We start from the raw sequence: 144,179 nt of genomic DNA, 5'->3' as shown, positions 1-144,179 counted from the left end.
TTACAAAACACAATTTATTATTTTACTATTGTGTAGGGTCTCACTGAGCTACAAACAAGGTGTTAACAGGGCTGTGTTCTTCTCTAGAGGATCTAGGAGAAAATCTGTTTCTTTGATTTTTTCTTTTCTTTTTCTTTTTCTTTTTTTTTTTGAGACAGAGTTTTCTCTCTTGTTACCCAGGCTGGAGTGCAATGGTACAATCTCGGCTCACTGCAACCTCCGCCTCCTGGGTTCAAGCAATTCTCCTGCCTCAGCCTCCTGAGTAGCTGGGATTACAGGCACGCGCCACCATGCCCAGCTAATTTTTTGTATTTTTAGTAGAAACGGGGTTTCTCCATGTTGACCAGGATGGTCTCGATCTCTTGACCTCGTGATCCACCCGCCTCGGCCTCCCAAAGTGCTGGGATTACAGGCGTGAGCCACCGCGCCTGGCTTCTTTGGTTTTTCAACTGGATGATGCCTGCACCCCTCAGCTCAGGACCTCATTCCTCTGTCTTCAATGTCAGCACAGCTGGACTTACTCTTCACACTGCCACCTCTCTGGTTCTGTCTCCATAGTCATGTCTCTCTCTGACCACAATCAGAAAAAGATCCATGTGATTTGACTGAGTACACCCAGATATTCCAGATTAATCTCCTCATCTCAAACTCTTTTTTTTTTCCTTTTTTTGAGGCAGAGTCTTGCTCTGTCTCCAGGTGTCTGGAGTGCAGTGGTGAAATCTTGGCTTACCGCAACCTCCACCTCCGGGATTCAAGCAATTCTCCTGCCTCAGCCTCCTGAGTAGCTGGGACTACAGGCGTGTGCCACCATGCCCAGCTAATTTTTATATTTTTAGTAGAGACGGGATGTCACCATGTTGACCAGGATGGTCTCAAGCTCTTGACCTCGTGATCCACCCGTCTCGGCCTCCCGAAGTGCTAGGATTATAGGCGTGAGCCACCACGCCCGGCCAATTTTTGTATTTTTAGTAGAGACGAGGTTTTACCATGTTGGCCAGGATGGTCTTGATCTCTTGACATTCCGTTTTCCCAGCATTATTTATTGAAAAGACTATATTTTGTGGATATCTTTGGAGATCTATTGCTCTGCCTTCTTCATTTATTGGCAGCATTCTGAGGAAGTTTCATTATTCTCAAAAGTAATTTATGTAATTTTAAAGTAATATGCTCAAAGAGAAGGGGGCAGATCACAAGGTCAGGAGTTCAAAATCTGCCTGATCAACATGGTGAAACTCCATGTCTCTACTAATAATACAAAAATTAGCTGGGCTTGGTGGTGCATGCCTGTAATCCCAGCTACCTGGGAGGCTGAGGCAGGAGAATCGCTTGAGCCCGGGAGGCGGAGGCTGCAGTTAGCCAAGATCCTGCCACTGTACTCTAGACTGGGCAACTGAGTGAGACTCCGACTCAAAAAAAAAAAAAAAAAGAAAGAAAAAAAAAGAGAGAAGGTTAATTTTGACTTGAATAATGAACGATGAGTTGGTGGGAGGGGAATTACCAAATTCAAAACAGCTTGGCAAAGTTTTCAGTGTGTGAATGAGCACAGGAGTGAGCAGCCCATGTCCTCACTAAAGGCATCCCTACCAGCCTTCTGCATCTTGGAGAGATGCAAAAGTGAGCAGTAACCATAGCCACGGAGCCATAGATTCAGGACCAAAGACTGTATATATTTTTTGCCAACCATTTCCCCATGCCTCATTTCTCCATTTACCTCTGTCATCATTGGCAGTCCAAGCTTTTCAGGCCATTCGCTGACTCAGGACACTCATTCCCAGTCTGGTCCCATCCCTCATACGTCCCATCCTATCCAAGCTTTTAGTTCTTTGTCCTGTGTAATTTTGAGTTCTCAAACTCCAAGTAACTTAGAACCAAGAGATAACTGTCTTCCTTGCTTTGCTGCATCCAAATCATTTTTTTCTTTTTTCCTTTAAAAGCTATGATTCCTTAGAAGTTAATGACACCAGGGTATACAATCTGCTATCCAAGCTAGTTGTTATAATCTACCGGCATCTTGGAAAATCCACCTGATTCAGTAAAGGCTTTGGCTCTGGACTCAGTGAGTTTCTCTCCTCCTTATTTGATCATTATTCTTGATGACATTCACACCCAATGGCTGACCTATCTATTTTTTTTTTTTTTTTGAGATGAAGTTTCACTCTTGTTGCCCAGGCTGGAGTGCAATGCGAAATCTCGGCTCACCACAACTTCCACCTCCCAGGTTCAAGCGGTTCTCCTGCCTCAGCCTCCCTAGTAGCTGAGATTACAGGCATGCACCACCACGTTAATTTTGTATTTTTGGTAGAGATGGGGTTTCTTCATGTTGGTCAGGCTGGTCTTGAACTCCTGACCTCAGGTGATCTGCCCTCCTTGGCCTCCCAAAGTGCTGGGATTACAGGCATGAGCCACCGTGCCTAGCGGCCCATCTAATATTTTAGCTTATTGGTTCTTTCATCTTCTCACCTCCAATTATGTGTCTTATTCTTCTTAAACTGCCATAACCAAATACCATAGATTGGGTGGGTTAAACAACAGAAATGTATTTTCTCACAGTTCTGGAGTTTGAGAAGGCCAAGGTCAAGGTTCTAGTTGATTCAGTTTCTGGTGAGGGTCCTCCTCCTAGCTTGCAGACAGTGCTTTCTTGCTGTGTCCTCACATGGCAGACAGAAAGAACAAGATTTCTCTTTCTTCCTCTTTTTTTCCTCTCTCTCTCTCTCTTTTTTTTTTTTTAGATAGGGTTTCACCATGATGGCCAGGCTGGTCTTGAACTCCTGACCTCAGGTGATCCACCCACCTCGGCCTCCCAAAGTGCTAGGAATACAGGCGTGAACCACCACGCCTGTCTTTTTTTTTTTTTTTTTTTTTTTTTGAGACGGAGTTTCGCTCTTGTTACCCAGACTGGAGTGCAATGGCGTGATCTCGGCTCACCGCAACCTCCGCCTCCTGGGTTCAGGCAATTCTCCTGCCTCAGCCTCCCGAGTAGCTGGGACTACAGGCGTGCGCCACCATGCCCAGCTAATTTTTGTATTTTTAGTAGAGACAGGGTTTCACCATGTTGACCAGGGTGGTCTCGATCTCTTGACCTCGTGATCCACCCATCTCGGCCTCCCAAAGTGCTGGGATTATAGGCGTGAGCCACCGCCCCCGGCCCTTTTTTTTTTTTTTTTAAAGATGAGGTTTCACCATATTGGTCAGGCTGGTCTCGAACTCCTGACCTCAGGTAATCCGCCCACCTCAGCCTCCCAAAGTGTTAGGATTACAGGCGTGAGCCACCACCCCCGGCCTCTCTCTTCCTCTTCAGCCCTATTAGATCAAGGCTCAATCCTTATGACCTAATTCAGTCTTAATTATCTTCTAGACAACTTTATCTCTAGATACAATCATATTGGTGTTTAGGTCTTCAATATGTGAATTTTTGGAGGGAGGAACAACGCAATTTATTCCATAGCACCGTGTCTTCCTCTACCCTTTGGTGCCATCTTGGTTGCTCATTATTTTCTTTGTAGCATTCTTCATGATCTGCAGTTATTTTTGTTTGTTTATAGTCAGTTTTACCCAGTAGAAGTTCTGTAAGAACTGAAACCAGGCCGGGCGCAGTGGCTCACACCTGTAATCCCAGCACTTTGGGTGCCGAGGTGGGTGGATCACAAGGTCAGGAGTTTGAGACCAGCCTGACCAACATGGTGAAATCTCGTCTCTACTAAAAATACATCGGATGCCTCTCTATGGAGCTAAATTTTCCCTTAGGGCTTTCGTGAGCATCCAGGAGATGGCCCCAGGAGATGGGAGAAAACATACATTCTGATACAGATTTGTATTCAAATGTTAGTAGAAGCTTTATCCATAACAGCTAAAAATACTGAACACAACTCAGATATTCATTATATCTATACCATAAGTTATTGCTCAGCGATAAAAATGAATGAACTACTGGTCCACATAGCAATGCCAATAAATCTCAAAGCACTATAATAACTGAAGGAAGTCAGACATAAATTACTACATACTGTATAATTCCGTTTGCGTGAAATTCTAGAAAACGTAAGCCTAGAGTGACAGAAGGCAGATCAGTGGTTTCCAGGGACCAGGAATGGAGCAGGGATTCCTTACAACACGACACAAGGAAACATTGTAGGATGGCGAAGTATTCTATATCATATTCATGGTGGTGGTTACATGACTGCACACATTTGTCAAAACTCATCCAACTGCACGCTTAAAATTGATAAATTTCATTGTACATAAATTATACCTCAATAAACCCAACTGAAAATGGATTTACAAACATATAAACATTATAAATGGCTACTAAGAGAAACTTAGGAAAAGCAAACCTTAGGATTGATGTCAGAAATATCAAACATGTGCTTTACCCTCTTACTCTTCCTTTTGAGGCCACTGTTTCCCAGGAGGACTTTTGAGATAAGAACTGTGAGATAAGCTTGTTCTGGAGCAGCTCTTCTCCCTTGGGTATGGACAGGAGTATAATGATTTATTTTCTTCCCATGAGGTCCCTTAGAGCTTTACTTCAAGTAATGAGAATTTCTGATTCTTATCACTTTCTTTGAAAGACCTCAGAATTGCCGCTGGAAACATATAATTACAAAGAAAGTAGACTCTGAGTCAGGCAGCCATGGAATCAAATCATGTCACTTTTACTTACTAATTGAGTGGATTGCTTATGTTATTAAACTGGACAAAACCTGACTTGTCCTCTTCTGAAGATTGGATAATAGAACAGTCTCACCAAATGATCTTAAAGATTTGCCAAGAAGTCAAGCAGTTCCCGAGGAGCAGCAGGCAGCAACTATTAGGCTGGCTTGCCAAATATCCCTGGATTTGACTGGTAAGGATGCAATGAACCCAAATAGATTTAGACAGTTTGTTACTCATGAGAAGGCAGGCGTTGTGAGCTTCATGCAGGCATCAGCTTCCCTTGCCTGTCAGCTACATGGGGGTGAAGCAGAGGTACCCAGGTGGGTGTTGCACCCACAGTGGTTTTGGGGCACTCCTGAAGAATGCCAAGCTTAGCAGCCCCCTGGCCTTACAGGGGGGCTGGCAAACCTGCCTCCTGTCCTTCAGAGACAGAGATTACATTTGTTATTCTGGGATGTCAGCAAATCTTTCCTGGGAGGGGAGGGTGAAGTTTTTATCGTTACTACCCAGGAATAGAGAGAGAGAGAGAAGACAGACAGAGGCACTGTCTACCTTTACTATCCTGGGATTTAAATAAATCTGCACAAATTGATATTGATGCTTAGACACAAAAAAATTAGATTCATGGAGAATTTTCTCTCAACAGGATTGAAGTAGAAAAATTAATGCAAATTACAGAGCTCAGTGTTTGCTGCAGAGTACTCACATAATAAATTCAGATGGCGGCCGGGCGCGGTGGCTCGCGCCTGTATTCCCTGCACTTTGGGAGGCTGAGATGGGCGGATCATGAGGTCAGGAGATCAAGACCATCCTGGCTAACACAGTGAAACCCCATCTCTACTAAAAATACAAAAAAAATTAGCCGGGCGTGGTGGTGGGTGCCTGTAGTCTCAGCTACTTGGGAGACTGAGGCAGGAGAATCACTTGAACTCTGGAGGCAGAGGTTACAGTGAGACGAGGTCGCCACCACACTCCAGCCTGGGCGACAGAGCGAGACTCCGTCTCAAAAAACAAATAAATAAATAAATAAATAAATAAATTCAGATGGCAATAATATTGACAATTATGAGGGTGGGAAACAGTGGCAAAAATAGCATATTTCTTTAAACCTGGCACCACCATTCCTCTTAGGAAATGAATTATATTTCTTAGAAAAATGTGTTGATAAGTGTTTGCAATAAAATGTGAACCTTCAAGGCTTGTGTATTGGCTGATATCAAAGCTAAAGAGAAGGGGATGGAACAGCTGGCTTTGAGACCTGGAAAGAAATGTGTTGTTCTAGCTAGGCACAGTGGCTCACGCCTATAATCCCAGTTCTTTGGGAGGCTGAGGCGGGAGGATCACCTGAAGTCAGGAGTTCGAAATCAGCCTGGCCAACATGATGAAACCCCGTTTTTATTAAAAATACAAAAATTACCTGTAATCCTAGCACTTTGGGAGGCCAAGGCGGGTGGATCACAAGGTCAAGAGATCGAGACCATCCTGGTCAACATGGTGAAACCCTGTCTCTACTAATACAAAAAATTAGCTGGGCATGGTGGCGCGTGCCTGTAATTCCAGCTACTCAGGAAGCTGAGGCAGGAGAATTGCCTGAACCCAGGAGGCGGAGGTTGCGGTGAGCCGAGATCGCGCCATTGCACTCCAGCCTGGGTAACAAGAGCGAAACTCCGTCTCAAAAAAAAAAAAAAAAAAAAAAAAACAAAACAAAAATTAGCCGGGCGCGGTGCCTCACACCTATAATCCCAGCACTTTGGGAGGCCGAGACGGGTGGATCACAAGGTCAAGAGATTGAGACCATCGTGGTAAACATGGTGAAACCCCGTCTCTACTGAAAATACAAAAAAAAAAAAAAAAAAAAAAATTAGCTGGGCATGGTGGTGCGCGACTGTAGTTCCAGCTGCTGGGGAGGCTGAGGCAGAGAATTGCTTGAACCCGGGAGGAGTTTGCAATAAGCCGAGGTCGCGCCACTGCACTCCAGCCTGGGGCCTGGTGATGGAGTGAGACTCTGTTTCCAAAAAAAAAAAAAGAAAAGAAATGTGCTAAAAGTATTGTTCTAAAGTAGTATTCCTTAAAGAGTGGTCTGAATATCAGTATCAGCATTACCTGGGAGCTTAACAGAAATGCAGAATCTTTCCAGGCACAGTCAGGGTTGCTTATAGTCCCATCTACTCTAGAGACTGAGGCAAGAGGATCACTTGAGTCCAGGAGTGGTGCCATAGTGAGCGATGACTGTGCCTGCAGATAGCCACTACACCCCAGCCTGGGCAGTATAATAAGACCTTGTCTCTAAAATCTTTTAAGAATGGAAAACATGCAGATTCTCAGTTCCAACTTCAGATCCACTCAATCACACGCTATGAGTGGGCCGAAAAGTCTTATTTTAAACAAGTTAGGTGGTTCTGGTGCACACTGAAGTTTGAGAACTGTTGTTCTAGAAAGGGAAAGATGGGGAGGTAAGAAAAGAGGAGACAGGAGAGGGAGAAAATGGGAAGATGTGAGTCCGGACTCTTTACGGATGAGCAGCATGAGGAATCATCAGCGGCAGACTTAAAATCCTAAGCGGTAGGCTGGGGAGAAGAATTCATATGGAATTTTTTACAAAGCAGTTTGTACTGACATTACTCCTCGCTGGACTCATGGCTATCCAGTAAACACTAATACCATGAGGCTGGGAGGGAGGTCAGCAGGGAAAGAGGCCTCACATGGTGAAAACAAAGACCAGAGTAAAGAACAAGACCTCAGAAGGCAAAGGAAACCATGAATATAGAAACCCGAGAGAAATGAGGCCCATTTTGGAAAAGGCTTTGAATTCCGTGAGCCTTAGAGCCAATTTTGTCTACAAGACAACACACTAGAGCGGAGGGCCCCAACTCACACATGGGCCACAGTAATAATGTCATGATGATGAGCCCAACGGATGTCTTGAGTGGTTGCAAGAAAATATCAAGAAAGGCTTATTCTTTCTTTTTCTCTTTCTTTTTTTTTTTTTTTTTTTTGAGATGGAGTCTCACTCTGTCACCAGGCGCCAGACTGGAGTGCGGTGGCACAATCTCACTACAACCTCCGCCTCCTGGGTTCAAGCAATTCTCCTGCCTCAGCCTCCCGAGTAGCTGGGACTACAGGCACGCACCACCACGCCCAGCTAATTTTTGTATTTTTAGTAGAGATGGGGTTTCACCATGTTGGCCAGGATGGTCTCGATCTCTTGACCTCATGATCTGCCTGCCTAGGCCTCCCAAAGTGCTGGGATTACAGGCTTGAGCCACCACGCCCGGCAGGCTTACTCTTTCATAGGACTAAAGCCTAATGAATGACTGTGGTAATACCCTGTTTAAAAATTCTCAAAGATATACGTTTTCCACTTGACCTAGGGGAGTATGGTTGTCCTAATTGGCTCAGCTTATTCGTGTCTTTATGTTGTAAGGAAGGACTATAAGGAATAAAAGCATCCATATGGCCTTTATTAAAGGTGGGCTTAGATGAGGAATGAGAAAAGGATTTTATAGTTCTTATCGCCAAGAAGATGAAACCAGAAAGTGAATGTCCATTCAGCTTCATTTGTTATTTATTTATTTTTTTAGAGACGGGGTCTCGCTATATTGCCCAGGCTGGAGTGCAGTGGCTATTCACAGGCGCGATCCCACTACTGATCAGCACGGGAGTTTTGACCTGCTCAGTTTCCGACCTGGGCCAGTTCACCCCTCCTTAGTCAACCTAGTGGTTCCCTGCTCCCGGGAGGTCACCATATTGATGCCAAACTTATTTGTTATTATTATTATTTTTTTTTAAAGACAGGGTTTGCCGGGCGCGGTGGCTCAAGCCTGTAATCCCAGCACTTTGGGAGGCCGAGGCGGGTGGATCACGAGGTCAAGAGATCGAGACCATCCTGGTCAACATGATGAAACCCCGTCTCTACTAATAGAGAAAATTAGCTGGGCATGGTGGCGCGTGCCTGTAATCCCAGCTACTCAGGAGGCTGAGGCAGGAGAATTGCCTGAACCCAGGAGGCGGAGGTTGCGGTGAGCCGAGATCGCGCCATTGCACTCCAGCCTGGGTAACAAGAGCGAAACTCCGTCTCAAAAAAAAAAAAAAAAAAAAAAAAAAAAAGACAGGGTTTAACCATATTGGTCAGGCTGGTCTCAAACTCCTGACCTCAGGTGATCCACCCGCCTCAGCCTCCCAAAGTGCTGGGATTACAGGCGTGAGCCACTGCACTCTGCACTTCATTTGTTATTTTTAGGAGTGTTGGCCTAAAGAAAGAAACTGAGCCAAAATTAACATGGAGAGTTTACTTGGCCTAAAGTTGAGGACTGCAGCCCAGAAAATACTTCTAAGTTACCTTGGGAAGTGCTCTGGAGAACAAAGGAGAGGTTGGAGCTGTTAAAGAAAAAAAACAATGAATCAGGAGAGGGAGTGATGATAAAAGTTGTTTGTCAGGAATCTTCGTTAGTTTATAAAAATAACATTGTTGCCAGGTTCAGTGGCTTAGGCCTGTAATCTCAGCACTTTGGGAGGCCCAGGTGGGTCAATCGCCTGAAGTCAGGAGTTCAAGGCCAGCCTGGCCAACATGGTGAAACCCTATATCTACTAAAATACAAAAAGTTAGCTGGGTATGGTGGCATGTGCCTGTAGTCCCAGCTACTCGGGAGGCTGAGGCAGGAGAATTGCTTGAACCTGGTGTAAGGTTTGAATGAAGCAACCGAGGTTTGAATCAGGCAACTGAGGCCAGTTATTGGAATAAAGAAATTTAATCGGCTCCTGGGCAAGGTTCTGCGATCTGACATGAGGGGCCAGAGAAGTCGCACGGACTCCTCTCAGAGGTGGGGTTTTATAGGGAGTGGTGGCGTTTGATTGATTGTGGGAGAGCAGGACGTGGATGTGACAAGCTGCTATTGGCAGGTAGGCGGAATTTCTGGTGAGCGGGCCGCCCAGGGGGCGTGGGACCTGGACGGGACAAAATGCTATTGAGCAGGTTCTGGTGGGGCTTCTTTTGAATTTTGGCGGGGTTTTCCAACGGTGGACTAGGTGCTGAGTGCAGAGCCTAGTGCTGAGTGCAGATTTGAGTGCTGAGTGCTGAAGTGGGAAGGGAAAGTTACGTGGCGGAGCTAGGTGCTGAGTGTGGGGCTTGGTGCTGGGCGTGGAGTGGTGACATAGTTTCTAGGCGTGGAGAGGGGTGGGCATGTCCGAGCTCCCGGCGAGGCGACTGGCCTTACACCTGGGAGGCGGAGGTTGCAGTGAGCTGAAATCACGCCATTGCACTCCAGCCTGGGTGACAGATCAAGACTCCATCTTTAAAAAAATAATAATAATAACATTGCTAGTAATTGGCTACACATTGTTGAGCCCTTAGGTATGAATTATGGTGTCCAGCACATGGCATTGTTAGGTTAATTTATAGCTACTAGAGGCATCAGCCAGTCTAGAGGCCACATGACAAACAACTTCAAAATGATTACTTAGCTCAAGAGGGTGAGGGGATATGGGTGGAATATGATTGCAGTCTCATTCCAACATCTGTTGGGTCTGACTTTTGTTTTTTTGTTTTTTTGAGACAGGGCATCGCTCTGTCACCCAGGCTGGAGTGCAGTGGTGTGATCACTACTAACTTCAGCCTCAGTGTCCTGGGCTCAAGTGACTGTCTCACCTCAGCCTCCCAAGGAGCTGGGACCACAGATGTGCTCCACCATGCCTGGCTAATTTTTTAAGTTTTTTTTTGTTTGTTTGTTTTTGAGATGAAGTCTTTCTCTTGCCCCCCAGGCTGGAGTGCAATGGCGCAATCTCGGCTTACTGCAACCTCCGCCTCCCAGGTTCAAGCCATTCTCCTGACCCAGCCTCCCGAGGAGCTGGGATTACAGGTGCCCACCACCACGCCTGGCTAATCTTTGCATTTTTAGTAGAGACAGAGTTTCACCATGTTGGCCAGGCTCCTCTCAAACTCCTGTGCTCAAAAGACCCGCCCACCTCAGCCTCCCAAAGTGCTTAGCATCACAGGGAATCAGACACAGGTCACCATGCCTGGCCTGGGTCTGATTGTATAAAGGAGGCTTCCATTCCTCAGATTCGAAGTGTCTTTTCTTTCTCACAAGGCAATATGATCTAGTGGTTACATGACTGGGCTTTGGGTCTAAATTTCAGAGATTCCAACCCCAGCTCCTCCACTTTCCAGATGTGCAATCTTGTGCTTCAGTTTCCTCATCTATAAAATAGGCATAATCATGCCGGCATCATAGAATGGTTATGATGACTAAATGAGTTAACATACAAAAAATACATGAAGTAGTACTTAGCAAATGATAACCAGCTGTGCTGGTGGGATTAGCAGTGGTGTCCCACGACCAATACTGCAGGAAAACAGCCCTTGAAAGAAAAAAAGCCAATGTCAATGTGTTTGGGGGAAAATTAGGGAAGAAAAGTGCTGAAAGCTTTGTTTTTTGGATTGGCCAAGCTTAAGGAAAAACAAGCCCCAAAGGGTAGAATGTGTTCTGAGAGTCACAAAGGCAAGCAAACCAAGCTGAGTTCTCAAGACCGTAGCGAAAAAGAAATAGGAGAGGCAGGAGGCAGGCCTGGGCTGGGAAAATGACCCTGGGCCAACAGTGGCTCTTTGACAGTGGTTTCTTGCAAGCACTGAAGTAGAAAGTTTAAAGAAACATACATTTGGTGTTTTCCTAGTCCAGAAATTGACCAGAGAAAAATGGAAAAAGAGGATCTGATAGGATATACCCTTCAAAAATGCTGTTTGTGGCCGGGCGCGGTGGCTCACACCTGTAATCCCAGCACTTTGGGAGGCCAAGGCGGGTGGATCACGAGGTCAAGAGATCGAGACCATCCTGGTCAACATGGTGAAACCCCGTCTCTACTAAAAATACAAAAAATTAGCTGGGCATGGTGGTGCGTGCCTGTAATCCCAGCAACTCAGGAGGCTGAGGCAGGAGAATTGCCTGAACCTAGGAGGCGGAGGTTGCGGTGAGCCGAGATCGCGCCATTGCACTCCAGCCTGGGGTAACAAGAGCGAAACTCCGTCTCAAAAAAAAAAAAAAAAAAAAATACTGTTTATATGTCAATTCCTGCATAAGAAAATGGGTAAAAATGCTATTTGCTTTTCAATTACGAAAGTAATACAGTCTACCCTTAGTGACATGGTTGATTAAATCCATGGTTGAAGAACCCGCAGATACAGAGGCTGACTATAAAGGACTTGAGTATCTGAGAATTTGGTTCGTACAGAGAGTATAGGGAAGCCCTGGAACCAATATCCCCAAAACACTGAGGGACAACTGTATACAGCAGTCTCCCCACATGCGTGAGGAATACCTTCTGAGGTCCCCAGCGGATGCCTGAAACCTCAGATAGTACCGAACCCTATATACACTATGTTTTTTCCATCTGATAACTGAGTTGGCTATTGAGTGTCTAAAAGACAGGGAACATCTGTGGCATGGAGAAGCTAGACAAAGGGAGAACTCACATCCCTGGTGGGACAGAGCCAGACAGCAAGAGACAGCATGCAATTTCATCATGCTACTCAGAACACCAAGCAATTTAAAATGCATGAATTGTTTGTTTCTGAAATTTTCCATTTAACATTTTTGGCCTGCTGTTGACTTCAGGTAACTGAAACTGCAGAAAGTGAAACTGTGAATAAGGGGCACTTTTATATTCTCTGGGAAATATATAGGAGTGTAAAGAAGAAAACAAAAATCATAACCTCTCCATTTAGAAATAACTGCTATGAACACTTTCTGAATTTTTATACTTAAGATATATTGAGATAATATAAAATATGTTATTTCCCAATTTTCTACAAATTCATTGTAGTCATTTCTCTAGGTAATTAAATCTTCTTTAGAAACAGGATTTTAAAAGGCCACATAATATTTTATTGAATAAATAATAGCGCCCAGCTGACTGTTGGTTTTTTTGTTTTGTTTTGTTTTTTTGAGACGGAGTTTCGCTCTTGTTACCCAGGCTGGAGTGCAATGGCGCGATCTCGGCTCACCGCAACCTCCGCCTCCTGGGTTCAGGCAATTCTCCTGCCTCAGCCTCCTGAGTAGCTGGGATTACAGGCACGCACCACCATGCCCAGCTAATTTTTTGTATTAGTAGAGACGGGGTTTCACCATGTTGACCAGGATGGTCTCGATCTCTTGACCTCGTGATACACCCGCCTCGGCCTCCCAAAGTGCTGGGATTACAGGCGTGAGCCACCGCGCACGGCTGGTTTTTTTTTAAGCTAGTCAAGTGAAGCAGTGGGAGTGGAGAAGGAACAAAGAAATCTGTAACTGGTTGTGATCAGTTAGTTGTAAACACCACTGCACTTGAACCAGCCTGACTGTTGGTTTTTAACTGATTAAAAATAAAACTGGGAAAGGCGCTGGGGCTCATGCCTGTGATCTCAGCACTTTCACAGGCCAAGGCGGGAGGGTCACTTGAGCCCAGGAGTTCAAGAGATCAGCCCAGGCAACATAGAAAGACTCTGCCTTTACAAAAAAATTTTTAAAAATTAGCTGGCTGTGGTGGTGTGCACTGCACTCCTCGCTACCCAGAAGGCTGGGGTCAGAGGATTGCTTCAGCCCCGGAGGCGGAGGTTGCAGTGAGCTGAGATTGTGCCACTGTACTCTAGCCTGGGCAACAAAGAGAGACCTTGTGTCAAAAAACAATAAACGAAAACAAATTTCGGTGAATCCTATGATATATTTAAATTGTCTTCCAGAAGAGCCGGTACACGTGTGTACATCTCTTCCCAAATCTGCATTCAGTGATTTCGTATTGGTAACATGAAACTGGCCAGAGTGGGGATGTTTTACACCACAGAAATTGGCAAACACTCTAAATCAGCCTGTTTTCTTCCAGTCTGCTGTTTACTAAACCTTTACCAGTACACACTAGAGAAATTTACCAATTTTACTTCCATCAATAGTGTTTAAGCACTTTAAAACTGGATATGACCATTGGCAGTACCGATATTTGTCACTTTGATATCTGAAAATAGTATCTCATTTTGTTTTAATTTTTGCTTACTTTTTATGAAGTTGACATTTCTGTATTTTAGAGCATACAATGTATGTATATCTTAAAATTATGGTTTTATGTACAATTTATGCATAATTTCCTGTTTATCTTCTAACCTAATGTATACTAATCTCCAATGAGCAACATGCGTAGTAGAAACATTGCTGGGCAGGGAGCGGTGGCTCATGCCTGTAATCCCAGCACTTTGGGAGGCCAAGGAGGGCAGATCACAAGGTAAAGAGATTGAGACCATCCTGGTCAACGTGGTGAAACCGCATCTCTAGTTAAAAAAAAAAAACACAAAAATTAGCTGGGTGTGGTGGCGCGTGCCTATAGTCCCAGCAACTCGGGAGGCTGAGGCAGGAGAATTGCTTGAGCGCAGGAGGCAGAGATTGCAATGAGCCAAGATTGCACCACTACACTCCAGCCTGGCGCCTGGCAACAGAGTGAGACTCTGTCTTAAAAAAAAAATTGCTGGATTTATAAAGTGCAAGGGAGAAAATCTTAAATGAAGAATGACTCCAGCAATTACACTAATCTTTTCTTTCTTTCTTTCTTTTTTATTGTACTTTAGGTTCTGGGGTACATGTGCCGATCATGCAGGATTCTTGCATAGGTACATACATGGCAAGATGGTTTGCTGCCTCCATCCCCCCATCATCTATATATGGCATTGCTCCCCGTGTTATCTCTCCCCAACCTCCCCACCCCGGCCCCCGCTGTCCCTTCCTTAGCCACCCCTCAACAGACCCCAGTGTGTGGTGTTCCCCTCCCTGTGCTCATGTGTTCTCGTTGTTCAACACCCACCTATGAGTGAGAACATGCAGTATTTGGTTTTCTGTTCTTGTGTCAGTTTGCTGAAAATGATGGTTTCCAGATTCATCCATGTTCCTATGAAGGACATGAACCCATCGTTTTTTATGGCTGCATAGTATTCCATGGTGTATATGTGCCACATTTTCTTTTTTAGTCTGTCATTGATGGGCATTTGGGTTGGTTCCAGGTCTTTGCTATTGTAAACAGTGCCTCAGTGAACATTCGTGTGCATGTGTCTTTATAATAGAACGATTTATAAACCTTTGGGTATATACCCAATAATGGGATTGCTGGGTCGAATGGAATTTCTATTTCTAGGTCCTTGAGGAATCGCCACACTGTCTTCCACAATGGTTGAACTAATTTACACTCCCACCAACAAAATTACACTAATCTTTACCCAAGCGAAGAACAGAAACTGTGCAGCTGACAAATAACAGATGCCCTCGGGCAACTATATAGAACTCAAGGAGGGAAAATTGATGCCAATATGGTCATATACAGTTTCTGTTTTATTTTTCCACTGGACATAAGAATCAGAACCTCAGAAACAGTATTAACTGCATGGGAAAAATCATCTAAAAAATCTACTTTAAAATTATTGCCTGGAAAAAAAATGGGAGGTCTTATTTCTCCATTAATTTCAACACTAACTCACAAGCCTAGATACGGATGAAAGGGAGAAGAGGAGGCTTGCACTCGCATTGCCATAGTGAGAAAACACAAGTGGTTACACACAATGTCTGCTGTCACTGAACTGCCTCGAATCTCATTACTGCCCCAGGATCTTGTCCTACTCACACACACATTTTCATTTGTTATTCCCCCCCTTTCCTACTTAACCCATGAGGGAAAGCTTTGGGGAAAGCTAACTTCTACCTCCAGTTCTAGAGCTGGCCCTGTCTAAATCCCAGAGAACTTCCCATTTCCTTGGTCAGCCTTGATTCAGGGAAGTCATGTGAACTAAGAGGGTTGATCAAGGAAATCTCTGGATTCTTGTTAGACACGTTGGGCTAGATGAAGCCTCTTGCCCTGAGGGAGAAAGTAGGCAGCTGGCCGAACACCAGAAACTACCTATCACCAGCCACGGGGGAGGGAAACGAGACTTAGAAGGCAGCTAACTATGCAGAAAGCCTAACAGGGAGATGACGAAAAACCGTGTCTCTGATGAACTTGTTGAGTCACTGGAATAATGAACACTGGTGCATATTATACCTTGGATTTTCAGGTACCTGAGCTACCGATTTCTGTGATGGCTAATTTTTGTGTGTCCACTTGACTGGTCCATGGGGTCAGATGTTTGGTTAAACATTATTGTGGGAGTGTTTGTGAGGGGGCTTCCATTTGAGTTGGTGGACTGAATAAAGCAAACAGTTCTCCCAATGTGGAGAGGACTTATCCAGTGTATTGGAGGCCTGAACAGGACAACAAAGGGGAGTAAGAGAGAGTAATCTCTCTGCCTAACTGTCTTTGAGCTGGGACATTATGCTTCCGCCTCTGGGGTTGGGCTCAGACTGGAGATTATACAGTCAGCTCTCCTGGTTTTCAGGTTCTCAGGCTTAGACTTGGATATATACATTCCAGACTCCTATATACAAACTCCTATTACTTCTGTTTCTCTGGAGGACCCAGACTTACAGAATTCCCTTTGTTATTTAAGCAAAATGTGCAAGAGAAAACAGCTGATCACAGCTCTATCTAAATTTTCCTGCTGTCCATTTAGTTTTGAGCTTCTTTCAGGCTTGTAACACAGTGGTCAAACTTTAAAATGTAAAACAATCATGTCACTTTCCTGCTCTTAACCTTCCAGTGGCCTCTGTCACACATTTATAACAATAATAACAAAAATTCCAGTGCCCACCCTTGTCCCATGGTGTGGGCCCTGCTGCCTCCATCCCCTGCCCTTAGTGTGCTCTAGACACGAAGTGCTGGCTCAGGCTGTTGACCTTGCTATTCCTTCTGCCTGAAATGCCTTTTCCCAAGATCTGCACACTCAAGTTTCTTTTTTTTTTTTTTCTTTTTTTTGAGACAGAGTCTCACTGTGTCATCCAGGTTGGAGTGCAGTGGCCCAATCTAGGCTCACTGCAGCCTCCACCTCCCAGGTTCAAGCCATTCTCCTGCCTCAGCCTCCAGAGTACCTGGGACTATAGGCGCATTTTTGTATTTTTAGTAGAGACGAGATTTCACTATATTGACCAGGCTGGTCTTGAACTCCTGACCTCACGATCGACATGCCTCGGCCTCCCAAAGAGCTGGGATTACAGGCTTGAGCCACCATGCCCCGCCCCATTCAAGTTTCTTAATTCATTTAGTTGCCAGCTGTAATATCAATGATCAGAGGAGACTTCTCTGACCCCCTAGCTAAAGAAGTACCCACCTGCTTCATGCTCTATTCCTTAATGTGGTTTATTTTTTCTGTGATACTTATCCTTACCTGAATTACATTATTCACTTTTTAAATAGTCACTCTTGCCAGAAGGTAAGTTCCAAAAGGTCAAGGACTTCATTTCACTTACGGCTGAGTCTTTAGTGCCTAGAACATTTCCTGTCATACAATAAACAGTCAATACCTTTTAGTGAAGAACATGTAAAGAAAAAAATAATAATCTCAAGTGTCATCTACCTTAAGAAGTATCAACATGTATTCCTGGCTAGTTTTCATTTTAGTAATGGGGTACACATTGCAGATTGAGTGACCCAGGAGTCATTCCCGATCTGCTTCTGCCTGGAGGCTTTGCACTATTGAGGCTGCAAGAGTTAAACACTTGTTTGCCCAGACTCCACTGCTGCTACACAACAGTTCTGGCCTGGAGGACTGGTGTGTGTTTCTGGGAGTGCTTTTGGTTTACTAATAAGAGAAACATACAAGGCTGACCCTGCCCTTCCTCCTTATTTCTCCTCAGAAGCTGAGTACAATCATGGTAATGGAGTGTGATCTTGTGACCAGAAGGCTACAAGCCTAAGAGAAAAGTCAGACTTCTATTAATCAGCTGTGCCACCCATGCCAATCATGAGGAAATATACTCCAATATTGACTAAGTTTTCTGCTATTTACAGTATAACAAATCAAAATAGATACAAGTGCTGACAAAATAAAGTGCAATATTCAATCCAATAAATATTTACTGGGCAACTGCTAAGTGCAAGACACTGTATTGACTGGTAATGTGGATATAAAGACCAACAAGTCGGCCGGGCGTGGTGGCTCACGCTTGTAATCCAAGCACTTTGGAGGCCAAGGCAGGTGGATCACCTGAGGTCCGGAGTTCAAGACCAGCCTGACCAACATGATGAAACCCTCTCTTAAAAAAATAAAAAATATAATTAATTAATTTAAAAAAGACCAACAAGTCACTGTTCCCATTCCCAAGGAGTTTCTAACTCAAATAGAGAGACAGGCCTTATTAGGTAGAATGAGATCACTGTTCACATCCCCGTTTGATCTGTGCTCACAAAGGCACCTACCCAGTAGTGCCCAGCTGGATGCGTGACATACGCTGATGTGAAATAAATATGTACTGAGTAAGTGAATGTGAGATAAATTCCACTTGTGTGCATTAAATACACTTCAAATAAGTTTTGAATGGGAATTTAGAGGACAGGTAGGATTTTCGCAGGAAGAAATGGTGGTAGAAAGGTAGGAAGGCATTTTAGACAAAGAGAACAGGAAGCTTAAAGGCATGAAAGCAGTCATAACATTTGTAAAGGAATGGTGATTGCCCGTTTTCTTCAGGTTAAAAAAAAGAATGTGTTAGTACAGGTTGACTATCCCTTATCTGAAATGCTTGGGACCAGAGTGTTCTGGATTTCAGAACTTTTTTTTTGAATTTTGAAATACTTGCACAATACACACTGATTAAACATCTCTTTCTTTCTTTCTTCTTTTTTTTTTTAACAAATAGAACGTATTTATTGAGTCTATTTTATGGGGAAACAGATGAATGTTTTAGCCTAAATTAAATTTCAGTTATGATAGTCTCACATATCTATGCAAAAATTATAATTCCAGATCATACAATTTAACATAGTCTGACAATTAAGTTATACAACTTGAAATACTTAGAAAAAAATTGCATAAGTATGTAATCTGAGAATACATTTCTAAGTAACATGTTAAGTAATACAATAATTATGCCAGAGGAAATTATGTTACTGTTTCATTAGCTTGCTAAGATATTGAGATTTCATTAATGTGTAGTTTATGGTTGATCTTCCATGGTAATATTCACATTTAGAGAATGAGAAAGAGCAATCATTTAAAAAAAAAAAAGACCTAAAACTATATATACATACAGTATAGGTAAAAAAATAAAATAGCTCTTTCATCAAATGGAAAAAGAAACCAGTGCTTTATATCTCTTATTAAAAGAAAACGTTCTTTTTTTTTTGAGACGGAGTTTCGCTCCTGTTACCCAGGCTGGAGTGCAATGGCGCGATCTCGGCTCACCGCAACCTCCGCCTCCTGGGTTCAGGCAATTCTCCTGCCTCAGCCTCCTGAGTAGCTGGGATTACAGGCTTAAACATCTCTTTCAAAAGTGTGAAATTCAAAATGCTCCAAGAAGCATTTCTATCGAGCATCATGTCAGCACTCAAAAAGTTTTTGATTTTGGAGTATTTTGGATTTTGTATTTTTGGATTTGGGAAGCTCAAAGTGTATCAGAAACTTCTTTCTCAACAGCCGTCTGTCATGGCACCAGTTGAAATTGCCTGGAGATGAGTAGAGAGAATCAACATTAAGTTAGGAAAGAAACCAACTTAGGAGACTGACAAGGAGCAAGAATCAAGGTAGGAGAAAAGCAAAGAAACTGTGGGCCCTTGAAAGTAGTGGGAGCAAAGCCCTCCAGTGAGGAGGTGCATTAAATGCAATGTATTACTGTTTTTCGCGTCTTAATAGTACCGAGTATTAAACGCATTTAATAAAGAGATCTTCCAAACAGGCTTTGTGTGAACAACGTGGCTGTTCATTCACCTGGGTCTGGTGGGCTGAAGCTGAGAAGGGCATCAGCGAAGGGTGGTGGGATAGCGGTTGGCCTCATAGGTTTAGGGTGGGCAGTGGTACAGTGTAAGATCAGTTACAGTGGTGGGGGTAGGGGCAAGGAATATACATTACCATAAGTTCAGTTACAATGGCGTGTGGGGTAAGGGTTAAGAGTAGTCAAGATGTAGGGTGGGGCGGAGGGATATTCACAGGGCAAGAACAGTTAAGGTGGCAGGGTGGGAAGAGAAGTTTAATGTCAGGGAAAGCTCCACTGGGCGATCAGGGATAATGGCGATGGTGGTGGGGGAGGGGTGGGGGGAGGGGAGAGGAAGAGGGGAGGAGTGGGGGAGGGGAGGGCGGGGAAGGAGTGGGGGAGGGGAAAAAAGAAGTCCAATTATTATTATTACTTTTGGAGGCAGGGTTTTGCTGTGTTATCCAAGCTGGAGTGCAGTGGTGTAGTTAGAGTTCACTGCAGCCCCAAACTCCTGGACTCAACCTATCCTCTCACCTCAGCTTTCCAAGTAGCTGGGACTACAGGCACACACCACCACGTCCAGCTAATTTTTTTTTTTGAGACAGAATCTTGCTCTGTCACCCAGCCTGGAGTGCAGTGATGTGATCTTAGCTCAGTGCAACCTCTGCCTCCCAGGTTCAAGCAATTCTCCTGCGTCAGCCTCCCCAGTACCTGGGATTACAGGCAAGCACCACCACACCCAGCTACTTTATTGTATTTTTAGTAGAAACGTGGTTTCACCATGTTAGCCAGACTGGTCTGGAACTCCTGACCTCAGGTGATCCGCCTGTCTAGGCCTCCCAAAGTGCTGGGATTACAGGCGAGAGCCACTGCGGCAGGCTGACACCTGACACTAAGTTTTTGGTAAAGATAAAGTCTCACTATGTTGCCCAGGCTGGTCTTGAACTCCTGCCTCAAGCCATCTTCCTGCCGTAGCCTCCCAAAATGTTGGAATTATAGGCATATGCCACCACACCTAGCCTGGAAGTCCAATTGGAATAGACTGTAGAAAATCCAGCTTCTCCGGAGGCTGAGGCAGGAGAATCGTTGAATCTCTGCGGTGAGCCGAGATTGTGCCATTGTACTCCAGGCTGGGCAACAAGAGTGAAACCGCGTCTCAAAAAAAAAAAAAAAAGAAAGAAAGAAAGAAAAAGAAAAGAAAACAAGGTGAGAAAATGGAACCGCATCTGTGATGTTTCAAGAAGTTCTTCTGTGAACGGGGAGTTGGAGGGAGATGTAGGAAAAAGGGAGAGTTTTTTGAAAACTACATTTATATTCAAATATAAATTGTAAGGTCTGACCGTGCCTTGAAAGGCATGGCAATCTCTGTGACTTGCACGTACAGCCCAGCCCGGATTGAGTTCCTGGAAGAAATAATCAACCCCTGCGGCGCTTAACTAACTTGAGACATTCTTCTATTGTTTCCTTTTCCGGCCTCAATTGACAAGGCCTTTGGACTTTGTACCCAAGCTTGGCCAACATCTTGACTCCACATCCTACGACCCCCTCCCAGCTTGCAAACCTACGACCCTCTCCCAGCTTACAAAAAAACGCCCTAAACTGTAACTCCTGTAACTTTCCGTTGCCTTCCCCACAACCTATAAAACCAACTCCTATCCCACCCCACTTCGATGATTTCCATTTTCGGCCTCAGCCCAGCCGCACCTGGGTAAATAAACAGCCACCTTGCTCACACAAAACCTGCTTGGGAGTGTCTTCATTCAGAGTGCGTGTTTTAACAGAAGTGACTCAATAGTGAGGGAGAAATAGACAAAGCAAGAGAGAGAAAGAAAGGAGAAAGGGTGATTGCAAAGGCTAAATTGTAGGGAAGAAAGGAAAAGTTGGCCTTTGATGGGAGCAAATATACCTTAAAATAGCAGGAATGAAGACAAAGCATAAGAGGGCAGGTGCTAGTAGGGTGGGTGCTTTGATGAGGGGAGGCTGAGAGAGCTCCAGTTTCAGTTCTCTCTTTTGTTTTTTCTTTTTTTTTTTGAAACCGAGTCTGGCTCTGTCGCCAGGCTGGAGTGCAGTAGCGCGATCTAAGCGATTTTCCTGCCTCAGCCTCCCGAGGAGCTGGGACTACAGGCATCTGCTAATACGCCCAGCTAATTTTTATATTTTTAGTAGAGATGGGGTTTCACCATGTTGGCCAGGATGGTCTTGATCTCTTTTTTTTTTTTTTTTTTTTTTTGAGACGGAGTTTCGCTCTTGTTACCCAGGCTGGAGTGCAATGGCGCGATCTCGGCCCACCACAACCTCCGCCTCCTAGGTTCAGGCAATTCTCCTGCCTCAGCCTCCTGAGTAGCTGGGACTACAGGCACGCGCCAGTATGCCCAGCTAATTTTTTGTATTAGTAGAGACGGAGTTTCACCATGTTGACCAGGATGGTCTCGATCTCTTGACCTCGTGATCCACCCGCCTCGGCCTCCCAAAGTGCTGGGATTACAGGCTTGAGCCACCGCGCCCGGCCTGGTCTTGATCTCTTGACCTCTTGATCCATCTGCCTCAGCCTCCCAAAGTGCTGGGATTACAGGCGTGAACCACCGCGCTCTTAATTCTCCACAAACACAAACTGTTATATAGCAGAAGTATGTCTCTTTTGAGCTATTGTTCAAGACAATCCTTTTGACTGTCTTTCTTCCCTTCTTTTGCTAAAGATAGACAAAGTCAGACACTAGTTCAAATGGTAAGGACAGATTTTAATCAGTAATACATTATTGCAGTAGGAGACAGGAGCCAGCATGAACTGAATTCAACTTTTGATTTGTGCAAAGGTGGGTGGACATTTTTGAAGGGAAAATGGGGGAGCAGGGAGGGGGAAATCAGCGGCTGAATAGAGTAAGGGAAGTAAAAAACTAGAAAGGGTTGTTCAGTGTAAATGTGATTAGGTCAGCTGTGTCTGCTAGCTGGCCAATATTGAAGTTGAGATTCTGTTTTCTCACAGAGCCTAAAAGACAAGGGCATATACTTCCTAATGATTGCATTTCAAAGGAATGGATTTCAGGTCCTTCAGAACGACACTGTGCGTTGTAGGAGACACAGATACACCTTAAAGGGACAGGAGTGATTCACAATTTATTTTTTCTTCTTCAGACGGAGTTTCGTTCTTGTTACTCAGGCTGGAGGGCAATGGCTCGATCTCGGCTCACAGCAACCTCCACTTCCTGGGTTCAAGCAATTCTCCTGCCTCAGCCTCCTGAGTAACTGGGATTACAGGCACGCGCCACCATGCCCAGCTAATTTTTGTATTTTTAGTAGAGACGGGGTTTCACCATGTTGACTAGGATGGTCTCGATCTCTTGACCTCATGATCCACCCGCCTCGGCCTCCCAAAATGTTGGGATTACAGGCGTGAGCCACCGCGCCCGGCCCGTGATTCACAATTTAAGTCCTTCTTGTTAAATGTTCTAAGAAAGGGTGGTCAGGGGCCTTTGTCAGGTATTGGCTGGTACAAATAGTAAGTTCTTTTTTTTTTTTTGAGACGGAGTCTTGCTCTGTCGCCCAGGCTGGAGTGCAGTGGTGCAATCTTGGCTCATTTCAACCTCTGCCTCTTGAGTTCAAGCGATTCTCCTGCCTTGGCCTCCCTGGTAGCTGGGATTACAGGTGCCCAGACCACGCCTGGCTAATTTTTTGTATTTTTAGTAGAGATGGGGTTTTGCCATGTTGGCCAGGTTGCTCTCAAACTTCAGCCTCCCAAAGTGCTGGGATTACAGGCTTGACCCACTGTGCTGGGCACAAATAGCAAATTTTTTTGATTGCCTTGAGCTTTTTCAGACAGGTACGTTAAGGGGTGCTGGGTTATCCTAGGAATGTGGTCTTGAACTGTTAGAAACTATGGCTGTTTGTTTAAGCGTTTTAATGTGGGGGATGGGGAGTGGACTAAATTATTTGTGCTGGGTGTCTGGTTTTTATAGGCCAAAGTTGAGGCCTAGTTGAGAAGTGGACTCAGAAGAATTTAGCTAGAGTTAGGTTAAGGAGAGATTCTTTAACACTCTGTACCTATCAGATCACATCTAATCTTCCTCTCATGTTTGACCTCAAGAAGACAACCTACATTCTGAGTTTTTGTTACTGTTGTTTTCCTTATTCCAGCCAAATATAATCTCTGTCCTCCGAACTCACAGAACCTTTTGTAGTACTTCTCATAAAGAAATTTATCATGTTGTAACTCTTGGCAAATTTTATTAACTTATTTCATTGTGTACCTGTTCATGTATTTATTTCCTGGCTACCAGACAGCATCACAAAGTCCTCCAAGAATATTGAGCTAATACGTTACAGGTTCTGTGCAGGACTTGGACACACGGAAGGGACTCAGTTACAGTCACGGGGTACCCAGGCATCTTCATTTATTCCCCCAATTTTTAATGGGTGTCCTCACTATACATAGCATTTTGTCCAGTGCTGCTAGGGGTCAAATTAAAAAGACCCAGCCACCGTTTTTATTTTTGGTGTCCTTGCCTTCCCCTCAGAGCCCTGCGACTTACTAGAGAGAGCTGAGATGTACATTTACCTTGAAGTTTTTAAAAATTGAAACCTGCAAAACCTGATCCTTCTGAGAGTATGAGATATGTTTCCACAAACATACAATTTAGAGGTTTGGATCTTTTTGTAGTTCCTACGTGTGATGATTGGGTGTTCATGTGCCGCTGTCAGATATGCCACTTTTGAACCTTGTTACGACGTTGGCACACTAGCTGTTTAAGGTGAAAAAGAAATGTAGAGGATTTGTATTCAAGAATCCCTCAAAGGTAAATAATCAGAGGCTCATTCTCAGCATATATTAATAAGTTATAACCACATTGAGATATCACTCACACCCACTAGGATAGCTCTAAACAAAAGTCCGGTAAATACTGGCAAAGATGTAGAGAAACTGGAACACTTCTGTTCTGCTAGTGAACGTATTAAATGGTACAGCCACTTTGGGAAACAGTCTGGCAGTTTTTCAAACATTTAGACATGGAGTTACCACATGACCCAGTGTTCTGTGGTGGGCAGGCCTATACAAATCTATCTCAAAGTTCCAGGATGCTGGGAGGTGAAGAAAGAGGCTGACAAATACAGTTCCTTAGGAAGAAACATTTAATAACGACTTAGGAACAGAAGCCATGTCTGTGTCTTAGGCAGCAAGATGAGATGGTGGATTGCTGTGCCATTAACCCCTAGAGTCAATGCTTTTTTTAAAAAAAAAGACAGAGTAGCCGGGCGCGGTGGCTCAAGACTGTAATCCCAGCACTTTGGGAGGCTGAGGCGGGTGGATCACGAGGTCAAGAGACCGAGACCATCCTGGTCAACATGGTGAAACCCTGTCTCTACTAAAAATACAAAAAATTAGCTGGGCATACTGGCGCGTGCCTGTAATCCCAGCTACTCAGGAGGCTGAGGCAGGAGAATTGCCTGAACCCAGGAGGCGGAGGTTGCGGTGAGCCGAGATTGCGCCGTTGCACTCCAGCCTGGGTAACAAGAGTGAAACTCCATCTCAAAAAAAAAAAAAAAAAAAAAAAGACAGGGTCTCTCTCTCTCTGTATTGCCTAGGCTGGGGTACAATCATGGCTCACAGAAGGCTCAAACTCCTGTACTCAAGTGATCCTCCTGACTCGGCCTCTCCAGTAGCTGGGACTATAGGTGTGTGCCACTGCACCCAGCTAATTTTTATTTTTTGTAGGAACGGGTCTTGCTTTGTTGCCCAGGCTGGTCTCGAACTCCTGGCTTCAAGCAATCCTTCAGCCTCAGCCTCCCAAAGCGTTGGGATTATAGGCATGAGCCACCACTCCAGCCCCTTAGGGCTTATATACCATAGGAGAGGGATGGTTCAGAAGGATGTGTAGGACAATTGACGTATAATTACATCAAGGTTGTTTGAACTAAGGACAGGACCTACTGGGTAGGTACCTGCTCTTCTTGCACAAGGAAAATAGGTAAGTAGAAATCTTAGAGGCCTTCCCAGAACAGGGGTTAATCAGAAGCCAACATGGACGATTAGCTTCCAAGATGGAGCTGTTTTAGCCTCCACATCTAGCAATTCCACTGTTAGATTCCAATTCCACTCAACAGAAATGGAAATATATGTCCATAAAAAAACTGTACATGACTGTTACAGCAGCCTTATTCACAATAGTCAACATGTGGGAACAACTGAAATGTCCATCATGATGAATGGATAAACAAAATGTAGTATATTTATGCAACAGAATATACTCCAGCAATCTAAAGGAACGAAGTACTGTACTGATACACGCGACAACACAGATGAACTTTGAAAGCATTATGCTAAAGGAAAGAAACCAGACACGAAAGGCCACGTATTGCATGGTTGCATTTATATTAAATGTCCAGAATAGGCAAACCCCTAGAGACAGAAATTTGGTTATTGTTTGCTAGGGCTGGGGTTTGGAGGGTAGAGTTAGGAAGACTGATAGCTAGAGGGTATGGGTTTCTTTTACATGTGATGAAAATGTTCTCAAATTGTGGTGATTGTTGAACCTATCTGGAAATATACTAAAAATCACTGAATGGTACACTTTAAATGGTCGACTTCTTTGGTATGTGAGTTATATCCCAATAAAGCTGTTATAAAAAAAATGAGACCAATTATTTCAACAATCAGGAGATTAAGTGTTAAAGATTCTTTGCTTGGTCAAACTTCAGGCCAGGCTTCTGAATCTTCTCCCAGGTCCTTGTGTGCACTTCCTTGTACAGGCAGTGTTAAGAAGTAACATTGCCACATCCTCCATAGGTGATCAAAATTCTTTACTTCCTACCCTTCGTATCTGACCCCTGGCCTGCCTTCAGTGGGACTCCTGTTAGGGTGGTTCAGCCAGAATTCCCCCCTAATTGATGTCTCCTCTTAGCAATTTTCCGAACACCTGCTCCTTGCTCCTTGGCTATAAAATCCCCACTTATTCCTGGTGTATTTGGAATAGTTAGATGCAATTGTCTTCACCTCTTTAACTGCTGTCACTTTTTTTTCACAGTTGAGGACCCAAAACGTTGTCATTTCAAGTCCTTGTGGCCAACAGATTGGTGGTTTATGGGCCAGCACCCTTTTTATGCGTAAAATATTTAAAACGCAGCCTGCAATGGATGATAAAGTGGTGAAACGTTTAGTATGTCAGGACGGATCCTAGTCTGGCCGCTGGACCTGGCGATCCCCTGAGGGCGCCTGAGTTTGGGGCTCCTCGTGTCACCGCGCGCCCCTCCTCCGGCCCTGAGTCACGGCGCCGCCGGAGTCCCCACGCCAGGATGCTGCGGTGAGCGCGGCGGGGACGCCGCGGGGCCCCGGGGCGCAGCGTCGGGCTCTCGGCCGCCCAGCGGCGCCGCACGGGAAGCCAGGCCGGCAGCCGCGCGCTCCCCAGCCGCCTACGGAGTCCGCCCTCCCCAGTTCCTCCAGACCTCCTCGGCGGGCGGCGGCGGGGCCTGCCTGTGCGCTCCGCGCCTGCCCGCGCCTGCTCTCCATGGCGTTTATCCGGAAGAAGCAGCAGGAGCAGCAGCTGCAGCTCTACTCCAAGGAGAGGTGCGCGCCCACCCGACGGAGGGCCCTGCCGGGGGCCTGGTCCGGGCGGGTCGTGGGGACGCCGGCCGGAGATGAGAGAGATGGGAGGCGGCGTGGGGGCCGGGCAGAGAGGCAGGGGCCGGGCGCGTGTTCGGGGCCCGGGCTGGGGGCTGTGGTGGAAGCCTGAGGTCTGGGTGAGAGGCCGGGGGCCTGGTCCGGGCCGGAGCCCGCCTGGGACGGGAACCGGATGACGGGCCAGTCCAGATCCCGCGGCGGAGCCGAGCCACGCGGAGCCGGCCCGCAGTGCAGGTCCCAGCGGCCACGGCCAGCTTACCCGGAAGGCCGCGCGGGGTCGGGGCGCGGATCCTTACCCGGGCGCCGGGCGTTCGCCGGGGAGGGTGAGTACGCGGCCCGGCGGGCACCCCCTTTCTAATCCTTCCCCTTAATCGGGTCCGGACACTCGGCGCCGGCGCCGCAGAGTTGGTCACCCGGCGGCACTTAGCTGGCCGGCGACCACCCCACTCGCTTCGCCGCGCCTTTAGACACAGGACTAGCTCCCTGCCCTGCAGGGCTTGGAGGAGGGCTGCCGGAAAGGCCTGATTCTGAGGAAGGCCCCCAAACAATTGCTTCCCGCGCAGTGGACCTTGTAAGGGTGTTGGAAAGCTTCGCAGTCGAAATCGCCGCGCGGCAGCATCCCATTAAGGATTTGGGATCCCTCGGGCTAAAATGGTCTCACAGCAGTTTCTTTTCAGAGTTTCTGGACCTGTCCCCCAGGGAAGTCTCATAAGAAAGCTCACTTCAGCTCTATGTGTAGTTCCCAGCGCATTTTTAGTGACAGAAACAACTTGCTGGGTCTGCAGCTCCGATGCCAAAAGGAAAGGGAGCTGAATTATTTCACAAACACACTGTTTTGATTGTGAGAGCTACAGATCTCCCAGTGCTGCTAGTCTGTCACGTTGTCTCATCAACGAATACCGGCAAAGCAGGTTACACGTGGGAATACAAGTGCAGGCTTCAAGGTTTGCCTACACTTGTGTTATAAGCGTTGACTCGACCCCTTTCATCCAGAAATTTCATCCTTCCGTAATCTGTAATGTTGGTCAGTGTATCTACAGTCTGAAATGTCATTTTCCTACTGTAGAGGAGAAGATTAGATATACTGAAAACATATCTCAGATATGGCTTCCAAAAATGTTTTTGGTGATATGATTAGGTTTTAGTCACAGAAAGGCTTGTTTATTAAGTAACTGAGCCCTAACTATATAACTCATCCTTGGAGATGCTTTTCTGACTGCATTTGTAATGCCTTTTTCTTGTGGAAAGAGCTTGAGTGGCGTTTGTTTAGTACTAACAATATTAAGACTTGTTGGTGCTCTGTATTAAAGTGGGTGAACATTCAGATTTAAATTGTGAGAACTTTGAAACACTTGAATTGCCATCATGTTTTATGATAGGAGTCATTCGTGCCAATACTGCGGCCTCTGTGATATACAGGGAAACGTATTTTCCTTGGTCCGGGCTGTTATTTTGATAGAAATAATTTGTGTTCAGTTTGGCTAGCTCATACAGCTCTGTAGTGTCACACAAACCTTGAAACCTGTACTTATATTTCCATGTGTATGCTGCTTTGATAGAATTCATTGATTAGACGACAACGTGATAGGCTGGCAGTGTTCAGAGAGAACTCTAGCTCTCACAACCAAAACATTTATCTATTCATCAACTGTTCCTGAGCATCAGTCATCTGAAAAAGTTGGCGCCATGTGTTTGATATTTATTGAATTCTAACTTGCTGAGTGCCCAAATTGTTTAGTGCTGTGCCCCAGGGCTTTGCAACTCTGGATGACAGAATTCTGTCTCACGGTCAGGTGATAGAATTCTGGCTCACCGTGGTGCACTATAATCAAGGAGATTCTTTATCAATAATCTTAGAATTCATTCTGAAACAGAAGAATATTTTAAAACAACTTTATTGAGCCCCAAATTTACCATTTCTGCCCAGATTTTTTCCTGGTTTGTTCCTTGCATCAATAAAGACAAATTAGCAAATGGATTGTATTGGTCATTGGCTCCAGCATACCTAAGAAAATTGTTACTTTCCTTGGAAAATAAGAAGAGGGATTGTTTCAGAGGTTACTTACTCATGAGAGGCTTCGACCTGTTCATTGTAAATTTACTGGCGACTCTTATGCTGATTTAGGGATTTTAGATTTCCAGAGCTACCAAATAACCCCAGAAAATAAGAAACTTGAAATTAGCATTTATTTCTCTTATTTATTTATTTATTTTTTAATAAAGATGGGGTTTCACCATGTTAGTCAGGCTGGTCTTGAACTCCCGACCTCAGGTAATCCGCTCGCCTTGGCCTCCAAAGTGCTTGGATTACAGGCGTGAGCCACCGCGCCTGGCCTATTTCTCTTATTTTTAAGTTGATATACTGTGTTTAAAGTGACTGATATTTTAATTTGCGGTAGCTTTGAAATAAAAAATTTTTAAAAAGTGAGTGATATTTCTGCAAAAGCAGAAGCAGAAAGACTGACTAGGAGATCCTTCATTGGTGGTTTAGACCAAGGTCGTGGCAGAAGAGATGGAGGAAAGTGGATGGATTCTAGATGTTTTTAGGAAGTGTGATTGACAGGTCTTGGTGTGGTGTCTCCTATGTGAGAGGTGATAGAGCAAGAATTCCAGCTAGGATTATCAGATAAAATACAGGATACCCAGTTAAGTTAGAATTTCTGATAAACTGAGCCGGGTGTGGTGGCTCACGCCTGTAATCCAAGCACTTTGGAGGCCAAGGCGGGCGGATCACCTGAGGTTGGGAGTTCAAGACCAGCCAGACCAACATGGTGGAACCCATCTTAAAAAAAAAAAAAAAAAAAAAATTCAGATAAACTGAATGATTTTTTAGTATAAGTAAATGCAAGAATATATGCAATATTTGGTGTATACTTATACTAAAATTTTTTTTAGTCTAAGTAAATGCAATAGTATAGGCAATTTGGGATATACTTATGCTAAAAATATAACTGGGCATATGATATTTTTATTTGCTAAACATAGAAATTCTACTCTCAGACTTCTGGTTCAAATAATTATAAAATGGTACCATTTATTGATGATGTTTATAAATAAATGCTTTGGTAATTTTAAGGATTAGAAAACAAATAGACACTTTTTTTTTTTTTTTGGGAGACGGAGTTTCGCTCTTGTTACCCAGGCTGGAGTGCAATGGCACGATCTCGGCTCACCGCAACCTCCGCCTCCTGGGTTCAGGCAATTCTCCTGCCTCAGCCTCCTGAGTAGCTGGGATTACAGGCACGCACCACCATGTCCAGCTAATTTTTTGTATTTTTAGTAGAGACGGGGTTTCACCATGTTGACCAGGATGGTCTGGATCTCTTGACCTCGTGATCCACCTGCCTCGGCCTTCCAAAGTGCTGGGATTACAGGCATGAGCCACCGCGCCCGGCCGCCTTTTTTTTTTAAAAGACGAGGTTTCACCATGTTGGTCAGGCTGGTCTTGAACTCCCGACCTCAGGTGATCCACCCGCCTTGGCCTCCAGAGTGTTTGGATTACAAATAGACACTTGACCATTCAGATTAAGCATACTTATATCCTGGTTAAAATTGAAAACATTTTTTAAAGGCAATTCACATATCTTCCTTGGATTTGTCAGGGATGGCAGGTATATACAGTGGGCTAGAAGATGAGGATATTCTACAAACTGTTGCTATTTAAGACATTTTTATTTTAATCTGAAATATATTAAAAGGTGGGACGATCACTTGAGCCCAGGAGTCCAAGGTTGCAGTGATCACGCCACTGCACTCCAGCCTGGATGCTATTGCAAAAAAAAAAAAAAGATATTTCTATTTATGATTTAGAAGTAGATTAAAGTAGGTTAATTGTTAAGAATTTTTGGCCAGGCTCGGTGGCTTACACCTGTAATCCCAGCACTTTGGGAGGCCGAGGTGGGTGGATCACGAGGTCAAGAGATCGAGACCATCCTGGCCAACATGGTGAAACCCCATCTCTACTAAAAATACAAAAAATTAGCTGGGCGTGGTGGCACATGCCTGTAATCCCAGCTACTTGGGAGGCTGAGACAGGAGAATCGCTCGAATCCAGGAGGTGGAAGTTGCGGTGAGCCAAGAATGCGCCATTGCACTCCAGCCTGGGCAACAAGAGAGAAACTCCGTCTCAAAAAAAAAAAAAAAAAGAATTTTTTTTGTTTTAACATCCATTGTGGAGTGTTGGGACGACAGCTATTTCTTAGGGAATGTAGAAATTTAGATCGTAGCCCAGGTGCCACGGCTTCACTTGTAATCCCAGCACTTTGGGAGGCCAAGGCATGAGGATCGTTTGAACTCAGGAGTTTGAGACCCGCCTGGGCCACATGGGGGGACCTTGTCTCTATTTAAAAAATAAATAGGCCGGGAGTAGTGCTTCATGCCTGTAATCCCAGCACTTTGGGAGGCCCAGGGGGCCTTGAGGTAAGGAGTTCGAGACCAGTCTGGCCAACAGGGTGAAACCCCGTCTGTACTAAAAATAAAAAAATTAGCCAGGCGTGGTGGCACAGACCTGTATTCCCAGCTATTCGGGAGGCTGAGACAGGAGAATTGTTTGAACTCGGGAGGAGGTTGCAGTGAGGTGAGATTGTGCCATTGCACTGCAGCCTGGTCAAAAGAGCAAGACTTTGTCTCAAAAATAAATACATACATACATAATAATAAAATAAATTTAGATAGTTGAGATATGTTTCCTTCTGAGGAAGAGTCATAGTTTTATCTCTGTAATATCATAGAATAAATTCTTATTGTGGTTTGCAAGCTGCCACTCAAGGATGGAAATTAGTGATCCTGAATTCCATATTGGGTGCCTACATATTACATTACTAGTTTAACAGGCACTTTGAGGTTCAACTTTGTTTCGGACATTCCATGAGTGTATACTCTTGGTAATGCTGATATTAAATTTCTTTTATTCAGTATGTTTAATCAATTTGAGTCTATATTTTTTATATTAAAAGCACTTGTTGAGAGGGCAAAGTGATTGTTATACTTCAGTTTAATCTTTCATTTCTAAGACTTATCATCCCAGTCTCTTCAGATCTGTTTGTGGGTTATACCAGGTGTTGAAGATGGAGATCAGTGGAGATAAAGTCAGGAATGCCGACAGGTCCCAAGAAATCTACCTGACTGTGACTTAAAGAAATGGGGTTTTTCTCACATAAAACACAGTGAGAGAGGAAATAAATGTTACATTACTTGGTTAATTTAGGATTTATATGACTTTACCCTTTTGCTCTTGTTGCCCAGGCTGGAGTGCAATGGTGCAATCTTGGCTCACTGCAACCTCTGCCTCCCAGGTTCAAGTGATTCTCCTGCCTCAGCTTCCTGAGTAGCTGGGATTATAGGCATGCACCACCACGCCCAGCTAATTTTGTATTTTTAGAGAGACGGAGTTTCTCCATATTGGTCAGACTGGTCTTGAACTCCTGACCTTGGGTGATCTGCCCGCCTTGGCCTCCCAAAGTGCTGGGATTACAGGCGTGAGCCACCACGCCCAGCCAATGAAACCCCGTCTTAAAAAAAAAAAAAAAAAAGAAAAAAGAAAAAAAAGATCTCTCTGTGGCGTTTTTCTGTCTAGATATAGGGATTATTTTCTTCATCTGTCCTGCTTAAGTTTCCTCAAGCTGAAATAGTTTTGGAAAATTTGGAGCCAAGCTGAGCTAAGACTAGAACAAATGTTCTCTGATCCAAGTCTGACTCTTTTACACTGTACCATACTGCTTCTATTTTAAATACTAGGTTTGTGGGCTACTGGCCAGTGCTTATTTTTATGGTATCCTTGAAGTTTAGACTGATTCAGGAATGAATGAAGCCTGCTTTATGTAGGTATCAGAATCGTTAGTCAAAGCGTGGTCCATGGGCCAGCAGCGCATGCATGCCTGGAACTTGTTAGAAATGTACATTCTCAGGCCACACCCTAAAGCTGCTGCATGGGAATGTGCATTTTAACAAGATCCCCAGATGATTGTGTGCACATTAACCTTTGAGAAGTGCTGCTCTAGATAACAGTAATTCAGCATTCATTTTGATTTTTTATTTGTTTGTTCCTTCCAACTGAACTTTCTTCTTCAACTTCTTGATTGTACGTATGAAAAAGGCTCATAGAAGCTCCTGCCCTGCACTCTGACCCTTGATGAGGGAACTGAAGGACTTTGAGAGCATAGACGACATTTTATTTATTTTATTTTATTTTATTTTTGAGACGGAGTTTCACTCTTATTACCCAGGCTGGAGTGCAATGGTGCGATCTCGGCTCACCGCAACCTCCGCCTCCTGGGTTCAGGCAATTCTCCTGCCTCAGCCTCCTGAGTAGCTGGGATTACAGGCACGCGCCACCGTGCCCAGCTAATTTTTTGTATTTTTAGTAGAGACGGGGTTTCACCATGTTGACCAGGATGGTCTCGATCTCTTGACCTCGTGATCCGCCCGCCTCGGCTGCCCAAAGTGCTGGGATTACAGGCGTGAGCCACCGCGCCCGGCCCATAGATGACATTTTAACCATTTCTTCTCATTAATCGCTGAGACTTGAAAATAGAATTGACTGACTTTATATGGTGTCAGTGAAAGGGATTTTGATATCTGAACCATCTTGGCTGGAAGTCACTGTATCTCACAGAGTCAGGGAGAACATAATTTTCTAGAGTCTGGCTGAGTGATAGAAAGCTTTAACTACTGAGGGGAAAGGCTAAAAAGACCAGATAAAGAGTGAAATTGTTTAAATTCATGAGAAGAACTCTTTCTAGGAGGGAGGAAGGGCCAGTAATTTACAGGAGAAAACAACTGATACAGGAACTAGAAATAATATTTGGTCCCTCAGATGTCTCTCTGCAAATGTGCAGAACATGGATGATAAAATGAGCTGGGCCTTATAACAAAAGGCTGTGTGTTTTAGGTATCACTGGAGTTTTGTAAGATGAGACCCAAGATTGGAATCTAGTGTTGACAAGCTGCAGGCTATTGAGAAGGAAAGACCTGCGGGGTGGTGAGGCAGTGGGCTCTGTATGTTAAGAAGGTATACATCTGAAGGGGAATCCATGCAACCCGAGGGGGAAAACCCAGAGAACATAATTGGAAAGTGGAACAAAGATAACATGATTGTGTTCTTTCGTTAACAGGCCACGTTAAGTGGGTAGAAGAAATGGTGACTGTGTACCTGGTGTAAATGGGAAAACAGGAAGTTACGAAAAAGATGCTAGCTGAAATGCCTAGTGAGATCTAAATACAGTTCCTTGGCTTCCTTTGTTGAAGTTTTAATTTATCCTGAACTTGAGAACTTTACTTAATATTGAATATTAATGACAAATTATTAACCAAGTAGCAATGAAATGAACCATCCGAAAAAGCAGTCATATCAAGTTGTTTATTGTTGAAGCTCAGGAGAGTTGAGAGGGATCCTGTCATACACATATCTAGATTTTTAAGAAAGCAGATATTGAAAGTTTCAAGGAAAAACAAGATAGGTGCTATTACTGGACCTTTTGTAAACATATTGACCCAAGGAACTTTGTGAAACTGTCAAAAATGTAATTTAGAACATCTAATGCAAATGATCTTTGGTGAAGAGTTACAGAAAATCAGGCAAGCTTACATGCTGGAAGGAAGCTAAAAAAGAAAAAGAAAATCAGACTAGCAAATAAACAAAGAATGGTTGTACAGGCAGTATTTCTCTGAGCTTATAATTATTAATTTTAGTATAAAACAAGAAGGTTATACATAGTTAATTTCAAAAAGTTAAAGCCCCAAATGAGTGGAAGCTTTGAAAAATGGTACAGGTTAAAACAATAAGAACAAAAAAAAAGTCTTCTAAAGTTGCCTTTGGAACTAGGAAGTACTAGGCTGCTGCCTAGGCCTAGCCTGGTAGTGTGACATCGATTTATGACAGAGAAAGCTCTTATTTTGTACTCTGTCGATAATACTCACCTTTAGACTGAAAGAGACAGAATGAACTTTTGCAAGATGAGTGAAGATGCCAAGGGTACCCATGTGCTTGTGTCTCCTGCCATAAAATCCTGGGAGAGTTTGAGTTTAGAACCACAGAATTATTTCAGTGATCTAGGAACTTTGAAAGGTGCTGAAAGAACATATGTGCATAAATAGGTTTAATGCAAATTCTAGATCAGACAGATTATTTATAAACCACTAGAAGAGGAAGTTGTCACCAGTCCCCAGCATGAATTCACATTGAAGTTATGTCATGCTGCTAATTTCATCTCTTTTGACAGAGTTCTGACTTTGTTTAAAGTCAGGTCAAATGCAGGAAAGTCAGGAAAAGGCAGTAGATTTAATTCATCCGAACTTTGGCTGAAGGTTTGCTTTGGTGAAGACGTCATAGCATGATTGAAAAAGAGAAAATTAGTATAGTTTAGGTGGCATAATAATGTTTGAATGACTCTCTTCAGAGATTGTTGTTTGTGTTAGTCTATTTTCATGTTGCTATAAAGAAATATCTGAGGTAGGGCGTGGTGGCTCACACCTGTAATCCAAGCACTTTGGAGGCCAAGGCGGGCAGATCACCTGAGGTTGGGAGTTCAAGACCAGCCTGACCAACATGGTGAAACCCCGTCTTTAAAAAAAAAAAAAAAGAAATATCTGAGACTCGGTAATTCATAAGAGGTTTAATTGGCTCACAGTTCTGCAGGCTGTATAGGAAGGAAGGATAACACTGGCATGTGCTTGGCTTCTACTGAAGCCTCAGGGAGCTTTTACTCATGGTGGAAGTTGAAGTGGGAGCAGGTACATCACATGGCAAGAGAGGGAGCAAGAGAGAGAAGGAGGAGGTCCAGGATTCTTTTAAACAACCAGATCTCATCTGAAATAACTGAGCATGGACTCACTTATTACCAAGGGGATGGTGTTAAGGCATTCATGAGGGATCTGCCCCCATGATCCGGTCACCTCCCACTGGACCCTACTTTCAACATTGGTAATTCCATTTTAACATGAGATTTGGAGGGGACAAACATCCAAACTGTATCCTTCTGCCCCTGGCCCCCTAAATCTCTTGTTCTTCTCACATCGTGAAATATAAGCATCTCTTTCCAATAGTCCCCCAGTCTTAACTTATTTCAACATCAAGTCCAAAGTCCTAAGTCTCATCTGAAACCCATCTCCTTCCACCTATGAGCCTGTAAAATCAAAATAATTTATCTACTTTCGAGATACAATGATGGTACAGGCATCGGGTAAACATTCCCATTCAAAAGGGAGAAATCTGCCAAAAGAAAGGGACAATAGACCTCATACAAGTCTGAAACCCAATAGGGCAGTCATTAAATCTTAAAGCTCCAAAATAATCTCCTTTGATTCCTTGTTCCACACCTAGAGTGCAGCAGTGTAAGAAGTGGGCTCTCAAGGCCTTAGGCAGCTCTGCCTCTGTGGCTTTGAAGGATGCAGCCCACATGGCTTCTCTCACAGGTTGGAGTTGAGTGCCAGCAGCTTTTCCATGCTGAGATTACAAGTTGCTGATAGCTCTACCATTGTTGAGTCTAGAGGGCAGTAGCCCTCTTCCCATAGCTCTACTTGGTTGGGACTCTGTGTGGGGGCTCCAGCCCACTTCTCCCCTTCACATTGCCCTCATAGAGGTTCTCTGTATGGGCTTCTTCCTTGCAACAGACTTCTGCCTGGGCACGCAGGCCTTTTCATACATCCTCTGAAATCTAGGGGAAAGCTGCCAAGCCTCCTTTTTGCTTGCATTCTGTGCACCTGCAGACCTAGCACCACAGGAAAGCTGCCAAGGCTTGTGCTTTACACCCTTTAGAGTAGCAGCCTGAGCTGTACTTGAGGCCCTTTGAGCCATGGCTGGAGGTAGAGCAGCAGGGCTTCAGGGAGCAGTGTCCTTAGGCTCTGCGGGGCAGTGGGAACCTGGGCTTAGCCCCCTAAGCCGTTCTTGCCTCTCCTAGGCCCTCTGTAGAGGGACATCCTGAAAACTTCTGAAATGCCTTTGATGCCTTTTCCCCGTTGTTTCAGTTATTAGCCCTTGGCATCCTTTTAGTCATGCTCTTCTCTCTAGCAAGAGATTACTCCATAGCCAGCTTGAATTCCTCTCCTGAAAATGCTTTTTCTTTCTCTGCCACATGGCCCGGCTGCAAATTTCCCAAACTTTTATGTTCTGCTTTCCTTTTGATTGTAAATTCCAACTTTAAGTCATTTATTTGTTCCTGTATCTGCTTGTAGGCATTTAGAAGCAGCCGGACTACTTCTGGAACACTTTGCTACTTAGAAACTTCTTCCGCCACATACTCTTCCTAAGTCCTTATTCTTTGGTTCAACCTTCACAGATCCCTAGGAACATGGACGCAAATGCAGCCAAGTTCTTTGCTAGGTTGTAACAAGGGCGACCTTTGCTTCAGTTCCCAGTAATTTCCTCATTTCCATCTGAGACCATGTCAACCTGGCCTTCACTGTCCATATTTCTATCTGCATTTTGGTCACAACCATTTAACCAATCTCTGAAAAGTTCCAGACTTTCCCTTGTCTTCCTCTTCTTTTCTGAGCCCCCCAAACTCTTCTAACCTCTGTCTGTTACCCTGTTCCAAAGCTGCTTCCACATCTTTATGTATAGTCATAGTAAAATGCACTACTCCTTGGTGCCAATTTTATGTCTTAGTCTGTTTTTGTTTTGCTATAAATACCTGAGGCTGGGTAATTTACAAGGGAAAGAAGCTTAATTGGCTCATGGTTCTGCAGGCTATATAGAAAGCAAGGGACCAGCATCTGCTTGCTTTCTGGTAAGCCTCAGGGAGCTTTTACTTATGGCAGAAAATGTAGTGGGAGCAGGTGTATCCGAAGGCAAGAGATGGCGCAAGAGAGAAAGGGAAGGTCCCAGACCCTTTTAAACAACCAGAGCTTGTGTGAACAAATTGTGAACTCATTTATCACTAAGGGGTTGGTGCTGAGTCATTCATGAGGGATCTGCTCCCATGACTTATCCTACCAGGCCTCCACCTCCAACATTGGGAATCACATTTCAACATCAGATATGGAGGAGACAGACTGTCCAAACTATAAACTGTCCACTGTATTACTGGGGGGATGTTTCCAATGGTGGGTAATAGGACTGCAGTCTTGCCTTGTGTATAACAGTTTTCTTAATTTCTTCCTTATTTCAAAAATCATTTTCAGAATCTTCTTAAAAATGCCCTGTTTAATTGAATCGACTCTCTAGTAGAGATACTATAGGAACTCTCTAGTAGGGACACTATAATCTAGCTTCATCCAAGGCTGGCGTTGGGGTATTGAGGGTAGAGGCGGCAAATACACAGCACCCCTGTGATTTCATGTGTCTCTGCACACATCATGAAGGCGTCACGGTGTCATAGTACTTCCTTCCAGTGAGCTCGGTTTACACTTCTTATCACAGAGAAAGCACTGACTAGCAGTACCTTCTGGATTCACTGTAAATACTGTTCATCAGCTAAGTGTTGAATAATTGTTGAGTGGAATGCAAGCTTACTCCAGCTATTTTAAGTTCTGGTTAAGTGTTGGAGGCTTTAAAATTTAGGTGACGTGAGAACAGGAAAACAACTTAGGAATGTTGAGTTGCTGAGTGAGGCAACTTCTCTTAAGAGAATGAAACCACACCACTGTAAAGAAAGATTAAACTGGGAATATGTAGAGGCAGGGCCAAGAGTCTTCTAAAGAAATAATTTATAGTCAGATACAATACCAATGAATGAGACCATAAAATTACAAAACGGTGATTTTAATTTTTTTTTAAAGCATAGACTCTTTTACTCTGAAAAATGTAGTTTGAAAATCATTCTTCTAAAAATCATGAAACTTGATTGTAATAATTTTTACATAGAAAAATTTTAAAGCAGGTATAACAACACTTTAGTAAAAATAAAACAGATTCAGAAAAGTTTCTTAATCCTTTAACTTCAAACAACATGATTTGGTTATATCCCTTCACTATGTGTTTTACATTTCTTGCAAAATGTGCATATTGATAAATTAGAGGCTATAATTAATTCACTTAATGAAATGATTTTAGTTCTAAAATAGTTGATATGATTATATTTTAATAATTATATGGAAGAGCTGTTGTCTCTGAAGGCTACTTGTGCTTCACAGAAATAAAACTATGCCATTGTCTTATTGAAGAATGATTACTTTATTTTTCTATAAGAGAAGTTGGGAGATTAGGAAAGAGAAGGAAGGATGCATAGCTCCAATTCTGTCTTGTGATTATATTGAAATTCAGATTAAGTATTGATAGGGTGCGTTTTATTTTGCACTCTGGAAGTTTATCCTGTAATTGATTCCTGTTCACGGATTTAAATATGGAGGACAGGTCAATAAAAGTTACCGATTATTGGGGTATTGAGAGTAGAGGTGGCAAATACACAGCACCCCTTTGCTTTCCTGTGCCTATGATTAGGATGGTAAAACTGGTTCCTGCTATCATTTTTAATTTTTTTTTTTTTGAGATGGAGTTTCGCTCTTGTTGCCCAAGCTGGAGTGCAATAGCGTGACTCAACTCACTGCAAACTCCGCCTCACAGGTTCAAGCTATTCTCCTGCCTCAGCCTCCTGAGTAGCTGGGATTACAGGTGCGTGCTACCATGCCTGGCTAATTATTTTCTATTTTTAGTAGAAAAGGTGTTTCACCATGTTAGCCTGGCTGGTCTCGAACTCATGACCTCAGGTGATCCTCCTGCCTTGGCCTCACAAAGTGCTGGGATTACAGGCATGATCCACAGTGCCCGGCGGATTTTTAATTTTTTGAGTTACTTTTCTTTTTTTTTTTTTCAAAGATGGGGTTTCACCATGATGGCCAGGCTGGTCATGAACTCCTGACCTCAGGTGATCCACCCACCTCGGCCTCCCAAAGTGCTAGGATTACAGGCGTGAGCCACCGCGCCCGGCCTTGAGTTACTTTTCTTTTAGTTCAGATTATTATTAATTTTTTTAATGAGCATCTCTTCCAGTGTCATGAATATAACTTCTTTGTAGGAACATTAATTATAGCCTTTTGACCTTTTTTTCTGTTCTCTGCATTGTGTTCAGTCCTTCAAGTTGCATTCTTCCTGCTTGCTTTGGCTTTGTTCTTCATGCTGGAAACTGTGATCTTTGGCTGTTCATTCATATTTAAATATGATGCATGTAATTCTGTGTCATTGGGAATGGGCCATTTGTGTTGAGTTTCACTGTGGGATAATGTTGTAGAGACCTGGCTTTTTCTCTGGTGCTATTTAGTTTTTTTCCAAAACTAATGTACCAGACTCCTGCCTGGAGTAATATGTGTTCTCCTATTAGTGTTCATCTATTTGGTGTTTTGCTTAGTCATCCTCTTTTCACACTACAGTCTCGCTCTCCACTGTGCCTGATACCTAGTGTAGAGCCTCTTGTTCCATTTTTTTTTTACAGAAAAACCACATGTGGCCATGTGCAGTGTCTCACACTTATAATCCCAGCACTTTGGGAGGTTGAGGTGGGCGGGTCACAAGGTCAAGAGATTGAGACCAGCCTGGCCAACATGGTGAAACCCTGTCTCTACTAAAAATACAAAAATTAGCTGGGCATGGTGGCATGTGCCTATAGTCCCAGCTACTCGGGAGGCTGAGGCAGGAGAATCACTCGAACCTGGGAGGCGGAGGTTGCAGTGAGCCGAGATCACGCCACTGCACTCCAGCCTGGCAACAGAGAAAGACCCTATCTAAAAAAACAAAAAACAAAAAAACACATGCCAGACTGGAGTAGGGGTAACCCATCAGGAAAAGAATTGAGGGCCACTGCCTTCATTCACTTTTAACCACCCCTCATGCTTTACAAACCCTACCCTCTTGGTACCTGATACTGCAATTTCTGAACTTGTTGTAAGTCCAGTGACTTGAGCTGGTTTTCTCCTGAGTGGTGCCTTCTCTGGAAGCATCTGAAATTCTGATTTCTGAGCACCACTTATTCCCCCCATCTGCTTTCCATTTCTCACAGATTTGTTCATGTCTCTTCCCTGCTTTAATATCTCTCCAATTTGCTTTAGCCTGTGGGTTTTACCATTTAAAAATAGTTTTATTCACATTGCAGTTGTGTTTCAAGAGGAAGTGAAATAAACATATATGTGTAACCTGCCATGTTTACTGTAAATTTCTTCCTCCAACACACTGGAACTTAAGGCCAATCTCAAGTCACACTTTTCATGAAAGCTTTTGCCTGTAACTCTGGATACCACTGAGGTTTCCTGGTCCTTATCACAAAACACAAAACAACAAAATGCCTATTTTCACTTCTTTGTCATGTATTTGTTGCTGTAGCCATCAAGCAATGAACTTAATAATTTTTCTTAATGTCGTCTCTGGTTTTTAAAAGTTTAAAGCACTTACAACTATTTTTTTTTAAGTTTTTTTTTTAAAGGTAATCAGTTATTTAATTAGATTATTAGGACATTTAAAACACCAATTTGTGAGGATAAATTCCATTTGTCAGGGAAAACACAGATCGCAGGTAGCCCTGGAGCTGAGGAATAGCTTTGATTTTTGGTAAAAAATTTTTTTTTTTTTTTTTTTTTGAGACGGAGTTTCGCTCTTGTTATCCTGGCTGGAGTGTAATGGCGCGATCTCGGCTCACCGCAACCTCCGCCTCCTGGGTTCAGGCAATTCTCCTGCCTCAGCCTCCTGAGTAGCTGGGATTAGAGGCACGCGTCACCATGCCCAGCTAATTTTTGTATTTTTTAGTAGAGACGGGGTTTCACCTTGTTGACCAGGATGGTCTCGATCTCTTGACCTTGTGATCCACCCGCCTCGGCCTCCCAAAGTGCTGGGATTACAGGCGTGAGCCACCGCAGATTTTTGGTAAAATTTGTGAGTCCACAGCTTTCTGATCAATCTCGCGCTGCTCTGTTATCTCATTTCTCTTTTTCTGTGTCGAAGATCTCACCTTCCTGGTGTCTGGGCTTCCGCAGCTGCTGCTGCTTGAAGTAAGCATCAGTAAGATGGTTTGGGATTTTTACATTGCCAATATCAATTTTGGTTGAGGTGGCAATGACAAATTTCTGGTGCGTTCTTCGCAGAGGAACTCGATTGAGGGCCAGAGGTCCAGTCACATGTAACAAGCCACTAGCCAGCTGCTTCAGGAAAACCACCCTCTTGCCCCTGTGGCGTCCAGTGAGGATGATCAGAATGGTCCCAGGGGTAATGCTGGCTCGCAGTTTTCTCACATGCTGACTAAAGGGTTTTTTGCCATGGCTCAACAGCTTTTGACACATCTTCAGTAGGATAATACCTAAGCATTTTGCGAAGTTTTATCATCCAGGTACCACCGTTTTTGTCACCACCAACTGGTTTTCTAACAGTTGCAAGAACCTTCTCCTTCTTTTTTCTTTTCAACCTTGGATTTAGCCACTGAGTACTTCCTCTTGTACATGGCCTTTCTGGAATACATGGCAGATCGGGAATACCCGCCGATTCCTCTGACAAGAACAGGATTGCAGCTGCAATGGGGCTTCCCCTTCTTGGGCTTTTTAGCCTTGAGGTTACCCTTTTTCACTTTGCTACCAGCATCAGCCTTCTTGGCTTCAGGTTTCTTCTCTTTAGTGTCCGGCTTATCAGCTTTTTCACCTGCCATCATGCAAGATGGGAAAGAGCTTTTTTTTTTTTTTTTTTTTTTAAGACAGGGTTTCGCCATGTTGGCCAGGCTGGTCTTGAACTCCTGACCTCAGGTGATCCGCCTGCCTCAGCCTCGCAAAGTGCTGAGATTACAGGCATGAACCACCACACCCAGCCACTTACAACTTTAAAAAGAACTATATTTCAATCCCATTGAGTTTGGTTTACTCATTTTATTTACTGAACACCCATGGTGTAGGCAGCATTGGCTGGTTGTCACAGGGGGATATCTAAAGATCTGTCTCCTAGAGGCATGTGGTCTTCTGGGAGTAACTCTGATAACCATGAGAGGGATGTTGGAGGGGGTGTGGCACGGAAGAGGTAGGGAAGCCTAACATTGTTTAGTTAGGGGAAACAAATGACGAAAATTCCCTAAGTGGGATAGCTCTGAGCTTTGTTCAGGTAAGGATAAGTTTAACTACGTGAAATTCGGGGTTTCTGTAAAAGAGTAGTACATCCACCTGGTGAGTGATTTTATTTTTGGCATAGTAGTTATTTGGACATGAGGCAGGCCCATCTATGTACTTCCCACCGCTGGGTAGAAAGGACTGCCTGGCATGGTATACATGCTTCCTTTTTTTTTTTTTTTTTAAAGACGGGGGTGTTTCACCATGTTGGTCAGGCTGGTCTTGAACTTCCGACCTTAGGTGATCCACCTGCCTTGACCTCCAAAGTGCTTGGATTACAGGTGTGAGCCATCATGCCCGGCCAGTATACATGCTTCCTAAGTGTTTGTTAAATTCATGAATGGAAAAGCTTTTTGGGAAACTTTTTTTTTTTTTTTTGAGACAGAGTTTTGCTCATTACCCAGGCTGGGGTGCAATGGCGTGGTCTCGCTCACTGCAACCTCTGCCTCCTGGGTTCAAGCAATTCGTCTGCCTCAGCCTCCCAAGTAGCTGGGACTACAGTTGTGCGCCACCATGCCCAGCTAATTTTTTTGTATTTTTAGTAGAGACCGGGTTTCACCATGTTGACCAGAATGGTCTCGATCTCTTGACCTCGTGATCCACCCGCCTCAAAGTGCTGGGATTACAGGTGTGAGTCACCGGGCCCAGCCAGATGTATTTAAATATATTGCTTTCTTATATTTACTAAAAAATAAACTGAAAGTTGTTTTTTCCCCCCGAATCTAGATTTTCCTTGCTGCTGCTTAACTTGGAGGAGTACTACTTTGAACAGCATAGAGCCAATCACATTTTGCACAAAGGCAGCCACCATGAAAGGTAAGGAAGCTTTGGGATCTCCATGGACAAACAAACCTTTCTGATACCTGATATTTTTAAAGTTAAATGTATGATCATATAGGTGTTAACTAAAGAAAATATTACATATTAGGCTTTAAAACAATTAGAGCAAATTTCATTTAGACTTTCATTGAGGATTATAACTCAGCTGAGTCTTTTAGAGAGTTTTTGCTACGTTTATTATTTTATCTCCCATGAAGTTTTTTTCATCTTTTTTCTTATTAGGGAAGTAATGAGAAGAGTGTATTTAAAACTTGAAACATTTTTCAAAGCTAAAAAGCATTTGTTCTCATTCTTCTAAGGTTGTGGATATCTTATTTATTTATTTATTTATTTAATTTACTTTTTTTGAGACGGAGTTTCACTCTTGTTGCCCAAGGTTGTGGATATCTTAAGCTTGATAGCACTGCAATCCATCCCACCATTTTTTTCTTGCATCCCTCTTGTAGTTATACAGTATCCTCTGCTCTCAATTATTCAGATGACAATGTTATAAAGTAATGATTATAAACCACAAGAGTGGTATAAAATCAGCACTTTCAAAATGAATAATGCTATTTGAACTAGAAGCAATATCTGATTTCTCCATATGTTAATAACTATTACTCACTACTATAAAAACAGATTGTTTCTTTGACTTAACCTTTTGAACACTATGTACAAAAGCATGTAATGAAGTTTTTTGTTTGCTTAAAATGGCAACTTAGAATGAACTAAGATGAAAATTATTCCAGCAAAAATGTATCTGCTAATGATTTCCTTTTGGGAGGTTACTTAACAACTTAGAAAATTCTTCAACATTAGATATATACATTATTTTTTATTATTCTTCAGGTTTTATCTTTAAAGGATCAAAAAATGTGATATTTGTTTAAATACAAGCTAAGGTAAAAATTACTTGGCTTTGGTCGGGCACGGTGGCTCATGCCTGTAATCCTAGCACTTAGGGAGGCCAAGGCGGGTGGATCACCTGAGGTCAGGAGTTCAGGACCAGCCTGACCAATATGGAAAAACCCCATCTCTACTACTAAAAATATAAAATTAGCTGGGCATGGTGGCATATGCATGTAATCCCAGCTACTCAGGAGGCTGAGGCAGGAGAATCGCTTGAATCTGGGAGATGGAGGTTGCAGTGAGCCGAGATTGCGCCATTGCACTCCGGCCTGGGCAACAAGAGCAAAACTCCATCTCAAGAAAAAAAAAATCACTTGGTTTTTTGTTTAGTAGCTTATGACATATCTATTTCCTTGGCATTCAATCAAATTAGACAATTATTAATCCCCGAACACAGCACCTTGCTTTCTTATCTCTGGAATTTTGCTTCTATTCTTTTCTCTAATTCTGTATCTTTTCTCCCAACATTCTTCTATCCTGTATCATAATAATGCCTTGCTTAAAATTAAATGTACTTGTTTATTATTAAAATACAAATAGGTATTTTAAAATAAAATACAATAAAATACAGGGTAGCAAACTGAAACCCTTTTTTATAATTTTAAAGTAACTATTAGGGCAAAATGATACAGCAGCCCGTGTAGGTATATTTGGTAATATCTGGTAAGATTACCTATTGATCTAGCAATGCTACTTCTAGGATACTATTTCGAAGAGACATTGGCAAATACATAAATGGACATATGCACAAGGTTATTTATCATAGCACTACTTGTGCTAGCGAAAGACCAGGAGCAATTCTACGGGAGACCGACTGAACTCACTGATAAGAAATGGCTACATGACAGAATACTGTGCAGCTGCTGCAAGGAATGCAGTTCTTCGTAATGCCGCGAAGTGATCTCTACGTGTGTTAAGTGTAAAAAGCAGGGGGAAGAATACTGTGTGTCATAAGCTACTTTTATAAGAAGGGGGCAAATTTATCGTTATGTTTTTAAAAATTGAGGCATAAACTAAAAGCTAGTGGAGATGGTTATCCACACAGAAGAGGGAAGGATCAAGAGAACAATATAGAGATGGAATACAGACTTCTCCAAATGTACCTTATTTTATAACTTTCCTTTTGGAACAATATAAATATTTTATGGATTTTTTACTACACTTTATCTTAGACAAAAGGCCGAGATGCGATCTTTTGTAGATTTTTAATATACAATTAAATTTAAAAAGAAACACTAAGGCTGGGTGTGGTGGCTCATTCCTGTAATCCCAGCACTTTGGGAGGCCAAGGCTGGTGGATCACTTGAGGCCAGGAGTTTGATATCAGTCCGGCCAAAATGGTGCCTCGTCTCTACCAAAAATACAAAAATTAGCCGGGCATAGTGGCACATGCTTATAATCCCAGCTACTTGGGAGACTGAGGCAGGAGAATTGCTTAAATTCGGGAGGCGGAAGTTGCAGTGAACCAAGATCGCACCACTGCACTCCAGCCTGGGTGATAGAGCAAGACTCTGTCTCAAAAATAAAAATTAAAAAAGAAACAGTAAACCCTAAAAATCAAAGTGAAACAGTCCAGGTGAGGTGGTTCATATTTGTAATCCCAGCACTTTATTAAGCCAAGGCAGTATAATCTCTTGAGGCCAGGAGTTTGAGACCAGCCTGGTCAACATAGTGAACCTCTGTTTCTATTTGTTACAATTAATGTTAAAAAAAGAAAAGACAAGAAACAAATGAATTTAATTATAAAGTTGGAAAATTAGCCACAGAAAATTATTTTAGTCAACTTTACAATATAATAATTTGACTGTGTATCTCTAGTAAGATGAAAAAGAATTGCAAAGAAGTTGAAAAAGAATGCAAAGTAATTGTAAACTTTCCAGTAGCAATATTGTTGTTAATAGTATAATATTAGTATTATTATTTTGAGGCTATTTTGTACACATATATACACGTATTTATATAATTGGATAAAACAATTGAATAAGTATGGCCAAGACTCAGATTTTCCAGTGTAAAAGAAAAGAGATATACATACAATATTAAAGAAATAAAGCCTTTTTCATGTCCTTTCCTCCTTTTTTCTGCTTTATTGAGATAGATTTGACAAATAAAAATGATATATATTTGGGGTATACAATGTGATGTTTTGATACACATACACATTGTGAAATGATGACCACAGTCGAGCTAATTATCATATCCATCACCTCACAGTTACTTTCTTTTGTATGTGTGGGAGTAAGAACATATAAGTTCTACTCTCTGAGCCACTTTCAAGTGTACAATACAGTGTGGACTGTGGTCAATAGCTCTACATTAAATATGCAGAACGTATCCTGGATAATGGACAATTTGTGCACTTCGCCCAGCATCTCCCTATTCCTTCCACCCCCACCCCCCTTTAAGTTTGTGAAGTTAAACTTATTCTTGCCTGCACAAAGCTCAGAGCTTTCCCACTTGAGGAATTTTCTTAAGTTCCATTCTACTCTCTTCTTTGAATTCAACTGTTTTAGATTCTACATGAAATCATGTAGGATTTGTCCTTCATGCCTGGTTTATTTTACTCAGCATAATGTCCTCCAAGTCCATCCACATGGTCACAAGTAACAGGACTTCCTTCTTTTTTGAGACTGAATAATACTACATTGTGTGTATGTATGTATATTTGTACATCTTATATATTCATATATATCATATTTTCTTTATTAATTCAAGTATCACTGGACACTTAGATTGATCCCAAATCTTGGCTGTAATGAACATGGGAGTACAGATACATCTTCAACATACTGATTCCATTTGCTTTTGGTGTATACCCAGAAGTGGGATTGCTGGATTGTATGGTAGTTCCATTTTTAGTTTTTTGAAGAACTTCTATACTGTTTTCTTTAATGGCTAACCCAATTCACATTCCCACCAGCATTGTATAAGGGTTCTTTTTTCTCCATCCTCTGGCCAACAACTCCTGTCTTTTGTGTTTTGGCAATAGCGATCCTAACAGGTATGAGGCAATAGCTCAATGTAGTTTTGATTTGGTTTTCTCTGATGGTAAGGCTGCTAAAGATCTTTTCATATGCTTGTTGGCCATTTCTATGTCTTCTTTTGAGAATGTCTGTTCAGGTCCTTTGCCTGTCTTTTAATAGGCCATTTGTTTTCTTATTATTATACTATCAAGGTGTTTGAGTTTCTTATATATTTTGGATATTATTCTTATATATTATATATATTAGCCCCTTATCAGAGGTATGATTTTCAAATATTTTCTCCCAGATTATCTTTTGACCTTGTTAAATATTTTCTTTGCTGTGCAGAAGCTTTTTTGTTTTATGTAATCCCATTTGTCTATTTTTGTTTATATCGACTGTGCTTTTGGGGTCATATCCAAAATGTCATTGCCCAGACTAATGTCGAGATGCTTTTCCCTATGTTTTCTTTTAGCAGTTTTACAATTTCAGGACTTAACATTTAAGTCTTCAATTTATTTCAAGTAGATTTTTTTTTTTTTTTTTTGAGACGGAATTTCGCTCTCGTTACCCAGGCTGGAGTGCAATGGCGCGATCTCGGCTCACTGCAACCTCCGCCTCCTGGGTTCAGGCAATTCTCCTGCCTCAGCCTCCTGAGTAGCTGGGATTACAGGCACGCGCCACCATGCCCAGCTCATTTTTTTGTATTAGTAGAGATGAGGTTTCACCACGTTGACCAGGATGGTCTTGATCTCTTGACTTCGCGATCCACCCGCCTCGGCCTCCCAAAGTGCTGGGATTACAGGCTTGAGCCACCGCACCTGGCCTTCAAGTAGATTTTTACGTATGGGATGAGGTAAGGGTTCACTTTTATTTTTTTCCATGGGGATACTAGTTTTCTCAACATCATTTGTTAAAGAAACTATCCTTTCTTCATTGTGTGTTTTTGGCATCTTTGTGGATGATTAGTTGACTGCAAATATGTGGATTTATTTCTGGGTTCTCTATTGTGTTCCATTGATCTATATGTCAGTATCATGCTGTTTTGATTAATGTAGCTTTGTAGTATATTTTGAAACCAGGTAGTTTCATGCCACCAGTTTTGTTCTTCTTCTTCTTCTTTTTTTTTTTTTAAAGATGGGGTTTCACCATGTTGGTCAGGCTGGTCTTGAACTCCCGACCTCAAGTGATCTGCCCGCCTTGGCCTCCAAAGTGCTTGGATTACAGGCGTGAGCCACCACGCCTGGCCAGTTTTGTTCTTCTTGTTCAAGAATACTTTGGACTGAGTATGGTGGCTCACGCCTGAAATCCCAGCTACTCAGGAGGCTGAGGAGAAGGATCACTTGAGGCCAGGAATTGGAAACCAGCCTGAGCAACCTAGCAAGACCCCATCTCTAAAAAAACTAAAAATTAGCTGAGGATGGTGGTGCATACCTAGAGTCACAACTGCTTGGAAAGCTGAAGGAGGAGGATTGATTGAGCCCAGTTTGAGGCTGCAGTGAACTGTAATCATGCTACTGCACTGTAGCCTGTGGGGTACAGTGAGATCCCATTTCTAAAAATGAAACAAAATAGATTGCTTTGGGTATTTTATTTTGTAGTTCCATATCAATGTTAAGATTTTTTTCGGTTTCTGTTAAAAATGCCACTGGGATTTTGATAGAGTTTGCTTTTAATTTGTAGATTGCGTTGTGAAATATGGACATTTTAACAGTATTAATTCTTCCAGTCTGTGAGAACCAGATATCTTTCTATTTATTTGTGTCTACTTCAGTTTCTTTCATCAGTGTTTTGTAGTTTTCAGTGTACAGATATTTCAACTCCTTGGTTAAATTTATTCCTAAGTGTTTATTTTTCTTTTGATGCTTTTGTAAATTGAATTGTTTCTGTAATTTCTTTTTTGGATAGATCATTGTTAGCATATAGAAATGCGATGCTGGATTTTATATATTGATTTTGTATTCTTCAGTTTTACTGCATTTGTTTGTTGGTTTGAATTTTTTTTTGGTAGAATCCTTAGGGGTTTTTTATATATACATAAAATCATGTTATTTGCAAACAGAGACCGTTTAACTTTTCTAATTTGGATGCCTTTTCTTTCTTTTACTTGCCAAATTACTTTGGCTAGGATTTCCAGTACTATGTTGAATAGAAGTGGTGAGAGTGGGCACCTTTGTGTTGCTTTTCTCTTTAAATGACAGTATTTCTTACCTCCATCTTTTGAAAAGACCTAGAAATAACTCAGTAGCAATCAGCACCAAGAATATGGTCTCTTAATACCACTTCCCACTGAAAGGATGGGAGTTCTTTGGAGAAATGGCTGATTCTAAGTCAGAGGCAGGAAATGTGTGAGATGAACCTGGGACATCCTGTCATATTGGCAGGTAAGGAAGATATCAAAGACTACTTGTAAATGAATTAAAAGGACGCAGGGCCAAGTAGAGGAGGCAAACATTGGGATAAAAATGGGACAGCGTAAGCATGAAAACATAATAACCGCTGCAGTAGATTGAAATGTTTCATAAATGTTAAAATTCATGAGTCCATAATTTTATAAGTGTGTGTGTGTGTGTGTGTGTGTGTGCATGTGTATAATCTTAATCAGTTACTCTCAAAGGATAGGAGGACAACAACTCATTTTTGTGGCACTTGATAAATAAAGGTAAAGAATCAAGCATTTTTGTTATTTTCCTTGTACAACTTGTACTTCAGGGTAGCCAAATTGCTGATAAGTAAAGTTGTTGTTTGTTGACAAATTCTAGCTCATAAAGTAGAAGGAATGATGAAATTTCAATGCCTACTAAAAGAATGGATTCACAGTAGGGCTTGGCAAACTGCAGCCCTTGGGCCCCGTCTGAGCTGCCACTTGTTCTTGTAAAGTTTTACTAGAACACAACCATACCCATTTGTGTACATACTGTATGTAGCCGCTTTCCCTATAACAGCATAAGTTGAATAGTTGTGACTGAGACTATATGGGCCGCAAAGCAAAAATATTTACTCTGGCTCTTTACATAGAGTTTGCCAGCCCTTGATCTAGATAGTATTTTTCCATGGATGCTAAAACCTTTAGGTGAGAGAAGCTGCTGGGAAATTTTGTATTGGATATATGGAGAATTGACATCACCTGACCCTCCCGATGCCTCTGGATGCGAAGGCAGTATCTGTGCAGCACCTCTGAAAGTATTCTTGTCAGAAGATCCAACCAGAATCTGGTCAGGGATTTTAATGTTATAAATAATTTAGAGGCAATACCTAAGTTAGAAGAATGCCACAGAGATGCACTCAGCAAAATTCATAATGTGAGAAAATTATTTTAGATTAAGAAATGTAAAAGACATGTTAACTAAATGTAAAATGGACTTTGCTAGGATTTTGATTTGAGCCAGCTGACTATGAAAACACATGAAATAGAAAAATTGGAACATTGACTGTATACATGATGACATTAAGGAATTACTAATTTTTTGGGGTGTGTTCATGATCGGTCACTTATTAAGAGAGCCTGTCTTTAAAGATTGTTGCTAAAATATTTATGGATGAAGTACATGGTGTCAATAATTTTCTGTGTTGTTTAGCATGGTCCCAGGGGGTTATACACAAGACAAGAATGACCACATATTGACAATTACAGGGCTAGGCCGTTGGTACATAGGAGTTTTCTATTCTATTTGTGTATGTTTAGAAATTTCATAAAAGTTTTAAAGTTACTATTGGGTAATTTTGAGTATTAGAAAAGTAAATGCAGTTAACAACTTGGAAAAATGATACAAAATTTCAAAAACCCTTTGAGAAAGAATTGCAAACTAAATCATGACCTTCAGTAGCATGGGCCTTCTCATCTATTCAGTACATATATATTGAGCAATGAGAATAGAAAGCTAAAGTAAATATTTGCTGCCCACAGAACAACAGGCAGCGTTACTTTGGGGTGGGGTGAGTGTAGGCATTCTCAGCCTGTAAGACTATTTCTCAATGTGATGTTTCTTGGATACATTAATTTTCCAGCCAATAGACTCCGTGAGCTATATGGAGATACAAAGAAGTTAAATTAAAAACTCTGTAACATTTGAATTATAAATGCCAATATGAACAACTATTCTGTTTTACCAGTTAATCTATAAATAGAGAGGTTCTCTTTATTTGCATTGTTGATCTTCTTTTTTTTTCTTTTTGAGACAGAGTTTCGCTCTTGTTGGCCAGGCTGGAGTGCAGTGGTGCGATCTTGGCTCACTGCAACCTCTGCCTCCCGGGTTCAGGCATTTCTCCTGCCTCAGCCTCCCGAGTAGCTGGGACTACAGGCGCACACCACCACGCCCAGCTAATTTTTGTATTTTTAGTAGAGATGGGGTTTCATCATGTTGACCTGGATGGTCTTGATTTCTTGACCTCGTGATCCGCCCGCCTCGGCCTCCCAAAGTGCTGGGATTACAGGCGTCAGCCACCGCGCCAGGCCAATCTTTATTTGATGCTTTAGTAACCTGCTTTCTAGTTAAAATGTACTATGATTCTCTTGTGATTTTCGTTATGCTCATCAAATAATCTGTTGTACTTGGATCACTAGGAAAATCAGAGGCTCCTTAAAAATATGTTCAAAATCAGTGATTTTTGAACCAGATGCAATATCCCAGCCCATCATCAAGGTAAATGCATTTTAAATATGAACAGAGACATCCTTATTTTTTGTGTATGTCTTACCTTTCTTGATTTTTATAATATTTCTCTCAATTTTATCCAGATTCCTTTGAGAGACTGTATAACAATAGGAAAGCATGGAGAAAATGGAGCCAATAGACACTTCACAAAGTATGTCATTTTCACCACTGCTTAATTTTACTTCAACCCAAAAAGCTGTATATATTTAATGACTTTTTTCTGTATTTTAGGGCAAAATCTGGGGGGATTTCACTCATTTTCAGTCAGGTAAGCACATAATAAATATTTTTTCCTTATCTGAATGAACATTCATATATATATATGAATGAAATTATTTATTTGTAGAACTATCAGGTGAAGACCATGGACTAGAATTCAAATGCTTTTAGAACTCAGTCATTGGGAAATATGCTTTTTAAAGAATGTGATCCCTAATGGGCTTCTTAATGTTTATTAAGTGTGTGGTACCTGTGGGCTTGTGGTTTTGTCCTTGGAGTTCTGATGATTTACCATTTACGAGGTTTGAAATGAAGGAACTTAGCTCTCCCTGTAGCTTCCTCGCTGTTTAGAAGGCGAGAGGCTAGAGTTACGCACTTATATTATCTTGAGGACTCAGGACGACCAAGGCAATGACTTGGGATTGGTGGTCTTGTATCATTATGACCCTTGCAGTCATAATCTTTTGTTCGTTCCAGATTTGTTCTCTTTACATTTATGTACCCACCACTGCATTCAAGATAGGCACGCAGAACAGCACTGGCAATAAAAGGTCAATTAAAACGTGCTTTTTCTCCTGTCATATTATTAATTAGTATGTAGATTAAAAAAATTGTAAATAAGAAGGAGCTAGATATTTTCCACTTTCTTTTGGCTCTGGACTTCACCTTCTTCGTCTTTAAAATAAAGGGGTTGGCAGATGTTGCCTTGACTCTCAGCAGAGCTCTTGTTCCTTGGGGTGCTGAAAAATTCAGAGAAGAATTGTTCTGGGATCAAGTAAGGGGTAAGAAAAACTGTGGGAACAAAGATGCACAGACTTTCTGACTTCGGAACTTGACTTAAATCCTCTCATGCGACAGAGCAGAGTGTCCCAAAGAGGCAGATGGGGAGGGGAAGAGAGTTGGGAAGGAGCAGGCTTCATGTAGAATGTCAGATTTGAGATGGCCACGAGACCTCTAAGGGGATGTCTAGCAGGCATTTGGATGCATCCATCTGAGTTTCAGAGAGGAAGCAGAGGCTAGCAAGACATACTGGGGAGTTGAAAGTTTAGAGACTTTTTAAAGCCCTGCGGCTGGATAAGATTTCCTGGGGGCTGAGGGTGGACAGAGAGGTGTGGGGACTAAGGCTCTGCAGCTCTCTAACTTGCAGCTCTCTAACTTAAGAGGTTGGGAAGAAAGCGGGATCCAAAAGTAGTTGGAAGAAGTAGCCAGTGAGATTGAAGAGAAGCAGGAGCAGGTGTCCAGGAAGCCATATGGAAAACTGCTTCAGGAAGAGCCATCAGTTCTGTCACATGCTCTGAGAAGAAGAGTCGAGGAAGACTTGAGAATTGACTGTATGGTGACGTGGAGATCTTGTACATTTCATGTGACTGTCTGAAAGTGGTTTAAATTGTATGGTAGGGATGAAAACCTGTCATGGGCCCAAGGAAAGGTACAGACAGCTCTTGCAGAGAATTTTGCCACAAAAAGGAACAGAAATGGCAAAAGGAGGATGTGAGATTAAGGGGAAGTGTGTGTGTGGGGCTGGCGGTGTGTGTAAAAGGAAGAGAGTGCAGTGTATAATCCTAGGAGCAAAGTTTCTGAATATCTGACAGGTTTTGAGAGGTGCCCACATTCTGTGCCCCAGTAGAGGGGCTGGACTTTGAGAGCTTGGGCAGCTTTCATTGTTGAAGGAGGAAAAGCAGTAATGAAGGTACAGGTACAAGGAGATTGAAGGTACAGGTACAAGGAGATTGTTGTGGATGGTGTCACTTATTCCACATAGTTATTAATATACTACGTGAGGACAGGTGGCCCAGTGCCTGTGAAAACACCACATGTCCAGATTACCTCTAAAGTTTCTTTATGTTAGTGAACATATTTCGTACCACAGTAACTTTGTTTTACCTGTTTCTTAAAAAATCATCACTTGGATTAGCCTCCCTCCTTGTCTACTTGGTTACTTGGTACAAGTGATGACATTCATAAAACATCTTAGTTATTTATTTATCTTGTAATTGTTGCTGTCTTGTTGCTTGGATAATTCTCTTTTTAATTTGCTCTTTGTTATTTGAAGACTATAATAATATAATAATATTATACTATTATTTAGTATAATACTAATACTAAATTAGTATTAATACTAATATGTATTGTATTTAAAGCCTCTAGTATGGCTTTAAAGAATATTTAATTATATTATATATAATTAATACTAAATTAATACTAATTTAGTATTTATAAATTAGTGTCATGTATTATACTAAATTAGTATTAATTTAGTATTAATACTAATACTAAAGCAAATACTTTTGGAAGTAGATATTATATAACAATGATTTAAAACATTTGTTTTATAATATCCTAATTTGTAGTTACTCTTTACAATGAAATATTTTGGTTATTATTTTACAAATATTGATTTTTCTTCCTCAGGTATATTTCATTAAAGAACACAATGTTGTTGCACCATATAAAATAGAAAGGGTAAGTAAAGCTTTTCATGTACTTCCAGCAATTTATATAGTCATTTTGAGCAATAAGAGTTTATGACTCTCTTAACATCTTAAATCAAATATAATAATAATAATGAGTATTTAAAAGCTTCTTACCTGGAAGTTATAAGAAAATTACCCAAGGGAGCCACAGATTTTAGTTCAAGAGAATTCAATTAACTTTTGACTTAAAAAAAAAAGTGCCTAATTAAAAAAAAACACTCAAATGATTAGATTAGAAATTAAAATCAGAATATGCATTATTTATAAGATTGTTTACTGGGTGTTACTGATAATTTATTTACCAGTACCTTACTGAAAAATTTAGTTTTTTTTTTTTTTTTTTTGAGATGGAGTTTCACTCTGTTGTCCAGGCTGGAGTGCAGTGGTGTGATCTCAGCTCACTGCAACCTCCGCCTCCTGGGTTCAAGCAATTCTGCCTTAGCCTCCTGAGTAGCTGGGATTACAGGCATGCACCACCATGCCCGGCTAACTTTTGTATTTTTAGTAGAGACAGGGTTTCACCATGTTGGTCAGGCTGCCCTTGAACTCCTGACTTTGTGATCTGCCCGCCTTGGCCTCCCAAAGTACTGGGATTACAGGTGTGAGCCCCTGTGCCCAGCTCAAAAATTTAGTTTTAAAAATATTCTAGAAATATTTACTGGTTGTAAAATACTCTTATTTGAGAACTCAGTAATAATTTATAAGTACTCTTAATTAGGCAGAAACTATGAGTAAGCTTGAATACAATGTCTTGTTCCCCAGGGCTTTTGAAGTAAGCATAGATATTTCATTTAACTGTTCTGTACTTTAATTCTTTATGCTTTAGCTTAATATATAGTAGAGGGATAACTCCTAGTGAACAAAAGTTTTTACAGGACCTAAGGTAGGGCTAGTGCTCCTTATAATGACACCTCTGTGAATTAGGAAAAGCCACCCCTTCTGGGCAAACACAGTCCCACAGGCTGAATCTGAGTCTCAGTTTCAGGCCAGCGTGCAGTCTCTTAGGCAGTACAAATTGTATAGTCAGTGACCTCTGGGTTTTATGGACAAGAAATACTTGCATGTGCTAATTAGTCAGAAATTATAAATACTGAGATTTCATTATTCTCAAGTGGTGCTCTTGGCATTTGGGCAGGATGGTTCTTTATTGTGTGGGGCTGTCACTTATATTACAGCTCTTTCCACCTAACAAATGCCTCTTGTACACTGCTCCCCTTGTTGTGGTTACAGCACCTTCACATATTGACAAAAGCCTCTGGGGCAGTAGAAAACCCTCACCCCAAGTTGAGAACCACTTACCTGGGGTGCTCTGCCTCTAAAGGCTCTTCTGAGAGCCAGCTGAATTGCATGGCTGCACATGGTTCACTGAAAAATTATGTGAAAGGAAATAAAAGTGAGATTGTCTGAGTAAAGAAAAGCTCTTTTGTTCCCATGTGAATTAGAATACCAAAGCATTCTCAGATTTCAAAAAAAAAAAGGTTAAGGTGGAGTAACAGTAGCAAGATGGCAAAATAGGAAGTTCTAGGCCCTCCTTCCTCCTTTGAAGACACTGATTCAACAACATATGGATTAATTCTCTTTATGAGAAATCTAGAAACCAGTTAAGAGGATCCTGCTCCCCAGGTGAACATGAAACTAACCACATCAAAGCTGGTATAAAAATTTGTGTCACTATCTGGCACTATCCCACACAGCACCACATGATTGGGAAGAAATTTCCCAGCTTTTAGCTTCTCCCTAGAGAGGGAAAGAGAAAATTGGACTATACATCCAAAGTACTAACTTTTGGGGGGAGCTGCCCAAGGGACTGGCTTCTGTCTCTGTCTCAGAGTACAGATAGAATCCTGCATTCTTTAGATGCCTGGAGCCACTGAAAACAAAAGAGGGCTGGGTAGCATGTTACTGCTTCAAAGGACCTGTGGTAGAGCAGACATCTAGACACCATAGCCTTTAGCTCCATCCAGGTTGTGCAAAGGCCGTTACTTCATTTTGCTTTATGAGTCGGAGAAAATTTTCATAACCCACATATGACAAAGGACTAATATCCAGAATCTACAAGGAACCTAAAATAAATCAGCAAGCAAAAAATAAATAATCCCATCAAAAAGTGGGCAAAGAACATGAATAGACAATTCTCAAAAGAAGATATACAAACAACTAACAAACATATGAAAAAATGCTCACCATTACTAATTATCAAAGACATGCAAATTAAAACCACAATGAGATACTACCTTACTTAGCGAGAATGGCCATAATTAAAAAGTCAAAAAATAATAGATGTTGGCATGGATTTGGTGAAAAGGGAACACTTTTACACTGCTGGTAGGAATGTAAACTAATACAACCACTATAGAAACAGTATGGAGATTCCTTAAAGAATTAAAAGTAGAACTACCTTTCAATCTAGCAATCCCACTGCCAGGTATCTACCCAAAGAAAAAGAGGCCATTATATGAACAAGACACATGTACCCACATATTTATAGCAGCACAATTTGCAATTGCAAAAATATGAAACCAACCTAAATAACCATCAACCAACAAGTGGATAAAGAAAATGTCATATATATGCCATAGAATACTACTCATTCATAAAACAAAATGAAATATTGGCCTTTGCACAACTTGGATGGAGCTAAAAGCCATTATTCTAAGTTTAATAATTCAGGAATGGAAAACCAGATATTGTATGTTCTCACTTATACATGGGAGCTAAGATATGAGGATGTAGAGGCATAAGAATTATATAATGGACTTTGGGGGCTTGCAGGGGAAGAGTCGGGGTGGTGAGGGATAAAAGACTACATATTGGGTACAGTGTACACCACTTGGGTGACAAGTATACCAAAGTCTCAGAGAATTTATTCATATAACCAAAAACCACCTGTACCACAAAAACTCAAAATAAATTTAAAAAAAGAAGATACACAAAAGAAAATGAGGAAGGAATCAAACTATATCAACATGAAATATCAATTTAATACAAAGGAAGATAGAGGAGAAAAGAGGATAAATGAGCTACAAGACAGACAGAAAACAGTTAAAAGAAATAGTGAGTCATTCCCTATCAATAATTACTTTAAGTGTATCAAACTCCCCAATCAAAAAATATGGAGTGCTTGAACGAATTAAAAAAAGTAAGATTTAAAACCTATATGCCATCTCCAAGAGACTCATTTTCCATTTAAGGACACACATAGGCTGAAAGTGAAAGGATGGGAAAATGTATTCTATGCTTGGTTGGTAACCAAGAGAGAACAGAGCTGGCCATACTTATATCAGACAAAATAGGCTTTAAACAAAAAACTGTCACAAGAGACAAAGAAGGATATTATATAATGATAAGAGTGTCAATTTACCAGAAAGATAAATAATTACAAAAGTATGCATTAGTCAGGGTTTTCCAGAGAAACAGAACCAATAGGATGTATGTGTACATACATACACACACATATATACACACACATACATACACATATATACACATATACAACCATATAGGGCTATATGTCTCTATATCTGTATATATACAGAGAGAGAAATTGATTTATTATAAGGTATTGAATCATATGATTATAGAGGTCAAGAAATCCAGACCCAGATGAGAGCCAGTGGTATAGGGTCTACTCTGAGTCTGAATCCAAGTCTGAAAGCAGGAGAAAACCAATGTCCCAGCTGGAAGACAGGAAGAAAGAATATTTTTCCTATTTAGCCTTTTTTTTTTTTAATGGAGATTTTTTTTCTTTATTGAGAAATGTAAGACTTGGGTACATCAAATAAAACCAATTTCTTGGGGGAAAAATCAAAACCTACAATAGAAAAAAAAAGTTAACACTGTCTGGGCCACAGCAGAACCCAGAGAATATATTCGTATAATTGAAAAATTCTAGGTGCTTCATAATTGACCTTTTGATACAAAATGACCTATTAAATTTGCAATTTATAGTTCTTGGTGTTGAGGTCCATAGGACAAGCTAGGAAGTCTTCAAACCTTGAGCTGAATTCCATGAGGGGTTATTTGGCTTTTGAATCGGTTTTTCCTTGTCTAAGAGGTAGCAGCAGCAACAGCGCCCACCTTCTGGGCAGCTTCTTTCTTGGCATGATGAGCCTGTAGAACTGCTACAGCTTCATCCACCTTGGAGCGGAGAGACTCAGGGGACTCTAACATGTGCAGCAGCTCGGAGTTGTCGATCTCCAGCAGCATTCCCGTGATTTTTCCAGCCAGGTTTGAATGCATTGTTTGAATGAGTGGGAATAAGCGTTCTCCCAGCATCTGCTTCTGTTCCTGGGGGGATGCTGCGGCCAGAATGGAGGCAGTCAGTGGCTCCTGCCCCTGCACGTGGACCGCAGGCTGCGGTGGCTGCAGAGGCTGTATGGCAGGATGAAGGCTGCGGACACTGGAGGTGTATCTGAAGGGGGCAACAGCCCGGGGAGCAGCAGCAGCAACAGCAGCGCGTGGCGCTAAGTTCTGCACAGCTGTGGGAACGCCTCCAGACTGGCAGCTGTCAGTCAGCCCTTGCTGGGAGGCACCAGCCCCACCAAAGTCCATAGCCAAGCGGTCCGGGCACTCAGATCCAACTCTCTGAGTGGTAGTAGGGAGGCCACGAGAGGCCGGAGCATTACCAGTTGGAGCCAGATGGCGAAGAGTTGGACAAGGCCCAGACTGGCGTATAGCACTTGGCATTCCTTGTAAGCCTTGAGGTCTTCCACCTTGCTGCCAGCGTAGATTAGGCCTCATCTGTGCTAACTGGTTAGGTGTATAATATGGAGGCCTTCCCTGAGCCTGTGGGATTGCTGGCACGAAGTAGCCACCCGCTGCAGGCTGGAACTGATTTAAGATGGCATTGGCAGGAAGTGCTCTCATTCCAGCCACTCGTTGCATATACTGGTTGGTCAGGTGAGCCTTTCTCTCTTCCTTCCTCTGGGCCAGGGCAACATATAGTGGCTTGGAACCCACAATGCGTCCATTCATCTCAGTGACTGCTTTGGTTGCCTCTTCAGGACATGAGAAGCAGACGAAGCCAAACCCTTTGCTTCTTCCATCTTCCAACATTACCTTAGCACTGGTAATTGATCCAAAAGGAGAAAACTCTTTCCTTAATTTCTCATCATCAGTAGTATCATCCAAGTTCTTAATGTAGAGATTCACCCCCTGATACCGACTAATTCTCTCCTGTTTCAACTGCTCAAATTTCCGTTTTAACTCTGCCTGCCGTTCTACTTTCTTTTGTGCACGGCCTACAAATATGATTTTCCCACTTACTTCTTTTCCATTCATCTCTTCCACAGCCTTATTGGCATCCTCGTGTTTTTTGTAACTCACAAAGCCAAAGCCTTTGGATTTCCCGTTGGGATCTCTCATCACCTTGACACTCAGGGTCTTACCAAACTGACTGAATAGCTCTTTCAGACTCTCGTCATCCACCTCTTCCCCGAAGTTTTTGATATAAACATTGGTGAATTCATTGGCTTTGGCTCCAAGCTCGGCTTCCCGCTCTTCGCGAGACTTGAATCTGCCCACAAATACTTTGCGGTCATTGAGGAGCATGCCATTCATATTCTCGATGGCCTTGTCGGCAGCCTCTTGGGTCTCGAAGTGGACAAAGGCATAACCCTTCGAGCCGTTCTCATCACACACCACCTTGCAGGATAGAATGTTTCCAAAAGCAGAAAAAGTATCATAAAGTGCCTTGTTATCTATAGATTTGTCCAGGTTCTTGATGAAGACGTTTCCCACACCAGATTTTCTCAAAGAGGGATCCCTCTGAGACCACATGATGCGGATTGGCTTTCCCTTAATCACATAAAAGTTCATGGTGTCCAAAGCCCGCTCAGCATCTACCGGCTGTTGGAAGTTGACGTAGGCATAGCCCAAGGAGCGGCGGGTGATCATATCGCGGCAGACCCGGATGGACAGCACAGGCCCCGTGGGGCTGAACTTTTCGTACAGCATGGCCTCGGTGACGTCCGAGTGCAGGTCGCCCACGTACAGGGAGGCCATGGGGTAGCTGCTGGCCGCAGCGTTCATCTCCCCGCCCCCCACCACCCCGAGCCCCGCCAGGAGGACAAAAGGGGCGCCCTCGGAGCCGGGGACCGCGCCGCGGCTCACAGGTGGCACCGGCGAGGATGAGCTGGAGTCGGCGGGCTCGGAGACTGGACGGAAACGGGAGGCGGGGGCCGGCTCCCACGGCCGCGGCACCGCAGACAAAAGGCCCTCCGCACAATGCGGCCCTCCCCGCGACTTTGCGCTTCTCCAAGGTCCTGCTGCGAAGCTCCAAATTTCAAAAAATCAAAGTAGGAAAAAAAATTAAATGGGGAATCCCCTTCCGAAGGGTAAAGATCCTTTAAGAGGCGACCGGACGCTGCCCACGGCGGCCTCAGGGACGCGCGTTTCTCTATAAATATAGGCCTCGGGCTCCGGCGGTTTAAGATTACAACCGCCCGGGCAGTGGGAAACTAAATCTGTGTGGGCGCCGACTCTGCGAGCCCCGGGCGGGCGGCCAAGGGCAGCGCGGACACGTGGTGCGCGGGGCAAGCGCTGGGCTCTGGCGGGCGGCTCACCCCGGGACCGACGGAGACCCACGGACGCCAAGCGCGGCGGCGACGGGCGCGGGGCCGGAAGCGAGCGAGAGTGACTTCCCCGCGGGTTCTCCGAGGAGGACTCGTTTTTTCTTTCCCCCACTTTTTTTTAAGGATTTTGAAGAGTTTTCGGATTTTTTAAATCTTTTTCTCTTTTTTTCCTCAGGCTGCGGAGCCTGAAAGCGACAGAGGCGGCTGTGACCCAGGGCGGAGAGAGCCCTATTTAGCCTTTTATTGGATTCAGGCCCTCAGTGGATTGGATGAGGCCCACCCACATTGGGGAGGGAAATCTGCCTTATTTAGTCTCTTAATTCAAATGCTAATCTCATCCAGATATATCCTCACAGATACACCCAGGAATCATGTATGACCAAATATTTGGTCACTCTGTGGCCCAGTCAAGCTGACATATAAACTTAACCATCACCCTATATATAAACCCAACCTCAAAACGTCTAAATATACGAAGCGAACATTGTTGGAACTGAAGAGAGAAATAGATAGCAACACAGTAATGGTAGGAGATTTCAATACCACACTTTCAACAATGGGTAGAACATCCAGATAGGACATCAGTAAGGAAACAGAGGCCTTGCACAACACTATAGACCCTGTTCCTAGCAGACCAGCAGTGCATTCTACGCAACAGCAGCAGAATACACGTTCCTCTCAAATACATGGAATATTCTCCAGGACAGATCACATGTGAGGTCACAAAACAAGTCTTAACAAACTTAAGAGGATTAAAGTCACAAGTGTATATTTTTTAATCATAATGGAATGAAACTAGAAATAAACAGCAGAAGGAAAACTGGGAAATTAACAAATACATGAAAATTAAACAACATTCTCTCAAACAACCAAAGGGTCAACAACAACAAAAAAAAAACAAAAGAGAAATTAGAAAATCTTGGAACAAATGAAAACACAATATATCAAAACTTAGGCCATGCAGCAAAAGCAGTATAAACGGGGAAGTTTATAGAACAACTATCTCAAATAAAAATCCCAATTTTAGGCCGGGCTCAGTGGCTCACACCTGTAATCCCAGCACTTTGGGAGGTCAAGGCAGGCAGATCCCCTGAGGTCAGGAGTTTGAGACCAGCCTGGCCAACATGGTGAAACTCTGTCTCTACTAAAAATCCAAAAATTAGCCGGATGTGGTGGCACACGCCTGTAACCCAGCTGCTTGGGAGGCTGAGGCAGGAGAATCATTTGAACTTGAGAGACAGAGGTTGCAATGAGCCAAGATGGTGCCGCTGCATTCCAGCTGGGGCGACAGAACAAGACTCCGTCTCAAAAAAATAAAAAATCCTAATTCTATACCTTAAGGGTTTAAAAAAGAAGAGCAAACTAAACCCAAAGTTAGCAGAAAGAAGGAAATAATAAATAATAATAAATATAGCCACAAATTATGTAGATTGGCTCCCCTAGAACTGTCTTCTGGGGGGAAGCTACACTAGGTGAAACATACATGTTTCATTATAGCAGGTTCTGTAGACACGTTCTTAAAGTAGCATAGTTTGACACACTGCTTCTCTTGCTGTATTTTGATATCTTTCTCTTTTTGTTAGGGCAAAATGGAATATGTTTTTGAATTGGATGTTCCCGGGAAAGTGGAAGATGTTGTGGAGACGTTGCTTCAGGTAAGTACTTGCTGGATAGAAAATTCAAAGCAAACTGAGGCAGAAACAGTTTTTATAAATTTCATATTTACATATCTTACCCAAATCATCATCTATTTTCTAACTATGTAGCAGATTTACTTGAAATGTTGACTTTGAAAACTATGTTAGGAAGAAGCCATAGGTATATCAGAAGTAATCTTGACTGTTAAGTGACAGAATGATTGCTGTTTTTCATTGCTTCTAAAGAAATACTTCATATCATCTGAGAGAAAAAATAAATTAATGTCTGTTTATGATATTGTAGCTTCACAGAGCATCCTGCCTTGACAAACTGGGTGATCAAACCGCCATGGTAAGTGTTCCTTACAATGTATGTCTTTGATTGTCAGTTAACTTGTATCAATATTTCACTCATAAATACTTATATTCGTACTTTTTTCTGGTTCTGTTTTTATAGATAACAGCTATTTTGCAGTCTCGTTTGGCTAGAACATCATTTGACAAAAACAGGTAAGTTTCTAATGATCTTTTCTAATTAGAAAAGCAGTGGACATTTTCATCTGTATGCCTCATTCAGCAAGTCCAAGCCTGAGGTCATCATTGGTCTCACTCAGAACCTGCTTGTATTAGGAATGGCTTAGCCTCAGTGCAGGAGAACTCTCCAGGTTTCCTCAACTCTTCTCCATCCTGATGTCTATCAGTCAGAAAGGTCTGTTGGATGCTTCAGTTTCTGCTTCTGTGTTTTCACATTGTGTTGCCTCAGTTCAGGCCACTGTCATCTCCCACCCAGAATACTAGCACAGCTTTTAGCTCATCTACCTGACTCCATCTTGCCTTCTCCATTTCTCTTCTCCTCCCTTACCTGACACTGTTTTTTTTTTTTAATGCCTCCAGCTGTTGTTGTCAAAGAAACAGCCTCCTTCAATAACCTGACACTGTTTTAAAATATGTTCTTTCTAAGGGCCAGGTACAGTGGCTTATGCCTATAATCCCAGCATTTTAGGAAGCCAAGGTGGGAGAATCACTTGAGCTCAGAGTTTGAGACCAGCCTGGGCAACAGAGTGAGATCCTGTCTCCACAAAAATAAAAATTAAAAAATTAGTTGGGCATGATGGTGCACACCTGTAGTCCTAGCTACTTGAGAGGCTCAGGTGGGAGGACCCCTTGAGCCCAGGAGGTCGAGGCTGCAGTGAGCCATGATTATTATGCCTCTGTACTCCAGACAGAGTGAGACCCCATCTCAAAAAATAAAAATAGTAAATTAAAAAAAGTTCTTTCTAAAGAACTTATTTGATCATATCACCTGCTTGTTTAAAATTCTTCAAGATTGAAACTAGACTCCTTCCTTACACCATATACAAAAGTTAACTCAAGATAGATTAAAAACTTAAATGTAAAACCTAAAGCTATAAAAACTGTTGAAGAAAATCTAGGAAATACCATTCTGGACATAGGGCCCAGCAAAGATTTCATGACAAAGACACAAAATCAATTACAATAAAAACAAAAATTGACAAATGACACTTAATTAAACTAAAGAAATTTTACACAGCAAATTAAACTATCAGGAGTAAACAGACAACCCATAGAATGAGAGAAAATATTTGCAAATTCTGCACTGACAAAGGTGTAACATCCAGAATCTATAAGGAACAAGCGAAAAATGAACAACCCCATTAAAAAGTAGGCCAAGGACATGAACAGACACTTTTCAAAAGAAGACATACATGCAACCAACAAACATGAAAAGTGCTCATCATCACTAATCATTAGAAAAATGCAAATCAAAACCACAATGAGGTACTATCTTATGCAAGTTAGAATGGTTATTACTTTAAAAAATTTAATAGAATGGCTATTATTCAAAAAATAACATGCTGGTAAGGTTGCAGAGAACAGGGAATGCTTATACCCTGTTGGTGGCAGTGTAAATTAGTTCAGCTACTATAGAAAGCAGTTTGCTGATTTCTCAAAGAACTTAAAACAGAGCTACCATTTGACCCAGCAGTCCTATTATTGGGTATATACCCAAAGGAAAATAAATCATTCTACCATAAAGACATGCACACATAGATTCATCACAGCACTATTCAAAATATTAATAGCAAAGACATAGAGTCAACCTAAATACCCATCAGTGGTAGACTGGATAAAAGAAAATGTGGTACATATACACCATGGAATACTTTGCAGCCATAAAGAAAGAGATCATGCCCTTTGCAGCAACATGGATGGAGCTGGAGGCCGTGGATGGAGTCAGAGCAAATTAATAAGGAACAGAAAACTAACACACCGCATGTTCTCACTTATAAGTAAGAGCTAAATATTGAGTACAAATGGACACAAAGAAGTGAACAATAGACACTGAGCCTACCTGAGGGGGTGGAGGATGGGAGGGAGGAGGGTGATGATCGAAAAACTGCCTATTGGGTACCATACTTATGTCCTGGGTGACAAAATAATCTGACACCAAACCCCCAAGGCATGTATTTTATCTATATAACAAACCTGCATATGTACCCCTGAAACTAAAATACACCTTAAAAAATAATAATTAAAAAATTAACTCCTTGAGGGTAAGAACTTGTCTGGTCTCTTGCATCCACAGAGTATGGTATATTACAGTGAATGAAATTAATGGATTCGCTCCATTTTACTGCCATTGCATTTTTCTAGACCCCCATTAGCTCTCTTCTGTCCAACTGGAATTATTTCTCCTCCTTCAGCCTTTTCATATGGTCCACAAAGTTATCATCCTAAAACAAACATGATCATGTGCCCACTGACCAGCTCCTAGAAGAGTAACAAGCAAAAGAGTCTTCAGTAACAAATAAGTGCCTCTCTTTCATTGACAATATCAAAATTTACTGTACCAAGAAACATAGTCTTTTATAGCCATGAATTTTAAAATTCCCTGGATTGTTTCATATTGCCAAGAGAAAGTGATATAATAAAAGGCCATTAAAATATAAATAAACATTTTCAAGAACAGCTCCCCGCCCCATCCCGTGCCTTCAGGGTAAAGCCTAAACACCTTAACATGGCCCCAAGCCTCTTAGGTTCTAGCTCTCATTTACTACTAGTTGTTGATGATGCATCTTAAATTCCGTGCCCTAATTATTTGCATTACCTGCAGTTTCTGTTGTGCCATGTTGTCTCTTACCTCTGAGCCTTTGCTCTTGTTCTCTCCGCTTAGAAAACTCATCCTCCTTCTCCTCTGCACCTGGCTAACTCTTCTTCTTCTTCTCATTTCAGCTGTGCTCTCAGTTCTTCTAGAAGGTCTTTCCTGAGCCTTCAAGTTGCAATGAGTACTTTCTGTGGCACCCTATAGGGTCCAAGAGAGTACACCCCTACTGTTCTAATGGTTTTTTCATTGACTTTCTTGGCTTTTCTTAAGTATACAATGTATTTTGTGCAAAAGTGATATTTCTGTATTATCCCATTCTCTTACTTATTGTCTTATATTAAGTAGATTTGGGTAATTCATCTCTGTCTTCATTTCTGATACCAGTAGGTTAATTATTATAGCTTTATGGTAACTATTGATATCTGGTAGTACAGGGCCCCAGACCTAATTTTTCTTTAACACTTAGGTCTTTTGTATTCTTGGTCTTAGGCACTGCCATGTGAATTTAGAGTCAGCTTGTCAATTTCCATAAAAGCAGCTGTGCTGGGATTTAGATTGTAATTGCAGTGAATCTATAGTCTTCTCTCTTTTTGTTTAGGTCCCCTTTAATATATTCCTTATGATTTTCTTCATAAAGGTCTTTCCTATCTTGTGTTAGATTTATTCCCAGTACTTCATATTTGTGCTGATACTGTAAATGGTATGTTATTAAAAATTTCATTTTCTGTTTATTGTCAATATATAGATTGCAATAGGTTTTTGTGTACTCATTTTGTTTTCAGCAACCCTACTGAACTCTATGACCAGTTCCATTAACTGTATATTTAGATTCTTTATATTCACAAAATCTTACCTATGAATTATTTGCAGTCTCTATTCACCAGCATTTTTATTTTTTATTTTTGCATTTGTAATCATTCATGCTTAGGACAAAGCAGAAAGTATTGGTTGAATAGGTTCATTTATTTTTGGATTATTATGTGCTAGGCTTTTGCTAGAAGCTTATGTTTATAAATGAGAGTAGTTTGTAATATTCTATTTTATTGCTACCTTTGTGAGATTTGGGAATCAGTCATCTTGACCTTTACTCTACATTTTAATGTGTTAAAGAACTTTCTAGTAAAGCCATCTGGCCAGTAATGTGTTTTTTGTGTTTATGTTTGTTTGATTCTTTCTCTGCTTCAGTATATAGCATTAATTTTCTTTCCATTTTTATACTGGCAGGATATATTAAGTAAGTGAATTGCTTAGGGAAGAATAGTTTCCATTTTAGAAAGGAAAGGGAATAATAATAAGAAGAATTAGCTTCTTCTGACCTACTTAGAATGTGTCATTTTTCTAAGTAGCAATTTAGACTTCAATTCTGGGTTTCAGCACGACATTCATTTAAAAAATGGTTCACTATGAACGTTTTATTGTTTCCATTTACTGAAATGTTAGGTTAAAGAATTTGGGGAAAAGGATTTTTGCAATATGAAATGAAATATTCCAGTGTTGTGTACTTCCTCTAGAAGAAAAAAAAGGTAAACTGCTAAGATAAGCTTTTGTCATATTTCTGAGGAGATAATTTTTTGTTAAAGGAATAGAAGGAATACTATTTTTTTATATTTTTATTTTGAAAAATTTTAAACCATCACAAGTTGAAAGACTAATACAATGAAGGCAGGTCCCCTATGATTCACCAGGTGTTAATTTAACATTGTGCCAAATTTTCTTTAGATAGTGCCTGCTTCTCACATGCTTGCTCTGTGGCGTGTGTGTGTGTATTATTTGTATGTATAAATGTGTATGTATGTATTACATATATATAATATATGTGTATATATTCTTTCTGAACCATTTGAAACTAAATTCCAAGACATCATAACACTTCCCCCATAAGTATTTCAGCAGGTTCTTGTTAGGATTGTTCTTCATTCCCTGATACCACTATCATATTCTATTAGTGGTAATTCCGTAATACCATTTAATATATCATATAATAAATAAAATCATAGTAAAATATAAAAAAGTATTAAAATAGAAAATCATATCACTTTATAGCTTCATATTAAAATTTCCCCTTTTCTACCCCAAAAGTCTTCCTTAAAATACTTTATTTTGTAATGATTATAGATTTAAGAAGAAAAGACCAAAAGATAGTGCAGATTTCTCTTTTACGCCTCACTCAGAATCCCTGTTCTGTGTCGTATGTAGATGCTGCCATCTTTCGTTGGGCATATGCATAGATATTTGATTGTTTGATACTATTTAAAATTTATTTTCCAACTATTTGTCACAGGTATATAGAAATACAGTTCTTTCTTAAATTGACCTTGTATACTATGACTTTTCTAAATTCACTCATTAGTCTTAGAGGGTTTTTTGATAGATTCCATGGAGTTTTCATGTACATAGTCATTTAATCTGTGAATAATGACAGTTTCACAGAAATCCCTATGACTTTTATTTTCTATTTCTTGCCTCATTGCACAGTTTTATTTATAGATGTGCTAGAAATGGACATTATTGCCTCATTCTTGATCTTACAGGAAATGGGCTCAATGCTTCATCATTCAAAGATGATGCTAGCTGTAGGTTTTTCATAGATGCCCTATAACAGAATGAAAATGTTCCTTTCTGTTTCTAGTTTACCGAGAGTTCTTTCAATAATGGGTATAGAATTTTGTCACATATTTTTTCTGCATTCAATGACATCATATTTTTTTAATTCTGTTAATGTGAATTACATTGATTGATTGTTTTTCAATGTTAAACCAACCTTGTATTTGTGGGCTAAATCTAATTTGAGTTCATGATATCTTATCCTTTTTACATATTACTGGATTTGCTTTGCTAGTATTTTTGCATATATATTGATGAGGGATATTGCTCTATAATTCTCTTGTAATGTATTTGTCAGGTGTGGTACAGGGTTGTGCTGACCTCACAAAATGAGTATGGAGGTTTTCTTTATCTCTTGTTTTCAGAAAAAGTTTGTGTAGGACTGGTGTTATTTCTTTCTTAAATTTTTAATAGAATTTATTGATGAAGCCATCTAGGTCTGAAGTGTCCTTTGGAATTCCATTTATTTACTAGACATAGGACTATTCCATTTGTCTGTTTTGTCTGTGATTTTATTTTTTATTTTTTTGAAACCTGTATATTTAAAATGAATTGTTCATTTCATCTAAGTTGTCAGACTTATTGGTATAAAATTGTTAATGTCCTTTTAATGCCAGCAGCATCTGCAGTATTGACTCTTCTTTCATTCCTTATATTGATACTTTGTGTTTTCTCTCTTTTAAAAAAAAGTATTGCCAGGGCTTACCAATTTTATTAACCTTTCAAATGACCACATTTTGACTTTGTTGTTATTTTTCTGTTTTTTCACTTTATTTATAGTTGATGTCCGCTTTTATCATTTCCTGCCTTCAGCTTGCTTTGGGTTTAAGCTTATTCTTCTAGCTTTCTAAGAACAAAGCCTAGATTACCAGTTTTATGCCTTCCTTTGTAATAGAAACACTTAAACTTACAATTTTCTTTATAAGCACTGCTTAGCAACATTCTGCAGATTTTGATATGTTTTCATTATAATTAATATAAAAATATTTTGTAATTTTCATCATCATTTCTCCTTTGGCCCTATAGGTAATTTAGAAATATGTTTAACTTCCACATATTTGGAAATATTTTATAGATACTGATTTATAATTTAATATCTGATCACAGAATATTCTGATCAGAACACAAATCATATGTTCTATGTGATTTCAGTCTTTTGATATTTGTTCAAATTTGTTATATGGTCTATCTTGGTAAATATTTCATATGCCCTTGAAAGGAATGTGAGCTCTACAGTCGTTGAAAATAGTATTTCACAAATGCCATATGGGTCCAGTTGGTTGATGGTCATTTCGATCAAATATATTTCATTACTTTTTTTTGTTGACTTGTGCTATCAGTACTGAGAGAAGGATGTTAAAATTGTCAGTGGTGATTGTGGAATTATTTCTTTTCTTATTCCTTTCAATTATGCATTTTGTGTTGTAAAGCTCTGTTATTAGATTCATATACATTAAGATGTATAATGTCTTCTTAATGATCTTTTCTTCATTCTGAAATGTCCCTCTTTATCCCTAATATTCTTTTTCTTGAAGTCTACTTGGTCTTCCTTTAAAGTAACTACACCAGTTTTCTTATGTGTTGTGATTGCATGATACATCTTTTTCTGCCCTTTTAACACTAAACTTGTGTCTTTACTCTGTTTAAAATAAAACATATACTTTAAATATGTAGTTGAGTCTTGCTTTTTGTGCATTCTGACAGTCTCTGCTTTTCAATAGGAATATTTTTTAAGCCTAGTATCGAAGGATAGTCATGGATCACTTAATGACTGGAATGTGTTGTGAGAAATGTATCGTTAGGCAATTTGGTCATTGTGAGAACATCATAGGGTGCACTTATACAAACCACAATGGTCCAGCTTAGTACACACTTAGACTATACAGTATAACCTATTGCTCCTAGGCTATAAACTTGCACAACATTTTGCTGTACCACTTGAGTATACCTAATCCAAACATTTAAAATCCAAAATGCTCCAAACTCCAAAACTTTTTGAATGCCAACGTGATAGTCAAAGGAAATGCTCATTGGAGCGTTTCAGATTTCAGATTTTGTAATTAGGGATGCACAACGATATGATACAAACATTCAAAAATCCAAAATTCAAAACACTTCTGCTCCCAAGTGCTTTGAATAAAGGATACTCAATTTGTACTAAATGCTGTAGGCTATTGTAACATAATAGTAAGTATTTATGTATCTAAACCTCTCTAAACATAGAAAAGGTAGAATAAAAATATGGTATTATATCATGTTGCTTTTCTAAACAAACAAAAAAATATATGGTAGTATAATTTTATGAGACCACTAGTATCTGAAGTGTCACTGACCAGAACATCATTATGCGGCACACGTTGTTTCTGTGTTTATTTCTTAGTGTCTCGTTTTTTTGTTGTTGTTCCTCTGTTCCTCCTTTTCTCCTTTCTTTTGGGTAAATCTAGTATTTTTCAATACTCCATTGTATCTACTCGATGAACTTTTTAGCTGTACCACTTTGTGTTATTTTTAGTGGCTACCCTAGAGATTACAATATGCACATTGTGCCAGAGTGTACCTTCAGATAATATTATTTTATGCTACTTTACGACATATAAGAACCTTACTCCAATGTATTTCCATTTAGCCTCTCCTGCCAGTTATGATCTTATCTTGTAGCTAATTTATGCATATACCATAAACCTACGATACAGCATTCTTATTTGTGCTTTAAAAATCAATAAGTTTTTTTTTTTTTTTTTTTTTTTTTAGAGACAGGGTTTCACCATGTTGGTCAGGGTGCTCTCGAACTCCCAACCTCAGGTGATCCACCTGCCTCAGCCTCCCAAAGTGCTGAGATTACAGGCGTGAGCCTCCGTGCCCGGCCTAAAAATCAATAAGTTTTAAAAGAATTTAGATACATAGTATGTGTTTGCATAGAAATAAAAAATATTAAAAATATTTTTAATACTGAGATATTTAAATGTTTATAATTTCTAGTCTTCTTTCCTTTCTGCAAATCTAGTGTTTCACCTGGTATCATTTCTCCTCAGTCTGAAGCACGTTCTGTGGCATTCCAATGCTGATCCATTGAAGATGAATTCTCTCAACTTTGTCTAAGAAGATACTTATGTTACCTTCATTTTTGAAGGGCATTTTTGGATATAGAATTCTAGATTGGCAGGTTTCTCACCACTTTTAAAGATTGTCATTCTATTATTTCTGGTGAAGAGCCCCATGATTTGAATTGTTGTTACCTATATGAGATGTGGTTTTCTTGTGCTTATTTTGCTTGAGGATTTCAGAGTGTATGATGGGGAAACTCCTACTATGCTGTCAACACAGAACACTTCAGTGATCAGCTGTTTGGCTTTTTCCTGTACAAAACAGTTCTCGGTTACCAGCTGGGTATTCTATAATTCAGTTCAGACATTGTCTACCCGGAGTTAGCACAGACCCCATAGGTTAAGAGCTCAGTCCCACAAGGCGCCCCCCCGCATCCTTCGATGCCAATCACAAATCCAAGTTGTGAGCACAGGTGCTCTGACCAACTAGCTATAAATCAGATTCCCACAACACATTCCTTGGGTTTGATACTAGAATGCATTGCTCACAGAACTCAGAATATTTACTTATGTTTACCAGTTTATTATGCTAATTAAGGACATGATAAAGGGTACAGATGAACAGCCAGATGAAGAGATGCATAGGGTGAGATCTGGAAGGAGGAAGGGTCCTGAGCACAGGAGCTTCTGTCCCTGTAGAGTGGGAATGCATCACCCTCCTGGCACATAGATGTCTCAGCAACCCAGAAGCTCTTCCAGCCTCATAGTTTATGGGTATTTATGGAGGATTCCTCACATAGGCATAGTCAAATGCTAGCTCAGTCTCCAGCCTCTCTCCCTTACCCTGAGAAAAGGGAGTGTGGCTGAAAGCTCTAAGCCTCTAATTAGGGCTTGGTCCTTCTGGTGACCAGCAATCATCCAGGATCCCACAAACAGTTGCCTCATTAGAGCAAAAGATGCTTCTATAACTCAGGAAATTCCAAGGGATTAGGAGATCTATGTCAGGAATCAGGACCAAAGACCAAATATTAGAACAAAAGATGCACCTAACACCTCTGTTGCTCGGGAAATTACCAAGTTTCAGGAGCTCTGTGCCATTCACTGGGAGCAGAGACCAAATGATTTTTTTTTTTATTATGTCACACTGAGTTTCAGAGTAACGTGCATCTATGAACTGATGCTTTTTATCAGTTCTCAGCCATTCTCCATTGCTCTGTCCTATTTTCTGTCTTTTCTTCTATAGTCAGTTATACTTATGTTAGTATGTTTAATATATTCTTTCAGATCTCAGATACACTCTCCTGTATTTTTTTTTTCATTCTTTTTTCTCTTTTGGTTTTGTTTTAGTTGGGAGACTTTTTATTGACCTGTTTTCAGTCTTACTGGACCTTTCTTCCACTGAGTCTAGTCTGTTAAGATTGTTTAATTAATTCTTTATGAGATCAACATTTTTATTTCTATGTTTCCCTTTGGTTCTTTTTTATACTTTCTGTTTCTCTGCTGAAACTCTCTGTCCTTCCACATGTGTTGTCATCTTTTGTCCTTGTTGACCCTTTTCTCTCTTTTTTTTTTTTCCATCAGTTCTCAGCCATTCTCTTCTCCATGGCTCTGTCACCCAGGCTGGAGTGTAGTGGCAATTATCATGGCTGAATGGCTGACTGCAGCCTCACCTCCCGGTCTCAAGTGGTCCTCAGCCTCCTGAGTAGATGGGACCACAGGGACATGCCACCATGTCTGGCTAATTTTTTATTTTTTGTAGAGATGGTATGTCAGTATGTTACCCAGCTGGTATCAAACTCTTGGGCTTAAGTGATCCTCTTGCCTTGGCCTCTCAAAGTGCTGGGATTACAGGTGTGAGCCAACATGACTGGACTGTTCTTGATCCTTTATAGTAGTTACTGTAGTTATCTTAAAGTCTTCCTCTGACTGATCCAATGTCTGGGACATCTTCTATTGAGTCTTTTCTCTCTTGAGCATGAGTCATATTTTCTTGCTTGTTTGTTATGTATTATAATTTTATTGTATTGTAATTTTTTATTGAACAATTTGTTAAAAAGGAAATTTGAGACCAAACTAAATAATATTTACCTCCAGAAGTGGTCATGTCCACAGGGAGACTCTGTCAATCAAATCTGTAACTGAGCTGCATTAAGACTTTGTTGCAGCTGTGGTTAAATTCAAGACAACACTGCCTGCAACTCTACTGAGGGAGTGATCAACACTTTCTCTTCCACAGGACTTGGGATCTGAGCACTTGAAGGATTCTAGGGATGTCTTTGTGCTTTACAGCTCAGCCATCAGGTTTCTGAACTGCGGGAGATTTCTCTTGCTTTGCACCCCAGTCAACAGCATTTTTGGGTCTCTGGGAAAGCTTTCTTCACTCTCCAGTCTCAACTCTGGCTTTCCATTTCCCTGAAGATGTCTCTTAATTCTGCAGCCCTTACTCACTTCTATCGTAGGTTGCGCTTCGTCCTGCTACTTACCTGTTGGTCTCTTCTTTCCTTTTTGCAATCATGTTCATTTAGGTTTCTTTGCATCCTCAACATTCCAGTGGGTTATAAAAAGCAACGATGTTTGGGCCGGGCACAGTGGCTCACGCCTGTAATCCCAGCACTTTGGGAGGCCGAGGCAGGCAGATCACGAGGTCAGGAGTTTGAGACCAGCCTGACCAATATGGTAAAACCCCATCTCTACTAAAAATACAAAAATTAGCCAGGCATGGTGTGCGTGCCTGTGGTCCCAGCTACTCAGGAGGCTAAGGCAGAAGAATCGCATGAACCTGGGAGGCAGAGGTTGCAGTGAGCTGAGATCTCACCAGCCTGAGTGACAGAGTGAGACTCTGCGTCAAAAAGAAAAAAAAAAGCAATGAAGATTTTTCAGTGTATCCAGCTCCTTTTGGTTGTTAGCGTAAAAGCTTCAACAGTCTCTTATAGCTTTCCCACCCTAACTTGAGTGAAGGTCTTCCCCTGTATCTTTTTGTCCTGTCATTTATAAAGAGATTTATTTTTATCCCAGTTATTTCAGTCATTGCCTTAAAATGTTGCTTATTTGATTGTTTTCCCTTTATTTTTTTTCAAAATCAGTAAAGCAGAATGAGAAGGGACTTTGTTGATTAAATATTTTAGGAGTGGGTAGTGGAGAGATCATTTTTCACTGGTTTTCTGCAGTAAATCCACAAAATGATATATTCAAGAATATACAAAGGAATATACAATTACTCTAATGTTTTATAATTCAAGTAATTTATAATTATGTAGTCACAGCCTTATAAAGTGTAGTATGAAATAAATGACACCTGTGTTAAAATGGTTTATAGGACAATATAAATAGGTCTAAGTGACAGAAAAATAGGAAATAATTTTAATGTAAGAGTAGTTTCAAGGCCTGTTTATTTTGGGAGGAGTGAGTTTAGCTAAAGGATTATTTGGTATTTACTTGTCTATCATGACTTCTGTGGTACATAAGCTCACCTCTTTCTTTAAAAACCGAGTGTTTATCATGCCATTTTTAAAGAGTCAGTTTTATCTAAGCAATCAATTTGTATTACCATTTTTCTCATATTAAATGTAGTGTTTAGACAAATATCATACAAAGTCACACTGTAGCTTTCTTAGATAAACCTAGAAAGTAGATCAATTTCTGATTTTTCTTTCTTTTGCTGAAAAACATATTTTTAGGTTCCAAAACATTTCTGAAAGGCTGCACATGGAATGCAAAGCAGAAATGGTGACACCTCTGGTGACAAATCCTGGACACGTGTGCATCACGGACACAAACCTGTATTTTCAGCCTCTCAATGGCTACCCGGTGCGTAGACCACAGGATCAGGTGGGGAGCTGCCCATGTTTAAGCTGCTTCCAGACCATGTTCTCACAATGCCAGGGTCCTCACTTTTTGATGAGGATCAAAAATCATGTCTGTGTATTTTCCAAACACTGTATGTAATCTTTTTGTGTGTGTGTGTGTGTGTAATCTTGGTGTGAAGTCTCCGCAGTTTGAGTTCCTCTGATCTGTTTTCAGTCATATTGGGGCACTTGCTCTCAGTATGGTGAAAAGAAACCCTGTTTCTCCTGATTTTAGTGGTTGTCAGAGATTTAGACCTTTCTTCTAGGAGGCACTTCTGAGAGACCAGTGAAGTGTACTATGGTTAATAAGAAATGAATTTTTAAATATATTTTCTTATATGTACATAGATGTTGGTATTTCTTGCTTCTACCTAATGATGAACAGCCTCAGTAGATCTGAATTTTTCCTGGAGGAACACCATGAGCAGGTTCTCCCAGCTAATACAGAGGTGCATGTGGAGATCCTGCTGTCTGGCAGTCATGGGCTCTTGCTAGAATTTTGGAAACAATCTTCTCTTTCACAGTGACACTGGACTTACAAGACCAGAAAGTAAAGATAAACTTAGATTTCCATGCTAAAACATGTAAAAGATTTGTTGTTTATCTAGATCTGGCCACTTTTTAGCATGATCCATTTAAAGAACAGAAATCCTAACACATCCTGGTAGTGCCGTGGGGCCATTTGGCAGGGCCCAAGAATCAGGAGTGTTTTCTGCTGGAGAAAGTTCCACCTTGAAAATTCTGCAGGCTGGTTATTAGAGGGCACTAAAACATGTCAAGCTCTCCCGAGTGAAAGATTATGCTATAGCGATTCTGACCACTAGGTGGTGGTGGGGCTCACTTTCTCAGTTCTCCTGTATTCACTGCATGTGGCTGGAACAGCATTCTCGGGGAGTGTAATACATTGCCTTGGCTGCTAGTAGTGCTTGGGTCTGAAATTTTGAGAAAAAAATGTCTTTGTACCCTAGCTTCACGATCCATGGTATGAGCCTTTACCCCTTCCCAATACTGGCCAGGATCCTTGACCAGTAGTTTCCAAGACCTAACTCATGGCCTCCAGGGCAGTTTCACTGTTGGAGAGGCTGACTTCTGCACACCCATCATCCCTCCCACTTGGGAGGAGGACCACGGGCGCATAGTTGTTAGCCAATCTCAGCGCCTTTTTAAACCTCCTTTCTCTCTTACTGGTGTTTTAAAATTAGAGAAAAGCAAGACAATTTTCTTCTTCATTAACAAAGAAATAGTTTAGAGACCTTGATTTATACTTTAGTAATTTGTGAGCCTTAATACACTGTAACTTTTAATGAGATAAAAGGATTTTTAAAAAGAGATGTGTGTCAGTAGTAAGCAAGCTATTTGTCTAAAAAAAGATAGCAAGATTCCTGAGAGGTTATTTATGCCAGTTCTTTCATATTTCTTATCACCCCACAATCTACCCTGAACAATACCACCCCACCCAACTAACCTGAAAGATACCTGAAAGATAGATGATTGCATTATCATTTGGGGCGGGTGCCACATGGGTGGAGGGAGACTTGCCCAAGGTCATACAGCTAGTGAAAGATGGCAGAGCAGAATGGGAAACCAGATATCCCCTTGTCCCAAGATTTCCTTTGGTTTATTAGGAAGGCAAGATTTGGTGATTTTTTTCCCCCGTTTCTGATACTAAAGAACAACTTCTAATTGTGTCAGAACAATAATGTTTGAGATTGTCTTTCTACTTTTAAAGAAACCTGTGGTCCAGATAACACTCCAAGACGTCCGCCGCATCTACAAAAGGAGGCACGGCCTCATGCCTCTGGTGAGTCCCTGGGAGGCCATGCTGGGGAGGATTGTCACACCTTCAGTGTAGCCAGCGGTTTATTGACAATACACACCTATGGGGTGTCTGAAAGTGCAAGTACATTGTATTGTAAGCAAATAGACTCTGATTGTGCTGTTCTTTCTTTTGGAGAAGCTAGAAATTGATAAAGGAATAACTCTTTCATGTAGAGAAGAGGTGCTATTTTGAAATATTTTTGGCTCCAAGAGCAAGAGGGCTAGAGTGCCCTTGAGTTTCTCACTCCTGCATTCTCAGTGTTGGCTCAGGCTAGAATGATCTGTGCAAAACCAACCCTGTGTCGTACTTGCCTCCACCACTCATAGCAGCTAGTTCTCAAAGCTAAACTCGGAAGATATTGTAATATTAATTCTTTAGTGGAACTAGTATATTCACAGCTAACTTACATTAATTCAACCTTTAGGCTTGCTGAGAGAGAGAAATAGACAATGTAGGCCGTTCTTTCCAGCATTCCCTGAATGCATGTATGTCTATACTTAGGTATTTATGGCACATGTCTTACTTTAGTAACCAGTCCCTACAGAAGGTATGATTCCAAGGTATGTTAATTTGACACCGATAGAAATTCATTTTTTCTTTTTTGAAGATTAACCAGAACTTGGTGACATTACAAAAGCATTGTGGAATTTTAACTCATTTTTGTGCTTTTAATTTGTGAAATTCAACTGTTTTGCTGCCTATTTTACTTAAAAGGCCATTCCTCCATTTCCAGCACTAATAGCAGATCAGGGAAACAGATACTATTAAAAATCTCCTTCTTTGAGTATAGAGCTGCAGTCAGAAAAAGATAATAAAATAACATTGATTAAGTGCTTTCTATGTACCAAGCAATTCGTATATAATGTTTCATTTATCTGCCATCATAATCCTTGTGAAAGTAGATAGTATTGCATTTTACAGATAATTGAGACTCCAGGGGTTAACTTCCTAAGCTCCCAGGTAGTACATGGTGAAAGCTGTATTCGAACCAAGGGCCGCTCTGGGCTTTCATCCTGGCTTTGTCTATTCTTTTGCTAGCTCAGCCTTACCAACACTATAGTCACAAAGCTCATAGGTTTTTGTAAGATAATTATAATGTATTAATTGAATGGGTTATTCAATTATCAAATTGTTAGGTGTGCGTAATTATTATTTATTAGCTGGGCATGGTGCGCCTAAGTCCCAGCTACTTGAGAGGCTCAAGGGGGAGGATCAGTTGAGCCTGTGAGTTCGAGGCTGCAACGAACTGTGTCACACCATTGCACTCCAGCCTGGGTGACAGAGCAGGACCTGGTCTTAAAAAAAAATATATATATATATATATATTATTTAACTTATAAAAGAAAGCTAAACATTTATGTTGAAGAAGAGAAGACATGGATCAGCTAATTTTTAATTTCAACATAGTAAGTTCACAAAAGCTTTTATTAATGAAAATATTCAACACCCAAGGTGGTTTACTAAGTTTAGCTGAGATACTATGTTGTTCTCAGAACATTTATAAACACAACATATATAATCACTGAGTTAAATTTATAGATTGGAAATAGGAATATGAGATATGAAAATAAAAAACACAAATGTTTAACTGAAAGCTTTTGTAATTATATACTCATATTGAGATTGTAAGATGAATGCCATGCCATTTATTTTATTCTTTTCTTTCTGAATTTATAGGGCTTGGAAGTATTTTGCACAGAAGACGATCTGTGTTCCGACATCTACCTAAAGTTCTATGAACCTCAAGATAGAGATGATCTCTATTTTTATATTGCCACGTATCTAGGTTTGGTGCTCACCCTTCATTGTTTTCTTTTCTTTTTTTTTGAGACTGAGTCTTACTTTGTCACCCAGGCTGGAGTGCAGTGGCACAATTTCAGCTCACTGCAATCTCTGCCTCTCAGGTTCAAGTGGTTCTCGTGCGTCAGCCTCCCGAGTTGCTGGGACTACAGGCATGCACCACCATGCCCCGCTAATTTTTTTTGTATTTTTAATAGATAAAAAATACAATAGATTTAAAAATATATATATTTTTGTATTTTTTGTATTTTTGTATTTCTATTCACATGAAGGTAGTTCAACTCCTAAGGATCTGGGATAGGAAATAAGAAAAATGTCATTTCTAGAATCGCCTCTTTGTGGTTCTAATTTCTTCCATCAGTAACTATAATTGCCAAAATAATATTTTTAAAACTCTGGGAAATATAAATTCACTTTGGTAATAGTTCATTCTTAATGTAGCTTTTAAAAACTCTACATAAATATATTTAAATGCTCTTATGTTTTAACGTCCTCCACATTAAATGGATTTTGAAGATCCACCCAAATATTTTTATGTTCAGTCAGGTCTTAGTTCATGAAAACCAAGACTCAGTTTTGTACTGTGAGGAAGTGAGTTATTCATATATTTGTGATCATTGATTGTGGTCATAACTACAAAGCTGAAAGACTGCAAAAGGAACATGTAAACTTTCTATGCTCAGTATACTGACTTTGGAGTGAAATTTGCTTTTAATTAATAATATTTCCTCAGTTTTTCATGGAAAATGTGAATTTTCCCACCTTTAGGAGAAAAAATACTTATATTTTTATTTTCAAGGCCAAAGTTTCTTTTAGTAAGTTGCAAGGCTAAATTAAATTATTCTAATTTACAAAGTTGCTAAATAACTAGAATGGAATTATCTTTAAAAATGGATTTTGGGGCCAGGCATGGTGGCTTATGATTGTAATCCCAGCACTTTGGAAGGCCAAGGCAGGAGAACCTCTTGAGCCCAGGAGTTCGAGACCAGCCTAGGCAACATGGCTTGACCTCAAGACTTTAAAAATTAGCTAGGCCTGGTGGCGTGTGCCTGTAGTTCCAGCTACTCAAGAGGCTGCAGTGGGAGGATCACTCAATCCTGGGAAGTCAAGGCTGAAGTGAGCCGTGATGACAGCACCGCAGTTCAGCCTGGGTGACAGAGTGAGACCCTGTCTCAGAAAAAAACATGGATGTTGGGATTTTATTAATACCACCTTAACTGTGTTTGTTATTTTAGTGTACCACGAAACCATTTATGAAATATAGTAAAGTACATCTTCCCTTACAAATGAAATTTTTCTTCAAGGAGGAATAGTTGGCTTTCAATAGGGAATATATTTTATTTTAAAGTAGGTTTATATATAGCTAGTATTTTTTTCATACATTAAACTATTCAAGGTAACTACATATAAGTATAGCTTTGATACAAGTTTACATTAATCTCCTGTCTCCTGATCTAATTTTTTAAGTTTTATTTTTTTAACTGTAATAAGATTACAATAAAAAGCTCGACTTTCATAGTGAGTCCTAAAATCTCAAGCCAAAAACTTTGCCAGGATCTAAAATATCCATCTTCTAAGAAGCTGTCAGTTGTCACTGAGTTTATTCCTAAGATTGTTCATACTTTTTCTGAGGAGTTTCAAAAACAGAAAATGAGGGGAGGCCGGGTGCTGTGGCTCACGCCTATAATCCCAGCACTTTGGGAAGCCAAGGCGGGTGGATCACGAGGTCAAGAGATCGAGACCATCCTGGTCAACAAGGTGAAACCCCGTTTCTACTAAAAATACAAAAATTAGCTGGGCGTGGTGGCGCGTGCCTGTAGTCCCAGCTACTTGGGAGGCTGAGGCAGAAGAATTGCTTGAACCCAGGAGGCGGAGGTTGCGGTGAGCCGAGATCGCACCATTGCACTCCAGACTGGGTAACAAGAGCGAAACTCTGTCTCAAAAAAAAAAAAAAAAGAAAATGTGGGGCAAGTGTGTTTTGATATTTGAAGTCCTTTCCTAGTAATTGATTAGAGAAGAAACTTGGTAAAAATAAATGAGAAGAAATATTATGAGTTAAGATGCTGGGCCGGGCAAGGTGGCTCACGCCTGTAACCCCAACACTTTGGTAGGCCGAGGCGGGTGGATCACGAGGTCAAGAGATTGAGACCATCCTGGTCAACATGGTGAAACCCCATCTCTACTAAAAATACAAAAATGAGCTGGGCATGGTGGCGCGTGCCTGTAATCCCAGCTACTCAGGAGGCTGAGGCAGGAGAATTGCCTGAACCCAGGAGGCCGAGGTTGCGGTGAGCCGAGATCGCACCATTGCACTCCAGCCTGGGTAACAAGAGCGAAACTCCGTCTCAAAAAAAAAAAAAAAAAAAAAAAGAGTTAAGATGCTGAATGCATCAGGAAGAGGTTGAAAGCAGAATTTTCTGTACAAAAGGGAGAATCCACTTGCAGGACAGTTAATTCATTCCACACTCTGAAAGGGAAGTTCTCATTGCTGCATTATCTCAGATCTCATTTTTCCTGAGGTGTTTGGGGGGCAGGTCTCTTTCTTTTAGTTTGAGAATTAGTGCCCCTGCCAAATGGCTGTTTTCTTCTTTAACAATTTCTTTTCTCTTCCTTAGTCCTCACATCCATAAATAACATGTAGTCATTGACCAGTTAGCAGTAGTACATCTCTTCCATGCCCAAAAGAACACTAAAAGATTGCTTTAATTTCATAAATCATAAGGGAAGTAAGCTTTCATAGATGGCCATGGGTTTTTAGATGCATGGAGACACAGCGCATTTGGAAGGATTCTTTGTTATTGTATAGATGTTACCTATTAATGTGTAATATTTATATACTTGCTCTACACTTTCGAATTTGTTTAGGTTATATCGTATTGTGGAGGGTAGGGTACTAACTCAGTCAGTGTATTTAATAATTTCCCCTCCTTGATATTGGAGCTATTCATGCTTAGCTGAACAAATACTTTATGAAAAAATCAGCAGCCTGCTTTTCTTGTTCTTTTTTTTTTCTTTTTTTTTTGAGACAGAGTCTCACTTTGTCATCAGGCACCAGGCTGGAGTGCAATGGCGCGATCTCGGCTCACTGCAACCTCCGCCTCCCTGGTTCAAGCAATTCTCCTGCCTCAGCCTCCCAAGTAGTTGGTTCTACAGGCGTGCACCACCATGCCCAGCTAATTTTTGTATTTTTAGTAGAGACAGGGTTTCACCATGTTGGCCAGGATGGTTTTGATATCTTGACCTTGTGATCCGCCCTCCTCAGCCTCCTAAAGTGCTGGGATTATGGCCCTGAGCCACCACGCCCAGATCCTTTTCTTTTTCTTTCTTTTTTTTAATAGAGACGGGATTTCACCATGTTGGCCGGGATGGTCTTGATCTCTTGACCTTGTGATCTGCCCACCTAGGCCTCCCAAAGTGCTGGGATCACAGGCGTAAGCCACCGCGCCCGGCCTTCTTTTTCTTCCAATGTATTTTTCCAGAGTGCACAGGAAGGGTCTACACATTAAGCCCCTAGCTTTTGCATACTAAGTTTTTGAAGGTGAGTGGCAGACCTCGTGGGTCCTCTTCCCCCAGAGCACCATGTGGCGGAGCACACTGCTGAGAGCTACATGCTGCAGTGGCAGCGCGGACACCTTTCCAACTACCAGTACCTCCTTCACCTCAACAACCTGGCTGACCGCAGCTGCAACGACCTCTCCCAGTACCCCGTGTTTCCGTGGATAATACATGATTATTCCAGCTCAGAACTAGGTAACTGCCACATGTGGAATTCTGACCAAGCTGAATGGGAAGTGGTCATCTGTATTGTTTTTAAAGGAGATAATAAATTCTATTTTATAATCGTGGTGTGATATGTGAACAAATGACAACTCTTTTCAGTTGTATTGCTAAGGATTGCCAATTTCCATTCGAAGATACTATGTAAGTGTCATGTGTTTTATGTGTGTTTTTTCCACCATACTTCTTGAAAGACACACATAGAAAAAAATGGGTGTAATTTTAATTCAGGGTTATCATTATTACCTATAAGTACCATGTTTTGAAATATTTGCCTCTCACTTTGAAAATTGTCATTCACCTTATCATATTATTTTAAAAAATCACATTAAATACTGATTGTTCGCCGGGCGTGGTGGCTCACACCTATAGTCCCAGCACTTTGGGAGGCTAAGGTGGGTGAATCACCTGAGGTCAGGAGTTCGAGACCAGCCTGGCCAACATGGAGAAACCCCGTCTCTAAAAAAAAAAAAATTAAAATTAAAAAATAAAAAATAAAAAACTGATTGTTCATTATAGAACACTTGGAAAGTCCTGAAATAATCAAAGAAGGAAATAAAAATCGTTCATAATTATATTACGGAGCTATAACCATTTTACCTTTGTGGCATATCTACTCTTCTCTTGCTCCCTCAGATTATTTTAAGAAAAATGTAATTGTATTGTAACTTTATTTTGTAATATTTAAAAGTTATATGTTGTGAATAGGTAGTTCCTTTTGACATGTTACCTTGAACCTTTGTACTTGAAAGAGATAATAGATTTTCTAGAAATATGAGAATTTATTTCTCTGAAAATATTTAGGCCCCTAAATATTTAGGCTAATATTGTGGAATAATAATATTTACTAGAATTCAAGTGTAGAAAGTAAATCTTGGTAGAAGAATAATAGCTTTTAAAATTTGTTTTTTATTGTTTTTTACTTGGAATATATGTATTTTTTAATTAGAAACTTTTTTTAAAAAAAATTAACATTCAGAAATTGTCAAATTAGAGATACTGCTCTTAAGTGGTTATGGCTAACTTAAAACTCAGAAGTTCTAGCTTTAACATCTATGTACATAACTAAAAATATATAACTCTCATGGATCTATCTCAATTTTTAAAAAACTATTTTGTGGAAGTAAATGTATATATTTGAATTAATTCAGGAGGACAATGGTACTAAGTATAAGCTGAAATTATTTATTGATTTGTGTTTATAGATTTGTCAAATCCAGGAACCTTCCGGGATCTTAGTAAGCCAGTGGGGGCCCTAAATCAGGAACGGCTGGAGAGACTACTGGTATGTGGACTTACAGGTTCTTGGTTTCTAAGCAACACCAGGAGTCACAGCCTGTATTTTTATGGAAGGAAACTCGTTTCTCCAAGGCTTACGGGAATTACACCGGGAGTGACTCCGGGACTCTAGAGTGTTTTTCTTGCTTTTCTCCTGACCATGAATTTAGCTGCTCACCATTTACATTCCTTGTCTACGGTTTTGGAAGGAGGAGGGCGACCTGTTTACAGGTTCACTTAATTATTTTCATGAAGGTATTCTTTGGTAAATCACATAAGAGACACATAAACTCAGTTCTATTTAATCTAATGCCAACATTTTGTTACCATTAAGCCAAGGAAACCAAAATACTTGTCTCAGGAATGCTGTTTAGTCACAGATTTTCATTCTTTTTTATCTTTTCCTTTTCTTATCTAAGAGAGAAAGTAAGGAATATGGTGTATCCATGTTATGATTTCTTTTAGGCTTTTACTGCTTGTCAGTTATTATTTCATAATGAACACTTAGCACTATTTTTGTTTTTTCTGTATTCTAGACACGCTACCAGGAAATGCCCGAGCCAAAGTTCATGTATGGGAGTCACTATTCTTCCCCGGGTTATGTGCTTTTTTATCTTGTGAGGATTGGTAAGATTCTTTATCATTACCCCCGATTAAAGTTTATTTCACAATATTCTTCAATGATTCTGTGGTTTGACTTACCTCTGACTTTTTTTCCCTCTAGCACCAGAGCATATGCTGTGCCTGCAGAATGGAAGATTTGATAATGCAGATAGAATGTTCAACAGGTTTGATACAAATGTTGCTTATCGTTTTTTGTTTTTTGTTTTTTTTTCTTATAACTTAAGATAGGGTTTCACCATGTTGACCAGGCTGGTCTTGAACTCCTAACCTCAGGTGATCCACCCACCTCGGCCTCCCAAAGTGCTGAGATAACAGGCGTGAGCCACCACGCCCAGCCTGCTTATCGTTTTTAACACTTTCTGATTGTATATGTACAACATACTTGTTTCAAAGCAGTAGATACAATGAAAAATTTAAAGAAATGTAAAAAATCACTAATTGTAATATCTATTCCTCTTGGGCTTTTTCTAGACATGTATGTGTGTGTAAATATGAGAACATATTTTAAGTACAGCATTTTGTCCTGCCTTTTATAGCCTAATATTAAATATTAAAGTTTTCCCCGTATTATTAGATATTCTTCAAAACAGTGATTCTTTTTTAAAATTATTTTATCACATTCTAACATACGCCATAATTTATTTCAGCTTCTTTTCTCTATTGGGCGTTTAGATTGTTTCCGACACTTTATTATTCTTAATAAATTTGCTGTGAATTGAATGCAGCTCCCTGGGTGTATTTAAATGACTTTACTTTTTTTTAATTATAAAAGTAATATTCTCTTACCAAAAAAATCAGAAAATATAAAGAAGGAAATAAGTTTACTTGGTATCCCACCACACCGAGATAATAATTGTTAATTTTTTGGTCTGTCCTTCCCATCTCTTTTGAACTCTACACATATCTAATAATAATTCCTTTTGCAATGAGCCATTCAGATAGTTGTGCTAATCTTTCAGTGTGTAGGCACCCGCCTCCATTTGGCCCTTGGATGAGGCAGTGGCTATAGGGTGGTCTGGACATGGACTCCATGCTCACTCCCACCGTGTGACCCTAGAGAAGTTACATAAACTCTCTGGGTCCCAGTGTTCCTTTCTGTTAAAGTGGGACACTCAGAGAGATGGTGAGAACTATGAGTGAATGACAGACAGTGTAGAACAACCCCCAAGTGCATAGGAAATACTGCTATTGCTATTTCCATAGCTGAAAAGATGGTGAATTGTTTTTTCATATGTAGTATTGCAGAGACTTGGAAAAACTGTCTGGATGGCGCAACAGATTTTAAAGAGGTAAGCAGTTAATAAAGCTAATAATTAGCTGGACTTGCATTTCTAACTGCTTTAAAACATGTTCTTTTTTTTTTTTTTCTCTGAAACTTTCAGTTAATTCCAGAATTCTATGGTGATGATGTGAGCTTTCTAGTCAATAGTCTGAAGTTGGATTTGGGAAAGAGACAAGGGGGACAGATGGTTGACGATGTGGAACTTCCCCCTTGGGCCTCAAGTGAGTCCCCCTTGGAGGTGTTGTATTATAGACACTCATTACTAAGTAGTGCAATTTCAGTATCAGTAATTATTTTATTGCTTAGCTTTTTAAAAATCACAATATAATTCTCTATCTAAATGAGGCAATATGAGTCCTATTCCATATCACAAGTATTCTGTGTGTCTGTGATATAAAAACATTCATATGTATTTGAGAGACCTTCATGTGAAAATTATTCCTGCCACTTTTTTCCCCAAAACACTTACATTTCATATGATAGAAAATAAGTCTCATTAAGAAATATGAACCTCTTGCCAGTTCTAGAAGCTTTATCTACTTGTGGATAGTCAAAAGAAATGGGAGGAAAAAAATGAAGACTCCATGAATTTTTGATTGAGTCTAATCTAATAGGTCCCGAGGACTTTCTCCAGAAGAGCAAAGATGCGTTGGAAAGCAATTATGTGTCTGAACACCTTCACGAGTGGATTGATCTAATATTTGGCTACAAACAAAAAGGGAGTGATGCAGTTGGGGCCCATAATGGTATGTGATATTCATTGAAATTTTATTTAGCATTGGGTGAATATTTAGCATTGTTCATTTGCATGGGAAAATGAAAGCAAACAACGCAACAACAACAAAAAAGAGGCCAAAGCAATTAGGCTTATTTCTTCAGCGGAAGCCTGTTCTGTCAGAGCACAGTGCCCACTGACTCCGTGACCCTGGATTAGATGCTGAGTGACTGATGAGGAGGGAGGACATTTGCCCAAATAAGACCCACCTCATCATGGCCCCAAGAAGTCTTTTTAGTAAAGTCTTTTAATTTTAGCATATACTCTCCATCCCATTCAGTAATTTCAATAAAACTCGACTACAGTATAATAGAACAGTGGCCTCAATTCCTATGAAAGACCCAGAGTTTCATTTTTTATTTATTTATTTTTTGATTCAAAGTCTTGCTTTGTCACCCAGGCTGGAGTGCAATGGTGCAGTCTTGGCCTGCTGCAACCTCTGGCTCCTGGGTTCAAGTAATCCTCCTGCCTCAGCCTCCCAAGTAGCTGCCAGAGTTTTTAAAATTTAACAGAAAGAAAACAGCAGCAATATACCTTCTCTTTAGTTTCAGTGCTTATTTTCTTCCATGTTTCTCATGTGTGTTTTCTTTTTTAAATAAATGAATTCACATATAATCCACATCTCTCATGGTCATAACAAAGAGCTGTAGCTGGAAATTCAAACCTAATTTTTTATATGGAAATTCAGTCATTAATTCTCTAAGTCATGCTTCCTCTCAGGAGAAAATAATGCTGACTGAGATGACAGGTCCTCTACCTGACAATGAGATTTTTGTTCATCTGAAAGTAATATTCAAGTTGGTATTTACTGAAGTTGGATATTAGTCTGTTTTATAAAGTGAATAGTAATTTCTTTGAACATGAGTTTTAAGTTGTGGCCTTGTTTAAGTTCTGAACAAGGTGTGTATTATATTGAAATAGTACATCTTTCAATAGTGTTTTGTATGTCTTTTTCAGTATTTCATCCGCTGACCTATGAAGGAGGTGTAGACTTGAACAGGTACTTATATGTCAGTAAGGAGTTTCTACTTGTTCTAAGTTATGTAAGTTATGTCTTTATCTAAATTATTAAGATAGTTATTTGAATATTAAGGTATGGAAATTTTAAAATGAATTCTGTCTTGCTTTCATTGTTGTGTTACTGAGCATCAGAAAATACTCTAAAGGTCTAAGGCGAGGTTTAGACAACCCTGGCACATAGTTGCTCTCATTATTTGAGGGTTATCCCTCCTATTGATCAGTATTATTTGAAATGCGTGCTTCCAGGGAGCTCGAACCTAGTGCTTCAATACATTATTTGTGTTCTGTCCCAAAGCATCCAGGATCCTGATGAGAAGGTAGCCATGCTTACGCAAATCTTGGAATTTGGTCAGACACCAAAACAGCTATTTGTGACACCACATCCTCGAAGAATCACCCCAAAGTTTAAAAGTTTGTCCCAGACCTCCAGTTATAATGCTTCTACGGCAGATTCCCCAGGTAAATTTTGTAAAGAGAATAAACGTGAGCACCTTTTGTTTCTCTTCCGTGATTAGCTGTTTCTGAAGATTGTGAAGAGGAGATAAGACATGAACTGTTGTGCTACTTAGAGATGATCGTGTTCTCCTGCCTTATTGCAGTTCTCCCGAAAACAAATACCTGTTTTTGCTGATGTTGTTTGTTTTCAGCTATAGACTGTAAGGGAAATCAAATCACTTTTATTTTCTGAATATAAGTGAAACTTGGACATACACGTTTTGATGTGGTTCTCTTTCTCTTCTGTGGTTTTCAAGCTGGTGTTTGATCCTTGGCTATTTACCTTTTCATGCTTACAGTCCTGGCCGTCCAGTCTTCTTCCCAGTCACTGTCAGCCCTGCTGTCTCTGAGAAGTGACTTTCTCTGGCCCCAATTATGCTCTTCCATACCCATATACAGATCTTGAATTCAAAGTGCTCTCTTTTCTTCATTGGATTTCACTTTCTTATTTAACATTTGACAAACGTTTACAGGGTATCTCTGTTCTGTGCTGGGCATGTGGTTGGCGCTAAAATAAACTTGACCCAGTTCTCGCATCTAATATTTGGAAAGGTGGTAAAGAATACTCACCTTTTTCCAGTTACCCATGTTTTACCTTTTACATAAGACAACTTCAAACCTACGAGCTTCCAGAAGAAGGCTGACAGTCTGTGGAGCCTTGAGAGCAAAATCACTTTTTATCTCCAATCCTCCTCTGTTCCAAGCACATCCAGACTTATTAGGCATACACAGCTGAGCAGTCTCTCAAGCATGGAGAAATAGCTTCCTGGAGTTACGTGACGCAGGGGTAGCTTCTTTAAGAGGGAGTGCTCTGGAGGGTTAAGTCATAAAGATCACAGGATTATCTTGTGATGCCTTTCCAAACTGTGCTCTGCTTAGTCACCAGGCCATAACCACTGTCATGTGATTGCTATAAGAGGTTAATTGTTTCTGCCCTTCTTAAAGCAGAAGTAAAAGGATAACTTCTGCCAGAAGCTCCTGCAGTAATTGATTTCATCTCTGATTTCCCCACCTCAAACCAAAACAAAACTGCAGCGTTCTTAGGCAACTGTCAGGTTTTTGAAAGAATGTTGACAAGGAAATGATGACTCAGTCTTGTATTTCCTGAAGTTCATAAGTTAGCGGTCAAGTGAAAACTTTGCAAACACTGATAAAAGGATAAAAAGACTCCAGTATTATTCAAAGATACTTTTTATCTTTCTCTATACAATTTTTTCCTTGACTAACATGGAACCATCTAACAGGTACATTTCAAAGCAGTTATATTGTGATAGGGTGTTTCATTTCTTAGTTGCTTGATTTTAATAGAAAATATTGTGAATCTGATGCTGTTGTCTGTTAGTAACTTAGTCGACTTAGCAAAAATTTAATGTAGTCTCTCCAGGTGAAGAGTCTTTTGAAGACTTGACTGAAGAAAGCAAAACATTGGCCTGGAATAACATCACCAAACTGCAGTTACACGAGCAATATAAAATCCACAAAGAGTAAGCATATCTCTGCTTCTTCTCAGCAGCTGGTAGACCTCGCAAAAGTTAGGATTTTGGCATGAGATTGAACTGTTTTGAGTCAGAGGGAATATTCCCTTTCAATGTTGTCTTGATTTTTTAAAAGTCTCGCCAAAATGTTTATAGTGATCTCCACCTGAGGTGGATGTAGTCAGGGAAAGTTTGGCACAAAATGATTTGTGGTGGCTACCTTGCTGTCATTTCTGCAGTCTGTGGTTTCACAGTACAAGATGTGGTCTGCAGAGAGCAGCCAGTTTTGTGCCTCTCAAATTGGAGTACACAGCTCCTTGAATCTTTGATGAGAGAAGTGTGATACATACTCCACAAGTGTTGAATTTATACATAATGTAGGAGAAAAGGCACCTTAAAAAACTTAGCTCTCTCATAGAGAGAGAAAGAGAGAGAGAGAGAACATTGCAAAGTTTACATGAATATTAAAAAAATAACTATAACAATAACTATACTTCTAAGAAATTGGGCTTGCTGTTGGACCCAGAGGCGGTATGTGTGTTCTCTGCCCTCTGTCATTAAGGATTGTCATTAAGGGCTTGAGAAGCACTGACCTAGCCTGTTCATCCTGCTACAGAGAGGAAACCCAGGCCCAGACACTAGGCCCCCGCGCCGTTCCATGACCACAGACAGCCCCTCTGGCATATTGGTCATGGGGAGAACTGGGCCCGATGCTCTGCATTAGATGGATGGCTTCACATCACAGTCCGGCCTCCTGAAGAGAAACAAGGAGTTCTGGCTGATTCATGATGACAATGGCTGTGGTTTCTCAACTCCTCTAAATGGCACATAAGAAGAGATCTTGTAATCCAAGGTAGTGAAGAACAGACGATCCTTTAAGAGGACAGGTTGGAACCAATTTTCTCATCATTGAACAGTCACTGAGTAAATGAGGTTCAGTAAGAGCAAGTGAAGAGACTGTGAAGAAGAGTTTGTCATTTTGGTGATGGTCAAATGAGGGGAATTAGAAGGAAAAGAGTTTTCCAATCGCCAGAAATTGTCAGGAGTACATGAAGCATTGCATATGGCACATAGCGAAGCAAAGAGTGGGGCTGTTTTCTAGCCACAGGTGTTGCCAGAACATTGGAAGGTGCCAAGCGGTGATTTGGTAATGGCGGGTTTATGCTGGGACAGATCCGGCAGACATGCTGTGAAGAAAAAAATTAAGGAAACTTGGTAAAATTAAATCAAGGACATGAAACAAAGAGGGTGTCCTAACACGTGATGAGTAGTAATTTGTTAAACTTTGTTTTTGAGCAGGGCAGTTACAGGAATCACAGTCTCTCGCAATGGATCCTCAGTCTTCACAACATCCCAAGGTCAGTGTTCCTCCCTGAGAGGTGGCTTAACCGGAATCCTAGAAAGTGAGTCTTTAGCTCGTGGTCAAGGACTGCATTTGCATGTGCTGCCTTCACAGAAAATCAACTTAGAGCAGTTTCTTTGTGGTGTATTACATAGAGTTTCATTGTAATTTGCCAAAAACAATAACAAACATCTTTCTGTTGCTGATAAGGTTTCCCAGAGTTGAGGGTGTAGGACAGAAACAGCCTCTTTTCCACACCCTTGCTTGGTCGGGCCCTTCCTGCCTGCCATGAGAGGGTGCCCTGTCCACTTGCTGGGGTTGGCCATGAGTAGCAAGTGCTGTGTCAGAAATTGGCGCGTGCCTGTCAGCACACAGAGATGCAGATTTGCTGTTACGGTTTTCAGTTTTGTCATTCAGTCTACACTTCAGGCTATTTGCTGTAGGATTTAGCTCAATATCAAATTCATATATTATTATTTAATATGCTTATACATTATCAAAATTATAAAAACCCTTGCAGTGTGTCATTGATATGACTTATAGCTATAAAGCAGAAAGCATCCCTTACTATATACACCATTGTCCTCTCCCTGGCAGTTTGCATTATGTATTATTGATTAAAGTATGTCTTGGCCTCATCATGTTGAGAACTGTGTTGGCGCTCTAGAAGATGCAGAGCTGAAGGGGTAGTGTCTTTGCTTCCTGCTTCCATGAGAAGACAATTCGTTCTGACAAAGTTTGTAACTTTTTAAAGTAAGGCTATTCGCTCTTTAGTCTTTATCATAGGAAATTTTATTTTTCATTCATTAAGACAACATGCTATCCAACTGAACACTTCTAGGAAAATCAGGATTACTACTCTCAGATTCTGTTATCATTGTTTATGATCTGTAGCATTTCATTCTTTTCTTTTTCAAATACTGTGTTGGATTGTATGTAAAAGAATTTTCCACAAAGAATAGAAGTGATTCAACACAGTAGACCAAAGTGAAGTTCACGTGCAGTTGCCAAACTGGGCCGCACCAGGGTCACCAAGGCGATTCTCTGATAGAAGGAAGCAACCTGTATTTTGCCAGGATTTCTACTTACAGAGTTTGCCAACATTCTAGCCTCAGACAAAATGCTTTATCTTTAAGCAAAACCCATGTTCTTAGTGTGATTTGTCTGGCATGGTTTGTTAAATCCTTCAGCCCATTGTACTTGTATGACCTTGTGAACCATGAATTTTATGAACGTTGTGGCTTCAAACCTCTGAGGCTTATTAAGTATTATGTCACTTCTCTGTGGATTTTCCCAATAAAGGAGAGAGAGGTTTTGTTCGTTTAGTTGGTTGGTTTTTTTTTGTTTATAAGACAGTCTTGCTCTGTCGCCCAGGCTGCAGTGCAATGGTCTGATCTCAGCTCACTGCAACCTCTGCCTCCCGGGTTCAAGCAATTCTCCCACCTCAGTCTCCCAAGCAGCTGGGATTACAGACACCCACCATCATGCCTGACTAGTTTTTGTGTTTTTGTAGAGATGAGGTTTCACCATGTTGGTCAGGTTGATCTTGAACTCCTGACCTCAGGTGATCCACCCATTTCAGCCTCCCAAAGTGCTAGGATTACAGGCATGAACCACTGCTCCCGGCTGCGAGAGTTTAAAAATAAAGTCAAAAGCTTTTGTTTTTTCTGTTATTTTCTTCTCACATTTAGATTTTCCTAATTCATAGTACTGATTTATGTGTATCCTGATGGTCACCCCAAAGTTTCATATCTTCCCCCCTAGTATACAGTGTGTTTAGGTGTGTGGGTATGCACAGAACCCGCCACTTACGAGCTTAGCTTTTACTGTAGTCTTTCACATGATCACCTCTAGTACAGGGGATCTGTGATTTCAAGAAAAACATCTTTTTTTTCTTTTATTATTTTCTTTTAAAATTTTTTTGGTTCCCTGAGAAATGAACCCAGGCTGCTGAAGTGAGAGCACCAAGTCCTGACCAGTAGACATCAAGGAGAGAAAAACATCTTTATACACCCGACTGGTTTATGTTTCTTTTTGCAGGATGCCCCAAATTAATCATCTTAAACAGATTTTGTGGTGAATGCTCAGAATTGCCTAAGAGAATCAAAAGCAAGGTTGGGAAGACTATCAGATCTAATTATACTGCTCAGGGAAAAGTTCAAATGATACTGTGTCCATTCTTCTGTTTTCGTTTTCAAATTAACGCTGAAGAGTGTCTTATTGAGGCTCATGTTTATAAATTGTCAGGAATTCTGTGTGTTGGGGTTGCAAAAGTTGGGTTGAGTTAGTAAGTTATCCCGTGCAGAAGAAATTATTTAAAGTTCATTCTGACATGTTTTATATGTTAGAAAATAGATTATTACATATCTCAAATATAGGATGTTTGAAGCACATCAGAGCCTTGTAATTTGTGACTCTTGGTTTTTAAGAAGTTGTTTTGAGGCTGGGCGCAACTGCTCACACCTGTAATCCCAGCATTTTGGGAAGCTGGCGGATGGATCACTTGAGGCCAGGAGTTCGAGACCAACCTGGCCAACATCGTGAAACCCAGTCTCTGCTAAAAATACAGAAATTAGCCAGGTGTGGTACGCACGCCATAAATTCCAGCTACTCGGGAGGCTGAGGCACAAGCATTGCTTGAATTCAGGAGGTGGAGTTTGCAGTGAGCAAAGATCACATCACTGCGCTCCAGCCTGTGCAGCAGAGCGACACTCACTCACACACACACACACACACACACACACAAAATTTAAGGTTTCTGTTACACAAGAAAATTAAATGCTTGGATTTTTAATTTCTACTTTATTATTATTTAGAAAGTCAGTGGTCCCCTTCTATAACTAATGTTCAGTGTAAGGGTATCACGCTGTAATTGGGCAGTTTGTTTAAAGTAAACATTGTCAAGATATTTTTGTCTTATTTAGTATTAAAATTACTATTTCTATATTGCTATTAAAATTGCTATTTCCTCCCTGTAACTTTCTGCATTTATCAGCTATGACATTTCTGCATATAGTCATACTGAAATGTCAAGAGTATACCGACCATGTCTGTGCTGGATTTTTAAATTGATTTCTTTGTCATGGAGTACAGGTCATAGAATCTTAATGTTGGATTTGGCCACACATCATCTAGTCATGTTTATATTTGGTTTTTCCACAAGATTATACTTTGGAGTATAAAGTATACTGTTGGCCACCAGAAACAAGGGCAGCTGTTCTTTGACATCTGTAATCATTAGGAAATCTTTTTTTTTTTTTAGAGATGGAGTCTTGCTCTGTCGCCCAAGCTGGAGTGCAGTGGCCTGATGTTGGCTCACTGGAAACTCTGTCTCCTGGGTTCTAACAATTCTCTTGCCTCAGCCCTCCCGAGTAGCTGGGATTACAGGCACATGCCGTCCCGCCAAGCTAATTGTTTTGTATTTTAGTAGCGACGGGGTTTTGCCGTGTTGCTTAGGCTGGTCTCGAACTCCTGAGCTCAAGCAATCCACCCACCTCAGCCTCCCAAAGTGCTAGGATTACAGGTGTGAGCCACTACCCCCGACCAGGAAATCTTTCTTATATGTGTACTTCTCATTATTAAATTAGATTCCACCTTGAAGATGTTTTCTAAAGAATCGAAAATGCTACAAAGAAGTATATCATTTTCAAATATGGTGAGTTCATTTTATTAGTATTATGACAGAAATCTGTGTAGTAGTTTGTTTCATACACACACATACAATGGTACTTTATTTCTCCCAAAACAATTGAGTTTATTCCTGTGTGGTAAATCCACCAAATATCTTAGATTACTTCTAATTTCAATCTAAATTTTTTTTCAGATTGCCACTTTCTCATACTGTTGTGATTTCATCTTTAGCTTAAAATACTTGTAGAGGTACCCAGTAGAATTCTACTTAATAAGGCTTTCCTTTTTTTAGCTTTCAGACTAAATGTTATGTGCTACTTTAATAATTTATGCATCTCTGAGTTGGTAGGATACTGAATATGACAAAACCAATTCTTCTGAAATAACACATTTTATTTTTAATATAAATCATGCAAAAGATCTAGGAATTCCCTAAGGAATTTTGGAAGGTTTTCTGACTCACATAAGTCTATAGTCCAGAGGGAGGCAGTATTTTCTTTCTTGAAAATCATCCCCAGCCTGCCCTCCCCTGGAGATTTACTCTAAAGTGTGAATGGGCTTCTTCCAGCCCAGGGGACCCCAGAGAGTCATCAGGCTAGGTTGTGATACCCTTGACACACTTGGACATTTCTTTCTGCATTTGGGAAGAAACCCTATGCCTAGAATTAGCCAGTTGAGAAAATCTGGGTAAATAGGAGAGCCACCATAAAGAGAATTTGAGGATTAATTTTTGGGAGAACTTATAGTTTTACTATGTTACAGACTTACTAATTATTATAGATTATTAATGTCAAATCATTTGTATTTCAGGCTTTATCATCATGTTTACTTTTACCAGGAGATGCCACTGTCATAAGTTCTTCATGGGATAATAATGTGTAGGTATCTGCACCCCGCTCTGTGATTCCACGTGCAGAATAGCTGCCTCTGTGGACGTGAGGTGTGAAAAGCCAGAAGCTTTCCCTGCTAGGATACTGCACTGTTTTCAAAGGGAACAAATACTAGAGATGAGGACAGTATGGTTGGATTTGAATACAATTACTTGGATCGAATAATTTCTCCCATTGGCATCTGTTTTTCTCTAAGTTTTAAATTGAGGTAAAAACACAGATGAGCCAGACATGGAAATTTCTAATTTTAAATTTAAATTTAGAATATTTTGTTTAGTAATTTGAGAATAAGCAATTTGTAATTCTAGCCAGCCTTAGTAAGTATAGAATTAAACAGCATAACGTTTCTTTAATATGTGTTTAAGAGTCTTAAAATTAAGCTAGAGTACTGTTTTAATACTTCTCATTATCTTTTAGCTATTTTTATTCCATAGCATTTGGAAGACGTCAGGACACATTAATGGGACATGATGATGCTGTCAGTAAGATCTGTTGGCATGACAACAGGCTATATTCTGCATCCTGGGACGCTACTGTGAAGGTTTATATATAATTAACATTTTTTAACTTGGTATGCTATATGGCATATATATAATTTTTAGCTTAAAATGTTTGTACATACAGATATTATAAGCCACTCAGCTACCTGTTAACATGTTCAGTCACTTCCGTCTTTTTCACAAAGTATGTGATACTTAAGGATATTGAATGTTATTGCCTGTGTTTAAAATATAGATATATAAAAATATATCTATATTTATGACATATTTATATATTTATTATATATGTAAAATGTTATATATTTATGTATTTTTTGTGTATATAATATATATATTTTAAACACACGCAATAACATTCAGTATCCTTACATATCACATACTTTCTGATATGTACATTTTGTGATATGTACTTTTTTTTATTAAAAAACTTCCCCCTCGCCCTTTTTTTTTTTTTTTTTTTGAGGCAGGGTCTTGCTCTGTCACCTAAGCTGGGGCTGAAGTGCAGTGGTGAGAATTATAGCCACTTCTTAATATAACAGGAAGTTTATCATGATTTCTGTACTATATATTCCATTGTGGGGTGAATGGTCTAGCGTTCATTCTATAGCAGAATTAAAAAGAAATGTATAGTAGCAGCCCCTTTCATCTGCCATGATCAGAACTATTAGTTGATTAGTTAATTAGAAAGTTGAAGTAAGGAATCATTAAAAGACACATTTTATTTAAACGTAAAGCATCTGAATGCATATTCATTCACCATTTTTTTTTTTTTTTTTTTTTGAGATAGAGTCTAGTTCTGTCTCCCAGGCTGGATGGAGTGCAGGAGCGCCATCTCAGCTCACCGCAACCTCCCCCTCCTAGGTTCAAGTGATTCTCCTGCCTCCGCCTCCCGAGTAGCTGGAATTACAGGTGCCTGCCACCATGCCTGTCTAATTTTTGTATTTTTAGTAGAGACGGGGTTTCACCACCATGTTGGCCAGGCTGGTTTCAAACTCCTGACCTCAGGTGATCTGCCCACCTTGGCCTCCCAAAGTGCTGGGATTACAGGTGTGAGCCATCACATCCGGCCACCATTGTTTCAATGTAGGACTATATTCAGTCTTTTCTTTGGAATCTTACATACACCACACCAGCTTTCATTATTTTCAGTTTCTATTTTGTGTTGATGTAAAAGAAAGCAAGAACCTAAAATTGTTAGAATTCCTCCAGGAGTTTTTAAGGAATTTTTCTTCCATTCTTTTAGATGTTTATTTGCCTGTACCTAATTTTAGTTATTTTGGGGGTAACATCCTTTTTGATCTTCTCAAAACATTAATAGTGTTCTCAAAATACCGTAACACTTCTGCACTCATATTTCCTTAGTTCACATACTAAAGTCACATGATTACAGCAGCAAGTGCAGCTGAAGGAAACACAGGTACAATCAAGGGGCTGTAAGCAAGCTCATGCTGGTAGGAAAAAGTGCAGGCATAGAGAGGAGGAGCTGGAGCACTGTACAGCTTAACTTTATTGGCAAGTCTGTTGCATGGAAAGTGAGCAGTGGAGTTTTTATTGAATACACCAGAATGACTTTATGTTAAATGTTTGAAAATACCTTCTGCAACATGTTTCATCCTAGGTATGGTCTGGTGTTCCTGCAGAGATGCCAGGCACCAAAAGACACCACTTTGACTTACTGGCTGAACTGGAACATGATGTCAGTGTGAGTACCAGCAACAAACTGTGCAGAAAACTGACCTTAAAAGTCTGGGGGTTGGGCTGGAAGAAGGTTCTTGGTTTTGTTGATGTTTTGTTTTATTTGGTTAATGGAAGATTATAGGCTAAATCTCAGTTCTTTTCTTTGTGTTGACTCTTTAAGTTTCCAAATCTAGTTTTATTTTTTTCCTCCTCCAATTTACTTCTTTGTACATTTCCCTGAGAATTAGCTACCATCCAACTAGAATTCCAGAATAGTAGTTTCTAAGCAGGATGTTGAATATTTGGGTATCCTGAAACTCTTTGGGGTAACAAGACAGGGCCTATGATTTTTCATGTTTTCTGACCCAAAAGGTGGAAGGGGACCATCTGTCCAGGAGATACCCATCCAACAGGGGAGGACAGTGACCAGCTGTCTGGGATGGTCAAGTGCATGCAGCCTGTTGGCAGAGCCAGCAGGCACTCAGTTCTCACTTGCTGTTTTCTCCGGGTCACACTGCTGCATATGCTGTACTTTACAGTACTGCCTTTTCTGTAAGGTTCTGAACTGATGCCTAATTTCCATGGTCTTCAGCTTAGCTGAGTTTGAGAAATATTTAGTATGTAATTCATGATGATATGCAAGTATAGCCTCGAGAGATTCCCCCACTCCCACAAATCCCTCAGATAATCACGGACTGGCTGTGCTTCAGGCAGTTCGGCTCCTCACTATAATTTATTATTTATAGAGTTATCTTTCTGAGACTGTCAGTTTTAAGCTATTTTAAAACAGCATTACATTTACCCTAGCAATACTTCGTTTTCATTTCTTCTTGTATTCACTAGCTTATAAAGAATTTAATTTCATTTTTAAAATGTTATTATTCAGTAGGATGATGTTGAAATATATCTGCATTAGCAAAACCAGCACACTGTACAACAGAGTTTAATTTATATCATGATGGCTACATATTTGAATCAGACTAGAGAAACATAGCTAATGACCATAAATCTAAATGGAATATGTATCAATGTGTTTTCTTCCTTAGGTAGATACAATCAGTTTAAATGCTGCAAGCACACTGTTAGTTTCCGGCACCAAAGAAGGCACTGTGAATATTTGGGACCTCACAACGGCCACCTTAATGCACCAGATTCCATGCCATTCAGGGATTGTATGTGACACTGCTTTTAGCCCAGGTAGATATTATCCTTTTCAAAACAAATAATATCAGGTAAATTGGAATTCTGAAATAAACAATGTTGTTAATTTTGAAATAAAAAATAAAATTTACAAAAAAAGTTTGCTGATAAGAGGTTTTGCCTATAGCTAACACTGCTTTATGCCAGGATACAGTATACTTGTGGCATTTGTATCAGATAGAAAAGCAAGATTGGTTACGTTAAATTCTTCAATTCATTAGAGAAATTAATTCATAAGGTAAAAATGAACTCATAATCAAAGGATCATCTCATCCGTGACTTGGAAAGCGCTGGAACCATTTCAAGGAGAGGATAGTCATTGCTTAAGTACAAGGATTTTGAAGAAAACGAATGTGGAGATTAGGCCACTGGACTCAGAAATAAAATCCAGAATAATCTAAACCACATTCTGAAATGTCATTCATATCTTGAGTCCCACCTTGTATTGCAGATAGTCGCCATGTCCTCAGCACAGGAGCAGATGGCTGTCTCAATGTCATCGATGTGCAGACAGGAATGCTCATCTCCTCTATGACGTCAGATGAGCCCCAGAGGTACAGTTTGTCAGTTACGGGGGGTAAAGACATTTACAAATACATTCATGATTGCTTCATTTGGGCTCACGTTGGCCAGTTTAACATCGTCCTTCCTTCGTGATGAAGGAAGAGCTATTTCTAAATCATTCTTGCAGGTGCTTTGTCTGGGATGGAAATTCCGTTTTATCTGGAAGTCAGTCTGGTGAACTGCTCATTTGGGATCTCCTTGGAGCAAAAATCAGTGAGAGAATACAGGGCCACACAGGTAAGCAGCTACTGCAGTTGTCTTGATCTTTGTTCTCAAGATAATGAACTCAAGCCTGCCTTTTCCATCAGGGAACACAGTTTTCTTGGGCAGAAAATACCCATGGTCTTTCCATACTGTCCACGTGTCCCTTGAGCATCTTGATTGGCCAGGTGATCTGCATCTCTTAGGTTACTTGGGATTTAGATTTATGTTAACAGGCATTGGACTCCAAAAAGGAAGTCTTTAACTTTCATATGGACAATTAAAAACCATCATAAAGCTATAATTTTTTTAAAGATAACGGTATGATCTTAAATTGTTAGATTAAAAAAAAAGAAAGAAAGAAACCCAGAAACAATACAAAAGTAAAGAATTACAATGAAAATTAAGGCCTCTTTCTACTGCTGACTTCTGTCTCCCAGTCCTCCTTACAGTCCTTTACCAATGTGTGTCCTGTGAATAAGAGGTGTATGTGTATAAAATCATTTATGTGGAGTATACTAAACTGTTCTGCACATCTTTTTCATTTAGTAATATTTCTTGGAGGTTCATTAGATTGTTTGCTTACAACTTTTTGCTTTCTTTCTCATCATTTGGAGGACTTGGTTTTTAATTCTTCTAGTGAGATACAGAATCTCCTGTTACCTATGTTGACTTCCCACTATAAGCAGTAACTTCCTACCTTCATTCTCTTCCCTGTATCACTTGATTTCATATGGTTATTTCTTCTTAAATGTATATCTTAAAAATTCTGGGCCAGGCTCAGTAGCTCATGCCTATAATACCAGCATTAATGTGGGAGGATTGCTTGAGGTCAACAATTTGAGACCACCAGCCTGGGCAACACAGTGAAACCTCATCTCTACCAAAAATAAAAAATACTAGATGGATGTGGTGGCACATGGCTGTAGTCCCAGCTACTTAAAGGGCTAAGGTGGGAGAATAGCTTGAGCCCAGGAGATGGAGGCTGCAGTGAGCTTGATCATGCCACTGTACTCCAGCCTGTGTAAGAGTGAGACACTGTTTCAAAAAAATGAAATCTTTATGACTTTTGTTCTTAACTTAGTAACTTGAATGTCATTTGACCCCTTCCAGTGGAAAAGGAAATAAACCAATAACCTTACACCAATTCCCCACCTTTTTTTCCACATCTGTCTCCTAACTTTTGTCACGTTATACCTGTATTATACTTATTTTGCCAAGGTATTTATTTGCATTCTGTTCTTTATCTGTAATTCCAAATTGTTTTAGCTTTAGATTTACACTTAAATGGTTTCTTATTCCTCACAAGATCTTTGTACCAAGCAATTATTTTTATTCAAGAGTTTTGTTATAGAAAGGAGACAAGAAAAACAGAACAACTTACTTCACTTCTTCAGTAAACAAATAGCAAAGCAAGAGTAAGCGTCAGAGTAAAGTTCATCTTTGGGTGCTCCTGGTCAACTTCCTACCTAACCAAAATGTCTTTTGCTCTCAGGTGCTGTGACATGTATATGGATGAATGAACAGTGTAGCAGTATCATCACAGGAGGGGAAGACAGACAAATTATTTTCTGGAAATTACAGTATTAAGTGCCTTTTCCGCTCCTGAATATTAAATTGAACTCTATTTAATGCATTTTTAAACCAAACTTTTAAACGGACTGGTGAATGTGCAATGATAGTAATTAGAAGTTTTACCACATGGAAAATGTGCGGTTTTAAACTTTCAAAATCATGGTTGACTTCATTGAAAGCCATTAGTTGCCATTCTCTTAAGGCAGATAAAATGTGGCAGTGTTAGGGATAAAAATGTTACATTGAAAGGCAGATGATCATCCCAGTATGATGACTGTCAGAAGACAGGACTGAGTAGCAGAGAGTAGCTAAGCGATAAATTGGCTGGGGAAACTTGTCAGAAAGCACTGAAGAATTAAGAATTTTCCAAGAAAATGTGCAGTACTCTCTGCTACTTCTGAGGCTCTCTGTTTAGTCTTCCTAGTCTATCACAGTTGCCACCCATTGGGTTTTGGGTGTGTGTTTTCATAGAGTGGTTTTCTATATTGCTGTACCCAGATTCTAAGAACCTGGAGAAGGATTAGCAGTTCTTATAACAGTAAGTTTACTGTGTATAGGAACGGTTTGTATTTCATTATAGCTATCCATCTTTTCTACATTAAAAATATTTTTCTCTAAAGAAAGCTGTTTTCATTTTATTTAAGTAAGACTAGTAGTTTTTAAGACCACAAGTATTGATTCTTCTAGAAAACCATGTTTAATGATATGAATGTAATTCCATTACTTTTGAAATTATCTTCAGACTCAAGGTAGATAATCAAATATTTTGGTTTTCTCTTCTAAATTTCAAACAAGGTAAGCTGTACAGCAGTAGCAGACTTTCTTTTGTATTCAACCTCTGAACCATGGTAATTATGTGACTTAAGTTTTTCTATACTCTTTAAAACACTGTTATATCTTACAGGTAGTATGACAGAGGAGAAAAACACTTAAGTCAGACCACACTGATGATAGAATTTTCACAGTCAGTTTCAAGTGTTATTAAATATTACCTGGTGTCAGGTGTTGTCAGGGACAATCAGTAGCCTCAATGAGTTCCTGCTGCATGGCAGATGTGAACCAGCTCTCTCGGACCTGGTAATCTGAGGTTCCCAGCTGGAAGCAATTTTCCTGACACTCAGTCTCTCAGCACTGAGAGCTGTTCTTAGGGCACCTGAACATCAGCTTGTTCTGAGAGATAACTGTCTCCCATAGCTGATAGTGAATCTCACATGCCTATCTTCTATATCATGCATAAGTTTGGTGAAAGCAAATGATACAATAACAGACAGACTAAAATGTAACTTTATGTATACATATTTAATTAGAATAGACATAAACCAAAAAGAAACAAAAAATCAGGATAAAGTGTCACTATCATTTTGTTTGTAAGGAGAAGTCACGAAATGGAACAAATTACCAGAAAAATACTCTAAGACCATCCTCAACTAGCTAGGTTACATAATCTTAAGAGTCAGATGCCAAAATTAAGTATTATACCACTTAATCCACAAAAAAACAAAAGGGGAATCAAAAGTTTATCCTGTTTGTTTAGTGTAATAATTTTTACATTAAATATATAGCTATTCGCTTCTCACAAAGTGGTACTGACAACTTTTAGAAGAAAGAAGTTTCCATTATGCATTGACTAAAAAATCTCAAAAACAACTAAGCAGCTATGCTATAGCTCAGTAAGTACCATTAAACTGTTCTGGGCTAGTGTACATTTCAGGTTAATAGAGAACTACATTTTGGGTTTTAGAAAGGCAGCAATAACTATATTTTGGCTTTTAGTCTAGATGCTTAACATAGTTAAGGCGACAGTTCAAGCATATTAAGTGAAGGTAGTTAAAATTTAAAAACAATCATCACAATCTCTTGCAACCTACATACACTGTTTAATGCTTACATGGAATGAAACCAGTGTTCTTAATTGGCATTTTACACACACACAAACAGAATTTTTTTGAAAAATCAAAGGCAGTCATTCTAAATGTACTATGGTAGCATGTTAAAAACTCAAATATGCTATAGAACTAAAGTAATATGAACAGCACTACTCACTGACCTAGGAAAAAGGTGACTGGTTTTCACACAAAGCTAAGCCTGTATCAGTCATCCTAATCACAATGGCTTATAAAAGCATCAGGTTTCCAGTAGAGAAACTATTCTAGGAAAGTCAGTAAATCTCTTGAAAGTTTCACATCTGTAAAACCAGGATAAGGCTACAACTATTTTGAAATCTGAACAAGGTATCAGATGAAATAGTAAGATTCCCAGCCATAATGTAAGATAGAAAGGTCCTCATGCAGCATATGCTCGCTGGCTCCGGGAAAGCTTCATGTGCGTAATACAGAAGTTGCCAAAGAAGGAAACTGGAGACGTTCAGCTACATTTCCCTGGTGCTGTGAATTTAAACCTCAGGAATGGTGTGGTCCATTAGGCTTTTCATAATGCTTGGTGCCATCCTACAAGAGAGGTACTTTTATTGTATACCAAGGTTATGTTTTCTTTCAAAAATGCTATGTTAATCCAAGAAAATTCCCAATTCCAATTTAGCACCTGTTAGCATCAAAGGTGAATGGAGAGAAGGGAAAGAGCTTTTAAATGAGCTAGAAGCATCTCTGGTAATCTAGCTGTTGACAGATACTCAGTGGGAGAGGCTATCTGTATTTGGCTAGAGAAGTTAGGATACAAAGGAATTACTGTACATTAAACCTGATGATTTTTAAAAAACAGAGAGAAAATGACAAGGCTGTGATTAATTGGGGTAGAGGGATCCATCAGTGATTTAAGAGAACCCTAGAACAATTAGTCATGACAATAACTCCTTTCTACCCCTTCCAAGAGTAGCTAAGTGCATTCTATCCAGAAGCTGACACAAAAATTTCATTACAATGGTTATGTTTATGAATCTTTTAAATCTCATTTTCACATGCAGGATAGAGCTTCTGAAAAGTATTCCAAGCTGGCTTGATAAAAACAGCTATGGTAGATGCTAGGATCTGAAAAGCTCTATAGAAGTAACCCTTGTTGCCTCTTTTCAGTTCTGATCACTTGGCATTCTAATCCTCAGTTCCAGAGCACAGATAGCATCAACACACCACACATGTCTGTCTGCCTCCTGAGATTCTGGAGAGAAGGGAAACTGTTTTTTCTAGCATTCCAACAGCAAGAATTCTCCATTACAAACCACCACAGCTAGATTTATACTGAGCAGAGAAGTGGTGGGCGGTACAACTGCAGTCAATTGTATTGCAAATTGAAAGCTGAAAGCAGGCTCACTTCTCCTTGGAGACCTTTTTTCTACTAGGCAATATCAAAACTGAGCAAGTATATGTGAATTTTATTCACACTTGGGAAGTTGTAAGAGCTCATCCTTACCAACCCCTCTGATTCAAATACTTCATTTCAAATTTCTAGATAAACACCAGTATCCATTCCTTAGGTAAAAGAACCAAAGAGCTGAGAATTAAAAGTATATGGTGCTTATATTAAGTCACATGACCATCTGCATTAAGTTGAGAAATTGTCTACTTACCGCTTAATAATATGTTCAAAGATAAAAGCAGGCATGATTGTAATAGTAACTACAGTCCCAGATGTTGACAGTATGTCTGCAATTTGAGAGTCCTGATAAAAACACATATTCAAAATTAATTCCACAGAGGCATTATTTAGTAAGTACAAAACTATGCCATCTTAGTAAAGAAATACAAAATATATGTCCTGTTACGTTTTGTTAATATCTCTAAAATCCTGTATTTCTAATTTTTTCTAGTTTCTTAACCAGTTTATTTGTACACAGTTTCACAGCTAGTAACCAAATTGCTTAACTGAGTTGAATATTTTAGCTAAAAAAACTTTTCATTTCTGAATATTAAATAATTTTCCCCATATACAATACTACCATCTTCTCTTAGTTAACTCTCTATTCTAAACCAAATTCTGTCAAATGAGGAGGTCATACTTAAAACCTTTTGACCTTAAGACAGACTTACTTAGGAATTTGTGGAGGGGAAAAACTATATAAACAAGATACTAATATGAACCAAAACTATTATTCATTTCCTTATATTCCTGCTTTGAGAAATGTTGGGCAACCATTCATTTAGAATGGCATAAAAATCTTTGTTGGCCATATTTCCACAGAATTCTAGTGTGAGGTACTTCTGACATCATTTATTCCAGCCCTCTTCTTATAGGAACTGTAGTTCCAGATGATAGCCCAAATAATTTTGGTGACTGGGCAGAGCAACAGCCTAGACCCCACATTCCCTATCTCCCACCTAAATCAATACAAATACAGCACCATCTAAATATAATCAAGAGACTGACATTTTCTAAAATTGCAGCCAGAACAATCCATAAAGTCTGTTCCTTACCTTCAATCCAATGACATTCTGTCCATTGATTTCACAGATGTTATGTTCTGTGAGAAGACCATTTCTGGCTGCAGAGCTATCTTTCACTATGGATGTTATTTTTCCATTTTTAAAGATAAAACCAACATGTCCAGTGCTATCCTTATGCATGGTAATCGTCCGTTCAAAGGGCCTACAAACATAATGGGTTCAATTAAAAACTTAATTCTAAGGTAGACCTTTTAATGGATTTCATATGCCATAAATGTTGCCATATTGAATACCTTTATAATAAACACTGTTTCTGATAAGAGCAAGTTATGGCTCTGATTTTATACATTCACAAGAACATCTTTGTGTAAAATATTTTTTTAAAGTTTATTTATTATGGTTTGACTGAATTACTAATCAACATTTCCTTTTTTAAGTATCAAAGACAACTGCTTTATATGGTTTTATGAATTTTTTTTTTTTTTTGAGACAGAGTCTTGCTCTGTCACCAGGCGCCAGGCTGGAGTGCAGTGGCGCGATCTCGGCTCACTGCAGCCTCCGCCTCCTGGGTTCAAGTAATTCTCCTGCCTCAGCCTCCTGAGTAGCTGGGACCACAGGCACGCGCCACCACGCCCTGCTAATTTTTGTATTTTTTTAGTAGAGAAGGGGTTTCACCATGGTCTCAATCTCTTGACCTCGTGATCCGCCCGCCTCGGCCTCCCAAAGTGCTGGGATTACAGGCGAGAGCCACCGCGCCTGGCCGCTTTTTCTTTATAATTAGACTTTACAGCATTAAGAATGAGATAGACTTAACTAAATCACAGTGGTAAAAATAATTTTTGTTTTTTATTAACTTTTGGTATTTTCTGGAGCCAAATCATTTTTAGGGACTATTTCTTTTATTTACAACCTTTAAAATATTTCTCACGTCTTGATTTCAAAAATTTTATACATTGCTATATTTGAAAAGAAGAACTAGAGCCAGCAATAAGACTTACGTTCCTCAAGCCCCTTTGGAAAGGAAGGCATGCAGCTGTTATTAAAAGGCATCCAACTGTCCTTCTAGAGCTGTTGCACCAGTTACATTTGCTTGATTCTCTATAAACTCTGTTACCATGTTCTCATAAGGGTTTTATGATAAACTTGTGTTTACATTATTCTGTTAATACAACTTACTCTTTGAAACTCTGCTTTAGATATAAAGTAAAAAGGACATTCATCTGAAACATTTACTAAATACCTAAACTGTATGAGAAACTGGAAACACAGAAAAGTTTCACTGAGAAGGAACAAAAACTCAAAAGCTTACCATAACGATGTGATATAGGTCCACCCTTAATTAGGTACGGAGTAGACAAGAAAATAAATGGAGGGCCCTATTTCATGAGCTGTTTAAGTTCTAAATGAAGAGCTGCTAAACAGAATATTCCATGTTCTTGAAAACTACTAGTTCATAACTACCCAAAAGTTTTGATATGACTTTCAGAACTCCCACACTACTTGGAAGTTTGCATGGGCTCTGACCCTCACAATGAGGGACCAGCACTGTGTGTGAACACCCTAGGCTGGATGTATCTAAGCAGTAAGTTGGAAAGTGAGCACAGAGATGCCTTGCTACTCAAGTTACTTCTACAACATACATTTTTTTATTTTCTAGAGAGATTTGTCCTATAAACTCTGAAATAAGGTATCATATCAGAATGCTTTAAAAACAAACTATGTAAGAAATCTGCACCACACAACTGCAAGACTATAAGGCTCATCAATAACATTCGATCATTTTCTGCAACAGAAGAATATATTCAGACTCTGAGCCCCCAAAAATGGAAAACTAATCTTGAAGTTTAATTTGAACTGTTTAGAAACAGCTTACCTGTCACGAATGGTCATGGTAATCTTCTCTCCAAAAGCCTGTTTGAGCACCTTGTGTGCTTTATCAGAGCTCCACCCTGCACAGTTTTCACCATTGATCTGGAGTACTTGGTCCCCAAATCTCAGACCAACCAAAGAGGCTGGAGAATTAGCCTGGACTAGCTGAACAAATATACCCTAGATAATTAGAAAATAAGTTTTGTCATTTGCCACTATTATGGTATGGTTCTAAAATGCTGGAAAATTAGGAAACAACTGTTTATGTTAAAAAAAAAAAAAACTACCCTGGTGACAGAAAAAAAAGGAAAAACTGTATGAGTATAATATATCAAGTTATCACTTCAAAAGAAACCGAAACATTTATCAAGGCAGTAACTCCAAAGAAGAAAGCAGAAAAGTGAGATTTCACTGGCCATTTCTATACTAAATCATAACCCACCTGACCAACCACAACCCCTCCACCTTCAACTTGGAATACAAAACTAAGGAAAATAAAGGACAACTTTAATAAATGCAAGCATCTATGAGTCTGATAGAATACCGAATTATCAGTACATAATCAGTCATATTTAAGAGAAAAGCAAGTCACATTTTAGAAAGTTTGGTGAGTTCTTTTACAGCTTAATAAATGACAGTTTAAGGTCATAATTCTACTTTTTAATCAGGTAAGATTAAAGTTTATTTGATAGCCTAAAAAGATGGGCCTATGAAATCTACATGCGCAGGCTTATAAGAACACACTATGAAATAAATATAGAAAACTCAAGTACTGTTAACTAGTAACTACACTTACATGGATATTTTTACTTATGTAAAATCTCCATCAGAAATTGAACAAAATATAAATAGATAAGTATAAAAGAAGAATAAGACAGGTAGAATATAAGAGCATCTACAAGGCTAGACCCTTCCTACAATCCTAAACTAGGTAAGACATTTCTATCACACATCTGTTACATTGTAGAGTCATAAGCAAGAATTAGGCAGCACCCCATAAATGAACCAATGCGCTTGGCCAAGTGAACAAATCCACTCCAAGTGTTACCTACAGTGGGGCCAAGGGGTCTATGAAAAGCATCTTTTCTCTTTAGGACAGAGGAAAGAACACAAGAGCAATCCTGGCATAAGGGGCAGCAGTATACTGTATCCCCTGCAGAGGAAAGCAGAAAGGGCGGCAAAGTCGGACATCCCAACCAAGCACACAGATGTATTCTGAATAAGATATAAGTGAACAAGGCCATCAATGGCCTCAGCCCCCTGGGTGGGCAGGCGTGGTTGGGGCTTCCTGCCAAGATCAGCCTTCTCCATTTACAGCGGTGCACTACGCTAGAGATGTATGACTGAAACTGAATCCAGTGAGGTAATGGCTAAAACTATAAATTGGGGTAAAGACTCAGCATGTCCTTAACAATTCTAAATGGTTCCTGAGAGTTTCATATCTTCAGTATGGTAAGGTGAGAGGTAAAGTAATCGTAAAGTCAAGTAATAGCTGCCCTAATTAGAAAAAACTTTTACTCAGCAAATGACATATTAAATTCAAATTTGAAGGGTGGAAATAACAGCAAAAACCATCTCACAAATACTGATTGTTTGGTTTAAAAATGCACACACGTTGACATCAACTGATGTCAACTGATCACTGATCAGTTTTTTCTTAACCTTCACATCTGCTCTATTTAATTGCCACAATTCTATACAAACAACATTATAATATATGTAGGCCAATGAACTGTATTCCAGTTAGAGTACTCAGAAAAGAAAAACATCTTTCAAAGTAATGTGGTCAGAAGTCCCAACTCTGCCTCTGCAAAACAGAACATCCCCAATTGAACAAAATTTGTATATTTAAAATATTCTCAACTATAGATGCACCATTATAGTTAAAGCATTTCCATTTCAAATTATTTTAACATTAATCACTTATATAGGTATTAAAAATACTTACATTATCTATTGATTTAAGCCTGAGTCCAATTTTTCCATCTTGATCCTTACACAAAATGACTTCACGAATCCCCTGCTTAATTTCTGCTCTACGAATTCCAACATCATTACCAGTTACAGGAGCCACCATATAGTTGATACTGGAAGGTCTTGCTACCAACTGCTGACAAAGCCATATACAACGTGTCAATATTTAGAAGCACTCTCCTTGAAAAAAACAATGATAATTAACTGGAACATACTCAATTGTGACTTTCCAAAAAGGAATCCACAAATAATTTTCTTCAGATAAAGTTTTATGTCTATGAAAATGGCACTGCCTCTATTACTAATTATTCATTAACTTATTCCCACATATATCATCTCTAATAGATTCAATGATTCTCTGTTACCTTTTGAATTCACTGACATTTGTTTCACTAGTAGATTGGCTTGTCTTCATCTCAAATGTATTATCTTTGAACTTAAAGGCCACATGCTTTGAAACACATTTTCCAGAGGGTTCTTTTATATGTCATGATCTTTGACAATCTACTTACCCTTTCAGAATTTCCAAAAAAGGGGCAACCTTCTTACCTCAGTGTTACTGAGAGGACTAAATGAAAAGTGCATGTTGTATGGACCTGGCACAAGTAAGACGGTCAACTATTATGTCTTCTCCCCGCTAATAACCATCTATGAATTAACAAATCACAGGCATAAACCAGAATGCCCCAGAATACCTATATTAGGGACCTGCGTCAGGTACCATGCTTCAAGTTTTTAATTTTTTCAAGTTTTCCTGACCAAAATTGGTTTCTTATTTTAAGTGGAACCTTTCCCCAACCAAAAAGAAAATGGAATAGTATCAGGCCATCAAAAAAAGGAAATCTTGACATTTGGACAACGTGAATAAACCTAGAGAATATTATGCCAAGTGAAATAAACCAGACACAGAAAGACAAGTATTGTCTGGATCTCACTTATATATGGAATCTAAAAAGAGTCAAACTCACACAAGTAGAGTTTCCCTCATTCTTTCCCCTGTCCACGTCAGGGCCTGAGGTGGGCAGGGGAAAGAATAAGGGAAATGTTGGTCAAAGTGTACAAACTTTCAGTTATGAGTACGTTCTAGAGATCTAATGTACAGCATGGTAACTATAGTTAATAACACTGTACTGTATACTTGAAATTTGCTGAGAGTACCAAGTGTTCTCACCACACACCAAAAGAAATTGTTAACTACATGAGGTGACAGATAAGTTAATAACCTTGACTCTGGTAATCATTTCACAATGTTTGTGTGTGTGTGTGTATCACTATATCAAGTTGTACTGAAATACACAGTTGAATATAAACATTTTTATTTGTTAATTATACCTCAATAAAGCTGGGGAGGGGGGAGATCGAGATGGAACATCAATAGAAGAAAAAAGTATGTGAAATGAAAAATTCACTAGGTATGGAGAGTTAACAGAAATCTCCAGCAACAACTTAAAGTCATTTAAAATTAAAAAGAAGAAAAAGAAAAGGCCGTGGTGCATTGAAGAACCCTGAAGATTCAGACACAAAAAATGAAGGTTTAGGTCACCCTTTTAGGTATTAAGTTTTTTTAAAAAAGACCTGCTGAAGTACTGCCCAAGGGCAAAAGGATCTAAGCATCTATGTAGTGAACAAAGGAACTTCTAAATGTTAACTACAGCCTCATGACCAGTTACTAAAATAAGAATCAGAGCAGCTCTTACTCTTCTTCTTTGTATCTGTATATTTTCTGTAAATATAGCAATTAATCTTTCTGTTTCTTTGTACCTCCTTTTACCTTTATGTATGAATTGTTGACAGTAGTTAACTTTACACTTTTGCCTTTAAATTAAAAATATTCTGTTGGGAAAGTGAATACTTAGAAGGGTAATTAATATCATATAGTAATCAACACCATGACCGTTGCCCAGAGATAGCCACGTTAACTGGTATCATCCCTTTCTGGAGAAAAGGTAAGAGCAACTTCATTTATATCGAGGGATACATGTCTTCATTTTGTACACTTCTGAGTTAAGAATGATTTTTATATTTTTAAAGATTGTAAACAAACAAACAACAATAAGAATATGTGATAAAGATCGTTAGTGACCATGAAAGCCTAAGGTATTTATTATGGAACGCTTTATAAAGTTTGGACTTTGATTTTATGAAGAAGTGCATCTTTTAAGGAGAAAGCATAAAGTTGTTATTGTTGTCACATGCAATTCAAATATTTGTACATGTGTGTGGACGTACGGAGTAGTCAAAGGAGAAGGTGGTAACAGATATTGAGCTACTATTGATCAGCTCCAAATCTACCCTTCTAGACTCTACTTGGTGACACTGGGCCTAACTGTGCAAATTATATTTTCATTTGTCAGTGACTGGAGTGAAAAGCACCTCGTTCCTTCCTGTGTGCTTCCTGTTCCTGTTAGCATTGTGTAAGCCTGGCCCTTAACCCTGGCAGCAGCAGTTGGTTCCAGTCTGCAACTTTTACTGACACTCCCAGAAATAGCCTCATTACAATCCCTCAGAGGTACTAGTAGTGTCCCCTTGTCCAAGGTCTGAGTCCCAGCTCTGTGGGGCTCTTCCCTCAAGCTTCTAGGTTCTGCTAACTCTAATCTCTCCCCTGTGTTACCCCAGTCCTAGGAGAGGCAGCTAGCTATATGCAATTACATCTATGTCCATTTATGTTTTTTCAATTTTTCAACCTCTTAAATTACCTCTGTTGAAATACCTACTATTATTTGTTTTCCCAACTGCGTCACCACTAACGCAAGCAAGTTTTCAATATTTGGTAACTGCATAAATGCCGTGTACTGTGTATGCATTGGGATATGGCAACAAGACAGACACAGACCTCTCATGAAGTATTTAACTACGATTATAATAAGTGGTACAAAGTGCTATGGTCATAGCAATAACCTTAATAAAAGGTTATCAGATCCACTATACACTAGAATCTGGGGTCTAATTACATGGAGCTTTGGATTTCAAAAAGAATGTTAAAAGATTAAGAGCAAAGGCCAGGTGCAGTGGCTCATGTCTGTAATCCCAGCACTTGGGGAGGCCGAGGCTGGTGGATCACCTGAGGTCAGGAATTCAAGACCAGAGTGGCCAATATGGCGAAACCCCATCTCTACTAAAAATACAAAAAATTAGCTGGCATGGTGGCATGCACCTGTAGTCCCAGGCTGTACTTGGGAGGCTGAGGCAGGAGAATAGCTTGAACCCGAGAGGTGGAGGTTGTAGTGAGCCAAGATTGTGCCACTGCACTCCAGCCTGGGTGACAGAGTGAGACTCTGTCTCAAAAAAAAAAAAAAAAAAAGATTATGAGCAAAGATATGATAGACGTGTATGTACATTTCAGAATGATTAACTTAGCAGCAGCTTAGGGCTGTCTGAAATAAGTTGCTACAGGAAATTTAAGAGAGTACTATAATAATGAAGGCTAGAAGTAGAGAAACCCTGAATATGGTAATAGTAGGACTGGAATGGATAAAAAAAACAGATGAAATGAATATAAGAAACAGAAACAGAATCAATAGGATTTAGAAACTGACTAAATACAGAAGACAAAGGAGAATGGACTATTAAAAGGTATCTGAATCTAAGTCCTAATAAACTCAAACAGTGTAGCACAAAATGAAGTAGACTATGTAAGAAATGATATCCAAAGGAAGTTTAAAATTTCTGCCAAGTGAGGTTCAATGCTAGTTATATATTTGTGAGTTAGCCACAGAGAGGAGAGGTTATATTTACATGTAAAGTACAGTTTTATATAATTCAAAATTAATTACACTATACATACCCCCTGAATTGGTACACCAGAAACCATGGCCACATTTGAACGTACTTCTTCTTCATTTAAACTCAGGCCCATGTACTGAGAGAGCTCCGGATACAGTCTGGGATAGAGATCTAATAAGTAAATGAATGAATGAATAAATTAAAAAGCACTTACAGAATACATAAAATGAAAACTACTTTTATTATGGGCTTCTGCATCTTAACAAAATTACATTTAAGTGATAAAATCTAGAATGAGTTTAAAGTAGCAATTTGGAAAGGCACCTCCCCATCTCTGTAATGATCAGAAATGGAAAATACAGAAAATGTTTAAAATTCTTAAAATATGAAGACATCTGAACTGAAACAACCAGAGATTCTTAAATACTCAAAAGTAGAAATAATTTTTCCAAATAAGCTATCTTGCCTTTCCTGTTTCTTAAATCTACTTGATTAGGAATTTAATAAGAATACCATTGATTCTCCAATTCAGAACTGACCAAAATATCTATTTGTCAAGTCAGCTACTGATAACTCATTCTGTAAAAAGGACTATGGAATGATTCTTCTGAACAATTTTTTTTCAAAGCTTGTACATTTATTTAGTGCCTTATTTTAATAATGTTAACCACATTCCAATGAAATCCTGGAAATATTTTTAAATGTTAACATTATTTCACTTATTAGTAGTTATATACTATTTCCAAAAGCTCTTTTTTACATGAGACTTAAAATGAATTATCTGTGACTTAAAATGAATTTTCTATGAGACACAATGTTATAAACTGAAAATGACAGGCCACAAAAACCTATTTACCACTTATTTTCTATCTTAAGTCATAATATTTAGGAGCTTTGTCCTGAATCCTTCTGAACCTTGAAGAAAAAAGGACCAAAGACAGGATACAGAGAATGAATAAAGACCTCAAGATTTAGGAAGCTCCCCAAAGAGGAGGTGGTTGGAAATTTCAGAAGCTCCCATAGGAAAGACAGAGGACAATTCAGAAAGTTCAGCAGCAGCAGCATGGGGCAATTACAGTTCTTATACATGTGAATTCATAGATATAATTCATTCATAAATGAATCAACCATATGTTAGGGATTTATGAGTCAGGCTAAAATCAATTTTCATTAAACCATAAAATACATCCCAAGAGCCACAGTTGACTCTCTTGATTAGAAAAAGGGTTAGTTTTTAAAGTAAACTTTTTTTCTTATTAATAACTACCACAGCTTAACCACCAATTTTATGCAGCCTGTCAAAAAAAAATCTTGGATTCCTTGTTTGAACAAAGAAGACAACAATATTTCTGTTCACAGAGAATAAACTCAAAATATAAACCTACTTCCATCTTGAGAGATGGGAGCAGAAGCTTCTGACAAAATTGCTGGATTGGCAGGGTTTGCAGAAAAAGCTGTTTGAGCCTGAAAAAGAAAAGAAGAAAATTCTAACAATATGCCATACTTACTTTATATTCTTATACAATTTATAAGTTAAGTCCAATACTTCCAAAAAGAAACCAAAAAATTGAAGATTTATTTAACAAGGTTTAATTTCAAACACATCAGCAATACATTTTTCAAAGGAAATCTGCAAATCAAAACTATATTTGATATTCTAAATACTTTTAAGGCTATCATATAAAAATTGTAGAAGTACCATTCTACATGTCTTGTAACCAGTATTTCATAGTGCTGCCACAAATATTTTCAAAGTGCATTCTAAAATGAATAAATTTTATATTATCATTATTCTTTTACTAATTAGTCCAAGTAAAAATATTTTATTTGCATAAGAAAAAAGCTCAGCCATATTTATATAAAAAGTCACATAACAGAAAAACACCTAAAAAACTAATACCAAGCTGCTAATATTTAACATTTTAACATGTCCCACTGAAATCATCTTTATCTTCATTGCAGCAAGTATAATAAGGAGTTTATGCTATACTAAATACTTTTAAAATATCAGAAATTATGCAAATAGTACACTTTATCACTAACATAAGTGGATGATGACAGGGTAATGTAATTTGTAACTATTAAACAAACTTGCCAAAATCACCCTGATAAGGTAAATATTTATCAGAGCTACTCATGCTCAAGTATCCTCTTCTGAGGGCTGCCTTGATGGCCTACATCATATGATGTATCTCACTGACTGAAACACTTTATCCTTTACAATTAGATCTGACTTTCTGAAATAGTTATATGGCATTAGAGACATGTTTTATGGTAAGTTGTATGACCAATCTCTAATTACCAAATTTTTACTTACTGGAATGTATCATTTAAAAAAATGAAGTTCGCAGTAGTATCTCATCTAGCCCTAAAATCAATGTCGAGTAGTCCTAAAGATGCTTACAGATATGAAAGCTTAGTTTAAATAAGCTTACAAAAGCTATGAATGGTACTAAAATCATATATTCTGATATACTTGAGTCATCCTTTAATATTTATTATTTCATAATTTGTTAAACATTCTACACTTAAAATACAGCATGAAAATCTTTATTATTGTAAATAACAATCCACGAACTGAACATGGTTGAACTTTGAAAGTTCTTTCGCCACCTATTAGCTAAAAGGAACTAGTGGCTTGTTGTATTACTTCTTGAATCATGTCCAAGAAAAAAAATACTGTGCAGCACTAAACAAATGAGCTAAAAAGACATGAAAAGACATGGAGGAAACTTAAGTGGATATTACTAATTAAAATATACCAATCTCAAAAGGCTACATACTTTATGATTCCAACTATATGACATTTTGAAAAATACAAAAGTGTGGAAATAAAATATTAGGACAGGCATGGTGACTCAGGCCTTTAATCCCAGCACGTTGGGAAGCCCAAGCAGGAGAGCTGCTTGAGGTCTGGAGTTCAAGACCAGCCTGGACAACATAGGAAAACCCTGTCTATACAAAAAAATTTTTTGGCCAGGCTCAGTGGCTCACATCTGTAATCGCAGCACTTTGTGAGGCCAAAGCAGGTGGATCACCTTAAGTCAAGAGTTCAAGACTAGACTGGCCAACATGGCAAAAACCCCATCTCTAGCAAAAATACAAAAATTAGCCAAGCATGGTGGCGGGGGCCTGTAAATCCTAGCTACTGAGGAGGCTGAGGCAAGGAGAATTGTTTGAACCCAGAAGGCGGAAATAGAAGTGAGCCAAGATCATGCCACTGCACTCCAGCCTGGGTGACAAAGCAAGACTACATCTCAAAAAAAAATAAATTTGTTAGGAGGCTGTGGCAGGAGGATAGAGGCTGCAGTGAACTATGATTGTACCACTGTACTCCACCCTGGGCAACAGAGAGACATCCTGACTCTAAAAAAAATCACAAAAGCAAAAGCAAATTATTGGTTGCCAGGAGTTGCTAGAAGGGAAGGAAGAACAGGCATTAACAAAGGATTTTTGGAGCAGTGAAACTTCTGTCTAATGCTACAATGGTATACGGTCATGTGCTCCATGTTCTGGTCAATGATGAACCACATATACAACAGTGGTCTCATGAGATTATAATGAAGCTCAAAAATTCTGATTGCCTACTGACGTTATAGCTACTGCAACACAGAACAACTCATTACTTTGTGGTGATGCTGGTGTAAATAAGCTTACTGCACTGCCAGTCATATAAAAGTACAGCACCTACAATTATGTATGGTACATAATTATTTGATAATAAATGACCGTTACTCATTTATCTCTTTCCTGTGTTATACATTTTATCTTTACTTGTATATCCTTTTACCTGTAAAAAAAAAGTTAACTGGGCCAGGCATGGTGGCTCACATCTGTAATCCCAGCACTTTGGGAGGCTGAGGCAGGTGGATCATGAGGTCAAGAGATCGAGACCATCCTGGCCAACATGGTGAAACCTCATCTCTACCAAAAATACAAAAATTAGCTCAGCGTGGTGGCTCGTGCCTGTAGTCCCAGCTACTTGGAAGGCTGAGGCAGGAGAATCGCTTGAACTCAGGAGGCGGAGGTTGCAGTGAGCCAAGATCAAGCCACTGCACTCCAGCCTGGTGAGAGTGAGACTCTGTAAAACAGTCTCAACGGGTCCTTCAGGAGTATTCCAAAAGGCACTGTTCTCATTGGAGATGAAAACTCCATGCATGTTACTGCCTCTGAAGATCTTTCAGTGGGACAATGTAGAGGTGGAAGACAGTGATGATCCTGAACCTGTGCAGGCCTAGGCTAATATGATATGTGTCTTAGTTTTTAACTAACTTACAAGTAATTTTTAAAAACTAAGAATTTAAAAAATAAGCTTATAGAATAAAGATATAAAGAAAGAAAATATTTTATACAGCTGTACAATGTGTTTGTGTTTTAAACTACATTACAGGAGTAGAAAGTTTAAAAAATTAAGTTATAGGAAGCTAAGTTTAATTTATTATTTGAGAACAAAAAATTTTTTAATAAATTTAGTGCAGCCCAAGTGTTGAGTGCTGATGAAGTCTAGAGCAGTATAATGTCCTAGGCCTCACATTCACTCACCACTCACTGACTCACCCAGCGCAACTTCTAGTCCTGGAAGCTCCATTCATGATAAATGCCTTATATAGATGTACCATTTAAAATCTTTCACACCGTATTTTTCCCATACCTTTTCTGTGTTTAGATACACAAATACTATTGTATAACAACAGCCTACAGTATTCAGTACAGTAACATGCTGTACAGGTTTGCAGCATAGGAACAACAGACTATACCATATTGCCTAGATGTGTAGTAGGCTATGCCATCTAGATTTGTGGAAGTACGCTCTATCATGTTTGCACAACAAAACTGCCTAATGAGGAATTTCTCAGAACATACCCATCTTTAAGCAATACATGACTATATACATGTCACTATACATTTGTCAAAATAGTGAACCCTAATGTAAACATGTAGACTTCGGGTGATAACTAATGAGCCAGATGTACTGCTCTGGTGCAGATGCTGATACTGGGGGAGGCTGTGCATGTGAGGACAGAGGGTATACTGTACTTTCTGATCAGTTTTGTTGTGAATCCAAAATTGCTCTAAAACACAGCTTATTAAATGAAAATACCTCTCCTTTGTATGTAGTTATGATTTTCTATTCTTTCACTGCTACTGTTTTTAATCCAAGGAATACTGAAGAATACATATAGAAAGCTCCCTGTAAACAAAGTTATATAGTCTTTTAAATAAAAATGAAACAAAAGGATGTAACCCAATTTCAAGTACTGTAAACCATTAAATGTAGCTACTTATTTCAAACTTACTTTGAAATCTGACACTACTAATAAAAAGGGGTTGGGGTGCCCCAGGGAGCATGCCAGGGCCTATTGTTTCTGTCATTAACAGAAAGGATGTGGAAAAACTGTGCTTATAGAGTCACTTCTGCCAAATCCTGCTCACGATATTAGCAAACTGATAAGCTCTGGTTCTGTATATCATTATTTATTAAAAGCTTACTTTGCATAAGAAGAGGAACCACAGGCTCTTGTCAGGATTTGGAATGGATAGAGTTCTAGGGACTGTATGATGCTAAAAGCCACAGCCTAATGGCTGCTACAGAATAGTTTTAAAAATATGAATGGTTGGTTCACTGCCGTAATTTAGCTTTGCTGTGGTGTTAAAGGCCAGCAGATGAGAAAATGAATACTACCTTCCTTCGTAATACCGTTTCAGGGGAATCCTAAGAATAAAAACAAACATGAGTATCATCACCTTAGAAAATGATGCAAAAAAAATACAGCCAAAGAGTTTAATGGCTAGATTAGAAATATCTTAAAATTCAACTTCAGGGGTAATAAAAGAACCATGTTTCCTGCTCTTTACTAACTGTTCTATCTTCCAGCTGCTTTCTGCTCTGAACATAAAAGGTTCTTTAATGGAAAAACCTATGTCATTCAATTCACTTCTGCTTAAAGAGGACAGCATGATACAGATGGTAGCCCTCTTTATTTTTCATTCCAATATTTGTCAATATCAACTCTTCTTCTTCTCCTGTTTGTAAAATCAAAAGCCTCAGCTCATATCTGACTCTGGTGATTTACATTCAATTCCATAAAGAGCTAACAAAAAAGGATGAAAACAAAGAACAGATTAGTCATACTTTCAGGTCCATTTACAAATCCTTATCAGCTAATGTGCTGATGTCATATTAATGGTTAAGTAGTTATTTTGGAAAGCTAAATATTTCAGATAAAAGCCTTTCAAAAAGAAAGAGTGCTTGCTTAGATGAACTCCGTGGAAATAAAAACCACATGAAGAAATTACTGACAAAATACTGAAGAAAGAAGTGAAAGGAACATTTAAAAGATGACTGTTCGAGGCAATGAAGCCTTCACAGCTGAACTGTAGATTTCAGAGATTTTACAAATCTCATTTTAATATCCATACTGGATCTATGATAGAAAACAACTGTTCAAAATTCAATCATCAAGTAATCTTACTTTCTAGTAAATTGAAGACAGGGCCTCAAGTAAAATGATCTTCAAGGTAAGGAGTTTTTGTTTATCTTGTCAAATTAAAATAATAAACAATAGTTGAAGAAATTCTAAATTGATAAGAGATCAAGTTAAAAGCTAACCATAAACAGATGAATTCATCATATACTACAAATTATCCCCAGTTAAAATAATTACCAAATATTTCACATATAGGCAGAATTGATCTCAATTCTACATTTTGTTCTTAAGCAGAAGCGTTTGTCTTCAAAGCTAATACTTATACTAAGGATTATAGAAATTTTCAACTCAATGCAATTAGAAACACTGCAATCTCTAGCACAGTCATTTAGAGAATGAGCAAGTGAAATGTCTGCTGCTCATTCTCTCAAAGGAAAAAAATCACTATATTTTCCTTGTGCTTTTACATGACTGCTCTTCCAAAAGCAGCATGTACTCCACTATTTCTGCAATTTTAACCTCAATTAGGAGGCACAGAATTACTTTAAAGAGTGATTATACTTAAAGATCCAAAAGAAAAATATACCAATTTTACACAAAACTATGAATATCTAAAAAATTAGAGTATATTTTGTCAACTTAAATGTTACATATAATTTTAGTCAGAAAATTAAGCTACATGTAGAAAGTGTAAGTCAAATTAAAAAAAAAAAAAATCCCGGGCCGGGCGCGGTGGCTCACGCCTGTAATCTCAGCACTTTGGGAGGCCGAGGCAGGTGGATCACGAGGTCAAGAGATCGAGACCATCCTGGTCAACATGGTGAAACCCCATCTCTACTAAAAATACAAAAAATTAGCTGGGCGTGGTGGCACGTGCCTGTAATCCCAGCTACTCAGGAGGCTGAGGCAGGAGAATTGCCTGAACCCAGGAGGCAGAGGTTGCGGTGAGCCGAGATTGCGCCACTGCACTCCAGCCTGGGTAACAAGAGCGAAACTCCGTCTCAAAAAAAAAAAAAAGAAAAGAAAAAAAAATCCCTTTCCTGTTATTCACAGTGAAATGAAAAACAAATTGTAAACTTTTTAGCCTGCAATTAATAAAATTGAAAAAAGGTTTATGAAGTGCAAAAATGAACAAATATATCTACTATTTAGCTATCCTGCTTTACTTTACCTACAAGTAGAATATATGTTACTGTGTCTGTTTTGAAAAACATATTTAAACTATCATACCTGAATTACTTTGTCTACCTTCAAGTCTTCAAGAGACGGATAGAGAGACATTTTTGCTGGATTCTTCTAAAAAAAAAAAGTTATATTACTCTGATGTCACAGAAATTAAAACAACATTTAAATTGCAAAGCATATTTAAAAATAGGAATATATAGGCTATACCAAAAGTTAGCTGATACTTAACAATTACCAAACTACCCTTCCTTCCCCTAATATTATTACTGAGCTATATCCATCACAGATTTAAAAATTCTTTTCAAGTAAAAGTCCCTTCATTTACAAATTCAGAAAATCAAACAGAACAGTTATGTGACTTACTCCTAACTTAGACAAGTACTTGCAACTTAGCCAGGACTAGGAAACTACCCTTAGTACAATGCCCTTGGGCATTACACAGCTACATTTCCTTCTAACAATAAAAGCCTAAAAGCAGATCATATGCAGTATCAACACATGAAACCTCTATCGCTAAGAAAACTGTATGCATACATACATGTATTTAGAAGAAACTATACCAACTACTAACAGATTTATCTTCAGAAGACAGATGGTAATGGAATGAGGAATAAGAGGGAAATTTTTACTTTTCATTTAATAATACTTCTATATTAAGTAGAAGTATTTTTTTATTATCATAAATTGCTTTTTGTAATAATTTAAAACACAATTCTCTAAATGTGTTATATGAATACATATTTTAAATTTTATTTAGCTGTTTTGAGATGAGTAACTTTCACTCAACCCAATAAAACAGAATATATGCTAAACTGGTATACAGTTTACAAGATTCTTGATTCAGGTATCAATTTATTACCTCCCATTTCCAAATCCACTTCTTATTGCTTTCTCTCCCAAAATGGAGCTGAGCCCTTTCAATATTGCTCTGTTGCCAGCTGGCATGATGTTAAGCCTTGTCAGTAGAGGCAATTAGAGGTAACTTGGAGGAGTAAGAGGTTTTTCTCTTTGTGGTTGCAACGTACTACTCTAGCCAGACTCCTGCAGTGCCTGCTCCTATAGCATCTTGCAAACCGCAGTAAATAGTTTCACAAGCATGCAGATGCTCACCCCAGCACTGTTGAGTAACTTTGCAGCAGAATGCCACCATCAAGGAATCTCCCCAAGCAGCTTTCTCAACCCCTTCACGTGGCTTCTGCAGCAAATTCCAAGGTTCAGCATGCCAGAGGGAGAATTTCAGGGAAGTTAAACAGGGTATCTGGCAACTTCACCAACTGCCAGTGACATCTGTCCCCTCTTCAGCCAGACCTGGATCAGCCCCAGTAGGGGAGCAGCCCTGGAGTTAGCAGCTGCTTATTAAGTCTGCTCTTACAGTATTTTTCAAAGTTGTCTTTACTTCTAATGAGTCAATCTCTACTTCTTCAACCATCTTATAACTAATAATTCTGTGTATTAGACCTCTACTGTTAAAATCACTATATGGTCTCTGTCTCCTAGTTGGACAGTATATAATAGTTCCTTTTTAAATTAATATAATTCACACATTCTAAAATACAGCCTTTCAAAGTATACAATGCAATGGTTTTTAGTATATTCACAGACTTCTACAATCATCTCCACTATCTAATCTTTGAATATTTCTGCCCTCCCCAAAAGAAATCTCATGCCTTCCCCATTCTACCCTCCTTCCAGCTCCAGGCAACCACACATACACTTCCCGCCTCTGGATTTACCTATTCTGGATACTTAATGTAGAATCTTAGAAAATGTGGCCTTCTGGCCAGGTGCGGTGGCTAACCCCTGTAATCCCAGCACTTTAGGAGACCAAGGCAGGCGAATCACCTGAGGTCGGGAGTTTGAGACCAGCCTGACCAACATGATGAAACCCCATCTCTAAAAACAAAACGACGACAGCCGGGTGTGGTGGCTCACGCCTGTAATCCAAACACTTTGGAGGCCAAGGTGGGTGGATCACCTGAGGTCAGGAGTTCAAGACCAGCCTGACCAACATGGTGAAACCCCCTCTTTAAAAAACAAACAAACAAACAACAACAACAACAACAACAAATATGTGGCTTTCTGCATCTGACTTTATTCACATATGCTCAAGGTTCATCTGCTGGAGCATGTATCAGTATTTCATTTATTTTTATAGCTGAATAATATTCCATTGTATGTATACCACCTTGTATTTATGCATTCATCAGCTGATGACATTTGGGTTATATGCACTTTTTGACTATTATGAATAATGCTGCTATAAATGCTAATGAGTATTTGCATTGTTAGTAAATAATATGTAAGTTTACATACTTTTTTCAATAAATGCACCTTTAATTCTCTTAGAATATAGTTAAGCATGCAACTGCTGGGTCATATGGTAACTCTAATACCATCCCCTTGATGATTACAGGATTCAACATATGAATGGAGGGACAGGGTCACAAACATTCAGACCACAGCATAGACCACTATCATACATGATTTACAAATACTTATTCTGTAGGTTGTCTTTTCATTTTTTCACAGTACACTTTGCAATATAAAGTTTTTAGTTTTGACAAAGTTGAATCTGTATTTCTTCTTGGTTGCTTATGCTTTAGATATAACATCTAAGAGACTATTGCCCAACTCAAGGTCATGAAGAATTACCCTTATGTTTTCTTCTAAAAATTTTATGTCTTTAGTTCTTGCATTTATATGTTTGATTTATTTTGTTAATTTTGTACATGATGTGTGGTATTTGATATAAATATGGTCACCCCTACTCTTTTTTGGTTACCATTTGCATGGAGTATCTTTTTCCAACCTTTTACTTTCAGCATGTGTCCTTAAATCTAAAGAGTGTCTCCTATAAACTGGGTATAGCTGGCTCTTGGTTTTCTTTTCTTAATCCATTCAGCCCCTCTATGTCTTTTGACTGGAGAGTTTAGTACATTTACAGTTAAAGTTATTACTGATAGGGAAGGACTTACAATTGACATTTTGTTATTGATTTTCTTTCTTGAAGCTTTTTTGTCCTTCCTTTCCTCTCTTGCCATCATGCTTGTTGTTTCAGAGTTTTTAATAGATATGCTTTGATTCCTTTCTTTTTTGTATTTTCTATGGGTATTTTCTTTGTGGTTACCATGGAGCTTACATGAAACATCTTATAATAAACCTATTTTAAACTGATAACTTCAACTGCATACAATATTGCTTCTTCTCATCCACCCCCATACTGCATTACTGTCACAAATTACATCTTTTTTGCTGTGTATCCATTAACATTTTTATTTTTTAATTTTTTAGAGACAGGGTCTTGCTATGTTGCCCAGGCTGGAGTGCAAGGGCTATTCACAGGTGCAATACCAGTACTGATCAGCACGGGAGTTTTGACCTGCTCCGTTTCTGACCTGGGCTGGTTCACCCCTCCTTAGGCAACCTGGTGGTTCCCTGCTCCCGGGAGGTCACCATATTGATGCTGAACTTAGTGCAGACACCCTATCGGCATAGCGCACTACAGCCCAGAACTCCTGGGCTCAAGTGATCCTCCAGCCTCAGCCTCTAGAGTAGCTGGGACTATAGGCATGCGCCACCATGCCCGGATCCATTAACATTTTTATAGTTATAGGCACTTATACTTTTGTCTTAGATTTATGTGTCAGACATAAATGTGATTTACTCATCACCATTAGAATATGCAAATCTATATATGTCCATAGCTTTATCATTTCGTTTTAAACTTTCATGTTGAACATCCTTTTGTTTACATTTAATAGACTCCATCAGCATTCAGATACAGTGGTGATGAACTCTCTCAGATTTTACTTATTTCTTATTGAGAATCTTATTTCTCTTTTACTTTTGAAGGAAAGTTTTGCCAGATACAGTACCTTGCTGGCAGCTTTTCTTCCAGCAGTTTGACTATATCATCCCACTCCTTTCTGACCTCCAAGGTTTCTGCTAAGAAATCTACTTATAGTCCTACAGGATCTCCTTTGTACATGACAAGTTGTTCTCTTCCTGCTGCTTTCAAAATTATTTGACTTTGACAATTTGATTATGGTGTGGTTCCATGTAGATGTCTTTGGATTGTTCTACCTTGGAGTCCCTTGGGCTTCTTGAATCTGGATGTCTACTACCTTCCTCAGATTTGGGAAGTTTTGGGCATTATTTCTTCAAATGCTCCTTTCTTTTTCCAACATATGGAACTTCCATACAATCTGTATTGATACAACTGATGCTGTCCCATTAGTACTCTAGGCTGTCTTCATTCTTTTTTTATTCTTTTTATTTTTGTTTCTCTGACTGGAAAATTTCAAATGACTGGCTTCAATTTCATTAATTCTTCTCCTTGAAAAACACTGCTGCTAAATCCCTCTAGTAAATCTATCAATTTAGTCAAAGAAGCATATTGCATGTGTTACAACATTTGTTTGGTTTCTTTTTACATTTTCAATCTCTTTGTTGATATCATTTTGTTCGTGCAGCATTTTCCTCGGGTCACTGAGCATCTTTACAGTGGTTAATCTGAATTCCTTCTGAGATAATCAAGATATATCTGTTTCTTTAAAGTTGGTTCCTGGATATTTTGACCCTTTGATTGTGCCATGTTTCCCTGTTTCTTTGTGTGCCTTTTAACATCATGTTGGAATCCAAGCATTTGAAAAAATATCACCTCTCCCAGACTTTGTGAACTGGCTCTATACAGAAAAAGATCTCACTGATCAGCCTGACTAGAGATTCTGCACACCTTTTGAACCTTTCCTGAGGATGCTTCTTTTCGACTAGTGTGTATAAATTCTCAAGATGAACTTGTTGGTTTCCTTTTTCAGGATCTCATAATCTTTTGCTTCCTGTGGTATCTGTCTATCGTACTTCAGGTTCTCTGGAGCTGCTGCAAGCCACCCAGCCTTTTGTTTTAAGAGGCCTCCAACCTGGTGCCCTTTCCTGTCAGTGGGTTTTTAGAGTATGCCCACTCCTGCCTGTACTCCAAGTCAGGTACCAGTCCCTTAGGTAGCTCTCTGAAGTGCTGGAATGTAAGACACATACTCCACTATTTTCTCCCCAAGACTTTTCATGCCACACCTAGGGAGAGGCTGCTGAGCTGTACCATTCTCTGTCTGCTCTACCATGGGTCCTCTAGAGCAGCAACAAGTTTTACAGCTCTCTTGGTCTCAGTGGCTCCCGGGCACCTGGATACACCAGCTCCTGTCAGCTTTCCAAGATAAGCAAGACAGAAGCCAGTCCCTCAGTCCACTGAAAAATTGAAACACTGGACACACATTCCAACTTTTTTGTCTCCTCAAGGAGAAGCCAGGAGTTGAGAATTTTCTCCTGCTGGTTTCATGCTGAGGGAGGGGGAGGGACGATGGTGAGTGCATGCTAATCTAAACTGTCAACTTTGTTTTTAATGACCCTGAAACCTGGTGCCCTTTCCTGTCAGAGCTTATATTCAGGCAAAATAAAAACCAGTCCCTTGGGCAGACCTTTGAAAAATCTGAATTTCAAACGTATGTTTCAGTGTTCTCTTTCCCTCCCCAGGGAAAAGCCAGGAGTCTGGAGTTTCCTCTCGCTCATGCCATGCTGAGCCAGGGGAATGAACCATGGTAAGCAAGTAGGATGAATTTTCCTACCATCTTGGATGCAGCTGGTTTATTGCTCGCCTAGAATGCAGGAGTCTCTTAACTAGTTTCTGGATTTCTCACAAAGAGATCTGGGGTGTGTATTGTTATTGAATCAGTATCTCTGTGGGGAGAAGAAACATGTGGGCTTTCTATTGCACCTTCTTGCTGGCATTACCCTTCTTTTATCTGTTTCTTGCCTAATTTCTCTGGCTATAATCTCCAGTTCAATGCTGAATAGTAGTGGCCTGGTACAGTCCTTAAGGAAAAAACAATCTAGTTTTGTGGAGGGCAAAAAAGGACATTCTTGAGAGAGCATTATTAAATATGATTTAATTGTATTAATCCAGGAGAACAAAGTGAATTACCTTCTTTGGGTTCAAAGGCTCAATTTCCTAGCAGCCTTTCCCTTAAACACATTTTTTTGCCTTAAACGTTCAACCATTCTATCAATATAAACAAAATGCATATGATATATAATAAATGAAATGCATATGATACATAATATACAAAATGCAAAGCAAGTTGCAATATCAACAACCAAAATGCACTGAAAAGAATGTTACCTGGCCATCTAATACTATTTCTGTTTTTGATTTCTTTTTTTGATTGTTACTGGCTAACTTCAAAATCCCATTGTATCTTGAAAAATGAAGTGTTTTCCTAACTTTTCTCCCCATAGATGTTTCTCTTCAAACAAATATTAACTGAAATTGTCTGAACAATTCTTGAGTTAATTCACACCCATCAACTCAAACCTAGAAGAGAAATGGACTTTCAATTTTTTTTAAAATAACAAATATTACCCTAATTTACACTTCCATAAAAAGTAAGTTTCAAGTTTAAGTGTATTGATCTTAATTAACTCTCACTATTCTTCTAAATCACAAAGTATTCCTCAATTTTACTTTCTTGACCCATTTCATTAAATTTATTTCCAAGTAATAAAATGTTGTAGCTGCAAACCACTGACTATTCATCACTAGGTCACATGCTTCCATGCCTGCATATTTTTGCAAAAGGTGTATCCTCTTCCAGGAATGTTCTTCCAGGACTTCTCTAGCGATCAAAATCCTAGTTAGCCTTGAAGCCCAGGTCAAGTGCCACTTCTTCAAAAACGGTGCCTTTTATGGCTTCAGTTGGATATTATTTGTTCCTTTCAATTTCTCTCAACTCTGCCTTAGGTTATAGGTAGTACATGTTTATCTCCATTACTTGATGGCAGAACTCACATTTAATATATTTACACAGCATAAACGCTTTATCCTCATCCTCAAAGATATCAAATGTAGCTGGGCACAGGGGCTCATGCCTGTAATCTCAACAGTTTGGGAGAACAAGGTGGGTGGATCACTTAAGCCCAAGAGTTTGTAACCAGCTTGGGCAATACAGAAAAACCCCATCTCTACAAAAAATACAAAAAACTAGCTAGGCACAGTGGCACACGCCTGTAGCTACTCAGGATGCTGAGGTGGGAGGATCACCTAAGCCCAGGAAGTTGAGGCTGCAGTGAGCTGTCGTCACATCACCACACTCTAACCTGGGTGACAGACTGAGACCCTGTCTCACCAATAAAAAAAAAAATTAAAAAAAGAAGATATCAAATGTTAATATTTTGATAAATATTATAAAAATAACAGTAAATAAGATATCTTAAACACTTATTGAAAAGATCAAAATATTCTAGGGCAAGTCTATACTTTTGAACCTAACAGTGTACAAAGCCTTCTAGAAAAATGATAAATGCTTTATTTTTCTGAAGGGCTCCATTAAGTCACCTGTATATTATATTTAAATGTAATGGGAACTCTCAGAAACACAGCCTTTTTGCAAGAACTGCGAAGCTAACTCTGAGAACTTCTAATTGTGGCTGGAATTTCATAATGACCAATAATGAGGTTTAAGAGGATTCTGAAAGTAACTACTGCATCAGTGTAAGAATCTCATTTTACCTTACTTGCAACTCTTATCACACACTATTATTGTACCGACTAAACTACAGAATTTTGTTTCTAGGATTTCCTTTGAGCTGAGTAATCACTAACAGGATAAAACTCCCACAACTACTCTGATAGAGTTTAATCAAACCTTCCTGATCACTACAGCTTTTTTCCACTGGCCTATTTCCTTGGAAAGAAATGGTACTGCCCGCATACCCTTTGACCAGGTCTGGCCCATGCTATGTTACTTGCAATCTCTGTGACTCATGCCTTATGAAAGGCCCCTAAACCCAATGTATCCCAGGCCTCAGAAATAACTCCCAAATGGGATTATTAAGAGATCTTTTAGTGGTTGGGATAGTTTCAGGGCTTATTCAGAACACCAAAAGACTGACTATGTATGTACGCATGCATGTATGTACGTATCTATCATCTATTTATCTATATTGTCTACCTCAGTACCAAGTTTCTCACTTGTCCCTCAACCCCCTCAGGGCAATATTAGAGTAACCTCCTTGAAGTCTTTAAATATGTGCACAGAACAAAGGCCCTCAACTTAAATACTGTATGTGATATTTTGGAATTCTAGTTTATTTGCTCTCTGGATACAATATTCTGATTAATGAAGTAGGAAACACTAGCAAAGTTTTCCAAATACTATCACCTAGAATGGAACTATTCATCATTTTCTGAGTTATTAACCTCGCCTCTTCTCAAACCACCAACTACAACTGGCCTCCCTTTAAAATGACGTGTGATTGTTTAAGGTGAAATATGTTTATTTGCTTGTTTTAATCTAAGCTATTAAAACAGGAGTTCCCAACCCCCAGACCAAGGACCAATACCAGTCGGTGGCCCATTAGGAAACAGGCCACACACAGCAGGAGCTGAGTGGCAGGTGAACCAGTATTACCACCTGAGCTCTACCTCAAGTCAGATCAGTGGCAGCATTAGATTCTCATAGGAGCAGGAACGCTATAGTGATCTCAGTTAAACGCTCCTTGTGAAATAGTTTCATCCTGAAACTATCCCCCGATCCTGTCTGTGGAAAAACTGTCTTCCATGAAACCAGTCCCTCGTGCCAAAAATGTCGGGAATCACTGTATTAAAAACATTTTGGAAAAATAAAAATTTAGGACTACAGAATCACTGATTTTTAAAAAATATTACATGACAGTTGAGCAAAGTTGAATTCAAAGATGTTGCTTATTTCAACTATCCATATGTTCAAAACCAGGAAAATCTGGAATACTAATTTGTGTTTCTTTTGTTGAAGCTGTTATTAAAATTTCTAGTAAAGTTGTGTTGCATTATCTCTTTATTTTCACTTATGCGAACTATTCATAAAATACATGAAAAATGTAAAAAATAAAAATAAAGTATCAGGCCAGGAACCGTGGCTCATGCCTGTAATCCTAGCACTTTAGGAGGCCGAGGCAGGAGGACTGCTTGAACCCAGGAGTTTGAGACCAGCCTGAGCAACACAGCAAGATTCCATCTCTAAAAAAAGAAAATAAAAAGTAAAAAATGAAAAAATAACATGTCCATTGGACCCAGATGGTAAGCATTCCAGATAGCTCATACATGGGGTCTAGAAACACAATTTTATATATCCTAAGCAGTCTTCCAGAGCAATGTTCTCAATCTGGCTAATCATCAGAGCCAAATTACTGGAGGCTCTAGTTATTATAAAAACAGCTTCCTGGGCCGGGCACGGTGGCTCACGCCTGCAATCCCAGCACTTTGGAAGGCCAAGGCAGGCGGATCACGAGGTCAAGAGATCAAGACCATCTTGGCCATCGTGAAACCCCGTCTCTACTAAAAATACAAAAAAATTAGTAGGGCGTGGTGGCACGGGCCTGTGGTCCAAGCTACTCGGGAGGCTGAGGCGGAAGAATCGCTTGAACCCAGGAGACGGAGGTTGCAGTGAGCCAAGATTTCACCACTGCACTCCAGCCTGGCAACAGAGCAAGACTCCATCTCAAAAACAAAACAAAACAAAACAAAAAAACAGCTTCCTGGACAGATACAATTTCATGGAAGGACTTAGGTACTCTTCTTTTTAATAAATATCCTGGGGGTTTCTGATGATCAGTCATTAAGAAGTATGCCCATATAAAGTCCACTCTAAATAGAATAATTAATTCTTACCCCTAGGATTCTATTTCTCAGCTACTGAACTGGCAAAAATCCAAAGTTTGACAACACTCTCCAATGGCAAGTCTTTGAGAAACACTCATACACTAGTAGTGGTAGCGTAAACTAGTACAATTCCCATGGGGAATGAGTTTGCAGTAGCTTACTAAAATTCTAAATTCAAATATTCTCCAACTCTGCAGTATCACTTCAAGACCTGACGTGTACAAATACATGTGCACAAAGGAAGCAACATATGTAAAAGTTTATTCACTGCAGCACTGACTGTAACAGCAAAAGACTTGAAAGCTATATATGCTGATATTAGAAAAGTTCCAAAATATTATCACTAACTGGAAAAATAAGAGCAAAATGTGGAGCAGTATATAAAATGTTAACGTTTATGTTAAAAGAAAGGAGACAAATGTAGCTTGTATGTTTGCCTGTGTAGATATAACTTTCCTGGATGAATACCTAAGAAATTTAAAACAGCTGGCTGCCTGCCAGAAGGTGACTTGATACTATATACCTTTGTATGCTGCTTAAATTTTGAGACATGTGATCGTTTACCTACTCAAAGACAATATTTACAAAAGATGGTGGCAGCACTTGAAAACAAAATTAATAAATGCTAACATAACTATTACTAAGTGTAGAAAGTATTTTAAAGTTGTTTGGGGAGCTTTTCTTTTTTGTAGTCTCTTGGCATTCAATACCCATAAAAAGTACCCAAATCTGGCAACAGGAAAAATAGTTGTGCCACGCTCATTTTAAGAAACTAATTAATTAAACAGTACATTTAACTGGCAACCATTAGCAAATTCTCCCCCTTTTATGACTTTTACATCTTTTCCTATAATGCCCAAAACTAAAAGTTAATGTCTCTGAAGTTAAATTTAGTTTATAATGGAGTGACTAAACAAGCGGATGTTAGAGTTTGGTAAACCGAGTGTAGTACGTAATGGAAAAAATAACCGTAAATGTGTATGCGGTTATACAGAATAGATAATCCTAGAAACTCCTTTCAAAAATGAGCACATTCGAAGACTCCATGACTCAATAATCCCACTTTGATAAAAGTAAAAACTTTCCACATCGATGTCTTCCCTTTCCCATCATTACAAGGAAATTCTGAAAGGAAAGCTCTGAGTCATCAGATCTCAGGAGTATTTCCTTCTAAACATACTCTACTGGAAACGTTTCTCCCTCAGGTCCAACTGCACCAGGAAAAAGCTCAGAGCGAACAACCTCTCCCCACCCCCTTCCAAAAAAGTCAAGGTTTCGCCCACTAAACACCTCCTTCCTGCTTTCAAATCCAGGACGTTCCGAATAACCCAAAAGGAAGTACAGCCCAAGAAACGCGGGGAGACAGGACGTTCCAAATAACCCCAAAGGAAGCACAGCCCAAGAAACGCGGGGAGAAACCGTGGCCAGAGGCTCTTTCTTTATTTGTCTCGAGATCTTATCGAGAACAACAAGGATCGAGAGACGGTCCCAGGAAGAATCCCAGGGCTGGGGCCGCGGCTGCCGGCGTTCACCCGGCCGTACCTCGGGGCTCTGCCCACCCCACCCCAGCCCCAGCCCCAGCCCCAGCCCCAGCCCCAGCCCCAGCCCGGATAGGAGCTCGAAACCCGCGGGGTCACGGCAGGCAGAGGGCGCTGCTCCCGCAAATTTGCCCCGCAGCCAGCACGGCGCAGGGAAGGGCGCGGAGCCCCCTGAGGAGAGGGCGTCGCCGCCGCCTCCCGAAAACGGCTGCGACCAGGACGCTCTCGGTTAAGAGGCCCGGGGAGCCTCACGCCTCTGCCCCACGTCCCCGCGCCCGGGACCCGGCACCGGCGTCCCTCTTGCCCCCTTTTGGCCTCTCACCTAGCTTACAGGGACTCACTCGCGGTCGCCGCCTCCGGTCACTGGCACGGACTTCTGAGGCCCGAGGGTAACACAGCGGCGAGAGCCCGAGGACCGCCCCCGAGGCGCGTCACGGCACCGCCCCCGCCTTCCTCCCGCGCAGGCGCACGGCCCCGGGTCAGGTGATCCCGTCCCCTAGGTAACGGGGCGGCGGGAGTAAAGGGGCCTGGGCGTGGGTCGTTCCTGCAGCTACCGGTATCTGGTAATGTAGGGCCGTGCACGTTGCCCGCTGTGCCAACCGGCCGCTGCCCCGCGGTTATTCTCCCCTTTTTCGCTCTTCTGGCAGTTCGTGCCCGCTGACCCCGTGCCACCCACTCACTACTGTGTGTATCACAGCTCACGGTCGCTTGGTTCTGGTCGCCTACAATTCAAACAGGTATCGGGAGCCCATGCTCCCTCTTGGGATGCCTTCGACTTCCACCACTGCTGTCCTAGCCTCACTCTCCTCTTGCTGTACCTCTCCATCATAGGCTCAGAAATGTTCCTCTCACTCACTACCGCTTCTCAACTCCTGCCTTATTTTTCTGTTTGAAATTTGGGGGGTAGGAGGGGAAGTTATTACTCTTTGTCCGCCTGAGCTGATATTCCTTCGCTGTTGAGAATTCTGTGTGGTGCTGCGCAAAAGTAATTACTGTTTCCCAATACAAAAACATAATGATAATTTCTTGAGGGCTGATGATATGCCAGCCATAGCTCTACGAACTTCATGTATAGTCTTATTTAGTCTTCACATCAGTCTATAAAATAAATACAACATCGCATTACAGACAAAGAAACTGAGGCACAGTTTACCCAAGAATAATCATAGTTACCATGGGAATACTGTACGGTGCTTGACAAAATAGCATTTACAAGCAGTTTATTTATAGCTAAATTAGTGCCACAATAATATCTGGCAAAACTAATAAAAAATCTGAGGGTAAAAGAGGTGACAATTAAAGAGGAAAACTTTGCCCTCAGTAAGGTTATATGTAGTTAGGCTGATGAAAATGGACGTTTAAAAATAATTACAAGGTAGATTGGGAATGAGAAAATAAAACTTTTTGTTTTCAGATGAGATGGTTATCTAACATAGAAAATCCAGGAAAATTGACACCCCTCCCCTAAAAAATAGAATGAAAAGCAGTTATAGTAAGGTTGCATGAGCAAGTTTAAAACAAGCTGATCCTAAGCCAAAATGCTTGGGACCAGAAATGTTTCCGATTTTGGATTTTTTTGGCTTTTATGAAATTTGCATTATATAATTACAGCTTTACCATCCCTACTCCAAAAACCAAAATGGTCCAGTGAGCCATTTCCCTTGGTCCTCATGTCAACAGTCAAAAAGCTTCATATTTTAGAGCAGTTAATATTTTGGATTTCTTCACTGACATTAGCACCGAAATAAAATGAAATACTTAGGTATAAATCTAACAAAATATGTTAAAGATTTATACCAGAAAAACTACAAAGTTCTAATGAAAAAAGTCAAAAAAGGTATAAATACATCTAAAGATATTCCATTTTCATAGATAGGAGCACTTGATATTTAACTGGCAGTTCTGCCCAACTTGATCTATAGATTTGATACAATCTCAGTCAAAATCCCAGCAAGTTATTTTGTGGATATCAATTGATTCTAAAGTTTATATAGAAAAATCAAAGTTCCAGAAGTGCCAAACCAATACCAAAGGAGAGTAGCAAAGTCAGAGTCCAACAGTGCCTTAGTTCAGGCTACTCTAACAAATTGCCGTAGATGGGGTGGCTTAAACAACAGAAATTTATTTCTCAGATTTCTGAAGTCTGGGAAGCCCAAAATCAAGTGGCTGGCAGATCTGGAATCTGGTGAGGGCTCACTTGTGGGTGTGCAGATGGCAGTCTTCCCCTTGTATTCCCACATGGCAGAAAACAGAGAGAGAGAGAGAGAAAGCAAATTCTCTCCTATCTATTCTTATTAGGGCATTAATTTAATTACGAGGGCTCAACTCTCATGAGCTAATTATCTCTCAAAAACGTTGGGTCTAAATACCATCACATTGGAGATTAGGCCTCAACATGTAAATTTTGGAGGCACACAAACATTCAGTCCATAGAAGTACTCAACTTCAAAATTTACTATAAAGCTGTAGTAATCAAGAGAGCGTGGTATTATCAAAAGAATAGACAAATAGATCAATGGAGCAGAATACAAAGCACAGAACTTGACCCAAACAGATACATTCAACAGATCTTTGACAAAGTAGCAAAGGACAGTCTTCCCAATAAATGGTGCCGGAACAACTGGACTTCCACATGTAAAAAAAAAAAAAAAAGAATCTAGACATAGACCTGACACCTTTCACAAAAGTTAACTATAAATGGATCATAGACTTAAATTTAAAAGGAGAACTATAAAACTTCCAGAAGATAACATAGGAGAAAATATAGGTGAACTCAGGTTTGGCAAAAAGATTTTAGATAAAACAACAACAGCTCAATCAACAGAAGAAAAAGTTGACAGGTTGGGCTTTACTAAAATGAAAAACTTTTGCTTTGTAAAAGACAATGTCAAGAGAATGAGAAGACAAGCTACAGACTGGGAGAAAATATTTGTAAAAAACATGCCTAATAAAGAATTCAGGCCAAGTGCAATGGCTCACACCTGTAATCCCAGCATTTTGGAAGGCTGAGGTGGAAGGAGAGCTTGAGCCCAGGAGTTTGAAACCAGCCGATGCAACATAGTGAGACCCTATCTCTAAAGAAAAAATAAAATTAGCTGCATGTGGTAGCAGACACCTGTAGTCCCAGCTGCTTGAGAGGCTAAGGTGAGAGGATCACTTGAACCCAGGAGTTTGAGGCCAGCCTGGGCAATTTAGTGGTATTCCATTTCTATTTTATTTAAAAACAAAAACAAAAGAATTTGTATTCAAAATGTGCAAAGCACAGTTAAACCTCAACAATCATAAAACAAGCCAATTAAAAATTGGACAAAAGATCTGAACAGACATTTCACCAAAGAAGATGGACATGGCAAATAAGTATGTGAAAAGAAGCTCAACATCATGTAACATTAGGGAATTGTAAATTAAAACATCAATGGGATACACTTATTAGAATGGCTAAAATCCAAAACGTTGACAATACCAAATGCCAACTAGAGTGATGACTCTCATTCATTGCTGATGGGAATGCAGAATGGTATAGCCACTTTGGAAGACAATTCAGAAGTTTCTTACAAAGCTAAACATAGTCTTGCCATATGAACCATGTATCATGTTCCTAGGTATTTACTCAAATTGGTTGAAAACTTATGTACACATAAAAGCTACACATGAATATTTAAGGAGGCTTTATTCATAATTGCCAAAAATTGGAAACAAACAAGATGTCTTTCAATAGGTTAATGGAGAAACAAACTGTGGTACATCATGCAGTTGAATATTATTCAACAATAAAAAATGAGCTATAAAGCCTTAATAAGACATGGGAAAGTCAGGCGCAGTGGGACTCACCTGTAGTCCCAGCTACTAGAGAGGCTGAGGCAGGAGGGTCACTTGAACCTCAGAGTTCAATACTGCAGTCTATGAATAGACACTGCACTCCAGACTGGACAGCATAGTATAGTAAAACCTCATTTCTAAATTTAAAAAAAAAACAGGAGATTCATAAATGCATTTTTCTAAGTGAAAGAAGCCAGTCTAAAAAGACTGCATACTGTACGGTTCCAACATAATGACATTCTGGAAAAGCCAAAATTACGGAGACAGTAAAAAAGATCAATGGTTGCCAGGGGTTTGGGGGAGATGCAGACGAGTAAGTGAAGCACAGGGGATTTTTATGGTAGTGAAACTATTGTTTAACACTATAATGATTGACACATAACATTATGCAGTTGTCAAAAACCATGGGACAGTATGTGGTATAATAAATAAATTACATACTATATATTTAAGTCTTTGTCTCTGGTTCCTAGTACAGAGATTCAAAAACCCTTGGAATATCTTTAGTGTTAGGAATGTCTTTGTTATGTTAATGAGGTAGTTCATGTCAGGGGAGTGAGGAAGAGGGGCCTTAAAAAGCTTCAGGATGGAAGCTTGTCAGGAGAAACACCAAGAATGTGATTAGAATTAGAACTATGAAAAGAGTAACATGATTAGATTTGCATTTGAAATGATTACTCTGGTTACTGCTCCGAGAATGAATTGGATGTGGGAATAAGTCTGGGATGTGGGGAGTTGTACTAGGAGACTACTGCAGTTGTCCTGATGTGACAATTACAGTGAAGATGGAAAAAAAGAAAACATTTTAAAAAGATTAGGATAAAGAATCAGGCAGACCTTGTGGCTGGTGAAATGTGGATTAATTACAGGGACATGTCTAAAATGAGTACCAGGATTCTGGCATGAGGACATATGTGGATGTTGGCACATTTGCTGAGATGGGGTTCACTAAGATGAGCAGATATTGGAGATGAGAAGATTAGAAGATTGTCTTGGGATTTATTAAATTTGCAATGGCCTGTGAGTTACCAGTTGTGCTAGGCTGAATGATCGTCCCCCTAAAGATGTCCACATCCTAATCAGCAAAACTGTAAATATGTCACCTTATATAGTAAAAGAGTCTTTGCAGATGTGATTAAGTTAAGCATTTTGACCTGAGGTACCTGAAAGAGCAAATGGAAAGGAAGAAATCATCAAACTCATGCACAAATAGTACCAGAGCTGGAGAATGGGTGTCTCCAGGTTGATAGGATGCACTAATTGCCCAGAACAATTAATTTTAAGAAAGACTCACAATAACACATCGCTGTGGTATTTTAGAATATGAGAGACAAGAGAAAACCCTAAAAGTTCCCCAATAGAAGAAACAGGTCACATACCCATGACTGGAAATCTTAATGGCATTGGGCTTCTCAACAGAATTGCTTGAAGCTAGTGGATAATGGAGCAATGCCTTCTGAATTATAAGGGAAAGTTATTTCTAACCCAGAAGTCTAAACTGAGCCAAATACGTCTTTCAAGTATGCTAGAATGAAGACATTTAATCCATATAAGGAATCAAAGTTTACTTCTCATGCTCCCTTTGTTAAGTTAAAGTTGCACTTGCTCCAAAAACATAAGATGACAACAACAAAAAGGAAAAGGAGGTGAGAGGGTTCCTGCAACACTGGGGCACGAGAGAGAGGCAAACAGAGTTACAGAATGTTGTTGAAGAGAAGGCCTGGGATGGCACTTATGTAGAAGGTCCAGAAAGCAGAAATCCAAGTTGGAATTGGATGATAGAGCATCCTAGAAGGAATGTCTCTGGGTCTTAGAAGGAATATCTCTGAAAAAAGTTTTGTGTTTGGTTGGACACAGTGAGGGATTCTCGCTTCTGGTGGAACGTGGGGAAGGGAGGAAATAGGTAAATTGACCAATATGTAATCATAGTACTTTACATGCCTCATTTGTGAATAATATTTATGAAACCATAGTAAGATCAGCATATTAGTAGTGTAGGCCCAAACCATGATCATACTTTAACTATAGATGCTAATTTAGTTATTTTCCAGAATGTGGTGCTTTCTTCAGGACTTTCAGTGGTCTGATGCAAAAATAAATCCACAAATATAAATATACTGTTACCAAAGATATTATTGAGTAAAAAACTCTCTTTAATATTCCATGTTAACCCTAAAGTACAGCATTCTTTATTCAAAATGATATTTCTTAGGTCTCTTCCTGGTTTATAATGTTGCTATGGGTAGGAGTAAAGATGAGAATAATTGCCATATGTTTTTAATAAATTTTCAGAACTGAGAATTTAATCCTTTTTTGAAATAGCAACATAATACTACTATCGTAATTAGCACTAGTGCTCATTCTGAAGATTTTATTTCACTGTAAATGATTTTTTAAAAGTTGATTATTTGCAGGTCACTTGTTCTGTTGAATTATGGAACTTCCTCTTCCTTTTCAAAATCTTAGCCACATGACAAATAAATCAGTCTGCCCTAAACTCCTTATAATATCAGCCTTTGTTCCAGAACACATTTCCCCTCTCAGGGTTTTATGTTCCATCAGCAAGATTATGAACAATGTTTTGTTGACCAGCGAAACCACCACTTAAAACATTCTTCAGCTGACTTTCCTGGAACAAATTTATTTATGTACATTTAGAGGAACTCACCTGAAAGAAAATATGTTCCTAAGAAGAAATATGTAAATCATATTTTGTCAATTTAGTCACCTTCTAAATGTGCTTCTAAAGGTGCTGTCTATTTGAAAAGAACATTGTAGCAAATAATTTTGTAAAGACTAGGCATTTTTGAAAGGTGAATAATTATTCCTTATTTAACATGATTTTTTAACTTTAGATTTAGTATAGCTGGGTATTTAAAATACCCATTTTTGTATAAATTTAAAATACATTTTTGTATAAATTATAATAGTCTCTAGTGCTAAATTAAACATTTCTCCGGGTAGTTTTAATTCTACATAGCTTTTCTTAAAGTTTTTCCATCATACAATATTTTGCCATAGTGAAGAAATTATGTGCAGTAAAGATTGTCACATTCATGACGCATACCTTTTACAGATGGTGAAAATATTGTTGTTTGATATACCAAGTTAAACCTAACCTGTAAATATAAGTTAAATTAACTTATAGTACAGCGTTTAGATCCTCTTTCAAAAATGTGTTGAATTCTGCTTTCCTAAAAAATTAAAACAAATTTTACTATATTTACAAATGTCTCCTCTCCACAAAATAAGACAATTTTATGGGGCTACCAAAACCCAATAAAGCAAAGGTAAATTGACTTGTGACTTTTCTTTTTTTAAGGAGTTTCAGTTGTTGACTGGATCATTTGTTTTATTTCAAGGTCCCATTTTCTACTTTCTTGGACTGGCCATTATGAATATTTATGTGGAGAGAAATTAACAAATATATTAGCATACTTTAAAGGATTTATATTTTATAACAGAAAATATAAAGAAGTAATCAATAATATACTATAATAAGTTTGAAATAGTCATGTTGGTAAAAAGGATACAGTTCTTTCTACATCAGTGTTCAAAACAATTTTTATAGAAACCCTAACTGCAATATTTTGTGGCCACTTATATTGTTTAATTTATAATAATATCTGGAATATTTAAGAGCATCTGCGTTCTGTTGAGAGAGTAAAATCATTTAAGTCTCTGAATGCCTCCACATTCCATAGACGGCCGCGCCATCCCCAGGCATTTGAGTTGCCCTGGGATCCATCATTTATTCACTGATCTCTCTCTACCAGGCAGAAGCGTCTCTTTCAGTGTGTTAAAACTTATTTTTGCTTTTAGCTGTGGAATCCGATTTAGGATTCTTCCCTAAGTTGTGAATACACACACCCTTAAAAAGAATGCCATATCCTTAGTTCCAAGTAACACATGTCCAAAAGTGTTCCAGATGTTCAGAATCAACTGTAGCAGTCGTATTTGCGTAGCCAGGGTAATGCATAATTGCTCAACTATATTTATACAGAAAATTACTATTGCTTCTTTCATTCATTTAGTTTCTTGTGTGTGGATAATTTGGAATTAAACTTATTTGACCTTTGGATATCATCTTTATCCTTCAGCTGTTAATATAGTTTGTAACTGTATAATTTTACATGCAATCAGAAGTGGTCTTTTTTTCACTTTTCTTCCCTGTGGTTTCTTCAGTATCAATCATTCCTTCCTCTGACAGGAACTTCCTGAAAGCTGAGGCTATACTTTATAGGGTCTTTGATGCCTGGCATAGTGCCTGAGAAATGAAAAGGGTTGGTTCTAGAACTACCATATTTTCTTGTTTCTAAGAGCAACATTTTAAAAAAACCATTTTAACAGTTCAGAATGCAAAAGAATATTCCCACTCTCAGGCCTGAAAAGCAAGTTGAGACTGTTTCCTTCACCTACCCACATGTGACCTTCAACCAGAGTCCAAAGTATCCCTTCAGCAGATTGTCACCTCAGTTCTATTGTTTGCATTTATAGCACTCCAACAGTGAAATTTCTAAGATAAACTGGAGATTTCCAATTGTCGCTGAAATTTGAGCCTTCAAAAAGATTACACAATGAAGTAACTCAAAACCATGAGGTAAGAGGCAGCTTGCAATTAAAGGCAATAAAACGAGGCCAGAAATGGATGGGATCCTCTCTCATCCTGTGCACATTTTAGTTCTAGTTTCCTCTCTGGGGAGTAACCTCATCAGTGATTGCCCCTATGAGGTCCCATCCTTGACAAGGAAAGCCTGCTCACCAATAAACCTAACGTATGCATACAAGGTGTATCAAATGAGCAGAAGAATTTTTCAGAATCAACATCTAAGTTGGACGTAAGGAATTAGGAGAAATAAGTGTTTTGTCATTGTGTAAAACCAAAGGTCTGCATAGAGGTACTCTTGAAGAGCCACTTGCACGATCAGAATAATAGAGCTGTTACTGTGTTTTGCACCTGTGGGGAGGTGCAGCAGTGGGACTTCCTGACCATGATTTGGGGAAAGAGAGCAAACCTCTGGAGTGAGACCACTGGCACAAAAGCAGGATGGTGTTCCACGTTACTGCAAGTATATCTCCCATTAAAACTACTGGGTTTTTACTGGGACTTTTGTTATTATTATTATTTTTTCAGACTGAGCCTCAGTCTATCGTCCAAGCTGTAGTGCAGTGGCGCAATCTCGGCTCACTGCAACCTCCACCTCCCGGGTTCGAGCAATTCTCATGCCTCAGCCTCCTGAGTAGCTGGGATTACAGGAGCCCGCCACCACACCTGGCTAAGTTTTGTATTTTTAATAGAGACAGGGTTTCACCATGTTGGCCAGGCTGGTCTTGAACTCCTGACCTCAGGTGATCCACCTGCCTCAGCCTCCCAAAGTGCGGGGATTACAGGCGTGAGCCACCATACCCAGCCAGGACTTTTGAAAAGTAATAGGATGGGCTGGGCATGGTGACTCATGCCTGTAATCCCAGCACTTTGGGAGGCCAAGGCGGGCGGATCATGAGGTCAGGAGTTCAAGACCAGACTGGCCAACATGGTGAAACCCCATCTTTAAAAAAAGAGAAAAGTAACAGGGTGACATCCATTTTTATTGTCCTTAAACCCAAAGAGCCAACCTAGGACATGTGATCCATTCACCTGATGGGAAATACAAGTACCATCAGTTCTAACTTGATTTGAGAAATGGTACATCTCAAATCAAGTTAGAACTGGCTTTCCATATTTTCACTGATAATTCTTCTTGGCATTCCTAACAGCTCTGTGGAAAACACCTTCAGGCATTACTTTTTAAATATCGGATAGTCCCTCAGTTCTAGTCGCCCCCAGAAGCTCCCTCTCCAGAACCCAGTCTGAGCAGTTTGCACTTCAGTTGTCCACACAGCAATTTTCCTGGGACTTAGTTTACCATTATCTTTGTCTTTATTCCACGTTCTCCTATGCTGAGTTCTCGATTTCTGCGGCCCCTCATTCACTGTCTCATTTTGGATGAGCATGTCTTCTAGTGACTTTCTGAGAAAGGAAACATGAAAGGTAAAATGTTTAAGGCATTGCATTTTTCAAGATTTGATTCTAGATGTTAGATAAAATTATGGAAGGCAGCAGGATAAAAAGCCAATTCTGACTGGGGATTGATGTTAAGACGTGAAAAAATCTGGAGACAACAGATGCTGGAGAGGATGTGGAGAAATAGGAACACTTTTACACTGTTGGTGGTAGTGTAAATTAGTTCAACCATTGTGGAAGACAGTGTGGCAATTCCTCAAGGACCTAGAAATAGAAATTCCATTTGACCCAGCAATCCCATTACTGGGTATATATCCAAAGGATTATAAATCGTTTTACTATAAGGATACATGCACATGAATGTTCGTTGCAGCACAGTTTACAATAGCAAAGACCTGGAACCAACCCAAATGCCCATCGATGATAGACTGGACAGGGAAAATGTGGCACATATACACCATGGAATACTATGCAGCCATAAAAAATGATTAGTTCATGTCCTTTGTAGGGACATGGATGAACCTGGCAACCATCATTCTCAGCAAACTGACACAAGAACAGAAAATCAAACACTGCATGTTCTCACTCATAGGCGGGTGTTGAACAATGAGAACACATGGACACAGGGAGGGGAGCATCACACACTGGGGTCTGTTGGGGGGAAATAGAGGAGGGACAGTGGGGGATGGGGAGTTGGGGAGAGATAGCATGGGAGAAATGCCAGATATAGGTGAAGGGGAGGAAGGCAGCAAATCACACTGCCATGTGTGTACCTATGCAACAATCTTGCATGTTCTTCACATGTATCCCAAAACCTAAAATGCAATAAAAAAATGTGAAAAAAAAGTATTTTGGCTGGGCGCGGTGGCTCACGCCTGTAATCCCAGCACTTTGGGAGGCCGAGGCGGGTGGATCACGAGGTCAAGAGATCAAGACTATCCCGGTCAACATGGTGAAACCCCGTCTCTACTGAAAATACAAAAAATTAGCTGGGCATGGTGGCGCGTGCCTTTAATCCTAGCTACTCAGGAGGCTGAGGCAGGAGAATTGCCTGAACCCAGGAGGCGGAGGTTGCAGTGAGCCGAGATCACGCCATTGCACTCCAGCCTGGGTGACTCCGTCTCAAAAAAAAAAAAAAGAAGAAGAAGAAAAGTATTTTATCAGTTATAGTTTGCTCTGAAGCTAGTCTTCTTATTTTCTTACATACAGCCATGTCTTTGTAAAACCACATGTGCATTCACACCCAGCCTTGCATCCTACAAAAGCATACACTTGAAATAACAGGGCACATGGCACAAATAGGACTAGGGATAGCCCATACCACCCAATTTTATAAGGAGAACATCAACAAAAACAATAAGCCTCTATTTGTAAAATACTGGCTCGGTCAGTCTTCACTAGCAGCCTACCCTGAGTAGCTTTTTAAACTCAGGGGCTTGCGCTTTTGAGATGTGGGGGCACTTACTTTCAAGATACTAGTTTTATCAGTGTTGAAAAATCTGCTGGCTGGGCATGGTGGCTCACTCCTATAATCCCAGCACTTTGGGAGGCTGAGGTGGGCAGATCACCTGAGGTCAGGAGTTCTAGACCAGCCTGACCAACATGGAGAAACCCTGTCTCTATTAAAAATACAAAATTAGCCAGGCATGGTGGCACATGCCTGTAATCCCAGGTGAGGTAGGAGAATCGCTTGAACCTGGGAGGTGGAGGTTGCGGTGAGCAGAGAGAGCACCATTGCACTCCAGCCTGGTCAAAAAGAACAAAACTCCATCTCAAAA

At 39.8% G+C, this 144,179-nt stretch overlaps 3 protein-coding genes and 1 non-coding gene across 9 annotated transcripts; 2 read left to right on the top strand and 2 right to left on the bottom strand.

Annotated features, from left to right (window-relative positions):
• The first annotated feature begins 24,072 nt into the window (after nucleotides 1-24,072).
• Nucleotides 24,073-24,176, top strand: LOC135278185 (small nucleolar RNA U13). Its single transcript, XR_010345737.1, has one exon. It is a non-coding gene; the product is annotated as a small nucleolar RNA U13 (small nucleolar RNA).
• Nucleotides 24,177-26,903: 2,727 nt separating this feature from the next.
• Nucleotides 26,904-102,462, top strand: NSMAF (neutral sphingomyelinase activation associated factor). 2 transcript variants are annotated; one of them, XM_012463736.2, is made up of 31 exons: nucleotides 26,904-26,985; nucleotides 43,771-43,860; nucleotides 52,303-52,381; nucleotides 52,477-52,544; nucleotides 52,625-52,661; nucleotides 55,025-55,075; nucleotides 63,242-63,313; nucleotides 63,600-63,647; nucleotides 63,753-63,805; nucleotides 75,748-75,877; nucleotides 77,645-77,716; nucleotides 79,412-79,520; nucleotides 83,108-83,284; nucleotides 84,517-84,596; nucleotides 85,126-85,216; nucleotides 85,314-85,377; nucleotides 86,451-86,502; nucleotides 86,596-86,716; nucleotides 87,110-87,241; nucleotides 88,228-88,270; nucleotides 88,586-88,749; nucleotides 90,161-90,269; nucleotides 91,560-91,618; nucleotides 95,190-95,257; nucleotides 96,043-96,110; nucleotides 96,540-96,663; nucleotides 98,241-98,324; nucleotides 99,346-99,496; nucleotides 99,951-100,053; nucleotides 100,191-100,300; nucleotides 101,760-102,462. In XM_012463736.2, the coding sequence occupies exons 1-31, from the start codon at nucleotides 26,927-26,929 to the stop codon at nucleotides 101,852-101,854; spliced, it is 2,763 nt and encodes a 920-aa protein (XP_012319159.2). In that variant the 5' UTR covers nucleotides 26,904-26,926; the 3' UTR covers nucleotides 101,855-102,462. The 2 variants fall into 2 exon arrangements, 1 of the variants encoding a protein (XP_012319159.2); XR_010345527.1 differs by lacking the exons at nucleotides 99,346-99,496; nucleotides 99,951-100,053; nucleotides 100,191-100,300; nucleotides 101,760-102,462 and having other exon boundaries at nucleotides 96,557-96,663.
• Nucleotides 58,800-61,131, bottom strand: LOC110568733 (polyadenylate-binding protein 4-like). 2 transcript variants are annotated; one of them, XM_064384217.1, is made up of 2 exons: nucleotides 59,712-61,131; nucleotides 58,800-59,576 (listed from the first exon to the last, which is right to left on the bottom strand). In XM_064384217.1, the coding sequence occupies exons 1-2, from the start codon at nucleotides 61,114-61,116 to the stop codon at nucleotides 59,134-59,136; spliced, it is 1,848 nt and encodes a 615-aa protein (XP_064240287.1). In that variant the 5' UTR covers nucleotides 61,117-61,131; the 3' UTR covers nucleotides 58,800-59,133. The 2 variants fall into 2 exon arrangements, with proteins under 2 accessions (XP_064240287.1, XP_064240286.1); XM_064384216.1 differs by having other exon boundaries at nucleotides 58,800-61,131.
• A 657-nt stretch (nucleotides 102,463-103,119) lies between the features above and the next one.
• On the bottom strand, nucleotides 103,120-132,989 carry SDCBP (syndecan binding protein). Of its 4 annotated transcripts, none has more exons than XM_012463738.3 (10): nucleotides 132,901-132,989; nucleotides 121,398-121,463; nucleotides 119,423-119,452; nucleotides 115,125-115,203; nucleotides 113,801-113,910; nucleotides 109,991-110,149; nucleotides 108,047-108,222; nucleotides 106,204-106,375; nucleotides 105,360-105,451; nucleotides 103,120-104,286 (listed from the first exon to the last, which is right to left on the bottom strand). In XM_012463738.3, the coding sequence occupies exons 2-10, from the start codon at nucleotides 121,446-121,448 to the stop codon at nucleotides 104,232-104,234; spliced, it is 924 nt and encodes a 307-aa protein (XP_012319161.2). In that variant the 5' UTR covers nucleotides 121,449-121,463; nucleotides 132,901-132,989; the 3' UTR covers nucleotides 103,120-104,231. The 4 variants fall into 4 exon arrangements, with proteins under 4 accessions (XP_012319161.2, XP_012319160.2, XP_012319164.2 ...); XM_012463737.3 differs by having other exon boundaries at nucleotides 109,991-110,152; nucleotides 132,901-132,988; XM_012463741.3 differs by lacking the exon at nucleotides 119,423-119,452 and having other exon boundaries at nucleotides 132,901-132,988.
• Nucleotides 132,990-144,179: the final 11,190 nt, after the last annotated feature.

The sequence above is a fragment of the Aotus nancymaae genome, unplaced genomic scaffold (assembly GCF_030222135.1).
Source record: "Aotus nancymaae isolate 86718 unplaced genomic scaffold, 86718_ANA_hifiasm-v0.15.2.pri h1tg000036l, whole genome shotgun sequence".
NCBI lineage: Eukaryota > Metazoa > Chordata > Mammalia > Primates > Aotidae > Aotus > Aotus nancymaae.
Note: the sequence above shows the minus strand (reverse complement) of the source record. Positions and strands in the feature narration are given on the sequence as shown.

Excerpts from the sequence above, each read along its gene's own strand:
- NSMAF (XM_012463736.2), top strand. The coding sequence starts at position 26,927 with ATGGCGTTTATCCGGAAGAAGCAGCAGGAGCAGCAGCTGCAGCTCTAC. Across the intron at positions 77,717-79,411 it reads GGCACGGCCTCATGCCTCTG|GGCTTGGAAGTATTTTGCAC; the intron begins GTGAGTCCCTGG and ends CTGAATTTATAG. Across the intron at positions 84,597-85,125 it reads AACGGCTGGAGAGACTACTG|ACACGCTACCAGGAAATGCC; the intron begins GTATGTGGACTT and ends TCTGTATTCTAG.
- LOC110568733 (XM_064384216.1), bottom strand. The coding sequence starts at position 61,116 with ATGAACGCTGCGGCCAGCAGCTACCCCATGGCCTCCCTGTACGTGGGC.
- SDCBP (XM_012463737.3), bottom strand. The coding sequence starts at position 121,448 with ATGTCTCTCTATCCGTCTCTTGAAGACTTGAAGGTAGACAAAGTAATT. Across the intron at positions 119,453-121,397 it reads AGGTAGACAAAGTAATTCAG|GATTCCCCTGAAACGGTATT; the intron begins GTATGATAGTTT and ends TTTTATTCTTAG. Across the intron at positions 115,204-119,422 it reads AAACGGTATTACGAAGGAAG|GCTCAAACAGCTTTTTCTGC; the intron begins GTAGTATTCATT and ends TTTCTTTTTCAG.